Source organism: Echiichthys vipera (genome assembly GCF_963691815.1).
Source record: "Echiichthys vipera genome assembly, chromosome: 9".
NCBI lineage: Eukaryota > Metazoa > Chordata > Actinopteri > Perciformes > Trachinidae > Echiichthys > Echiichthys vipera.
Window position 1 is genome coordinate 14,402,109 of NC_139834.1, and position 144,179 is coordinate 14,546,287.

General features: G+C 39.6%; 2 protein-coding genes across 2 annotated transcripts; one reads left to right on the forward strand and one right to left on the reverse strand.

The window, feature by feature from the left end:
• Window positions 1-3,916: 3,916 nt before the first annotated feature.
• Window positions 3,917-36,515, reverse strand: b4galt5 (UDP-Gal:betaGlcNAc beta 1,4- galactosyltransferase, polypeptide 5). Its single transcript, XM_083919481.1, has 9 exons — window positions 36,073-36,515; window positions 13,489-13,605; window positions 13,104-13,217; window positions 12,562-12,689; window positions 11,017-11,133; window positions 10,645-10,832; window positions 10,433-10,555; window positions 8,379-8,480; window positions 3,917-7,779 (listed from the first exon to the last, which is right to left on the reverse strand). The coding sequence occupies exons 1-9, from the start codon at window positions 36,176-36,178 to the stop codon at window positions 7,632-7,634; spliced, it is 1,143 nt and encodes a 380-aa protein (XP_083775607.1). The 5' UTR covers window positions 36,179-36,515; the 3' UTR covers window positions 3,917-7,631.
• A 2,504-nt stretch (window positions 36,516-39,019) lies between these two features.
• Window positions 39,020-59,622, forward strand: slc9a8 (solute carrier family 9 member 8). Its single transcript, XM_083920597.1, has 16 exons — window positions 39,020-39,347; window positions 40,352-40,533; window positions 42,924-43,004; window positions 44,146-44,204; window positions 48,971-49,054; window positions 49,666-49,767; window positions 50,016-50,050; window positions 51,108-51,251; window positions 53,965-54,103; window positions 54,381-54,486; window positions 54,581-54,697; window positions 54,781-54,863; window positions 54,982-55,093; window positions 55,684-55,904; window positions 56,683-56,829; window positions 58,388-59,622. The coding sequence occupies exons 1-16, from the start codon at window positions 39,109-39,111 to the stop codon at window positions 58,499-58,501; spliced, it is 1,965 nt and encodes a 654-aa protein (XP_083776723.1). The 5' UTR covers window positions 39,020-39,108; the 3' UTR covers window positions 58,502-59,622.
• The last annotated feature ends 84,557 nt before the right edge of the window (window positions 59,623-144,179 follow it).

The following is a 144,179-nucleotide window of genomic DNA, read 5'->3' on the forward strand; positions in this document are numbered from 1 at the left end:
CATGATAGAGACCATGATAAATGGTTAGATAACACCAAGCAATGTTGCAGATTCATGTGAGATCCACACATGAGCACTGTGGCTTCTCCCTTCCTCTGTTTCTGATTGTTGCACATGCACGAGACAGCACATTCATGCACAGGCCCACACACACATTCACATGCAGAATCCCATAAGGCAATGTTGTTCTCTATTACTCAAACAACTGATTTAACCAAATATGAGAGGTTGGGTCCTTCAATGCATAATGTCAGTGCATATACTGTATCATATAGAAGGTATGCACAAAGCTAAAAATTGTGGAAAGGGCATGTCTCTCTGGTTCTTTCTCAGTGCTGAGCCCGTGTGTAGAAGAGGTCCGCGCGAAAACACACACGCACACACGCACACACACACACACACACACACACACACACACACACACACACACACACACACACACACACACACACACACACACACACACACACACACACACACACACACACACACACACACACACACACACACACACACACACACACACACACACACACACACACACACACACACACACACACACACACACACACACACACACACACACACACACACAGTAGGAGCACAGAGGAAGTGTGGATTAAAAGTACAACACGATTCTGAAAGCCACACATTTAGTTATTCAGCTATTTCATGATGCAGATTCCAGTTTAAGACACTCTGCAGGGAGAATTGCACTGACAAAGACACACAAGAAGCATACAAAGGCAGAGGCGCCACAAATGACATCAAAGCCTTTGAGTGGCACAACACTCAAGGGGTTGTGTGTGTGTGGATGAATTAATAACGGATGTGTATGTGCGTGCTGGCGTGTGTTGTATACACATCCCGAGACGACTCTCAAGATCTTAAGAGCTGCCCTCTGTGTGTGTCTGACAGCCAAGTGACACTGGTGTTAGCATACCAAAGCCTTGTGTTTCCCAGACTCCATTAAGATGTGGTTACTCCAGTCGGGCTCTGTGTCTCTGCCAAGCCTCTCACACACACTGCAACTACTGTTACACAGCAGGGGAGAAAGCAGGGGCACTTTCAGCAGGAATGGTGCATATTTTTCAAATGCAGTGCACAACTGACTGCCAGATCCATCTTTCCCTGATGTTTTGCTGAGGAAAAAACTGTGCGGGAAGCGGTGCACAAATTCTGTGGAATACATTTAAACTCCCATGTAGATCTCTCATCCCTGCCACTTAGAATTTCCTTTTCCGAGAGCATAATTAAATTATCAGCTGTCGCTTCTGTTAACTAGCAGAGATGCAGAGTTAATGTGCTATAACTGCCACAGGGCTGGAGCTGTTCTGACTCAATGAATCTTAAGTGACGGCTCGTCAAAGAATCTCATTCTGCTTTTTGTTTTTTCTTCTCTGGGTGACAGGCTGGACAATCTCAACAAACCGCATCTTTGTCCTGGCTCAGGCTGTGAAGGCCTAGATGCACGCGGACACACACACACACACACACACACACACACACACACACACACACACACACACACACACACACACACACACACACACACACACACACACACACACACACACACACACACACACACACACACACACACACACACACACACACACACACACACACACACACACACACACACACACACACACACACACACACACACACGGAAAAGAGAGGAATCTGGTCCCAAGATGCTGCGATTTTGTTGCTGTCAGAGCCAAAAACACCGGCAATAATCCTATTTTTAGGCGAGATTGTTGAGAGGGGACGTGATGCTGTCTATATCCCTGCTTATAGTGAAGAGCCCCTCGGTGCACATGCAGGCACTTAGTCTTCGAACTACAAGGACACTTAGTTAAGTATAGATATTTTTAGGATGAGACTCTCAAACAGTAACTGTCATTAAATGACATTAATGAGAGAAATATTTCAAAAATAAATAATATTCTTAATTTCTGCATAATATCCTCTTGAATTTCTCCCAGTCTTACCTCCTGTCATTTCCTCTTAGACTTAGACCATGCAGAAATTGCTGATTGGAGACTAAAGCCTGGGCTCTTTCAGGAGGGGGCTTTAGGGGACAGGCACTAAAATATAGCTTTCAGACAGAGGGTGAACACAGGTAACCTGACGCCGCCAGATGGATTGATTAGCATTTGCTCAGCATATCCATCTGGGATCTCTCGTTTGGAGATCTTTTGGGAAGGGGCGAAAACACTGGTTGCTGATTGGATAAACCATCTGTCTAGCACCAAGCCACCATGTTGTTGCCACTGAACAGTCACTTCTCGTTTCGTCACACTTAAATCCGCATCCAACGCTGATTGGTTCGGTTGCTTGGCAAACTTCTCCAAATGTCCTCCGCCGCAAATTACCAGACTGATCTGCGAGTAAAATACAGTGGAGCTCTCAAGATCAGGATGCTCTCACAAGGCTAGAATACAGGTATAATTCAGACAGACAAAAATAATGTATTCATTTTAACTTTAAAGCATTTAAACATGTTCTAGTAGAAACCCAAAATACAAATATGAAACTGAAAATTAGCCTATGTCCCCTTTAAGTAATGAAGTGTAAGCTAAATGTCTGCAGGAAGCATAACTATGTATGCGCGTATGTTTGCACTCTGTGCAGCAGTCTTAGTATGCAGTATAACCACATTATTCTTAATATGAATATTTAAAGCCACTGACCACACTGTGAGGAAATGCTTGGGCAGAGGCAGTCGTTCCAGGCAATAACACTGAAAGAGGATGGACCTCAACATGCACACTGAACAAAAACACCGGCAGGGGCGGGGTACTGTATCTTTACAAGTTTCATTTTATTGGTGTACTTTGACAATAACAATGATGGTATAAAAGAAAATCTCCATCATACAAATTTCAATAATCAAAAGATAATATGCCGATACACAAACAGATCCACATAAGGCTGACATCAAGTTTTGACAAGTGGCTTCAGATGGCTTCAATTCAAGGAGAATTTCTCTCCTTACAATCAGACAGGGTATATAGTTTAAATTTAGCAATATGTATCCTTTTTTTCAATAGTTAGCTTTCATACAAAAAAAAATCTGTGTAGATTTGAAAGAGGATTGTGTCGCTGGTTTGGGTGCCTGTGTTTCATTGTTTTCTAAGCATATGGTTGTTTTTGGCTAATGCAATGATATCCTGCAGTGCTTTCTCACCCTACCCCAGCTGCTGTCACTATAAAAGAGACATCACACACAATCAAGGACACTGGACTTCATCTGAAGAGCGATGCCTGCGTCTGTCATGATATGTCTCTTCTATTGCTCCAGCAGATTAAGTACAGGTAGGCCTCTGGAATCCAGAACACCTCAGAGATTGTGACAAAAATCAAAAATTCATGGGATACGGATATTTTTAATTTAAAAAAAGGCTGTGCAGGGAAGCAGTGATGTAAAAACATTGATGTCGCTATGTAAGCTTCACTAGCACTTAAATGGCACCAGATAAACCCGCAGCCAAATCCCTCCAAAGCCTTGTTTTTTATGTTAGCATCTGTAGTGATTTAAGACCTTATAGAATTTCTACACTACACACAACAATATTTACAATAATTTTCTTGATATGCACTTTTTCAATTTAAATATGTTTGCTTATAAAAAAAATAAAAACTTGAGTGAAAAAAAATACTGCAATAAATTAACAAGCTTTAAGGCTGCCAGTCTTGTCAGATGCCCAAATAATGGTCCCTTCATTTAAACTGGTACAGAATGGATCAGAACAGGTGAGATTATAGCACAATGAAGCCTCTTTAGTGAGCAGCAGGCTTGGTCTTGGTCTGGATTGAGACCATGTACAGTATATATATATATATATATATATACATATATATATATAAATATATAAAACTGTATGTGTGTATATATAGACTAGCCAGCATGCTCTTATCACAAACTAAAAACAATCCATTTCCTGTTTTAAATAAAAAGCAAGAGAGCGCCGACTGATTTGCCCCTGTTACTTAGTCATAGTGGACAACGCTGCCTAGTAGTCAGAAAGCCCATCTTGTTAGTTATGGTGTTGGCTCATGAAGCTGCTCCTTCTATATTGTAGAGTACAGTGCCTAAACTGACTCTAAGAATATCTACGTCATCCAGAGGTTCTCTTTATACTGAGAGGTCGCTCCGGGTCTAAATCTTCACCTGAAAACTCAAACTAAAAACCATTTGGCTTTTGCTATATGTCCATTTAGCTTTTAATTTAAAGCAATGAAAAATAAAATAAAAGATAATATACAGTGTATCATTTAAGTGTCAAGAACTAGAAAAAAAGAACCTGTGAGTTGTTCACAACCAGGTCACTATAAATCATTTTCATATCAGTGCTGTAAAACAAAATGCCAAAAAATAAAATCAAAATCAAAACATAGATGGAGGACTGTTAGACCTCTGAAAGGTTTAGCCATTTCACTCAAACACACATGGAAAAGAAAACTTAACAAAAATGCTGCCACTGCTCCGTGACTTCCACTGGGCACCTCCTGAGTGATTGGCTAGGAGGTAAACAAGTGCATATGTTTGTGGCAATGAACCAGAGCAACAAATACACAAATTAGTTTCGACTGGCAGGTTTACTAATGTGTGAATGTGAAAAAGGAATTTCCACACTGCATTCTATAGACCATTTCACAGTTGTAAACATAAACATTTCAAACGTGTCCCAGTTTATTTCCTGTTTCAGTATATGTGAAAGACATCGACTGACAGGAAGTTAACAAGGACCCAGGCTACTGCTTATTGAAAAGGTCTATATCCTTAATCCTGGGCTAAGAGTTGAGCCTTGGCTAATTTAGCCCCTTTTCACATTGTTAACTCAGGGTTAACCTAAGCCCAGGGCTATAGGATTATACACTGCATAAGCTCTGGTTTAAATGTCAGTTACTGTTTACTTAGCCCCGTTTCACACTGGCCACTTTTAGCCCCAGGTTAAGTTGATTTGCCCCACAAACTCAGGGCTAAGCCTGTTCGTGGAGCAGGGCCAGCATGCCCTAGGCTAAAGTCGGGGTTAGCCCACTTGTTATGTGCCAGGATTGTTCCAGTGTGAACGGTTTCCTAGACCGAGGCTAAGGGAGCTATTACCCTAAGGCTAAGGAGGCGTTGCAGTGTGAAAACCCCTTATGCCACTTCTTTGCAGGTTGGAGGGATGTTTTTCCTGGTAATACTAGCCTTTATGATGTTGAGATCGGTTCCATTAAGCACATAAAGAGAGAGAGAGAAAGAGCTCTGGAAGGTCAGCACCATTGATTATCAATTGGTATAAAGAAGGTGCCCAGTGTGAGACAGTGAACACCAGCATTTTCTGATTAGGTGTCTCGCTCTTCCTGTGGTTGTCACACAAAATGGCCTCCTCCTACGTGTCTGTTCAGCAGATTAATACACACCAGGCCACAGGTCCTGTTCCATTTCATCAAAACTAGCTATTCATTGCTGAAGAGGAAATCTGTATATAAATGAAATGGAACAGCTTGTTGTTTAAACAGACCTGAACCTCACAATCCCACATGAATACACATAACTACAAGTTTCAGTGCATCTAACACAGTCTGTCATATGTCACCTACTAAATCATCACATGAACCGCAAGAACAAAAAAAAAAAAACAGAACAATTACAGGAAATAATCCATAAAAGATCAAATAAATAAAATGAGGTCCAGCCTCTTTCCTCCTTATTTCATTGTGGGAGCACAATAATTTGTCAAGCACCCACATTTACCCCCAAAGGATACATCTTTAGAAATGCATACAAGGCGATTTGTGTGAAATGAAGTAGCTGCATGACTTGAGGACAGACAGTGAGGATAGAGTGTCTGCATGTGTTTGTTTTTTAAAAAAAGGAACTACCTTTACAGTATTGGGATATTTTACTCAAAATCAACACTGTCAAACACACAAATCAGAGAAAGGGTCATTTTAACAAGTGCTGTCAGTCTGTGTCAATGCACAGTGTTAGGCTGCACACCATCCAACCAGAAATGCTGCCCAAACCAACATCTTAAGTCTGATTTACTCAAACAAAGTAATTGGCCAAAGCCTGGCCAGACACTAACAAAGCTAATCAGTGGTTTATCACGTGACGTCTAAGATAAGCATTCAGAACTGCTTTTCCACGTCTATATAAAGAAGTGTCAGTTAAAAAAATAAAGGCAGCCATAGATTGGTTGTTGAATAGATACAGTTCTCACAGCACCCACAGTGAAGGAGGGCTGGCTAACAGTAATACAAACATGAGACAATCTGAAAAATAACAAAGCAAAAGCTTCTGTAAACACAAGTGACAGCGACAGCAATCAAGTATTCTCTCCCTCCGATTCTCTCCCGTAAAAATTGGGTGAATAAACATTAAGGATGTGGGCTCTAAAAATAAAACGGAAACTGTTTATCTCTCCCTGGCCTGGACTTGCGAACTGCACACAAAGTGAGGTCTAAAGTCAGTAAGTCTCCTGGAGGTCACCCTATTGACCTTAAACTGACAACAGGATACATACAGGCCATTTGCATAGCTCTCCCTGACTTGTAAACACACACAGACACGCACACAGATACACACAGGTTCTGAAAAGGGTGGTATGTTTGCTTAGGCAAAGGTGTGTTGAATGTAAAGTTTGCATACGCTGTCACTCCTTTTCTGTCGTCCAATAAGGGTATGCTAGCACCCGTGCTATTGCATCTGTATAGTGAGGAAGTCAGGTCTAAGTTCTGCTGTCTGACGTTACAGCTTATTGCTAACAGGATGAGCATTGCTCTCCAACATAGAGCCACTTGCAGGGAGCCAGAACATCCAATGCAACTATGCAAACACAAACATCAGAGTCTTTAAATAGAATGTTTACAGGACAAAATATAGTTGGTGAGAGATGACTAAGGTATTAATTATTCTCTAGCCAGGATAAACTATTTCACATACAGTATACATGACTGAAAACACTCACGCTTTATATCATTTTCTTTCGCTCTCTTCACTTGTAGTTTTGGCAAACCTTCTGCAGAACCAGCTGCAAGAGTCCACAAGTTAAAAATTGCTGTGTGTGTTCTTGTGTGTGCATGCAAATGTTTTCACAGGCTTACTGCATTTAAGAAAAATAGGAAGTGCAAGAGCAAAGTAAAAATCAAAGCCTCAGGGACCAGGTCAGCACAGGTAAGTCATACTGTTTTGTGCATGCATGTGTGTGTGTGTGTGTGTGTGTGTGTGTGTTTGTGTGAACTTGAATGTGCGCGTGTATCATGGCCTATTTCAATAGACAAGCACAGTCGGGTAGGGCTGAGCTTATCGTTGACTGAATAAGAAAATGAATGAGTAAATGGATGCTGAAGGCCAAAATGGTGCAAAAGGCATGTGGGGACTGAAGCCTAGATAAGCTCAGATGAGAGGAGTGATGGACTGTGGCACAAGCAAGTGCAGCATTTATCCTTAATTTCTTATATGATTTATCCAAAACACATATTTGAGTCTTCTTTCTTGCATACAAACAAAAGAAATAAAGCAGACAATTAATCAACTAAAAAGTCCTAAGCAGTGCTGCAAGTGGTGAGATATGGCTGATGTCCCAGAGGACTTTGATTCCCAGGTGTTTTGCAGTCCAGCTGTTCCTATGTCAGTAGTCAGCTATGGGTGCAAGCTTTCTGCTCAAGCTGACTGTGATGTTGGTAAAGAGAGGCCTCCTGGACACTAGGGGGGAGTAGTTTAGGTTGTTAAGACCATCCACTTTCTGTCTCTCCTTTGAGTGGCGTAGTAGACTGTACCTGCAAGAACAAACAGTCGATAAATCAAAGAGGAGAGGAGAGATCAAAACAGGATGTATGCAATGATTCTGCACCCCGTGCAATACAAAGCAAGTTCAGGTTAGACAAGTTAGATTGAGTGGCACGTGGGCATTAATAAATGATGGGATACTATGTAGAGGAACAGGTTTCACCATAACTATCTGTGGTGTAGACAGAAAGTGACAATGGCATATCTATTTCCATGGGAATGATCACTGCATTACACAAGATAATAATATCATGAAAAGGTTTACAAAAACAAATGTATTTAGAGAAACTATTTCTATTTGTAGTATCTACTCCTTGAAGTTTCTTACAACTATTACCTAGACTGTTTTAAACAACTTAGCATGTGAGCAGAGAGAGCATGATTGGAATTCAGCCTGAAGCATACAAGCAAATCACATGCAAAGTCTTTAAAAGAGTCGAAATTCTCGAAAGTCACCGCTCTGGCTTTTCATGTGACTGGCTTACACCACATGAGCTTTAGCCTTCTTCAAATTATCAGCTTCTTACTTTTAACCAAAGTATGTGTGTGTTTGGGTGTGTGAATGAGCTGTTTGTGTACAGACACCAACCTTCCTAGGAATTGGACTTCCCCGCGATGGTGATGTGGAATTGACATATAGCGTCCCTGTTCCCCCTGTGGTCTACTAACTGTGTAATTAGCAAACCGCACCCTACACAAACAAATTTAATGTGTATTAATTCATAATGTACACAGGCAGGCAGAACAGGCATTGCAGTGATGACTTACATTGTTATCAGATATTTGTATAGAAAGCACAATGACTAATACTCTGATGGATTATCATATTGACACTGTGAGTAACATGATAAAGACATAGAAAAAATACAAGGGAGAAAAGGGAAAAGGAATCACTATTGTCATACAGACACCATCAGTCAGAATTGGTGGTGTATACAGTGCATCCAGAAAGTATTCACAGCGTTTCACTTTTTCCACATTTTATTACGTTACAGCCTTATTTCAAATTGTATTAAATTGATCTCTGTCCTCAAAATTCTACACATAATGCCCCATTATGACCATGTGACAAAAAGTTTTCTTGAGAGTTTTGAAAATGTATTAAAATTAAAAAAACAAAGAAAATCACATTTACGTAAGTATTCACAGCCTTTACCGTGAAGCTCAAAATTGAGCTCAGGGGCATCCTGTTTCCACTGATCATCCTTGAGATGTTTCTACAGCTTAAATGGAGTCCACCTGTGGTAAATCCAGTTGATTGGACATGATATATATATATATATATGAGCACAGTAGCCTCCATCATTCGTAAATGGAAGAAGTTTGGAACCACCAGGACTCTTCCTAGAGCTGGCCGGCCGTCTAAATTTATCAATCGGGGGAGAAGGGCGTTGGTCAGGGAAGTGACCAAGAACCCGATGGTCACTGTGTCAGAGCTCCAGCGTTCCTCCGTGGAGAGAGGAGAACCGTGCAGAAGGACAACCATCTATGCAGCAATCCACAAATCAGGCCTGTATGGCAGAGTGGCCAGGCGAAAGCCACTCCTTAGTAAAAGGCACAAGGCAGCCCGTCTGGAATTTGCCAAAAGGCACCTGAAGGACTATCAGACCATGAGAAACAAAATTGTCTGGTCTGATGAGACAAAGATCGAACTCTTTGGTGTGAATGCCAGGCGTCATGTTTGGAGGAAACCAGGCACTGCTCATCACGAGGCCAATACCCTCCCTACAGTCAAGCATGGTGGTGGCAGCATCATGCTATGGGGATGTTTTTCAGCAGCAGGAACTGGAAGACTAGTAAGGATAGAGGGAAAGATGAATGCAACAATGTACAGAGACATCCTGGATGAAAACCTGCTCCAGAGTGCTCTTGACCTCAGACTAGCGCGACGGTTCATTTTTCAGCAGGACAACGACCCCAAGCACACAGCCAAGATCTCAAAGGAGTGGCTTCAGGACCACTCTGTGAATGTCCTGGAGTGGCCCAGCCAGAGCCCAGACTTGAATCTGATTGAACATCTCTGGAGAGATCTGAAAATGGCTGAGCACAGACGTCTCCCATCCAACCTGATAGAGCTTGAGAGGTACTGCAAAGAAGAATGGGCAAAACTGCCTAAAGAGAGGTGTGCCAAGCTTGTGGCATCATATTCAAAAAGACTTGAGGCTGTAGAGGCTGCCAAAGGTGGTTCTACAAAGTATTAAGCAAAGGCTGTGAATACTTATGTAAATATGATTTCTTTGATTTTTAAATTTAATAAATCTTCAAAACTCTCAAGAAAACTTTTTTCACATGGTCATAATGGGGCATTATGTGTAGAATTTTGAGGACTGAGATTAATTTAATACAATTTGGTATAAGGCTGTAACGTAATAAAATGTGGAAAAAGTGAAACGCTGTGAATACTTTCCGGATGCACTGTACTTAGAGCCCTGAGTGTGTACAGCTGCCTGTGAGCTGTTAAGGTGGGGGGTAGGGACAACAATGGTTTGTAGCAAAGGCAAATGGAGGAAAAAAAAAAAAAACTAATACAAAAGCCTTCTGTGTGCTAACTGACCTAACCATCTCTTGACCATACCTAATGTCAACAATACCGACAGCCTTATGCTTCAGCTGTGTGTGTGTGTGGGTGTGTGTTCCCCTGACCTGTTCCAGAGGTCATCGTCCTCTCCTCCCCAGCCCCAGAACGCATTTGGAAATCCATTAATCTTTTTGAACTGCTTCGTCGTCAGGCCGCTGACACCACCGAAGAACTCATTATACGGAAGCCTTGGAGGAACAGTTAGGCATATTAAACTCACATTAAGTAAGGGACACTTTTACTGTATATGCCCATGGAGACAGAATTTAGGACTCACATGTAGGAGTACTTGTCAAGTTTGACCGCAAAGTGTCTGGGCATGTCTGTGCAGCCGTAGTAGTTTCTGTCGTTCTCCATGAGGTGGTCCACATCATGGAAGATCAGACAGTCCCAGTCCAGGTCCTTCATAGCCTCCTTGTAGCCCACGTTGAACAACATGGCTCGATTAAATGGCTCTGTGCCCCCCTAAAGAAAAAGTAGACAGGTTGATTATGCAAATGCTTGTTATATTCACCCATTTCAACCCACTATCTACTGTAAACCACATACATTATCTCCACTTGAGAAGGACACTCACTTCTTACAATTGTTTGGACATTACACTGGTGAATCTGTCAATCCCTGCCAATAACTGTGAATGTGTGTATACCTGCTCAATGAAATAAAAGGCAAACTGGAGTCTCTGTTTTTTCAGCACTGGCACCAGGTGTCTCAGGAGAATGGGTAGGTGTTCATGTCGGTTCCTGAACGGGACTAGGAGTGCCACCTAAGAGACAAAAAATGGATTACAGTACAATAGATATGAAATGACATGCATGTGCAAACCGTACACTTTGTAAAAAGATGGACAACAGGACAACTCCCCAAAAGTGAAGCCAAAACAACTCGATCACCCCAAACACATTGTCCATCTTTATAAACAATTAATGATACAAACACATTGATATGCATATAAATGCATGGGAACACAGAGTCCCAGAGCAGCCTGATGTGCAACAAAGTAAACTGTAATATTTGCACAAAGTGAATGTTTTGTTGAGAGCTGTGATCTTTCAACAGTAGGTAAATGTGTGTGTGTGTGTGTGTGTGTGTGTGTGTGTGTGCGTGTGTGTGTATGTGTAAAGACAGCACCAAAAACCCCTAATTACCATGACAACTCATGACAAAAGAGTGGCAGGTTCTTGAAATCTCATTTCCACAATGAGATATGGCATACATCAATCATAGAAGCAGTGAGGTGCTAAATTACTTACAAAGGTGTTTATTTTTTCCCAATAAAGTGGTAGTTAATATGAAGGTGCCTGTTTTTAAGTTTCTTTTAAAGCTCTGTAAAAAGCCAACCTTTACAGGATGCAAGGGGAATGGAAAACAACGTGTGGCTAAGAGTACAGTGGTAGATGAGAGAGAGGTTGCTGGCTAATGAGAAAGAGAGAGACCAAGATTTGGTTGTCAGAACATTTCAAGTCCCTCTGGGCAAATTAATTTGAGACAGACACACAGATGGCGGGCAAGATTGTTCTGTTGGACAAAAAACAGACGGATAAAAGAAAGAGCACATAGTAGAGGAGGCTGTTTCAAGAATGTCACAGTACTGCAAAGCACATGGAAAGGGTTGAATTAATGTCTTTCTTATTGCGCTTTGCACAGTGATATATGACTGTACGTGTATTTTTTTTTACATTTGAATATCCAGAAGAACCACGTTCTCATTAACAACAGAACAAGAAGGCAAGTAGTGTAAGAGCATGTATATGACACATACTGGGAAATGACATGTCTGTGCACTGTCTGACTGTACTGTAAACTACTGCTGTAAACTTTTATATAGTTAAATAAAAATATGCCCCCCATACAGTTGCCATGAACATGGAAATTAGCAAAAATGTTTTTTTATACCAGGCTGTAAACATGCTTATTTCTGCTGTAAAGTTGGATATTTTAACATAGATGTCTAAGGGCATTATCTTGCAATAACTGGTCATTAACTGTAGTTTTGGGCACTTCTGTGCTGGCTTAATTTTTCAGTCCCAAAGGTTGCAGCTTGGTGTTCAGCTGGGTCGAGATCGAGATCATTTTAAAACTAAAACCATTCAGTGACTCCTCACGCCCTGTACGGGAGCATTCTGCCTTGTGTTTCTCTGTGTATTCAACAGTGCTTTTCAGTGAACATTCCTTTTGTCGAATCCACACTTACCTTCCATCGAGGTAAACAGTCTGTTGGCTTCCAGTGGCCTCCTACGGCCATCTTAGGCTCTCCCTCCAGCAAGGATCTCTCCACCTCCTCCAACGACACCTCACTCATATTCACCTCCAACCTGCCCTCTTTGTGTGTGGAGGGGGTTGGGGGTAATTGCAAGAAAAAACAATGAGAGTGGACAAGAGAGAGAAAGCCCTGAAGTGCATGTGAATACCATGCCCGCAAAAGCTTTGTTAAGCTTGTCTGTGCCATTACAACATATTTGCATGCATCGTCAATCAGAGCTGTAATAAAACACAAGCTCTCAACCGTTTCACTTCTTGATGTTAGAACAAATATGTACAGCGATGCACAATGTAAAGTTAACTAAAGGGAACATTTTACAAAGCCAGGAAAAACTGAAAAACAACTATTTTACTAGAAGGTCAACCAAGAAAACGGTATGACATTTATACTCATTTAGCGCCTTTCATATATTACAGAATCATCAGCCCGGACCAAATAAAAGCATTCAATCAAAACTTTAACAATGTACTTACTCATGGAAGGCAGCCGCTCAGGGCAAACCTGAGAGGGGAGGTAGGTGAATCCCTCAGGGAGGTAAGTGGTGGGAGGAGCATCACTCTCGCTCACGTTGAAGTCATAGGCATAATCTGGAGCGACACACATAAAAGCATCAGCATCCCAATCAGGAGCAACTAAATCTAGTCTTTATCTGCACGATTATGCAGTGTGTGTTTTTTATCTTTTCACTGCTGCCTGAGATATCTGCTCTATTCACATGTATCACTTACAGTAAAAGCTAATTTTCTTTAATTTCTTAATTCCACCGGGGTTGAAACTGCATTTGTGTCCACATAACTGCATAAAAATACAGCCAAGCATTCCCAATACACTTTGGGTTATCAATGGGAATGTATTTACCTGTGCCATTGCTGTAAGCCCCTCTCACCACCTGCTCCAGAACCTGAGCCCCAATGTTCTTCACGTTCTCTCTGATCTGGATCCCTCTGGCTTGGACCATGAACACATACTCATTCACTGTGAACAGATGGGAAAGAGACGAAGAGTTAAACCATTGTATTCTTTTAAACTGTAATAGTAAACAACAATAGATACACTTGAGTATGGCGATATGTTTCATGATACTGTCAAAAACTCTAACAATTTTTAATTAATAGTTTACATGCAAAGATGATCTGATTGCTATCACTGTGTGGGGTCTGGCTCAAGGTAAACCCTTTGTAAAACATGAACAACACCTCCAGAGAATAAATGCCAGAGACTTTTTTTTCATTATCTAGTTTGACAGTCAGTCATAAGTTAAAAAAGTACATTAATAAACTACTTTAAAGTAAATTTCTTTCAAGATAGCAGAAACAGGAACAGAAAGCAGCTATACAGATAGCAGCATTTTAGGCAGTATACTTCATCTTTTTAGAAGATTTTGAAAATGTAAAAGACAGTAACTCATCAGAACATAAAAACAACAATCTGTTGATCTTTACAAATCAAGACACCATAGTCTAACAATGGCATAACTGTCATTGCTGGGGAAATAAAACTTTAAATTAAAAAAATCAAATCATGGTCACAATATATCACATATACAAAATTGTACGCTTGCATCATCATATCGCCAGATTCTTGCCAATACACAGCCCTTGTCACAACAGTGTTTCTACTCAAGAGTGGAAGAGATTTTGGAAAGAATGAACTAGGGCAGAGGGGGTCAACAGTTTAAAACAGTTCCTCTTATATAAAATTGATCTATTATTATTACTCTTATAACTATTAATGTATAACTCATGACCAACATCTTGCTCTTTTATTCTTCCTCCTTGTTGAGAAACAATTCAGAACAAGGAAGGAAGATAAAGGAAGATAAACTTGAAACACAGGGAGGTTAATGCCTGCTCTAATGTTATCCCACTCTTCTACCTGATCTGGCTCAAACTGATCATCTGCCATGGTGACTTAATGAGGGGGATTTTTCCTACAACACATCCAGGGGCTTTCACTCCAAAGAAGCCAACTATTAGAATGTTTATCTTTGATGATGGGGGAGGAGAATGTAGGATAAGAAGGAGAAAGAAACTGAGATAATGGATTTAAAATGAGGGGTTGGTTCCTGCTCTCTGTGCGTAATAATTGCAATTATTATGCCTTATTAAGCTGACCATTTTCAGTCTTTATCTACTGCGCAGTTAGTCATGGAGTTTAATATTTTTATGCATTTGTTTGTCAAACAACAGGACAGAAACAGAGTGGACGTGCAACTGACAGCATCATAGATGTCAAATAGAGGAAGCACAGTGTGGGTTGACCTATATGCGGCACAACCATAGAAATGAAACAGAGGTCAAGCTGACAAACAGGAGCAATAGAGTCATGGAACAAAAAGAAGGGATGTGGTCTAACTGTGAGCTGAACCCACTAGCTTTACTCACGCACACCTACATTCCAGTTGTGCATGTGTGCTTGCATGAGGATATAGTGACTCAAACAAGTTTCTGATGTCAACAGAAGAAAAGACAATGTATCCAAACATCTTGGAGTAACTTCTGGGAATTGACTTTTACTCCAGTTTCTTTATTTAGAGTAAGGTGCAAGTATAACACAGCCAAGCTGATCTCTGCCTTAATGAATCTGTATCCAACCACACAATCTCTCGCCATTAATCCAATCAGCATTTATCTTAAAGCAATCCCAATATGATCCACATATCCTCCTGTGTCTGTGAACGGGCTGGATAGAGCTCCGCGTAATACTGCTGAGATAGAAATCCAGGGAATGTGATTTGTCAGTAGTAATTGTATTAAAGTTTCCATCACATTCATCTTGTTTTATACAAACTGCCAGGCTTGCAGGACTAGAGAGTGGGGCTAAGCGGTAACTGAAATCAATGTTCTCATTTTACCTCAGCAACACGCTGATATTACTGTGCAGCTGAAGCTAATTTGCAAAGAATAATAATAAAAAGTAGAATAACAACAGACTAGATCCTGCACACACACACACACACACACACACACACACACACACACACACACACACACACACACACACACACACACACACACACACACACACACACACACACACACACACACACACACACACACACACACACACACACACACACACACACACACACACACACACACACACACACACACACACACACACACACACACACACACACACACACACACACACACACACACACACACACACACACACACACACACACACACACACACAAAATGCCCCTCTGAGGCACCATATGATGGAAAAAAGCTAAGAGGCTTCTGGAGTGTGATCCAGTCCTACTGCAGGCACCAACGCATTTTGCCATGTTTGCGTCTCCTCCTTATGCCTGCCAAACTTATGAAGACATATTATCTATGCATATCTTTACTAGGACAAATCAGGCCATGCTGCTTCAGTCTTAGAGGAAAGCAAAGAGGAACCTACAGTATGTCTCACTTCTTTTTTCTGTAAAATATCATAACTGAAACATTTGTGGTTCTCTTTTCCGAAAACATGTGCAAACACACTTAGCATTCTGACGTGTCACAGCAATGGGCATTGCATTCATGCATACACATCTACATGATACATATGCAGACCAGAAGGACCCCAACAAACCCACCCTCCTGCTACTCCATCCTATCAGAAGCCCCCACTGTAACCCGTCAAGCATGACAGGAGACCTTGAACGACCTTGTCCTCTATAGCTCTCACAGAACACGCTGTCCGCATGCCAAGCCCGGCCCACCTCTCTCCCTTTCTGTTCCTTTCTCTCTCTACATCCGTCCCTCTTCCACTTATCTTTCCTTCCTCTATCTTCCCTCTTCATCTCTCTATGCTGCTGTCTCTGTGTAATGTGGTTTGCATCAGTTTTTGTCAAGTCTGTTTGTTCCTATGGTTTAAGTACATAATCTGAATGATGGATTGCAGAGTGATGTGGTCAATTCCAGACACAGACCCTGCACCATGTTGTACTGTAACTTAGGTTAATCGAAAAAGAAAAAGCCAACAAACAAGCAGAAAAGGAAATGCACATACAACCCCCCTCAACCCACCCTGCTTTGCCTCTGAAAGGCAATTAACTTCACATTGATAGCTCAGCAGTGGGAGGTGATCGGCCCCGTTCTGGTAGCTCCCTGATAAGAGCTGAAAAGCTGTTTTTTTTCCTCCTCCCAGCAGAAATGGTTTCTGCATGCTCTTACACACACTCACAGTGATACACAGGTTTAAAGCTGTTCCTCTAAAGGGTCATTTTTATTGCCACTGGCGATCAGTGACATCCACAGACCTGCACATGCATAAAGATACCAAGAAAGTGGGGCACTATGGGTGAAAATAAGAGAAATGTATTTAAAGAAAAGAGTACAGAAATAAGCAATTGCATAAACATATTAAAAAGGGATAAATGTATACAGAATAATATATTCACATTGAAAAAAGTTACTAAAAAGACTAAATAGGAAAGTAAATAAATATCAGAGTTAATACTAAAGTAAATACATATAGACGCCAATTAACAGAAATAACAACATTACTTTAATAATAATAAAACAAAATATTAATAATAAAACAAAATATTAATAAAACAGATTATTACTTAGTTCTGCTGCTTTCAGTATACACGGCAGATTGCTTGTTGAATTAAAAAAACTGAAAGCAAATTATTTCCAACATTCTTCTATTGAACAAAAGTTGCATTTTAAAGTGCAGTTTCCTACTGATACTACTACCAATATAAATATCTCTGATCTTGTGCTGGTTGATAATGAGATGAGCAAAAAAAAAAGATTTATTGTTTAGCCGTAGAATAAACCACTGCGAAAGAGTCTTTTTTGAGTTTCTGCACAAACATGTAGAGAACTCTGTTTTCTTACAATGTGTTTCCTGCACCAGCAAAGATATGCTATGTAGTTTGTCATTAAGGACACACAAAGATAAGTAAACTCACATCCTGTTTGTTCGTCACTGTCAACCAGTCACTCCCCCCCTACACACACACACACACCTTCAAAAACCACTTATGTTTCCTTTCACCATGTGTTAGTGTGACTCATTCTAGTTAAATGAAAAACCCCATACGTTGTGGGTTATTATAGAGCAGATAAAAGCCAGACGATGATCCTCAAGAGTTCATTTGAGTATTTTGAGGGAAATTCTGATAAGTTAAGTCACTCCTTAGGGAAGTATTTTACTAAAATACTCAGCCAAACTTTAGGGAATACTTTCCCTCTCTGCGGAGAGTCTTACTTCATTAGTAGTTTGACAAAAGGGACAGTTGGTGTTCTGTATAAATCCAAACTATTTTAGTAGATTCCTTTTGATGTCGTGCCATGGCACATTGGTAAAAACATCCTCCTCACATATTTCACGTTGACAGGAAGAGAAGGAACTGAATCACACCGCATATCTCACTCTCTCATGGAAAAAAACACACAGCTCTCTAAAGTGGAATTTCACTTACTATTCTATTTGTCTGTGTTCTGTCGCACTCACTGTTTCTTATCTTTATTTATCTCTCCTTTGCCCTCTTCCTCATATCTTGCTACGCCCTACCCCTCCTCCCCATCCATTCCTGTTGTCATGGATAACTTGAGGTTATGTAAGCGACCATGTGTAATGCTTTCCCAAGGGCCCGTTCTGTACACACCTCGAGAGACACATAAATGCAAATGCATAAAGTTGCTGCATCCCCTTTGTACACATCAGTGCTGCAGCTGGACATGACTGAATAGTCACAAGGCTCATACACTGTCACACAGGTTTCACTTTTCTTTAGTACCAGGGATTTAAATGCTAATAAAGTAATGTGATTTATTTATTTACTGCAGGCCCACATTCAATGGAAAAAAGGATACAAGTTAAAAGATAAAAAGAAAAAAAAAGATTATAATTATTACTATAAGTGGAAACAGATGCCACAACTCTAAAAACCTGCCAACAAATGTTCATTGAGCATTTGACATAGATGTCTATATATTAGTGCTGGGCAGTATACTGGATGAACTGGAATACTCTTTTATAGCCTGTATTTTATACCCTGGTATACCCCATTTCCTGTATAATTGGATTTTTTTCATACCGCAGAGCATAGCTGAAACAATTGCTGTGACTTCAATATATGCATCAAAATATATAATATTGTTTGCCGCTAAGAGCGTATTGATGTGAATGTATTGATAGAGAACCATAACTCTACACCCTTCTTACTAACTATTATCATTTTTAGCTCAACAATGAATAACCCACACCGGGTTTTACAGGGCAAAACACCATGGCACACAACAATTTGTAACATAAATAAATAGCAAACAAATCTTCAAATGTCTTGATGTATTTATCGACACATATTTGTTAGTTTTACTTTACAATTCATCAATCATTAAAATGCCATTACTTCATGTTCATCTGTACTCACAACAGCACTAATTACAATGTAAGATACAATTCTGCATTAAAATGTTATAAAATATTTAGAAAAAGTCCTAGACTGTACTATTGACCTGTCAGTTACTCATTGTATATATCTATAATTTATAGGCATTTAATAATTCACCCAAATAGCCATCCACCCATTCAACACTTAATGGTACATCTACAGTACAGCCTGCAGTATACACAATACTAAAATAGTCCGTATGGAAAGTATTTCTCTCTGTTCTTAGCTGTCACGACCTGGACCCCGTCCTCAGTTCACCACAGGAGGGAGGAAGAGGAGGTACGAGGCAAGCCAAAGACAGATGATGTATTAGTGGTGACGTACTAACGCAACTGGCGAGGGGAATAGGGAGCACAACAGCCTTAATAAGACCAAAAACTTTTTTGCTGTGTATTGGTATGTTAATTTATAAAAGCATACTCATGCGAACACTAGCAGTTGCAGCTGATAATAAGGACAATATTAGTTTAGTGATAGTTATGGTCACATGACACTCAGTCATAAGTGGATCATGAGGCCACACACACACACACACACACACACACACACACACACACACACACACACACACACACACACACACACACACACACACACACACACACACACACACACACACACACACACACACACACACACACACACACACACACACACACACACACACACACACACACACACACACACACACACACACACACACACACACACACACACACACACACACACACACACACACACGCACGCGCACGCGCACGCGCACACACACTCTCTCTCTCTCTCTTTGGGTGTGGTGTGAGAGAGGCTGTGTGTGTGTGTGTGTGTGTGTGTGTGTGTGTGTGTGTGTGTGTGTGTGTGTGGAGAACTACAATGAAAGGAAATAACCATCACGATTGCATTAACCAGACCCTCGTCATGTGTACAGGAATTCAAAAACGTTCCCAAGAGCTCCGTTTCTCCGTCTGACTGCAGGACATGAACAGATTGGCTCAAAGACAGCGGATAGAGAAACCAAGAGTCCAAGACAACAAAGAAAAGCAGCAAAGACAAGATTCTCAGAGCAGATGTCTCTCTGACAGGATGAGTACTCTTCAATTTACTGCATCAGAAATGACGTCAGCACTTATTACAGTCCCTGGCATTCTGCCCACGTCCTGAGAGCCTGCTCCCATTGCCCTCTTCTCTGCTTCCCACTTCCTCTTGACTGGTCAATTTCATTCATTCAATTTAAATATATCTCCCAAATCTTGCTCTTCTTAGCCTTCCGCCTCCCTGTACCAGGGTTATACACTTGCCAGTGAAGGATAGTTGAGCAAAAGATGATTTTTTTGGTCATCCTCAAAGCAAACATTTGGTTTTTAGCAGTGCTCATCATGACCCATACTATTTCCTTGATTTTAGAAAAATCATCCATGTAACATCAGTAAACTTTCACTCTTGCTCACGTTTTCTTATTCTTTTCCTGTGTGTGACTTACAGTAAAAGAGATGAAACTAAAAGCACCTTCTCTAAATTCCCTGTGTCAAAAGAGAGAAAGATTGAAATCATCGGGCTGACCAGAATCGAGAAATATACATTACTTATTTCCCCTAAAGTCATAATGACATTTGCTATATCAACTGTAAGCTGCTGCCCATGACCACACTGCTTTTTGTCTCCAGAGTAAATGTGCACATCCACAAGCACACACAGATGCAGATACCAAATTTCCCTGACACATTTTGCACACTTTCCATACTTTATCAACATGCAATTGTGGAATTTCAGTGTGATTACATAATCTAGGGTCGCAACATTTCAACTGTCGTGGGTCGGCAAAACCCTGCAGGACTAACAGTGATGGAGGCCCTGTTAAGCAGGGTAAATGGACTTGTACCTATATAGCGCTTTTCTAGTCTTCTGACTACTCAAGGCGCCTTCACACTACTTGTCAAATTCACCCATTCACATTCACAGTAGTGGACATCTTCATACCATTCAGCGATGGAACTTCCAAACTGTTGTGTAACGACCGATTTGAGTAAGATACAAATTTATTTTTCTTTACACAGTGAAAAAAAATTTATGCAATGTAAAAATTACAAATAAAGTGTCATTTTTAGTCACATTACCAAGCTTTGATTCAACGTTTCCTTTATTGGGGACAAAAAGAAGCTATATTTAACAAACATTTACAATCATCACATTTTACACAACAAAATAAACACCGAAAAGAGTCACATTTTACAATGCAGGTAGTTCTGACATTCAAAAGGTAAACTGATGCCAGTAGTAGTGTGGACACAGACATGATGGCAGACTTTTTCTAAGTTAGAGGCCTGTGTCTGAATGACCACAACCACCACTCAACCTGAATAACTGCACCTGCTAATGCTGTGTTTTGTTTTTATTACATTGATGCCAGAGGACTAATACTAATTCTGGCATTTTTAAACCATGTATGATCATGTGTTGTATTATTTATTTGCACTATCTCCTTCTTAAATAAACTGAATTTAATTGAATTTTGACTACTCAATGCTATTTTTTTAAACTACTTCCCCCATCCACACAGACATTCATACTGATGGCAGAGGCTACCTGTCCATCATCTAATCTAATCATTCAGACACAGTCACACACCCATGCGCAGCACAGGGAGCAATTTGGGGTTCAGTGTCTTACCAAAGGACATGCGGACCGGAGGAGCCAGCAATCGAATTGCCAATCTTTCCATTTGAAAAGTACTAAAAATACTTCCCGTACCATCATTTGTGAGCACAGGAAGGAAGGGGTGTAAACATAGGAGAATAGCAAGTTTTAAAAATGAATACTTTCTGCGGGCTACAACCCATTAACTGTTAACTGCTTGGTGACCACAACTCAGCAGCATTATACTTAATTCTACTTTACCTATTTATTCTTAGATGTGGATACAGCAATATCCGTTTAAAAAAGGAAGAGGGCCTGAATACACGTAGCATTTTCACAGCTCTTTGCTGTATACAGTTAGTCTCAAACTATAACCTCTCAGCTTTAAAGCTTTTGTGAACTGCCCTGGTTAATCAATGACACTAATTAATGGATTAACCTCCACACAGAAAGCAAACATCACTGCTGTCTTAGCTGATGAATGCAGCAGTGCACACATCACTATAAGTCTGTTAACTTTTTCCACTGATACACCTAAATGCCAAAGATAAAAGGAAAGGTGTGGAGCTGATAACATACATATACAGTAGAGGGCATGTTGTTGTGTACTTGGAGAAGATGTGTAATGGAAAATGTACAGTAAGAGATAACCTCTCCAAAATAACATATCACACTCAGACAGAGCATACTCATAACATAATGCCAGCAGGGACGGCATGGAGTCTAGTTTGAGTGCATTTTTGGTCTTGCACTAGTCACTCTGCCCCTCCATCTGTTATTCTGTCTCAAGTGTGTGTGTGTGTGTGTGTGTGTGTGTGTGTGTGTGTGTGTGTGGCTGTACATATCCGCCTGTTTGTGCGTGTGTATGTGTGACTCTCCCCTGAGTCGCTGTGTCTGCCGACCCACTACATGGCAGAGTAACACAGCGACCAGACGCGGTGAGGAGAATTACATAAACGACACAGTGGTGCCAGGACCCCTTGTTTTCAGTCTGCTGAAAGCAAATACTGGAAAACAGATCTGAGCAAGGGAAAGTGAGAGATGGATAGTGGGAGACAGACAGATTGTGTGTTTGTAGCGTGTGTGTGTGTGTTAGCTTGAGAGAGGCTATCTTTTCTTAGCACACACTCAACACTCATCTTTTTCTCTACTCTACTGCTGTCGGTATCACTTTCTGGGTATATAAGAGAGTATATCCAGGTAGAAATTTCAGTATTATTTCGCTCCGTGTCGACTCATTCAAGCCAATGGCGAAATGCCAGTTTACCCTAGGTCCTAGCTTTGGTCTATCAGTGCATAGATGGATATGTAGAGTAAGGAGGAAAGAACACTTACAGCTGGATTCTGAGTATGATGGTGGCATTTGAGTGGAGGATGAAAGAGAAATGAACTAGAGTGAGAAGTTGCAGTAAAGCAAAGTGCCTTTATCTTGCACCAAGTTTTGAAAAATAAGCTACACGGTTGGAAAAAGCAGAGCATCTTTTTGGCTGATGTGTTATCTATGTGATATCAGGGCACCATTTTCACACAATAATACCACAAAATGCTTCTATTGATAAATATATCTGTTCAACTGTTGCAGGTTAAACAAATAATAATAATAAAGCAGCTACAAACAGTATTTTTTTTATAGTAGTGTATTAAAACACCAATGTTAAAAGGGTCACTCATGGTTAAGATTTATAGTGAGCTTTAGCGGTCTCTGGCCTGCAATGTTTTTGGCTTTTTTGGTTCACTAGCATCACTCTCATCGCACCGCATTGCTTCTGGCCACAGCAGGCAGCTGTTTTCAGCTTGGTTGCATTGTACCCAAAGTGACCGAAAAAATGTCTAATATTCTATTTTTTTAAGACATACAAAAATGTGACCATCATTTATTGTTCTTTTTATAGAGTTTTAGGTTTAAAGCTGTAAACACCTACAATGGATTCATATCCTGTTTCCTGAAATACCATTCATGCTGCCAGTTCTGTGGGTTTCCTACCCAACTGGGCTCCTTCGAAAATAAAGCTGCAAGTGAAAAGTTAATTACTATGGGTCATACTGTAGCTTTCAGGTTCCTTTTTGTATAATCTGCAGCTGCTGGTAAAAAGCGTTATAAATACAACTTCAGATCTTCAGCATTTAAACTTCACAGGACAGACAGACACATGCGCATGCAGTGATGTTGATTAGGAACATAGACTGTATGAAATACATGGACGTAGCTTTCGGTTCTGAAAAGTGGAGCTAATGTTAAAGTGCTTTAAACCGGTATTCTTTCTGATGTTGGTGGCGACATCAAAAATAAGTCTGATTGTATCGAAGTCAATGAGAAAAGGACCCTACTTCTCACTTTATTTATTATTTTCCTAATGAGTTTATGGTCTCAATCGCTAGTAAATAAATCATGGTCACATTTAAAGTAAAATACATGATAAAGCAGAGAATTTTTTGGAGCATGGCTAACTTGTGATTGTTACCGTACTAGCAACAGGATAGAACCTAAGTGATACACGGCCACAGCACTGTGCACATTAAAATAGCCATGAACTTGTTTTTGGGCATTGTCAGTAAAGTGTTAAAACTTTGACCCTCTCACAGCATGATTGCCCTTCATTAAAGTTTTTTGTAAAATCTTAGTTGCCTAGATCTGTCTTGGTCAGTGGTTGAACCTTGCTAACCAAGCTAAAATTAGGTAGCTAGCACAAATTAACCTTTGGGAAACAACAGATTTTCAACTCACTGTGTCACTGCAGCGCAAATATCAAATGAACAGCGTCAGCACCTGAAGCTTCTCGATCACCCCTAGCAATAGTCCGACGGATGACTCTCGTCAGCCTATTGAAAATGTGTTGTTAGTTTCCCTGTTTAGCATTTAGCTTTCCATTTAGCTTTGCATTTAGCTTAGCGAAGCATCATTGTACCAACAATGGCTTTGCGCTCAGCTCCACCCTCTCATTCAAATATGCTTCAAAAACCCAAGTTGTCTATGGACAAAATGGCAAGCTTCAAAACGTAAGTCCACAAACCAATGGCGGACATCAAGGTATCCATGTCCATTACTTGTATAAAGTTTATGATGAGGAACAATGCGTTTAAAAAATATTTGGATTCTGTCTGATCTGTTGGGTGTTTTACTATGGCACTTGGCTGCTGTAGCAAGTATGCCTCCAGGTATTGATAGCCCTCTTCAACCTCTCCTCTCTCCCACTTCCCCTCCCTGTTCACTGCTGCTCTCTGTGCCCAATAGATTGCATTTTTGTGTGTATGCGGAGAAGGACTGAAACGGCAGGTTTCATCAACCTTTGACTCAGCTCCTGCCAAATGCAACTACACTGCAGCTCATTAAATCAACTCAAGAGCAATTTCAGTGTTGTCCCTCCATGTGTCCTCTCTCCGCCTCCTGTCTGGCCTCAGCTTTACAGTCTTTCTCTTGCCAAATAACTCATATGCTACCCCAGTCACATTGCGTCCTTTCACAATCTCTGATTTCAAAGCATACAAATTATTATTACCAAATAAATGTAACTTGTGCATGTATGATCTTGTTGAAACTTTCTTAATATTCTAGGACAAGCAGACACTATTGCACACTAAGTCCTAATCTAGTGATTTACAGTAAGTGAGACAGTTGTGATGTTGGTAGGACGTTAACTGTAATTCATTCCTGCAGTACCCCCAGAGCTCCCTTCTGCCAGCCCACTTCCGCCCGCTTTTACATTTGGCAGCTGCCCAGAACATTCTTGTGTTATTGCAGCGGCTTCGTGTACGGGGTCTACAGAGGACAGTCAGGTACACACAGCACACAAGTATCTAGTGACTCCTCCAACTACCACTTCTTACACACATACAAAATACTGCCTCTGCCTATTTTTCTCCTGCTTCCTCTATTTTCCTACCCCCCTTCCACCAACACCCCACCCCCTACCCCCGCTTCCAGCAGAAGGATGAGGTCTCTTCACAGCTGGAGGTTACTCCTGTTGACTGAACAAATGGGCCAAAGCAGGCAGCTAGTATACCATGCTGCCACATACAGTTGAGCAAGATGTAGGAAAACCACACCTGTCCTTCGCTATGGATTTCCTCATCTAATTTTCTGTAAGGTCCTGCTTAACACCTGTGTTATTCCACAAGCCAATCTGGCTAATCTCAACAAAGCTAAATCAAAACTTTATTCTGCTTCACTAAAACACAAGCTGTCAAGGGACTGTCCACGGAAAAAGATAAGAACATAGTAAAAAGCGTAGGCTAAACAGTACACAGTATGTCCCAGTACTGCATTTTATTGTACTGCATGTGTTAAATATTTGTCCGTATTCATTAGAAAACCTTAAGAAATTGCAAAGGCTTGGTACTGCAGCGTATTTCATAAGAAAGACCTGATTGTTATGTAAACAACTAAAAGTAGTATTACATCTATTAATGAATATAACATTTAAGCTACAAAAACAATTAATGTCTACCATTGTGATGAATCCAGGTCATGACACCAATTCTGTTCCTTAGGAATGTTCTACATGAGAAACTGGTATCAGTTGAAGTTAAATTTGCTCTGCATGCAAAAAAAGTAGTCGAAATAAAAAGGATGAAAGTCTGTCTCAATGAGAAAATAGTAATAATAATAATAATTTAAAAAAATCACCACTAAAGATTTTTTTGAAGATTCTTTTTTGAAAGATTTTTTTTGTGCAGTGCCAACTCCACCTGAAATCTAATAAATGGTGTCTCATATGGTCACTTTACTAACTCGCCTCTAATCTTAGTAGCCACACCAAACTATGACATAAAAGCAGCTAGAAAATTTGCATAATTACTGAAGGGGGATGTAAATTCAGCTCTGGCCACCATGGCTATGCTTTGTTAATCAATGAAGCTACCCTCCTGAGGTTTTATTAGAGGAGCCTTGTAATGAAGCTCCTGCACATGTTCTGTGCTAATTGTTTGCGTTTGCTGCCATGGCCAACCTGAGGTGTTGATCTGGAAACCTGAGAATAAGGTGTGCGTGTTGCCATTATGATATCCACAATGTCAGTGTGCAGTGCATCAAATTACGTTGCCTCCTAGTCATTTTAATGGGACCATTTATTGGCGTGGTGGGGATGCCGCTTCAGAGGACCCTCATATCAGCTTCAGTTGAAGTTTAAAATGTGTTTTACTGCTGATATAGTACGACATCACTTATATTAAAAGCACATAGGGAAGGGATCTTTTGGGCTTACTTTTTTAGGCTTACTTTTTTTCCTACTTGACGGTACTATTTGATGATTGAGAGTTCATCCCAGGATTCACAGGGAAGGCCACAGGGTACAACATAAATGTGCATTAATCTATCCAAACATCACTGAGTCTCTGGAAAACATTGACATTAAAGTCACTGTAGCAGGTGAATAAATTAGCAAGGATTAGCAGGATTAATGTATTATATTTCCCACCCTTACTCAATACAATCAGGCTGCCAGCATAAAGGTGATCCATGTATCATTACTTTTTACGGTTGGACATTGGTTGTTTGGTCATTTGTGCTAGACACACATCCTTGATTACGTGTATTTAAAAAGAGCTTCAAAGGGAATATATTGTATATTTTGTATGGAACACAACACGTTTCCAGTGCCTGTCCAGAAGTAAAGTTTAGACAGAATATACTTGCTTTCATCAAACGCTTATTGTGGGCAAACTCTAAAAACATGTATAGTCATCACATACTTTATCCCAATACAAACAACAGTATGCCACCCATCATTAACACTGTTATCAACATTTGTGTTTGGACTCACTGGCAACATCACTGCTGTACACCAGCTCATCACAAGTTAGACTGCCCTGATAACACATGACCAATGTAACCACGGTAACAGTCTCATTAACAAAGGGAGGCCTAGACCAGGTCAACAAAGACTGGGATTCTCCTCAGAATGATTAGGTTACATAAATGATTAGTGCCTCAACACAAGACCTTCAGTCTGCCTCTGAACGGACTCACAACTCTTCATCTAAACATTGGTACATCTACACCCCCTTTACCGCCAACGCACTCACCTCCACCATCTGTCTGTGGTCAAATATCCAGAACGTTGCACATGGGTCATCTTACGGACAACAGAATAAGACGTAAGACTATGGTTATTATTCTGTGTGTGTAGTTGAAATCACCTCTGGATCACCTTTGCTTGTTGTGTCTTTCTAAAGATGGGCCACACTCCAATTTTGCAGGAACAGGAACTCAGATTAAGGGAAGCTGATGGGTTTATGACTACACCATCTGAAAATTGAGGAAGCTGTCATACTGTAGATACATAGTGTCTGAAGATTAAACATATAGAGGAAACCACATATTTTTTAGGTGTCTGGTGAAAACATTTGTACAATAGATACATCATCATGGATAAAGTTAGGTACGTGCAACAATCAATGTTGGAAAAAAAATACTAAAAGTAAGTAATGCAGTAATTCTCAGGTTTACATGAAAGGAAAAGAGTTCTGCTATTACAGTTTAATATAATGTATTGTAAGTTTGTGGAAGAAAAATGTTTGCATTGTTCTAGGGCTGGGTGATATGACGATATGTATAGTCAAAACGATATTATAAAATGTCTATTTTTTATATTTTCTATATCATTTCTGTCATGATGTCAAAAAAACAGCGGCCAAACTGTGTTATGGCAGTTTTTACATAATTTGGCTGCTTAACGTTCTCATACTAGAATATTGTGTTTATTTTATACTAAATGTCTTAATAAATTGCAAAAACAGGTAATAAGTAATTTTCATTTGTCAAATATTTTATTGACATGGGTGTATACAAAAATAGGCTTTACTGTTTGGTTATTTCATAGCATATCAGACTACCAAAAAACATGCTTTATTGTGATATGTATGAGGATGAACTATATCGGGACAGAAGATCTTGGCCCTATTGCCCAGCCCTATATTGTTCTTCCCTGTAAAATACAGTAGGTAATGGCTTTCATTCTTTAGAAAAAAATAAGTCCTTCGCTTGTAAACAGAGGACCAGTTAATTAATTTTTTTCCTGTTTTCCATCTGTTCATCCTTGGGTTGAAAATCTGATTGTAGATCTGTATTTTTTTAATAACTTAGGTACTTTCAATACTATTGAATCTTGAATAAACTGAGATAGCATCATTTTAAAAGCATGGAATTGAAAGAGTATCCAGGTTTGAATAAGAGACTTGTATGACGTTTGCGCGTTTATACCCACATAAATATAACAATGCATCATCAGCTACAGGTTTGAACCATATGTTCAAAACAGATACTCAAAAGATCTGTGCGTAGCATGTTATCAAATTTTAGGTCAGACTAATCTCTTGTTTCTTGCTATTGGCCATGGTAGAATTATGAAAAAAACGAAAATATAAACTGAATTGAAAATATTGGATAAAATAATTTCATGTATAAGCTAGGTGTTCAGACAAAAGCAATGACTTATCCGTCTCTTGTCTTCTGCAATCATAGGGAAAGGAATGTCTAAGATTTTACAGTGTCACAATCAAAGCGGTTATGTAACTTGTGTCCTTTTCAGGGTGACGCTCAGTCTTCCAGCATATTCTAGTAAACCATATTTGGACTGTAAAGTAGGTGTGTGTGTGTGTGTGTGTGTGTGTGTGTGTGTGTGTGTGTGTGTGTGTGTGTGTGTGTGTGTGTGTGTGTGTGTGTGTGTGTGTGTGTGTGTGTGTGTGTGTGTGCTTGCTTGCGTGTGTATAATGGGGGATAGCGGGTAGGGTATCACACGGTCAATGAAAGGCTTTAAGAGGATTGCTCAGGCCTCTGACTGACTCACAAGGTGCAATGAACTCCCACTCTATTGATGTTTAACTAAATTCCTTTGTTAATAGAGTATTTAGAGTCACATGTCCTTGGACTGTGCGCACTTTTTTACAACACAGGAATGTAGCAGACTACCACAGCGGGGCAGATAAAAAGTCTCGATTGAAGAAGGAGTAACAATTTCATTGTGTTTATTTAAATAAGAGGGGCGAGTTTATACTAGCTGTAATGACTTTTACTGAAAGATCTCCTTTACAGTGTACAGATGTCCAAGGCAAAAACACAGTCCATGGCTCTGTCCCAAATGACTGACTGTATCCTCTGGGGGTTTTTTTTGTCACCCTGGTCATCATGGGAACAAGGATGGCATGTTTTTTTTGGTTGCCGTGACGATAATAAAAGGAGTCAAGGAAAAAGCCCTTGGGAAACCATGGCAACTGCAGTGAAAATGTCAAACCCCAGACCCTAAGTGCTCCAGCCGGAGGAATTTTAGTGATTGAACTTTATCCAGAATTCTATGTTTTCCTTTCATGCTGAGTTCATACAGTTTTATGTTCATAGTTACTAAACAAGAGATGTTTCATATTTAAGAACATTACGGGGGTTACACAGAGAGGCTGCATAATTTATTATTATGCTTGATTGGATATTCACAATGGAATCTATCTGAGGCAGTTTGGCACCAAGTTAATATTTCACCCTGACTATCCCTAGCCTATGGAAATTACCCTTAAGAGGTTGGCTGGATTGAGCTAAATGGATGGATCAATTAAACAGCAGAAGGAGGATGGGATGTGGGGTGGGGGTAGCATTACAGTGGGGACTGGAGATGGATAGCTTTCAGAGTGCCAGAGAAGCCCTTGTGCATTAATACAAGTGAGGCATCAGCACAGAAGCAGCGTGAGCACCAAGCACACATGGGCACAACGACAGTTTTATTGCCAGAGACAACAACCTGCACAGTACTTTGCGACACCTACTGTAAATACAAACACAATCACCACACTGCACAAACACAGACACCACTATTACACCACTACAAATGTGTCAGTGTGAAAAATTCTAAACTATGGTTACCTCCAACAATAGGTAGTTAAACTAGTAGTGAGTTGGAGTTTGTGTCCTGCTGGTGGTGTAAAACGTTATTCATTTATCAGACTTCAACGAATCCATCTGGCATGATGAACAAAGGTTTATGTGCAGCAAGTTAATCACCATCCTTCCTCCTCAACAACAAAGTTAATGATTACCCCCATTAAGTCAGCCAGAATAACAGGTTTGCATCTGAACAACATGATAATCTAGGCTAAAGCTAGCTACATGTGGGCCTTTCCTTCATTTTCTTTGAATGCGATGCACTAATCTGCATAGCACCGAACATAATCTGCCTGATCGTTACAAGCTGCTTCCTTCTTCAATACCTCTCCACCTCAAGTGACAATTTTTACCCAAATTAGGATTCAAATGCTCTTGGGGGAAGGTAGCCAGTCACTCGTCACATTGGAAAGTCGGCTCTGCAGGAAGTGGCTGCACAAACAAACAGACAGTGAAATGGATTGACAATTGTATAAGCGCACACTAACACATATCTTGGAGGGTGTGACCAGAGGAAATGTAAAAACGTACTATGGGAAAACACTGGGGAGAGAATAGCATGCCCAGAATCAGTGAGGGAAGGAGAAAAAGAACAGTGCCACTAGATCTGAGAGAGTGATAGCACAGAACAGGCCTGGAAATATATCTGCCATGACAGTGATAGGGCACAAGGCAAACTTATATCCAAAACAGGGTGCTTGTGCTGGCCTCTACAAATGAATCCCTTAAGGCAGAGTGGGAGGAGTGAGAGCATTCAACATTCAATTATCAACTATGAAACACTAAATTGGAATGGACCTGGCACTGCAGGGTAACTCATGGCATGATAGTATATTGATATTTTGATGATAACAACTGTATCACTGTACAGCAGATCAGTTCTATAGACAGCTGCAATGAACAAGTGCAAACACACAACATGAACACACGTGACATAATTTAAATGGGCCATAAGTTGTCAATAGGCTGAACAGATAGAAAGCAGAACAACTTCAATCTTTATCACTATATTGCCCCGTGCATATATGTTTGTGACAATACATAATACATGTAAACTCAGATTAAGTTTATTCAAATTTTCACTGAGCACATTTCAGTTTTAAGTGAAAGAAATATACTTTAGATACGACTGAAAACAATGTAGTTATAGCAAGTGAAAGCAGAATAGGGACACTTCAATATGAAGTGCCACTTTTAAATGTTCATGTACTCTCCTAAAGGTTGCTGACCCCTGCTTTGGTGGGATGGTTTAGTGTGGGAGTCAAAGGCTGAGGTTCACATGGCTTACACTCTACTCACAGCATTTTTAGATTTTGACATATTTGTTTTATGATAACATACTCTGCACACCTATTACCGGTATTTATTTTACTGACAGAATTCACACTGGCCTTATCTATATAGGCAGGCATATTCTCTAAAGCCTCAAAATACATGCCAAACAAAATTGCACTGGGCAGCAGGGAGTATGTTTATCATTAGTTATTCTCAGTGTAATACTTGCTGATAACAGACTCTGAGACTTGACACCTGCAAATGGGCAATAGTTTGCTGATTTAATAGCAGGATTTTTTCAGGAGTTTACATCAAAGGGCTTTGGCTATCATATGCTTCTAAGACACATACTCTGAGGAAAGGATGACAGGTAGATGAGGCATATGCCAATTAACTGAAAATAATTGACAAAGGTATGGAAAGGTTGCTTAACAGCAAACTGTCAAATTATTAAGCACATAGCTATTTACAAATTAGATGTATCCTTGCCTCACTTTTGTATTGTGTAACAAATGTGCAAGATACTCTAGAGCTACTTTAAACCCTGGTGGATCTCCTAGCTACTGTGTGTCTGCAACCTGACAGACACTCAAAACTAGTGTACTAGCTGGCAGCAGGCCACACCTGATATAAATCTACTACATGCTACAAGACATGTACAGTATAACAGATAGATATATACACACAGCTTGCATCCACACACAAACATACACTTAGCCAGTCAGCTGGGAGGTTGAGTCTGGTCTCCAGAGACAAAGGGAAGCACCTGGCTTAATGTCTTACTCGCTCTCACCGGATGTGGAGGTGTCTGTGTGCATCTGTGTTCAAACCTATAAATAGAGCCTGTGTCTTCCCTAGCTAGCTCCAGTGGGATTCTCTCATGTTTTAATTAAATAAACTGCTGCAACCAGGCCCAGCTGTGCCCTGCATCCCCAGCCTGCATCAGTCAGCATCCATGCTCGGGGGCAACATAGAGGCTTGGGTGTCAGTGCATATGAGTATATGGGGACGGAGAAACCAAGAGGGAGAGAGAGAGAGAGAAAGAGACAGATGCAGACGAGAAGGGCAAGAGAGAAAGATGGACTAAGCTGTGAAACTGGGGCATTCTGCATTGAAGCCACCTGGGTATCATAGGAAGCCCTGCTCAGGTGTTCGGGATGGGTTCCCCAATGTGCAAACCAGCAGAAGGAAGGGAGCTATAGGCTCATCTCTTTCACCCTGCCCTCTCCATTCCCCCCTCTTCTTGCCCTTTTCCATTGTTATGCTTCTTCTTTTTACTCTGAATTACTCTGATAACTGTTTCCCTTGTCCCCTCCTTTCTGATCCCTTTCAGCAAATCTGTTTAATTTAAAAGAGTGGTTACAAATACAATGATATATTTAACATTTTTGTAGACAGAACTCCAGCCAATTGAGATGAAACGTGTAACAGTCAAAATTGTCAAATGTACCTTTAAGACATACTGTGTTGCCTAGATACGAGAGAAGAAACGTCATTCGACAGCGCCCTGTATTTCTTGAGTTAGTTGGGCGGTGCACTTGTTGAGAGTGAAAGATGAACATTGCTGAGCTCCTGTTTACATTGTCTCTTAACTCAAGTGTGGTGGTTTAGGCTACATGTGTTTTGTTCATGTATGATAAAATGGTAGCTGCCTCTGTAGAAGCCTCTGTCCTCACCTGCTCTTAAAGGGACAGACCAGATTTCCAGACAAACATATGGTGGGTAAGGAGTTACTTATGTACAAATTAATATTGATGCATGGACATTAGCTCAGGCCACGATCATGTGAAAGATTTTACACCAACACTGTAACACCCAGAACAGAACACAGCATATTGTGTGTCTGGTGCTGGATTTATCTCTCAAACCTCTCAGGATCATGAAACTATTTTCTTTGTTGAAGAGGTCCATGATACAGAGACATCTGAGAGGAGATAGTCCAATAAATGATGTATCCTGTTGGGAATAGTTGGATTGAATGCTAATGCTGTGCTGTGGTTCAAAAATGGTTTGTTAACAGGCCACATTTGCTACCGTCTCTGTCTGACAAGCTGTAGCGCAATTGTGCATCTCTGACCACAGCATCTGAAACCTCAGCTAATGCCAATGCAGCAATATCGCTACCAGTGAGTAAACCGTCCTCTTATGTAAAAACAATTGGAGTTATTCCTTTTAAGCACTACCCTACAACCCCCATCTGATATTCCTGGTTGGGCCTGCTGCTTGAGCTCCACCAGGCACCCCAAGTGCAAAAACACTAAACTGTAGCTTTTAGTAACAGCAGCATAAGCTGCCTTGCTCCTGGTTACCATTTATAATTAATGGACTGGAGCTGCTGGTCCTTGTTCTGTTTCTGAACTAACCCCCAGTAAACCACGTGGCCATTACAGCCCTACAATAGTCAACACCCAGGAGGATAGATACGGCCAAGAGCAGCTCTCAGCTGCTACCAGACACCATCAATACTTGAACTAGAAAAATAGTGAACAAATGAATGAAGGATTATTTTTAACCTGGTTGCTCAATGATTTATTTGCTTATTTGTTTCACATTTAGAGGAATCATTGCTCACTGTTGTTGGGACTTACACAGGCTATTCCTGTCAGTAATGTGTCCTCCACATGAGAATTGATTCAATTATTGATTAAGTTGTCCACAGCAGGTAAAAAGCGTGAATGGATCAATATCCATTTTGATGAGTAAGAAGCACCAGCTCTCTCCTTGATGTTTTAGAAAGGCTGCACTTGTGTGACATAAACATAATTTTACGCACACAGTTAATCCCAATTGCAATAATGACAGGCTTTTATGTTTGGCAGTGATAAGCCATTACCTATTGATCGTAATGATGAATTTATTGTAATGATGAATTTAAATGTTTTTGACTACCTGTGTAAACTATTACATTGGTCTATTGTTGTATTAGGGATCAGGTAGAGGTTTCATTCCTCACTGATTGTTTTAAATGAATCAGAAACTACATAATGTTTTTAGGAAGCTCAACCTTGTCAAGCCTGCCTGTTCAGCAAGCACAACAGGCCATCCTACCAATGTTGGCTAAAGCATTAAATTGGAAAAGTTCCCAGGAGCCAATTAAAACTTAAATATTTCCTATATTTTACTAGGACCAGAGTGCAGTACTAGGAAATCATTTTAAAATGGTTTAAAGTTTGTTTGCTTTCCCAACAAATGAATGAATGATAGATAATAGTTTACTGGTTTGCCATGGTATAATTTTTATCCACATCATTCTAACCTCCATACTTTTAGACCCAAACTGTGCAGAACTCATGTTACTAGTGATTTCGTAATTACTGTATAGGCAACCATTTTATTGACGCCCGTTTGCACATTCATCAGTGTTTTTACATGCACTCAGTGGAAAGTTATAACAGATCTGGTTAGCACAGAGTCAAGGAGAGTCAGGTGAAAGTCCCAATTTTACAATATGTATCAAGATAAGCTGTGCCTAAGCTACAATAAAGTGACTTATGTTTGTGCATCACATGGGTGATAAGGACCAAAATAGCAACCATGAATGGACCTATGTATGTGGGCTGATAGGATGAGTGAACATCAGCCAGAACGTCTCCAAGAAATTATAGGTGATGATACTGCTGACTGACACTGAAGAAAGAATGAGGTGACACTTATGTCTGCACACACATTCAACAAAAGAGAGAAAGAGTGATAGAAAAAGAAAAAGGGAGGGGACGATGAGACACATTAATGAACTAATGATAGCTGGGATTCATGACATGCGATATCACACACCTGTAGTGGACTTACAGGCAGCAATGAATCATAATGACTCATAATGTGACCTTTGTCCCAGTAATGAGAACTGTGAAATACACATGGTTAAACTTTGAGTGCATTATGATTCAAACAATGAATCAAAAATCAAAAGCCAAAACACCATATTTTCCCTGTGGCCCCAGTCATTACTATAAGCATCAGGCTATAATCATAGCTGTTAGGCCTGCTAACATCAGCAATATTACAGCAGCCACGATGCTCATCAGTAGCACTATTATTATCATGGTCAGGTACATGGATATTTTAGGATTGAGTGCCAGCATCCAGCTGAGTCTCATCATTGATTGGGAGAGATCCAGGCTCAGCAGAGGCGCATGGCCCCTTCGCTTGTCTACACTCCCCAAAGCCAAGCTGTCACACATGACCTAACAGCCCATTGAAACAACCTCGCTTCATCCTGTACCGTCTGATTATCTTAAAACCATCTCATCAGTTTGTTTTCACTTACCGATTCCGGGGGCGGAGTAGATGAAATACAATGCGGAGGTGGACAGTGAAAAAAGGAATAAAAGCCCAAGGAATGACCTTCTCCGGAATCGCAAATGTGTCGGCATTATACAGGCGGCGAAAGCACACACACACACGCAGGCACGTTCCCGTTATCTCTAACGACGATAGACCAGTTCCGATGAGTCCAGATATCCGCGGGCAGCCTGGGTTAAATTAGCCGAACAGAGTGGCCGGACTGCGGCAGCGATGAGAAGCCAGGCGGCGACAAGGAAGTCAAGTCTATTTCCGCGGCAGGTCGAGCGCAGGCGAGGACCTCCAGAATTCAATGAAGACATTCAAATCCCATTTCCTCAGAGGGTGTTTCGGTTTTAGCTGCGGGTATCTCCGATGTCGAAACGGCTGACGGTGATAGCGCACTGTAACCTGGCCTGGTATTTTTCAGTGAGAGACCATAATTTGGCTCACACACTACGTCGGTGATGGTGTTTGGCCGCTCCTGTGCTTTGCCTGCCGTATGAATGGGACTGCCTCTCCGCAAAACGAGTAATACCCTTTACCTAAAGTGGGCGTTAACGGTGCCCAACTGTATCTAACAAAACATGTAGCCTACGTGCCCGGTGGTGCCCCCAACGTTAACAGCGTAACCTGGCGACCAAAAATGCGAAGAAACGTAACATATTTTTTTTACATCCGTCGCGACGTCGTCACAACCACAACGTTTTGACAGATGCCATTATTTTAAGCTATTTAGCTCAACATGTCACTGAATGTCGATTAACGTTAAATATGACACACACACACCAGTCTTTAATAAGTAGTTTGTGTGTGTGTGTGTGTGTGTGTGTGTGTGTGTGTGTGTGTGTGTGTGTGTGTGTGTGTGTGTGTGTGTGTGTGTGTGTGTGTGTGTGTGTGTGTGTCCACAATAATCACTAATGGCCATTAAGCTGGTTCAACAACTCTAAAACATTTTCAATAGTTGACAATGGGAGAAGGAACTCTTTGGTGTGGCAGGTACAAATACAAAATACAGCAAATAGGAAGTATATCTCTAACCATCATTTCTATTGAATTCATAAGATGAATTGTGGCGATGTGATCCAGACAAAGCTAATGCCCTACAATATGAAAGCTGTAATCAGACCACTGAGTAAGTGTATGACGTTTATGTATTCACAACACTGAATATGGTATACACACGTTTACACGTTAGCACTAATATTCATGTTATTCATTCAATTTTTACATAAGTAAGCTATACATTTCAATTTGCACCCATCAAGTGTGAGTCATGTTTTTAGTGTTTCTTACATCTGTAGGTAATATTATGCAGCAAGTACAGGCTAGAATAAAACTAGAATATCCATGAAACAGTAGGAGTTGAGAGGACAGCTGCCACTAATGGCTTATGGGAAATCGAGTACACAATGATTACTGTGAACCATCAACACTTTATTTATAGGACAATTAAAAGTGAAGTCTTATCACTGTCAAAGTGAGGGGGCAAAGAGAAGTAGGCCTAACGTTAGGCTTAACGTTAACGCTAGTCAAAATAGAAAAGAGCCAGATCACAGGATGGGAGAGACACTGATGGTGCTAAAGAAATGAGGAAATATCAAAGTTTGATGAGGACTATGGATTTAAAATGGTTGTCAAGTTTATACTTCCTCAGGAAGGAGCTAAATGTAACAAGTGCCAGCGATATGGGCATGTAGTAGCGTCGTGTAGGGGAAATAAAAGATGTGGAAAGTGTGGAGGAAACCCAGAGTTTGCGCAATGTCAGGCTGAGGAAATAAAGTGCTGTAACTGCAGTGGGAACCCATTATGTCTTAATTTAAAGGGTGTGGGCATCACTATAAGGTAGTGAAAGTACAAAAATTAGTGCAAGGGGGAGATATTGGAAATGTTACATACAGATGCCTTGGAGAAAGTGAGGGGATCAGGAAAACCTGCTGTGCCGGTGGCAACTAGCATCATCTTCCCTGCCTGTGGTTAAATGGGCAGCAAGACACATAATTGGGACACAGGCATTCCTTGCATTCATGGTAGATGTCATATGGGCAGCTAGAAACAAAACCAGAAGGTCTGATGCCATAAAATACGTGGTCGATGCTGCAGAGAGATTCCTTTAGGAGGTATTTGTGGGCCCAGAGGAGCTGCACAAGTACCTACATGAGGCAGAAGCTGGAAGTACATGAGAAAGGGAGACGAGAAAGGAGGTGTACAGACAGGAGTGAAGCGTGTACTGAAGAAGGAAACAGGGCTAAGCTGCAGATGTTCTACATATTACAATGGAATGCAAAGTGTTCTGTTGCAAATGTGCAGAGAGGTTTATGGATGTGTTAAAAGATCAACCAGAGGTGCTATGCTTTCAGGAAACATGGCTTAAGCCACGCTAAGACTTTGTGGTCCCAGGTTATGAGAATATTAGAAAGAATTTCAAATGAAAAAGCTGGAGGAGGTTGTGCAACTTTTATAAGATGTGATGTACATTACCAAAGGGTGAAACGTAAAGTGTAATTCCGGCGCTAAATCATCCCATGGTGTTTTTTTCAATTGTGGAAAAACATGTGCTAAAATGCCTCTGGGAGCGTTAAATTACCCTCTTGGAAGCCAAAATGCATGCTCAAGTGTCCTCATGGGAGTCAAAAAACATGCTGAAGTGTCCTCATGGGAGCCAAAAAACATGCTAAAGTGCCATTTTTTCTCTTTTTGCCCCTGCCCTTCCAAAAGTCTGTGCACGCCACTGTCGCCACATAAAACAAAGCACCAAAGGGCTCCTTCCTTTTGGACTCCAGTCATTTGGGTAGGTGATTTCAATGCACAAATAACCCTCGTTGGGGCAGTAGAATAAGAATAAGGGATAATATTGGTAACCCCGACCTGCAGGAGGCAGCAATGTGGCATCTCGTCTGCTGGAAATAATCAAAAGAAGAAGAAGACCAGGAAGTGGAGTTGTGATGTCAACAGTTCAGCGCTGTCGACATGGATTTAAATGTAAAATGTTGATTTGGAGTTTACATGTACCGGTCTGAGCATGAGTGGCGTTAACCGTAACATTTTGTTGCTCTCGTTTCTGCTGTTATTCGTAAACCCGTGCGTGCCAGAGCGAGCTGAGAGGGACAACTCGTTGCACCTGCACGGGAGAGATGACGACGGAGGAGGAGATGGGAAACATAAGGAGACTCCAGTTGAAAACCAGCAAACATTAATAAAACATGACAAAGGAGGTGGACACGATGCCGTCGACCTACAGAAGGATGGACAGACTGTCAGGTTTGAGGCGACACATTGATTTGACCCACGTACTCAATGTACAATGTCGCTTGCATTAGCTAGCGGTAACGTTAATGTACTCAATGTTCGTAATGTTTCAGGTTTACAATGTACTGCAGTCTGGCTCACGCACAACTGAAGACACGTTGCTTAATTAACCTACAACACCAACGTTACTTAAATAGAACAAACCTAAACCTTTTAATCTAATCTTTAAGGTTCCTTCATTTGAGTCTTTAAGTGTAACGTCAGTTACGAGTTATTACCCATATGATTAAAGTAAGTGACTTTAAAATGAAGTTGTTGAGACATTCAGCAGTTATAAGTTTACAATTAATTTCACCATGGATGTCCTATGTTATGCTCACTTTAAGGTTCCTACTAGTATTTGGGGGTTTCCACAGAAACATGTTCACATGCTTTAGCTCCCAAAAAACACATAATTTGGGTCATGCTGTCTGTCTGAATATACCTGTTTTCTCCTTCTGTCGGAAATGCTCCGCCTGTCTCTTTAAGAACCCCTCCTGAAAAGCTAAGTCTGCGTTTTGCAGCCTGGAAATCACTGTTGAAATTGAGCGTCACTGTAGCTGCACTTTCTACCATAGCAGAGTTGTGACATCACAACCATACAGATGTCCTGACTCCTCGTTTAAAGGCAGGTTTCTGAACACTGACAGTGTGCATTTCTCTGTGAATTGAAACTTTTGATACTTCACAGTATTTTTATAGCACCACGCTCTATCAAAGTCATTTATTTTTTTCTATCCGGGACCTTTAAAATTTATATAAAAAGTTTGGGATGGGCTAGTTAGGTGTAAAATTAAGCAATCCCCAATTTAACACTATATTGTGCAACAAATCTTTAAACTTGAAATCTTAGACTTGAATATTTTGGATTCTGTAATTAGTGATGTATATTCAATCTAGAGTTGTGTCTAATAATCAATTGATTTGATTGTATGAATCACATCAACATGATCTTTTTCCTGACTGTCTCCTTGCAGCAAGTCCAATGACACTGAAAACTACAGCAACGAGACCCTCCACTCTACAACACCTGCTGTCAAGCCGACAACCCCGGCACCCCCAACCGTCAAGCCCATTTTGCCTGTGCAAACAGGGGTCAAAGCCCAGGAAGAAGAGCAGTCTAGTGGGCTGACAATATTCTTCAGCCTGCTAGTTATTGGTTGGTAGACTAGAGTATCTTTCTAATCCAGTCTTTTCTGCCTCATTCTGTAGCTTTGTTCAAAATCGTTCCCTATCATAGAAGTAGTGCACTATATAGTGTGTACGCCGTGTTGTAGTTGTGTTTAAATTCTCTGTGGTTAATTTCATTCACTATATAGTCCACTATAAAATACCCACAATGCACAGCTAATTTGAGCGTGCATACGATGTACACTACATTGTATTCCTGCATACCACAATGCAATGCGGTCGTGTTTTACTGGAGGAGAAGAAGAAGCAGAAGAGGTGCGGTAGCCAGAGAGCTAACTGCCGTTACGAACAGTTACCAACAACCATTACGAACAACCGTTACTCATGAGCTGACTAGTTCCTCACAAGCCTACTGCTGTTACTCGCTCATGAAATAAATGAACCGTAGGCTATTACAGCTCGCAAACAGGACCAACATAACACAAAACCACACTTTAACACCATCGAAATTTCAACAATTTATATGTCCTCCTGAGTGCAGGTTTGTATCATAAACAGACTGTAAAACGAGTTTACAGCTCTGTTTGTTTATGTGATGCTGGACGCACCTGCTTCCGCCACACATGTATCCGGCGCATGTACTGATGCAACGATTTGTTAGAAAATTCTTATGTAGTGTCCGAAATCTCCTGTGATCATTCCTTATATAGTGCACAATTTAATAAACACTACATAGGGAATATTGAGTGAGTGAATGAGGGAATGATTTTGAACACAGCTTGTGTTGTAATCTGTTACTATCCCCATAAAGTCCTTGTGCACATTTTTTTTTTTACGAGTGGAATCTATATATATATATAACATGAACATACAGGAGGGGAAATAAGAGTAAAACAAATCCACAATAGGAAATATGATCATTGTGGTACACAATATACATAATGTAGACATCATTCATTCATTCATTCATTCATTCATCTTCAACCGCTTATCCCGGGGTCGTGGTCGCGGGGGTGCTGGAGCCGATCCCAGCTGACATCGGGTGACATCGGGCGTACACCCTAGACAGGACGCCAGTCTATCACAGGGCACATAGAGACGTACAGAGACAGACAACCATTCACACCTACGGGCAATTTTAGACTCATCAATTAACCTAACACATGCATGTCTTTGGACTGTGGGAGGAAACCGGAGTACCCGGAGAAAACCCACGCAGACACGGGGAGAACATGCAAACTCCGCACAGAAAGGCCGAGGTCGAGATGCGAACCTGTGACCTTCTTGCTGTGAGGCGACAGTGCTAACCACTACACCACCGTGTAGCCCTTAATGTAGACATCATACAGCTAATTATGGAAGGCAAATGCACAGCCACTTAAGTGATTTCTGAAATCAGATGTGTGGGTGGTGATTCACGAAGTCTATAAAGAAAAGGATGTGGTTACACATTAATACAGTTTGTGAAAGGTTCTGAAGAGCTACTTCAGACAAGTGACTAATATGCACTTCAGTTCACATCAGGTTTAATGTCATGTTTACCCCTGTTAGAATATGTATAAATATACCAAGAACGTAACATGGATCATGGATAAGTTTACAAATTGAACTAACTGTTTAAACGTAGCAAACATTCTATTGGTTGCAAGAAACGCAACATGCAGAAAATCATCAGTGGTTTCACAGAGATGGTATAGATCAATAAATGAGAGGCCACCTCAGAGTCAAGCCTAGAAACCACACATTAGTCCCAAATAGCTCTTCCGGGAAACCATATTAACATCATGTGCTTTAAGGCTGAAGTCAGTAACTTTCTATTAAAAAAATCAAAACATGTAGCTCTGGTGCTCCCTGGTTGCTCCTAATGGCATCTGCAAGATTCCACCACGACCCGCCTAAGAACCCCCAGAGCCACTCAGTCTCTGATGCAGTGTCAATGACTGCTCTTGAACTCCGAACGAACTGTGAAACAAGGCAGAGCTGATCAAATATAAATCAAGACTCTGTTACTGACCTTTCCCAGCAACGTATTTAGGTGTACTGTTTAATTGTAAATTGAGAGTTTGTGACCAATTCGAGCCAAAACTAAGCACAACCTGTTGCATTCACTGTGTCTTAAGCTCCACTGCATTTCTGCCATACGTATGAATGTTATTTCATCGTGACCCTGGGGTTTGTCATCATAGTAATCCTTATTTGGGTATGCACTAATTTAGCACTTGATGCGCATAGTTGCCTATAGTACTGTTGCAACCTACTTTTATGTTTTAACTTTGGTAGGTGATTTTCCCTGTCCAGTCGTCAGTAGTTTGTGTGAAGGAAAGCAGCCAGAGAAGAGATCTTAACAGTATATGATGTGGGGGCTATTTTTGTCCTAGATATTCATTCAGTGTTCTTTGCTCTTCCCACTCACCCCAGGTATCTGCATCATATTGGTGCACCTGCTTATCAAGTTCAAACTGCATTTTCTTCCAGAGAGTGTGGCTGTTGTGTCCCTTGGTGAGTACTTCTCATGTAACATGTTGTTCTGCACAAGCTGGATGGCATTTGCAATGTGTCTGCTCTCAAAAATCCACGTTTTTGTTTTTAAATGCACGGACAGATTGAGGACATCGAACTGATGTCGAGACTGATTTGGAAGTTCTTATACTCCTTTTGCTTTTTTTAGATTATGTAAAATTAATGAAATTGATGCTTGTTCTCATGACTTACACATATTGTGAATTGTAAAAAACAATCTCAACATAATTGCCATTTAGGGTGTGTCCAGCAGTGAATTAAACATCTACAGCTTAGTATAGTTAGTCCTAAAATCATTTTCATCAAAATCAAATATGCGTCTCTTAAGATGAACAAAGGCTTACCCACAGGTATCATTGGCAGCGTTATCCGAGACTTAGAAAATGCTTTCTTGTAAAAAGATTTATTTAACTTCTTCTGTGAAGTCAATTTAGGGTAATTCTACTTCCTCTGGAGCCTTCCAGTATCTCCTCTTTACATGTTTGTGCAGTTACACTGACTCAAACTCCCTGACACACATCTATCTTGACCCTGAAGGTCCTTTCCTCTTGCCTGACCTGCATGCTGCACATGAGACTGAGATTGTCTTGGTGTTTGGAGCAGGGGGCTCTGTTGAACAGAGATAACGCTCTGCTTACAGATCAGGAAGAACTGCTCTTCCTTCCTCATCACGTCCTCGATCTCATTTACTCATTGTGTGGTTTCCTCTGCACTTTCCCCTTCCATCTGCCCTGTATATCTGAGTCTTACACAATGCTTTGATGCTTGTGCTTAATTTCTTTTCCATCTTATCTCTCGTATTCTTCTTTCTCTGCCCTTTACAAGTATTTGTTTTTTCCTCAACCTTTTAATTAATGTTTTGTTGGGCTGTGGAACAAGAGAGCTGAAGGCCCAAGGGCACAAAACGAAGACAAAAGCCCTAGTTCACTCTTCATATCTAATTTATCCCTCAACTATGGTGGACATTTGCCAGGCATCCATTTGTTTTAACAACTAAAATAGCACTTTGCCTCAGGTTTAGCACTTCATTTGTACTCTGGTTATATGGAAATTTTCATATGAAGTCATAATATATGTAAATGGTAGTATTGTTTTTTTTGTGTCTTCTCACTCTCTCCAGGGATTCTAATGGGAGGCGTCATTAAGATCATTGAGTTCCAGGAACTGGCCAACTGGAAGGTATAGTTTTGACTCCTTGTTCGCAGCCTGCTTCACAGCTTTGTGTCCACAGCTCTGTGTCCACACTGCACTGGCCATAATTCTTGTTCATAATTCACCATTTTTGATGCCTAGCTTGGTTTTATCCGTTTAGCAAGAACAGATACATTGCACTCAAACAAAACACACAAGTACATATGCAAATATAATGCGTCAAGCCTAAAGTATGTAACCCAGGGCTCAAGACTGCGACCATATGGTCACATTTTGCGTCCAAAATTTGAGAGTGTGCGACTGAATTTTGCATCTGGTCGCGCATGTGCGACCATATATATAGTATAAACATGCACTTTACCTATTAAAATAGTAATTAAAATGAATGTCCCTGTCAAGAAAATACTGAACTTTTAAAGTTGTGTTAAAATCTGGTCACGTCTCGTTCTTGTGGTCCCAATGTCGTGTATCGTGTATCGTCCAGTCTCGTGACCTGAGGGTCTCGTCACACCCCTTAATGTATGGTCTATTTTTTTTAATATTGTACTCTCACAAAAGTGCACAACAAAAATGTGACACTGAATTTGAAACAGCACATTATACAGTAATCTCTGCATATATTTTTCTGGTGGCGCCCCTGAAATTTTCAGTTGGGGGCAGTGCTCCTCCTCCAATATATCCCACAGCAAAATCTCTGGAAACTCCCCACCCATCCCCAAACCCAATAACCATCTGTTGTTCATGTGCTGTATATCTCTCTTTCTGTGCTGTTCTTTTTGCTCAGTCATTCATTTCCTGGCCGCTGTTGTCACAAATCTCATCTCCCTTCTCTACAGTCTGTTACCTACCTATAGTGACACACCATTTATTGCTTGCTATCTTTCCCTCTGTTCCAATGAGAACCTCTTTTTTTTTCTCCTGGATCACCCAGCCTTTAATTAACATTCCTTGTTCTCTGCCAGAGAATGAATGAACAAGAGATGGAGAGAGGGAGATGCAGAATGAGGGGGGAGGCAGAAAAAAGGGCAGGTTGTGTCAATGTTTCTTGCGCACAGGGGCCCCATTGTTTTTTTTTGCTGGGGGCCCATGGGTGTTGCTGAGTCATCAACACTACTAGTAACCAGAGCCCCCATAGCGCTTACCCTTCTTTGCCCCTGTGCTGTGAATCTCTGGACCGCTATCTATATGTTTATGTTTAACCCACACCAAGACTTGCTCACCTGTCCATAGTAGGCGAATGCTTTTGCCTTTGCAGCATCATAAAAACTGAGTAGAGTAGAGTGTAATAAATTTACATTGTGATATGCGCAGCTTCTTTGCAAGAGCATTGGATATGCTAAGTGGTTTGTAGCCCTTCTAAGACCAGAGCCATAGTGCAAATCCATTATGTCTGACCTCTTAGAGAGTGCCCCTAAGAGCAGGATGCACCATGTAACCTGTTCAATGAGTAACGCAGCCAGTGTCAAAGCTGTGATCTGTCAGCGTCATTTTTTCAACTGCATCTCTTGAAATTGTGCATACGGTGCACTTGTAGGTTTAAGATGGATGCTTCGGACTATGCTAGCTAACTTTAATGCTGGCACCCTCTCCTCAAACAAGCATGTTTCCAAAGCTGGTCCACTTGGCTTATGAAGCAAGCCTCAGGGACTGCCCCACAAACCACCAAGGGTGAACAAACCCCTCAGGCGGTGACATGCTGTCATCACTGGCTTTACATTCGCCTTTCACCACCAATCTGCTTTCTTTGTTTTTTGTTACCAACACTTCTATCTCCAGTCCTCTTCCTACAATCCAGAATATGGAGAGAAGATTTTTCCATTGTGTGCTTTTCTTGTACTGTTGGTTGCTTTTCCTTTTCTCTCATCTGCCCATTTCTCCCCTGTGCTCTGACACAGGTTGAAGAAGAAATAGCATGCTGTTAAGAAGTAACACGCTAGCAGCAATTTGTCTCCTAGGCAAAGCGCACAGAGAGATACATAGGTGAATGCATTTGCATCTACAGTGTACTCTAGATGATGATTTTGTTTTCTCTCTCTACTGTATTCTGTTGCCTCATTTTTCCTCATTGGCTGCAGTGGTGTGTTTTAAGCCCCAAAGGGCAGCACATACTTTTAATAGGTCTCTCTCCCAAGCCGTGGAGAGAGCGACACAGGGAGAACGGTTTTAATTGTGGTTTCAGGGGACTTTTTCCCATGTGGTGATGTCACTGTGTGTGTGTCAAAGCCGCGCCTCCAGGGAGCCTGTACTCTGAGCGAAGGTCTCCCCATCGTTCCCACTCGTATTTTTCTGTTATCTCTCGACCCTCTTTTAACTGTGCTCCCTTCATCTTTGGCATTCATCTTCTCTCATTTAGTTCAAGCTCCGTCTCAGCACCTCCCTAGAGTACACCCATCCTCTGCTCTCTGGTTTTATCCATTTCATCTTTTCTTCTTTTACAACATATATTTCTCAGCTGTCTATCATGCATGCATTCTCATCTAAAACTGGTGCTAAATCGATCAGTCAATCAACAGTAATTAAATAAACAATTTTTAATTTATCAAGCAATAATGCCAAACATTTGCTGTTTTTAACTTCTCAAACATGATGATTTGCTGCATTTCTTTGTTTTATATTTGAAGACGTCACCTTGGGCTATGGGAAATTTTAATGGGTTAAATTGTATTAACATTTTATTCTGTAAATTACATTAACAACAGATCAATCGACAATAATTTTAGCCCTACTAGCATGAGTCTCTTATCAACAAATAATACAAAGCACGAGCATGACCTCTGTTTATTTAAATTAGTTTGAACGTGCATATGCAATATCTATATGTGCTTGTTAAGTCACTCCATTAAACATCCTTACATGGATTCATGCAGGAGTACAGATGTAAATGTCAGATTGTAGTGCATGCAGCGTATACCTTCTTATGTCTCAGGTTTTAATATTCATCCCTGACCTTTCACCTGCCCTGAAGGGTAAAGTCCAGCCAGATATAAAAGTCAAGAAAAACTGTTGCTCTGGGAGCAGTCAACGTTGGCCTAATTTTCCTGAAATTTGAATACATAATAAGACACAAGAGCATAGCGTTTTACTCCAGCATGCATGCTATATAGGATATCCTCTTTGCCTTACTTATTTTTAAGAACTTGTAGTGAGAATAGTGTGGGTCGGTAGGTGTCGTCAAATGTATCATTGGAGCCAAGTTTACCATCTCGGCAGCCAAAAGTCAGTGCACATTCTTTAAAAGATGTGCTGTGGTATTGTCTTCATCTTATTTGCCATAAGATCTCACTCCTTAGGATCATAGCGCTGAATAATTGGTTAGATGGGAGAAAAATAGATTACAAATTCAAATTATTAAATTAGTCATTTTATTATGTTTTCCGCTTGCCAGTTTCTTTTGAGCAGTTTATTTTCACCATTCAGATGTTGCAACTGTATGTCAAATAATGGGTCATTTTAGATTAAAAGTGTACTTGTCAGAAAAAAGCAAATTTTTTTCCACTGGCTCACCTCTCAGCAGTTATATATTACTAACCTATAGCTAACCATATCTCCGTATTTATTTTTCAATATTCAGTATTTTCAGTATTTACAGAAATAAATTGTAGGTACTTTTTAGGGAGTCATTGTCCTTATGTCCAGCTGCTTGTGGGGTTATTGGGGTCGAGAGTCAGGCTCTACCAGCTGTCAAAACCGGCTCCCATAATACAATGAGAGAGATTGTTGACTGGATGGCGTATAAATGGGCCTGCCCTCTTCCATCTTTCTGACAGACACAACTGCAGGGTCAACCATGGCCTAGAAATAGATTTTCCCCAGGAACATTCACTAATGCACACCGTATACTGACTTTTACATTACTTACGTAGATTATGCACAGAACACTCACACACACACACACACTGGCTTATACAAGAACACATGGCCCATCATGCACAGACACATTGGCAGCCAGAGCGTAATGCATGGGCACATGATGCCTACGCCTGATCTTGGAGGCTGGCCCATTAAGCTGTAAAGCAACAATGATTTCATTATAGTGCTGAAATAGTCAGAGAGCTATGGTCACTGGGATATTCTGTGTGTGTGTCTGTGTTCGCCAGCTGTTTTGATAAACGATTAATTGGTTTAAGTAATTTTAAGAAAAACTAAGTTACATTTCTGTCATTCCAGCTTCTTAAGTGTGAATATTTCAAGAATTTATAAGTCATTTCAGAATAGTGACAATGGAAATCCTTGTAAGTTGCAGCGGGTGTGTGTGTGCGTGCGTGGGAGTCTGAAGTCAACATCTAAATGAGTTTGGTCAGATGAAGGGCTGTTACTAACCAACCGCTCAGACACTTCCTCCCATGTCACCTTTTCCCCTTTTCCATGACTAAGTATTAAGTCAGCTGATGATCACGGTAGCAGCCTTCATTCGTCTGATGATTAGTAGAGAATATCTGTGTAGGATTATGTAATCAACACAAGCATGTGTTTTATCATTCAGTCACATACACATCATTTGCTTATATATGTTTTAGCCATGCATTAGCCATGTAGGCTCATTAAAGATGGCAAAACATAACACAATGTGTATAAACAAATACTTTGTTCCATAAAAATGTTTCCTGTTATATACCTTTTCATTTTTTTTTTAACATGAAAGTATTTCTAAATGTTCACTACTTGCAGCAACCAGCTACAATTTGTTAATTAGTCAGTGTGCAACTCCAAGCCAAGGTTAGAATCACTTGTCTCTTACTTACTACTTTTTTCTGTTGGTTGTATGTAAAGTTGTCTCTGTCCTTCCCTCAAAGGAGGAGGAAATGTTCCGACCCAACATGTTCTTCCTTTTGCTCCTGCCGCCCATCATCTTTGAATCTGGATACTCTTTACATAAGGTACAGCAGTGTGTGCATGGAGCTGATTTTACATGACTCAAAATGTAAAAAAGAGCTTGACACATTAGAAATGTGGTGTAATGCAATCCAGCATATGTACAGAGCCCATTGATTTTGACAAAAACAAGTTAATAGTTTAAAAAAAAAATCATAGCAACAATAAGAAATAAAAGAAATAATAATACCTCTGCTAAAACTACTTTAGTACTTTTATTGTAGTTTGCAAATGCAGCCTGATACAATTTCCAGCAAAAAACACAATAAATGAACAGTGAGCTAAAAAGGCTCTAGGTTTGCTTTATCCTTATATGGTTATGACATAAAACATAAAAGTATAAGCAGCTCTGCTCTCTGTGAGTTATGTTTTTTCTGTATTGTCAAAATGTTCATATATTATCATAACTGAGGTGAAATGGCGGCTCATGAGTTTTTATTATTTATAACAGAGTATTTATAGACACAATTTGCATCGTTACTCACAGTAACATTATGACTTTTTGTATGACTCTCCCTTTACGGTGCCCTACTTTTCATATTAATGCTTGTTATGTTATGTAACACCAAACATCTTCAAATGTCATGCTAATTAACTCCATTTCATGTATGTTCAGGGTAACTTCTTCCAGAACATTGGCTCAATTACTCTCTTTGCTGTGATCGGCACAGCTATCTCTGCCTTCATAGTCGGAGGAGGTATCTATTTCCTTGGGCAGGTGAGGATTGTAGTAATATCTGTCAATAACGCTGGCATTGTCACAGCCTGTTCAGACACAGTGTGAACTTGTCTTGTGAACATGTCTTGATTACATATTTTCATTACATTTTTATTTGACATTATTAGCTTGTTAATGGAATAAAGTTGCAAATGACCATTGTTATCTCTTTATTGTTGTTGACATAACCAGCTCACCTTGTTGCAGCTCTTAATAATAATGTCTGTGTCTTGTTATGTTTTTCTCAGGCTGATGTGATCTATAAGATGACTATGACTGATAGGTGAGTAGTATTGTTCCACTCTAACTAGCACTCTCTAGACACCCTCAGTCTACCTTAAGAACCAAGCCCTCAGAAACCAGTAGGACAGTAGGAGAGTTTTCTGAAGATGTGACACACAAGCAGTATGCTACTCCACACCCATGTGTGTTTGTTTTTTTGTTTTTCTTAGAGAAGCTTGGGGTTGTTCATTTGAAACATTTATCATCTTATTGGTGCACAATCTACCCAAAGTGAGGGTGTGTCTTGCATTTAAGCAGGATGTTTGCATATTAGTTTCCTTTACTAAGGAGAATATTATTGTTTCTTTCTGTTTGTGTTTGTTAGAACGATATCTTGAAAACGGCTCAACAGATTTTAATGACATTTGGGGAAAAAATAAGGACGTGAGCCAAGAAAGAGCCGATTAGATTTTGGTAGGGAAAGTCCCGAATCGTAGATATCTAATCTGTTTTCTGTCTTGGACTTCTATTTCCAACGCATACTCTACACACCCATTTTAACAAAATAGTCTTTTAACCATCTCTCCCCCTACAGTAACTTAATCCAAATTCTCCAAATTGTGCATGACATACAGTAATGTGGATTACCCTGAAAAAAGTTGATTCATTTACTTTTAGTTGGTTTATTTTCTGCACATGTTACAGGACACAAAAACAATGCATTAAAGGATTAAAAAAGGATTGTATACATGCATTTCAACAAATATAAATGCATGAGTAAGAGATTTTTTTATTACATGAAATTTCATTGTTCTTTCCTAGAATTGTTCACGTACTGTCCTCACACTTGCATTGTGTAATTTTAGCCTTCTGGAACAGGATTTATGTATTCTACAAAAATCATAGCAGTTATTAAAATAACATTTTGTAGGATTGTGTTGTCTTAGCAAACCCATGCTTCCTTGTCTGCGGCCGTTTCCTGTCGGCCTTCCTCTGACCTTCACAAATTAACTGTGTTGTGTCCTTTTGTCACCATATGTGTTTGTTTCTTAATTTTTCAAACTGTATCAGTGTGTCTTATGACAACTGAATAACTAGTTTTCACTCAACTACTATAGCTTTGCCTTTGGCTCACTGATCTCAGCTGTGGACCCTGTAGCTACCATCGCCATCTTTAATGCCCTCAACGTGGACCCGGTCCTCAACATGCTGGTGTTCGGTGAGAGCATCCTTAACGACGCCGTCTCCATTGTCCTCACGAAGTAAGAATCTTTATCCACTCTCTCTGGGCTTAATTCTTCTCTGGGGGGAAACATTGGCACATTTACAATTGCCCGTGCATGATGTTTACACAGCTTTTCACCACCAGCCACCCTAAGGAAGATATGCACAAATCTGCAGATGTTATGAAAAACTCAGGCACACAGTGCCACTGCTCTTAAAAAATGTTTCACACATCGAAACACACTCTCAGAGTCATAGGTACATGCAAACTCCGACTGTGATGTCTCTAATAGATTGAATTTTGTGAAACAAGGCATTTGTGATGCACCAATGTATTTTCTGACAACCATAATATTTACTGTTTTACCTTTCTGTAATGCAAAACTTCCCTAACACAATCTCTTAGAAGTACATGCCAAAATAAACTCTTAAACAGTGCCAAAAAGAGAAATATTGCCATGGTTTTCAGTATATTTTACACTTTTTATTTCTATTTCATAACCTGCTGCTGTTAGGACCTCTTTTCACCTCAGGGTACAATTATCTGCTCGGGTGCAATAATCCTCACGCACAGAAACAGTGAGACACCGGTTCCTATAATTCCAGTGTAAATGTCAGCTGGGGTATAGTCAGGCATCTTCCAACCTTTGAACCCCACCTGCCTTCTTTCTGATTACCCTATAACAGGAAGTGAGGACACCAAAAGAACGAGTGACCTATTTTAACGCCTTACACATGCACTTTGTGGTAAAGCCATGGTTTCAAATGCAGAGGATGTGGGTACATTTGTATCCAAATTTGCTGAATGTGAAGTCCAAAAGCTGAGACTTAAAGGGGAACACCACCTAAATTAGAATTTCTACATGTTAATTCCATGTCCTAGGCCAAGGAATCTATATGATAATATTGTTTAACATGACTGCTCTCTTTCAAAGCCAGAAAAGTAACTCTTAAGCTTGTGATGCCATCAAGTAGAAAATTTGGAGCTGCTCCATATACAATAAATGTGAGACTGGTTTTGTCAACCCAGAGAATGGGCTCATTGTTTCCTTTTATTTTTAATACCCAAATTAATTTTATTCTATTGAAGTGTTGTCAGTTGTAAGAAATGCACCCATATACTCAGAACGTTCCCCTGGGCGTGTTCAGTGTCATCTATCAGCTTTATTCATTGTCTATGGAGCAGCTCCAAAGATTTTCATTGGAAATGTTGACATAGTATTTGTCAAACCAGAAACTTCCAGTAATGAGTCCCTATGCTGCCCAGTACAAGTGTTATGAAACTATCTTTACTCATAGGGGACCATCTATTTAGAGTATCACTCTCTCAGATCTGTTGACCAAGATCGTCGTGTATCAACAAGATGGTGGCCGCACACACCAACACACAAACTAAATCTTGACAGACAAGTTTGACAGCAGACAACGGTTGGCAGGAATCCCTTGTTTGTCTGCATCACTGTCATCCTATCTGCTCTCTCTGTACTCACTTCATTGCTGCCTTATCTCTCCTACTCACAACCAGTGCAATGTGCAAATGTGCAAAGTGATCTCAAGTGTCTGCATGACTCTGTAGAGTAAATGAATGCATAAATAATGGATAGGCTGAACAGGTCTGGCAGTTTGCTGTTCCCACCTCACAGACTGGCATTCTTAATGTCGGTAGAATCCGGTCTGGAGTTTCTCTTTCACACATGCAGCACGCGACCAGAGATTCTCCATGTCAGATGCTCACTCACTGGAAATACTCACACTCCTTGGAAGAGTGTGCAGGACACACATTAAACCAATGCCTAAGCAGCTGGTTCTTAATATGGTTATAAACAACCGAGTCTCTTGCCGTTCTTTGAATTTGTCTTATGATTTTGGTGCCTATCATTACCGAAGTTGCCATATCTTGTCATTTTCGTTGCTGTCTTTGTGTAAATCACCATTCTTCTTCAATGTCAGAGGTTCTTTTTCTTCCTCTGATGGCTACAGCATGATTGAAACGTCATCAACACGCCCTTTCGCTCTTTGTCAATTCCATGGATGTACATTATTGATTCAGTGATTACACAGTCTTTGTACCCGGGAGCTGGGAGCGTAACCCTGGGCCAACTGAATCGGACATTCGCGTTCTCGCATACAGCCCCACTATGTGATGTCTAGATAATTTCAGGTTTGCAATGCATGTATGAAAGGGGCTTTAGAATGTGGCTTTACAGTTGGCTCAGTTGTTTTCAACAGCCATGCATTTGCTTTGGAGCTTTTTTATTAATTATGTGTTGCCTGGCCATTTGTCTGGATCACAGTTCTTTATTAAAAAAAAAAAAAGATTAAATTGCACAGGTAAATAGACTGTCTGCGTTCCCTACAATATCAATAACTGAGCTGTATTACTACTACTGACTACTTATATTTTTGGGTGGCTGTAGTTCAGGAGGTAGCCCAGGAGGTAGTTGTGGATCAGAGTTCAAATATATGCCACGTGTGAACCAATGTCAGAGTAAATTCCTTTATGATACTGTTCCTGTTTAGTCACTGGGGAGATACAACACAATCGTTGTTTGTTTAGCGAACAGGTTTTTGATGGCAGGATTGCAAACTCTGCACACCCACTCTAATCTAACACACACAATCTCTCATAGTTTGTAGGATTCAATGGTGGAGTGTTTCTGCCCTCTAGGGTCAGATAGAGGTATGACAACACTGGATTTGTAGCTGTAATAATTTGGATTCATTTGTCATACTTTTTGTTTTGTTTTTCAGCACAGCTGAGGGGTTCTCAAGCTCAGACAACTCCATGGTGACGGGCTGGGAGACTTTTGTGCAGGCATTGGGTTATTTCCTCAAAATGTTTTTTGGCTCTGCTGCCCTGGGAACCCTCACTGGACTCATCTCAGCTCTTGTATCCTGTGCGTGTGTGTGTGTGTGTTTGTGTGTGGTACAAGCTCTCTTTTCAGTATCAGTCACATCCACTTCTTGTTTGTTCAACTGCCATTAACGTTGTGGGACAGAGAAGTCTGAGTCAGTGCTCACAGTGCAAAGTTAGCTGGATTTGAAAACTGTTACAATGAGTGAAAGAGAACATGATATGATTTTTCTCATATAAATACCATATTGTTATTTGCGGTCCAATTTGTGTGTGTTTTTATCTTGTGTAAATTCCCTAACTCACTGATAAGTTTCTAAAACACTTTGATCTGAGAAAGACTCCTTCACTGGAGTTTGGTATGATGATAATCTTTGCGTACCTTCCCTACGGCCTGGCAGAAGGCATCAAACTATCCGGTGGGTGCACATATTCATGGATGCATGCCATAACAACTATAACAAAGTTTTTCGTTATAGTTTTTTTAATGCCATTCTTCGTCTCCACCTACAGGTATAATGTCCATCCTGTTTGCGGGAATTGCAATGTCTCACTATACCCATCACAACTTGTCTCCTGTCACCCAGATCCTCATGCAGCAGACACTGCGCACAATGGCGTTCATGTGTGGTCAGTGAAATCTGTCTGTTACAGCCCAATTCCCCCTTTGTTTTCATTTTAAAATAAGTTCTCAACACTATTTTTCTCTTTAGAAACATGTGTGTTTGCCTTCCTCGGTCTCTCCATCTTCAGCTTCCCTCATAAGTTTGAAATATCCTTTGTCATCTGGTGCATAGTAAGTGTTCTTGCATTATTTTTAAATGTTATCTAAATGTTGATGTCAATTAAACTTCCGGTGATCATTCCCAGGATTCTCAGTGTGTCAGCTGTCATTCTCTTTGTTCTCTCTGTAGGTCCTGGTTCTTCTCGGCAGAGCAGTGAACATCTTCCCTCTGTCATTCCTACTTAACTTTTTTAGAGACCACAAGATCACACCCAAAATGATGTTCATCATGTGGTTTAGTGGTGAGATGACAGTAAACCTTTTGTGTCACAAGTATATCAGACAGTTGGCACTTTATCAGCGTCTAACCCTTGAATATTGTCCTAACGTAGTGTGCATGTCTTTTTGTGCAAATGAAACAACTAGAGCTAAAACAAGTTGTCATTTAATTGATGAGTCAATCGGCAGGAAAATAATCTGCAACTATTTTGATGATCAGATAATTATGACTTTGCGGGCAAACATCCAGCTTCTCAAATGTGAATATTTGCTGCTTTTCTATGTCACATGATTTTAAACTGAATTTTGGAACATTAGTAAAATGTGAAATTTTCTGCCATTTTATGGACAAAATTATTCATAAGTCAGTAGAGAAAACGATTGGCAGATTAATGAATAATGAAAATGATCGCTATTTGCCCTCTATATATCATAAATAAATTAAACAATTCAAACATATCAAGCTTACTAGTGTCTAGATTTCAGTTTACATTATATATGTATTATTGATAACTATTTATGAAAAGATTTACAGTTCATATTTAATTTCAAGTGAGTGTTCTCACATGGCATTTTTTTGTCCCAATCCTTTGTCTTTTCCTTGCCTTTTTAGGTTTGCGAGGTGCTATTCCATACGCGTTGAGCCTTCACCTGGGCCTGGAGCCCATTGAGAAACGGCAGCTAATTGGCACCACCACCATCATCATTGTTCTCTTTACCATCCTCCTCATGGGGGGCGGAACCATGCCACTCATTCGCATCATGGACATTGAGGAAAGCCAGTCGCGCCGCAAAAACAAGAAAGACATCAATCTCAGCAAGACACAGAAAATGGTAATGGATGAAGCACTTGGACTTCACTTTAATCAGCACACACACACACACACACACACACACACACACACACACACACACACACACACACACACACACACACACACACACACACACACACACACACACACACACACACACACACACACACAGACAGATTGCTGTGCCACCCCCTTCCATCAGACCCTTACCGTTTACTTGAGAGAGAAAAACAACAAATGACTGATTGTGGTATGTGTGAAGGACACTGAATCAGTGGCGAACAAACCACTAATCACAAAACTCAGAAAAGCACAAATATACCTTAACTGACATTCATACAATATGCCAGACATATCAGAATACAACCTTTTAATATTTCAGTTCTCCGTTAGCTCTAGATAATGGGTCATTCTTTTGAAGTACATCTTACTATTGACAGCATGTGGTGTTGTATTTGCATGACTTCTGCGGTCAGTGTATGATATCTTCCAAAGCTAAGTGTTACATCCAGGATTACCAGCAACTAGATCTATCAGCTCTCCATGTTTCCTTAAGGCTCTCATGCCCTCTTTGATGTAATTCCCTCTCTTTGCTCTTTCTCCCTTATCTATGGTCCTCCTCCCTGTGATCTCGACTCAATCTCCCTCACCGCTCTACCTGACTTTTCCCTGCACTCACCTTCCTCTCTTCCATCTCTTTCACCACTGCCTCATTTGTTGGCCCATCTCCTTTCATTTCTTCCTATCTATCTATTTATCTGACATTCCCTCTCCCGTGCTCCTTACTTTCTTTCCAGGGTAATACCATTGAGTCAGAGCACCTATCAGAACTGACAGAGGAGGAGTACGAAGCTCATATCTACCAGAGACAAGATCTGAAGGGCTTTATGTGGCTTGATGCTAAATACCTTAACCCTTTTTTCACTCGCAGACTCACCCAAGAGGTAAGACAGAAAGAGAAAGACAGAAATCCTCTAAGTCACCTGGGACGCTGTGTTATATTGCTCGCAATCCCTTCTTTGTATTCCAATCATACTAGTTTGCTCTTGGTCCTTGTGCTTGGCGTCAAATAAACCAAAATGCTTCACAATATAACAGCTACGCAGAAAATACCAATATGATAAAGCTTGTAAATTCTTTTCTTGAGACTGTGAGAGGTGGAGATTGAATTTGATCTTTGTTTTTGAAGCCATATCAGGATATTTAAGTATTTGGGGCCCCTTTGGGGTGCTCAAGGACTAAAGTAATGTATTGAGGTTTTGCACAGCTTAGATAGAAGAAATAATTCTAATGACTTCATTTATATAGCAAATCAATTGATACAAAGTGCTTTACACAGACATAAAAACAAGAAAAGTTACCAGATAAATAATAAACAAAAGTATAATTGATAGAGTAATAACAAGAGAGGTATGACTTACTAAGACACAATGAAATGTAATTAAATAAAGTAAAGTAAAATGGAATACGAACAGATTCAGGAGAAAGCGAAAAATGTATTTTTAAGAGAGATTTGAAAGCAGAAACAGAGCTAGCCAGCCTGATCTCCTCCTGCGGGTCATTTCAGAGTCGAAAGGCCCTGACTACAAAGGTTTGATCTCCTCTGGTTTTTAGCCTTGACCTAGAAAATGTTTATTTTCTTCTTAAAGTTTGGAGAGGTGTTACAGAGTGAGACAGGATTACAGCGAGTTACAGGAGTCTAAGCGGGATGTAATAAAAGCGTGGATGACCGTTGCTAGATTCGTAGCGGATTAAAAAATATGTCATTTTCAAGGAAGTTGCAGAAAACGACTGACTTCAGTTGTTGGTCAAAGATTGTTTTCAAAGAATAACCCCCAAATTTTTGCACTGGGTTTTAATACAACATGATAGAGAACCTTCGTGAGAAGAGAAGTACAAAATATGGGGATAGGGAATGGCAATTTCTTAAACATCAGCTGCACTGGATTTATCCCCGCTGACTGACCACTGCAGTTGAGGACACTGCATCTTAGATGTTGCGTCAATTGTAAAAATTTGCGTCAAATTTCGTGAGCACTGCACTGCACGGCAACGTAAGGTTTACTGTGTTGGGGTGTGGTTGGACAAACCACAGTAAGAGCCTGTTACCTGCAGTTTTTTTTCAGCGCACTGTGGCTTTCTTTCTGCGCTATTTTTTCATCCCTATCCCAGTATGTTAACTCATGCGCAGTAGCTTGTGAGCCTGGTAATTTTCTTTAGGCTAAACACATATCCACCTAGTTTGTCGTTTTGCAAATGGTTTGGTTTTCCGAAATAAAAAGTTGAAAAGGAGCATTTTTACATACTTTAAAATCCGCATGAAAGCGGCTTCTTTGACTAAATCAAAACATATCATGCAAACAGGACTACTTTATTCTAGGATGTGTTATATTATCTACACTCAGATCTGTTCATAGTTATATGAATATAGGCAAGTCTGTATGTTAATATGTTATTGCCTGTGTGCTTATGTGACAATCTTGTGTTTGTATTGTCTCACAGGACTTGTTGCATGGCCGGATCCAGATGAAGACCCTGACAAACAAGTGGTATGAAGAAGTTCGCCAGGGGCCCTCAGGCTCTGAGGATGACGAGGATGAAGCAGAACTTCTGTGAAATGAACAAAAGCTGTCAGGTCATAAGAGTGTGTGTGTGTGTTCATCTTATGTTAATTCACCTACTCACTGATAAGTTTTTAAAACACTTTGATCTGAGAAAGACTCCTGTGTGTGTGTTTGGTACAAGCTCTCTTTTCAGTGTCAGTCACACAGAATGTGCAGAGAAACTGGATTTGAAAACTGTAACAATCAGTGAAAGAGAACGTGAAATGACATTTCTCATATAAATACCATATTGTTATTTGCTAAAGAAAAACGACAAGTTTTGTTGATCCTGAGAATCTTTTCCCGGATGTTGCTTTTATGAAGGTTTAGGTCTGAAGGAAAGACGGCAGGCAGGGAAGTTGAGAGGAACATTTTCTGTGTAAAGCAATACTAGAGCACCTATTCCTTTTTGTATTGTTCTCCTCTGTGGTACCAGCTTATTTAAGGTTTGCTAGAAGGTTACTTTGTATCAGGGGAAAGGACGCAACATGATGTTGCTACAGGCTAAATGATTTAAGTGGTATTTGTAGTACGCCACAGGTTGCTGCTGATTTGAATAGCCTCCTGTTGAAATATATTGAATTCTCTCCGGCTCTCAGCATTTGTATGCATTAATGACTTTGAGTCATATATTCATGTAATGAAAGAAAATACCAGAAGTGCCGCACAAGCTACCACTACACCCTCTAGCAAAGAAGCAAACAAAAAGAAATGCAGGAGAGTGTTGAAGCTAATGACATGCATCGGGTTATACAAGCAATTTTTATAACATTATACCTTGGCTAACAGGAGGAAAATAGTGCTCCGGAAATTTGGAAAATTGTCTTAATTTAAAATCCTGGTTCCAGTTTGGTTTCCCTGAATTAACCTTCCTTGTTTACTCTGCACATGACACTGCATTGTGTAGAACTAGAAATGTTTCTTTTGTGATTTTTCACTATGGATTCCTAATGAAGATAGGCACCAATGAATGTGTGGGTAACTGGGGATAATGTCATCTGAATGTTGATCTATTTTTTTCTATTTATTTATCGAATGTTTTGTGTTGTTTGTGGGCTAAAGGCTTTTATACAAGCTCTATGAGCACTGCTGTATTATGGGGGAAAAAATCTATAATAAAAAATTGACGCCCTTTATGTTGTATGGAATAGTAATTTCATGGGAGCATCACATCTTAACAAGTTTTTTCTTTTGCTAAATCTCACAGAAACCTTGTGGGGAAAAAACAGTTATTACTTTTTGAGATACCTGAAGGAGACCAAAGCATTTACTATAGTTATGATATATGACTTGCAGTCTTTAAAATGCAACATTAGAGCACTTTTATTAGGAACTCAAGGTGAACTTCAAACCAATAACACATAATACATGTTTTAATAAATACATTTAGCAAATTTAGAAGAGTAGTGCAATACTGAATAATAAATAATAAATAAAAATCACCTGAAGATGTTTACAAACTAAACTTGGAAGTAGTCCATGAAAGCACTTATTGCTGTTATCATTTTAATACCTTTATTTTATTTATCATTCATTTTGTTTGGCCTTACTAGTTGACTTTCTGCAGAATATCCTGCACTTTCCAAGTAGTTTTTAATGGTACTATATAAACAAAGTAAGTATTATTGATTATAGAGAATACAAAACACAAAATGCATCTTAAATAAGATACCATGTGACATAAAACAATAAAAACTCAGTTAGCTTCATATCATCCTAAGACCTTGTGTATGTTTAATATTCTCTGACGACTTCAGAAGATATTTATAGAACAACACTTTCATATTTCAATGTGAGTACAGTGAAAATGTCATCAGGCCACTGGAGTTCCTGCTCATTTCATAAGCAGCATGTGCTAATCAGCCCATAGACTGTAAAGTGGGAGATTATAATGTTTAAGACAGGAAGCCAGACCAGTAATTAGAATACATTAAAAGGTTAATGTGTGGTCATGCTGGGTACAGTATCCTGTAACCTGCAGACAAAGCTCTTGTGTCCAACCGTTAGGAACACCAGACTGACATCCTTGGAAACGTCTCATGGGATCTCATTAGGCATATTGATGATGAGGCAACAGAGTTGAAGTCGAGGAAGAAATCCTATCACAGTGTCCAGGTTGGTGGAGTAATTAATGTTGGCAGTGGCTCAAAGTCTGTGCAAGGTGAGTCGACTATAAACCAGTGTTTTTCAAATACATGTTTTAATCTGAATTTCAGATTAAAACATTTGGTAAATGATGCTGCCACTTGGAAACACTGTGTAATTAGTGTCATATTGCCACCACTAACCAGCCTATTCTGAATGGACACCAACAGCTGAAGTATTGGTTTATTCTTGTGAAGCACTTGCTACAACACTGCCAAATATGTACAATAATTTGACTATATGATATGCTTTTTTCCTGTAAATTATTTTTTGTAATAAGAATGCACAACCAGTAGGGGGCGTCTTAATCCACAGCATTGGTCCATGAAAAGTGAATAACCCCACACGACAGTGGATTACAGTGCTAAATTATTTACTTTTATTACCCAGTTATACGCAATAACTCCTCCACTGTTCATTATATATAATTCCACTGGCTAAAGAACTAGAGAGTTCTTTTACAAAGACCTGATTACAGTACATATAAAACATTAAAAGCACATACAAGTTACAGTTCAAACCAATAAATTATACAACAAACAAGGGGAAAGGATTCATTTACAACTTCCAGTCATTTTCTTCACATGCAATGATAATATGTACAAAATACAAACAGAGATCAGTCTACTCTATAGTTTAATTCACTCATATCTTTAGGCCTATACAAGCAAAGTCACTCTTTTCTTTGTAAATGGATACTATGTGGTGCATCAAACAATATACACCTTGGATAATTTGACCATTTTTCTGAAAGTAGTTTTCCATCTGGAGCCTCTTAACAGGATAGACAGCTATAAATAAGACATTCAAAACAAATATTTAAAGTATACTGGGTTTTTTACAGTACATACAGTAAACATTCTCTCACAGCAAGTGTAGAGTATTTTAATGTCCTCTCATGTATCATCTTGAAATGACATGTTAATACTGGTCTTCAAAGAGACACCCAATAGTTTGTTTAAACACAGACACAACAGCAGTATGTTGTGTTTTTTTGGGATACTTGTAGTTCTTGTAATTCTTCCAGTCCCCAAATCCTAAACTCCATCCACTTTCCTACCCCTCAGCAAAATCCCCTAAAATGTGGATGCACCAAGTAACAAAATCAAGATATCATTGCTTGTTTTCAGTTTACAGATTAGATAAGTTTAGATGGAAAATTAGGAAGCACAAAGTGAGATAATCCAGCCAGATTCCCTGTGAAACAGCAAATGAAAAATGTGTTAGTTAAATAAACAAGAGACTGTAATGACCATCCTGCAAGTGATCAATTCATATCTCACACTGGCACGCTGAGAACGTCTGATTATATGAATGTACTTGTATATGCATGCAAACATGCATGCATGAAGGATAGTTAACATCAGACATGTGGACCACAGTGGCCGGTTCCGGTGATTATCATGCTTTGTATCAGAGATATGTAACAACTCTGTGAAATCAGAGGCTATTGGTCAATGGAAATGAACACCTAGACTCTCTGTCTTCATCCCCCAAGGTTGTCATTTATTTGGCTTATTCTTTGTAATCATAAATGTATTTACTGCAGAAGTTCTGCCCCTCAACCCTATGGCATCTGAGACTTGATGGTAGCATATAGACTGAAGGAAAGAAGAAAACACTGTTCAGGTGTCCTGCTGAAACATCCAGCAGAGTACAGAATTACAGAACATTTAAGTACGGCTACAAAAGCAATGTCAGTTAAAGCAGACAGACATTTGAAATAGAATCACCACGAATATCCTTCTAGCTTTGCTTACCAGAAAAACTAGAGATGTTGTTGTAACATGTTATATCTTGTTTGTTTAAGATGTACCAAAACCAAATAGTAAAAAGTGACAATCTGCCATTTTACAAGGGTTATGTGTCAGAATATTTATTGTTATGTTTTGTTACTGTTGGCTAGAGCCTGGCTAGCTGTATTGAGCTATACCGTATATGAAGTAAGCAACATCTTGATGTTCCATAAATTTCATTCCACTTTATTCATTCATTCTGTGAACAAATCAAGGGAGTGTATGTATATCTGACTGGCTGTTCTGTGTCTGAGCGAACCTTGAGGCGAACTCAGCATGTCTGCAGACACATGAAGGCGGTTATACTGTATGTCTGGCGGGCGGCAAACACTGGGGATGTGAAAGATTTCCCTTCTCATTTTTGAGTGGCATACTGTCGACAGCCCCTTCCTGTTGAGGCACAATCTTGTTTCAGGAGTTGTTTTTGCTGACGGTAACCTCAAGGCTCAATAACTAGGGCACTATCATAGAACATGGGTGTGATTGATTAATTTTACTGAGGCGTTCGCAGTCGGCCTTGTGTCTGAATATATTGTATTTGAAAAAATAAATATATATCCGCCATTAGACTGAGTGAACCCAAAGAGCACATGAGTCTGCATGTGACAGGGGAAGGGTAGTCAAATCTACATGGCTTGTTAAAGCCCATGTTTTCTGTTTTAGCCACAATTTGTGAGTGGATTGTCATGATATGACCCTTTTAAAGCAAAACAGAATGTGAAAATGGTTGTTAAAGGGCTCAGACTAGTCAACTCTGTAGAGTGGGTCATTTCCACATGCATTGCTTGGACATGTGATGGAAGCAGTGGACAGCCATGAGCTGAAAAAACATTTCCATTCCTCACTGCTCCATCCAGCTTTTGCTGTATATCCTCTTCTCCAACGATGCAGAGTAACATCTGCACTAATTACGTACTGCCGTGTTTCTAACATCAACTTTTAGTATCAGAGGGTACCCGATTAGTACCTCAGCAGAGGGCTAACTCAGGACAGAATGGAGCAGTTCTATTTGTACCATCCACAACTTTAATCAATGGAAAAAAAAACATTATAATGCGAAAAAAACGAACTGAACTGAACAGGACTTGCTTGCTTATGTGGAGTTGTAATGTGTGCGTGTTGTCACAGTCTATTCCCAAAAGCATTCATTAATTTACAACTACCCAAATATCACACAGAGAGGCTGAGCATCTGTTGCTGGTGGGGGGGCTTGCTGCACAGCCAGGTAGCTAGGATGACCAAAGCAGAACCCCTGTGTTGCTCAGTTGGCGATTGAGCCCCAGGAGATTTGGAGCGAGATATTTTTTTAGTTAAACACAGACACAGTCTTACAGTAGCCTAAGGGTAAAGATTCTACATCATGAAAGAACCTCATTTCAATATACCTAATTAAAAAAATATGTAATGTACTGACTGGCCACATGATCTAGAGGTCGAACAAATTTATCACAGTGGGACTTCCTCACTGCCTTTCGCTGCAGAGAGGTGAATGCTTGATAAAACCCACAATAGCACCTGATTAAATCTTAGGGTAATCTCTTAATCTTATCCAACAGTTCAAAATATACAGTATAGGTAGAAATCTGGGTCTATTTGTCTGTTTCAGCAATGATTCTAATATGAGATGTGGTAAATGCAAGTTATATGCTAGACTTTCATGATTTTGCATCAGAGGACACAGACAAGTAGAGAGTTTAAGAGGTTTTTTACTAATATACATAAATGCTGGATAAACAACTGAGCTAAATTGTTCTACTTTACTGTATCTCAATTCAAGTTAAGTGTTTCTGCATATTTCATCCTCCGGCCGCTGGTGTCACCGTTTCTCATTTCTCCCGTCTGTTTGCGTACGCCTGGGTCAGAGTGTGCATGGAGGACCACACATCCTCCCGTCAAGTTTGCTTTTTATTGATCCCAAAGTTTTCTAAGAAAGTGGTGTGCTCCATCTTCTGTTCGTATGCCCCACCTTTATAAGTGAGGCCTCAGGTGTTCCTGAGCCTGGAGGGCTGCAGCAGGAAGCTATCGGACAAATAACACTTCAGTGCTGCTTCATTTAGGCATGGAAGTAGTGTGAAAAAACAGATGTGTTTTTTTACCTTCTTGTTGGAAGGTTTTGCTGGTATTAAAGGACGTTAGTTAATATAGAAACGTATGCACACAGGTAGGGGTTGTAGTAAGGTGCTGAACAAAGTAGGAAAAACGTGTTGCACTCTCTGGCTCTGTATGCATTTTTTCTTTTATTTAAATGCCCTCAAGCCTTCTTTAATACCAACATTGTTGCCTGAGGGCTGGAATTAAAGGACCTTGCAACTGTATTTAGGTTCTGTATAAATACATTTAATATTGTATTGCTATCCTTGAGCATTTCACCACAAAAACCTTTCTAAGAGCAATTAATGACTGACTGACTGACTGACTGACTGACTGACTGTCAGTCTCTGCCAGAAGTCATTATCTGTCCGGCAAAAATGAAGCCTGGTTTTAGCTACTGGATACCAAATGGGTCAGTGGGAGTATTCTTGCTTCTCATTTGTGTCTTCGTTATTAATGATGCTACGTGGCTCTACATGCTATGCCAACATCATTTAACAAACAGATAACAATCAACACACTGCCAAAGCTTTGGGCTGGAACTTGCACTTTTGAATTTATGTTCACATCAAGTGTGTAGTGTATTCCACTACACAACAGAAACTACACAGAACCAAATGTTCAGTGGTACATGGGACAAATAGACCTACATTTACTGTTACACACATAGCATTTGTGTAAGATACTGTAGGGGTCTTTCACAAACTGTGAGGAGACTGTGAGAGTGTTATTGCCCATGGGAATGAAGGTGACACATTTGGGAATGATGCGTTGTGCATCTTGCAGGCTGCAATGTGTCAGCATTTCTGCACACGTGTTCATGTGTGTGTGTTTGTGCCCACTTGTTAAACTGGAGGGACAGAGCATGGAGGGGATGTGAACAGCTTGAATTGGCCACTCAGCAGAAGGAGGCATAAAGTCAATGGTGGCAATGAGAGCAATCAATAATACACAGTACAGCCTGATGATTAACGTTTTGGTGGTTATTAAGAGGCTTATGGTGGCTAACCACACTGACTTCATTGGACATTCATTTGTATGGAACATCAGTAGCCGCATCTGGTGTATTGTGAATGGGATTGAAAGGCCTGTCTTAGCACCATCAGCTTAAATCACTTACACTAACCATAACCTATGTTCTTACTGGAAGGAGACATCATTTTTGAGGCTCAATCATTGGAGGTATTATGGCACAGTAGCAGAGAAAGAACAGCATTTCTTTGAGTTAAATACTAACATTAAGATGCTAACATGCTCAGAATGACGATGCTAACTTGCTGATACAAAGCAATTTTTACCATTCTCTCCAGCTTAGCATGTTAGAATGCTTACACATGCAAATAAGCACAAAGTACAACTGAGGTTGATGGGAATCCAGCCAACAGTTGTTGACTTAAAACTACAAATGTCAGGTGGCGCTAGACAATGGCATCCCATGGCAATCTAAACTAAGTAGTTGTTGAGATATTTCAGTGCGGACGAAAGTGGTGGACCGACAGATTGACATTACCATCCTTAGCGCCATGGCAAGCATGGCTATAAACAATGTTCAGATTTTCAAATATAAGGTAGTGTACTGTATTTAGGGTTAGTGATAACGTATATATATAACGTACATTGTAGCTGGAGATCTCCAAGTCACCTGGTGAACTAATTTAAGAGAATGCAACATGTTAACAGAAATGTTGTAAACCATTTTAAATGTCCAGAACAAGCTCATTTGACACTTCTCATCTGGCAGGGTAATGCTCATTCATTTCCCTGCAGCGATAGAGCAGTAGACAGCAGCATTAACCTATAATGTAATTAACTTTGAATGGCAGAATGATCTACAGCTCCAGTGTGCCTCATAGGTGCCCTTGAGTGAGGTCTGCATAATTAATTAAGCATCAGTAATGCGCAAAAGACATATTCGTCTGTGATGGTTGGTTAAACCACAAAGCACTCAAAGCAATTTTACTTTGCTTTTCACTGCTTGCTGTAGAAGAAAGAAAATTGAGTGGCAAAAAACCCCCAAACTAAATTGGGTTAATTTTGTGTATGTATGTACCACTAGATATCTAGGTCTTTTCCTGATGTATTGTGTTTTTCTGTTTGCCCTGTAGGCTGTTTTATGTCCTTGTAAAGCACTTTGTGACTTTTGCCTATGAAAAGAGCTATATAAATAAACTTGCCTTCCTTCCTTACTTACTCACATTTAGCAGCAGGCATCTCAAATGTCTCCCAAAATGTCCACTGCTAGCCAGCTAAACCTAGTCTGTACTTACAGGTTATATACTGTATTTATAACCAGTCTTATACTATGCACATATGACAGTACACTATTTTATATTTAATATTTACAAAAAAATTAATTGATAAAAAAACAAAAAAACCCCACAAATTTACTTTATTTATTATTTGTTGGTGATTGCGCTGCATACTCACAACATGATTAAAATAGTGTACCACTGAAAGACCGCTCTGCAGTTGATTTGAATCAGCAAATTACAAAAGTGGCCCAGGGGGTTTATGTTCTAAACATCTCAGTTTTGTCAGTTTTGTCAGTTTTGAACAGACTTTACTGGCATTGTCAACCGGTACAACAAACCATGGCTTTCTGATCAACAGTTAATAATCAACAAGCACGGTCCATATCTCCATCTACAGTAAATGTCTTACAATGGATATATTAACAATACTCTGGTTAGGAAACATAACAGATATAAACCTTACTTGTTAGCAGTAAGAGGTGGTAAGTGTTACTCTGATATCAACAATAAAGACAGACAGAAAACATTTATTATTTTACCTATTTTGAAATCCAGCTACTGCCTGATCTCCAGTCTACAGTGGCAATTCTCTATTGGTTACTTCAAAGCACAGAGCATGACATGCATCCTAACATATTGATCAGGCAGCAATTATCTCATGTTTGGCATGCATAGTTGTTCCTAAGGTCAGTGGTCCCTATCTATTGCTATAAGCTGCAAAGCTTAGTTGCACATAAATAAAACAGTACAATTTAAGCAACTCCCAGTGTGTGATGGAGCACAGATTTGTAATCATGCACACAAACACATTTATAATACATGTTTAACTTTCATTACCACTGACATCACAGTGCTGGGGATTGCATGTCGACCTTCACTTCCAGAACATAAAGCAGGGTGTGTGTGTGTAAATAAGCATCGCTGGTATGTAAATAAATGAAGAGAGATGTGCAATCTTGGCTTTTCCCCAGAACAGTGTGAGAGGGATCCAGAGAGGTAAAGTAACCTTGGTAAATGCATCGTCAACAAATTCCCTGACCTAACACAATGCCAAAATGCTCTGGTGTGCGTTGCAGCAGAGCTATTTGAGTCAGTAAGACAGAGGTGGTGAGAAGAGGAATATGAAGAGTGACAGAATCTAGAATAAAGAAAAACATAATGACAAGGCAAGAGATGAATAGAGTGTGTGTTCGGCCTCTGAAGGCTACTGTGTCACATGCTAGCATGGTCATATTCACAACTGACATTATTGAGGTGAAGGAGGGCAGTAATTATTATATATTTTGGGGGGGTTTGGAGGAAATGTAATTTATTGTCTACATCTTTATTTAAAAGACTAGTTTTTTCAAGGGGGGCAAGGGCCTTGCCACGTGGGTGATGGTGTGATTATCACATGCTGGTGGACAATGTGTAAATGCATGTTCCCGATATTGCTTTGGAACACATGAGGAGGTCTGGAATATTGCAATGCTTTTTATTGAGGCATTTATTTAAAATATTTTCAATTTGTCCTGGGCTATATGACTCATTAGAGTAAGGTTTATTTTCATCAATAGAGTGTTAAAAGTAAATATGAAATTGTTAATTTTTTTTACCTTGATCAAGAAGAATGTGAGTAGACCTTGTGATGCTTAACATTACACCAGAACCTGTCCTGTAACATGATCAGTTAGAATTTGTTTTGGCTTCTGCCCCGGTGACAGCTGTGACAAGCCAGTATGTTTTTTGCTTTTCTGTCCGTCCGTCTGTCTGTCTGTTCCTCCGTCGTCCCAATCTTGTGAATGTGATATCTCATCAACCCCTGTAGGGCTTTTCATCAAATTTGTCACAGATGTCCACTTGGACTCAAGACTGAACTGATTAGAATTTGGAGGTCAAAGATCAAGGACACTGTGACTTCACAACACATTTTTGTCCGCAGCTCAAGAATTCCTATGCTAATTATGACAACATTTTACACACATTTCTAATAGGATAAAATGATGAAGTGACGACATTTACCCAAAAACTCAACTTCACTGCATTTGGTCGGATACTGAATGGGTGACACTCATCTTGAGACTGTTATTGTTTAGAGCTTCTCTGCTACTTGTTTAAAGTTGTGTATGAAGCATCAAAGTTTCACCAGAAAATACATTTAATACCTGTTTTAATCCTTCAAAATCTCCCCTTCATATATTATGTAAGTCTGGACAGTTTGTGTGTAAACTGCAACTTGACTGTTTCAAATTGCTTGAAAAATGGTCAGTTTAGCCGTCAGTTAAGTTTAAAAATGTCCCCTGAAATTTTCCTCCTTTCAGGCTGGGATTGTAGAAGGCATACCTTGACAAAGCCATACCTTGATTATGCCACATGGCCATAATCAGGTCATAATGCAGGGATCAACCTCTGCAGCTTGTATTCTTTTACTGTCATGTGCCTTCTGTCATAAATCATCAGTAATAAATCTCAACCACATTTTGCTGCAGCACAAAAACAACCATTAGACTGAATCAAGGTCATGGCCTTTTGTCTTTTATCATTTACTTAGAGTTATAGGCTACTGTCTGTCCACATGTTACAAGGGCAAGTGAAAGACCCCGTGCTGGACAAAAAAAAAACAATTTTACATTTCTTTTTTTCTTTATGGAAACCAGTGGTTATAATAGCCTACATTGTATTTCTTTTTTGTTCTTGTATAACACTAGGCTGGTTTGAAAAGTCAGTCTACACCTGTCAAATTAATATCCTATGGAGGAATAAAAAGTGCAATATTTCAGGACTAAAAGTCTAAAATATATCATTAAGGGGTATGGTTAGCATTATTGTACCTTGGCATAGTTTGGTTGCATCTGCCAATGATTGAGTTAATGCACCGCCCAGCGAGTGTGCTAAGTGCCTGGAAATCAAACACACTGGATAAATAGACGAGCAGAGAAGTTGAGCCAAGAGTAGATAATGAAGGACTTCAGGGTTCATTCGCAGAATGACTTTCAGACAGGTGAGCACAACAGTATAACTGAATGTAAATGGAAACTACCATTGCAATTTGTGTGTGTGTGTGTGTGTGTGTGTCTACACAACATTGCTGTCTGCATACATTGTTTATGTTCTAAAAATCTTTGTTGTCTGCTTTACTAATGGCTTTTTGTCAGTTAATGAATGCCTGTGGCTTAATTATGATTTTTACACTCGCAATGATGTTCATAGCCCTTTTTATTTATGTGATCATTTTTGTTCGATTGCCCTTTTACTTAAAATAAGATTAGACTACACCGAGGAAAGTGCTTGCATAATTGTAATTGATAATCAGTTCTATGCACAGGCTACAAAGTGCCTGTCTAGAAACATAATTTAACATTGGTTTGTAAATTCAGATTCAGATTAGGCCTACATTATTGTCCATTAGATTAGAGCATGAAATGAAAACCTGTCTGTGGCACTCGCTTCTCTAACCTTTTGGCCTCCATTATTTTTTGCTGTGAAAAGTATTCATTTCTGACAACAAAATCAACCTGTGACAAGGGTTTGCCAAAGGCACACCCCCACTACGTTTCTCCTCGTAATCTTTGCACAGATGTGGCTGCGAACTTTTGCTTGCTGCCATGTTCATGTTCAACTTTGCCAAGGGGCTTTACTGCCTGCTGTCCATGGTGCTGATCTGATTTTGAGTCCAAGGCTGCATTCACAGCACCTTTTCCATTGCTGGTATGCCAGCTCAGCATTGAGCATGTGACTTGTTAGTGAATTAAAGACAGCACCTGTTTTTATTGCACATGCTGGGATGAACCTGTGGATTGCTGAGTTTATTAGTTAGTTTTGCTTTCTTAGCACTAGAGTTTGTAGATTCCCTTTGTAGAGAACTTGCCATTACAAAAAAATACCACAGAACACAAAAACTAGGGGCTTAAAACTTGTTTTGGGGTACATTTAACCGCAGAGAACACATACTTGAGTAATCATGCCAACACCTGTTACCTATACATGGGATTTGTTGATTTCTCTTCACCTCATTTCTTCTTACATTCAGCTTACTGGAAGTATTTTCTGAGCCTTTAGTTTCCAAAGATCACTACTACATCACTACACAACATCACTGTTCCCAAACCCAGTCAATTACAAACATGATAATACTGTACGTCCCACACCTGCAACAAAACGTGCAAATTACAGCAATAGCGCACATTCCTATTAGGGGTGTGCATCTCTCGCCTATAAGACGATCTGATATGTATCTAGATACATGGGCTACAATTCAAGTTAGGCAAGATACATTCTAATATATAACTGATACAGTTTACAGTTCACAATCCAACATTTATTGACAACATACATTTTTCAAAATATATAAAAATAAGTTAATTCAATCATAGTGGCAGTGCTGCCTACCCTCAAATATATATATTATGAAAGACCAGGTAATCCCAAGTACTTTTGTTACTTTGCATTATGGCATGGGAAGAAAATGGAAGACAGACGTGTCAATTCAGAGCAACATGTCATTGTGTTAGACACAGTTAGACAAACAAAACACTTATATAATCCAAATTTCTTCTAAATGTTCGATTTTAGGTGTGATGGTGCAATGTAAACTGTTTAAGCCAAAATGTTGTTCTTCCTTACAAGCAACCATAGCAATGCTACTCTAACACTATATCACATTAATGCAAGTCTTGTGAGTCTAGTGTTGACCTTTTTATGGAGTTGACTCCCCTAACTGGAGTGGAGACGCTGTGCAGAAGCAGCAAAGCTTAGTCAACCATACTTCACAATCCATCAACGGGTTCATGGTACATTTTGACCTGACCACCAGTCCGCATATCAATGTAGTCGCATCTATAAAATTAAAATCTTTTATCGATTCACATATGTGGATCTTAATGCCTCTGTGACGTAATTGCCCTTGGGTGAGGGCTGCGGGTCATACAAAGGGCCTTTCAACCTAGAGACATAAAGATTCACTCTGGCATTGTACCGACAAATGCTCTATCACGTTGTCTTCCCTCAGGGGAAACTTTATTGAAAAACTATATCTATTATCTGTAGCTTGATGAGCTGTACAATTGTGTCAGAAATATTGCAACATCCATTATTACGGTCCTTCTGTTCTTCACCAGGCAGTACTGAGATATCTTAGCAAGCTCAATCTTAGTGCAATTACCTCGTATCTGTGGATTTCGGAAGTCCTATATCCCCACTTTTCCACAGGCGCAAGGAAACGGTTCAGTTAGGACAGATGGTCAGATTTAAGGCAAGCTATTAAAAGCTGAAATTGGACAGTGTAAAATGGTGACCCAAGACATTTTTTGTCTGAATAGAACGAACAGTGGATCGATTCTATCAAAGCTTATTAATGCTCATTGAAACTAACCCACTCATTTCTGGGCAGCTAGCATATGAATCTTCATCTGGGTAACATCATATTTCTTTCTCACTTTTATGAGCAGGTAACTGAATATAAAATTGTAAAGCAGAGGACACTTAACCATTTTATTAAAGGAAACTGAGAATGTACTGTGAACAGCATGAATATTACTGCTCCTTCAGTCACACTACTCCAGTTCTGGGATTGCTTTTCTTTATCTTGCACTCACAAAAATAAATGAAGTGAACTGTTATAATGTGTAATGTACGCCTTGGCCTGTCTGGGATGCAAAGCATGATTCATGACTTTGTTATGAAGTTGGCAAATTGGTTAATGTATTCTGAGAGAAGTGGTTCCAAGATATGATGTAGGATTTAAGACTCTAACTGATACTCTTACATTCATTGAGCAGAAAGGTGTGCATTGTGTTGCAGGAGGATGCTCTGAAAGGACACATGGCTGGTAATGACACAGGACTAAATGTATTCTGTCCAACACAGCCACATTTTTGCTCAAGGTCATCTCAATTTCTATGATGTACAGCTGCATTTAAAGTGTTATGATCTCCCTTCTAGGCAAGAATTATGACAAAGAAGTAAGACTTTCTCAAAGAGGAAACAAAGCTAGAATTTTAGTTATTATTATCCAGTAAAAGAGCTATTTTTGCATCAAACTTAAATGTATTCCAATTAGGGATGTGAAGGTAATGCGTTAGCAAAGTAATCCCCCACCCGCTGAGAAGAGTAAAACTATTTTGATGAAATAGGATAAAACCTAGGCTATTTAAAATTATAAAATTAAAAATAAAAAATTAAAACTAAAAATAAACATAACCTACTGATTACTCATTTACATTACTTATTATCCATTTTTTAGCAGCAGTGAAGCGTGCAGTTTAGATGGAATTATTTTCAGTAAACATCATGACCAGAGAGATTTTAATTCGTCCGGACTTCAACAGATTTTACTGGTAAAAACAATGGCAATTACCGGATAACAGAAACCCAGCTATAACGTGTGTTAAAGCTTTAGGGTAGCGTATGTGTATTGAAGTCATATTAGCCTCCACAGGATTTTCTTATATTTGGAAGTTGTCACTCTGAACAGAGAAATCAAAACAGTTGTTTACAGTCTCCACTCTCGATCAATGAGGAGGAAAGAGGGGAGGATGGTTGGGGGCTGCAGGGTATTGGTGCCATTTACTCTACAGGGACATGTCCTTGAACATAAACACCCCTTGCATTTCTACCAAACAGCACTCCGTAAAGCAGCAGCAGAATCATAATTGACCATGAGTGCAGGGTGCTAGCAGGCTTAAGCACCATGAGGCGTGACGTGACTTACAATGAGCTACTACAACTCAGGTGCACAGAAAGTAAGGTGATTGCATACACACACACACACAGACACACACACATGAACACACACACACACACACACACACACACACACACACACACACACACACACACACACACACAATTGAAATAGACCATTGGTTTTTAAAGTAATTTAAACAATATTTTGTCTGAAACTAAGACAAATTAAAAAGAAATGAATCTGTATTGTGATGATTGCAATGTTGAATGTAATTGTGGTGAAAGACTGCTTCAGGCCATTCAGTGCCTCTTAACTGGAATATAATCGCAACATGGCCTAAAGAGAGTTATTGCCTTGTCAAATTCTCTTCAAGTAGGCCTATGGCAATATGAAAGTTAAAGACACATTCCAATTATAACTGATTCGTATTAATGAATAATAATAATATAATAAACTCATCGAGGCAGCAGTAGACCAGACCTGTGATCTGGTAGATAAATTAAATTTCTATTTTTGATTTGATTTGAGTTTTTTGTTTTATTGACTGTATTTTATTTTGTATTATTGTTAATATGTTTAACTGTTTTTGTGAATTGTCCAAAAACCTGATCAATTTGTACTTTGATGTTTGGCAAAATTGTTTTTAAACTAAACTAAATAACTGAGGCCCCAGCCTGGCTAGTTGCAAGACATCAGATTAGATGGCTCCATCCATCTCTACCTGCAGGCAACATGCAAGGGGGAAAACATAAGACAGCCAAAAGAGCACTGCCAGAGTACATTACAAGGTTGGCTTGTCAGTAGTCACACAGCCTAATGAAAATGTATGGAGTAGACATTGCCTGCATCAATGTGTGACCTCATACATATTTGAACCAGCTACTGAGATTTATAGCTGTAACGTGTTTTGACTTACTAAATGTTCTAATCAGCCTGCTTACGATTATTTTGGCTGTACCTGATGGATTCCAGGACATTTTATATCCTTTTTAGACATACAGTGTTTTCACATAGTCTGTGGACAGTTGTCCCCTGCATGAGGTGCAAATAATGTGGTGTGTGGATGAGAGAAAATAACTGTCTGTTGAAAAATCCTGTGACCATCCCCCTCACCTGGGCTCCCCACGGACCAGCCACCCTGCAGTCTGGACAGATGAGTGGGCGGGACAAAACACAGCACCAGGAAGACAGAACAGATAGAAAAATACTGTAGATACATGCAGCAGCTTGCAACTAAGAGACAGTTTTGACTAATGTGCTCGGCTTTGAATGAAGAAAACATTATACAGGAAAGCAGACATAGTAGAAGAAAGACACCTACTGTATACTGGAGATCAAAATTAGAGAATAAATTATAAATACTTGCTTTATTCTGAAATAGTGTTATTTTCTATAGTTCAGAATTTGATAGAATATCAGATGTGGTTATACCACTGCTGTACTAGCATTTTTTTTAAATAACCGAGGCACTTCAACAAAAACCTTTATTTTGTGAAAAAGCAGTGAGCAAAATTAGAGAACAGTAACCACAGTGCCAAAAGAGAAGATATTAAACAATGTTTTCTTAGGTATATAGGATTCAAAAATGAATAGGAAGTGTAGAGGCCACTGCTTTAAATGACTTCAGGACATCACAAGATCCTCACACTGCTCTGGTTTGATCTTGGTCCATTCTTCTTGCAGTCTCTTCCACAGTTCGGTAACTGTAGGGGGGTTCTTAGCCATTACTTTGTTGCTGAGGATTTTCCAGAGGTTCTTTTTGGGGTTTAGATCTGAATTCTGGGCTGGCCATTTCATTGTATTTATATGCTTAGCTTCAAGAAACTGCGTAACCCATTTTGCAGTGTGACAGGGGGCCTTGTCTTGCATGAAAATTGTGTGCTGACTGGGAGACAATTGCAGTGAATGTATTGCATGTTGCCTAAGGAGGTTAACGTAAACATTTGCATTCACCCTGCCATGTAGCTGTACAAGAGGCCCAACTCCTGCTGCAAAAAACATCTCCCAAACCATGACATGAAATTGCTAAAGTTCAATTTATTTGGGTCTGATGGGAAACATTATGTTCGGCGTTGGACAGGGGAAAGGCTGAACCCGACTGTTCAAAGAAGCCATTTAAATTTGGAGGAGAAAGTGTCAGAGTCCAGATATAAACCTAAGTAGAGAATCTCTGGAAAATCCTTGACAACAAAGTAATAGCTAAGAAACGCACTACAGTTACCGTAACTGTGAAAGAGACTGCAAGAAAAATGGACCAAGAACAAACCAAAGCAGAAAATAGCTGAATAGCTACCAGAAGCTTTTAAAACTCCATTTCTGAAAAATGTTCATCTCATCCATTACTTATTTTTCTTATCATGAATGAGTCTATTTAAGTCAAAAGCTGAGCAAAGGCTTAGTTGTTTTTGTATTGCTTCTCATTACACATTTACTGCCTTTTGACATATGTTTTCAAGAAATCCTTAGCAGATGCCTAGAAATGGAGGCACACACAGACACGTGCAACTATGAGAAAGAGAAAATTGTTGAGACTAGAGTAACTGATTAAGATACAGATAAGACATATGACATTTGTGAAGGGAATGATTACAAGGACCAATATGTATAAAAGGAATAATGGTGGATAGTTACAGCATAGAGAAAAAATTAAAAAGGCCAAACAGAAGGAAGCAAGACAGGACATGGGATCTGATCATTTTTAATGAGCTAAGCTGAAGTGACAGTATGCGGTTGTACTTCTCTCAGTATAAATTAGCGTCGGTGATGAGCAGGTTCTTGTGCAATGGCTCCCTGCACCCAACCTGTCTAGTCCTCATCCTAAGCCAGCCTGTCTGTGTTAACACTGGGACAGGGCGAAATGGTGCGTGGTCCTATGCTACCCCTCGGACACCATGTTACATCTGCTCCCTCCAGCTGTTGTACTTGCACTTACACACACACAGTAGATTGTCTGGCAGTGTTGAATTTGGAAATAGGATTGTATGCATGCATGCATGTGCAAAATATGGCTGAATGGAGCAGCATATTTTACTTACATTTACAGAAAACCACAGTGAACAATGACTTCTCTGACTCAAGACTGAGCTATGCTCAGGGTTGGGTCATATAGGTCAGAATACAACCTGGGGCATGCAAGAATGAAAACTGTTCATAGCCTACATCCACAGCTTCTCCATGGCTTTCACCAGTTGAATCCCCACAACTGAATTATCAAAACATGGCATAACTGCCTAACTAACTACAGGGTCTTTACCAAGACTCCCTGGAATAAGAGATTTTGTGCCTCAATAGGACAATCCTGGCTAAATAAAGGATATATACATAAATAATGATATGAAACAGCAAGCATCTAAACAGGAGAATGTGATCAGTGAGTCCCATCCTGTAGTGGGAAGCAGTGTTGTGCCTGAGCACGTTCAGTGAACGATAGTTCATGCACTTGTTCATTTTTTTGGGCGAACGTGAACTGAGCGTACTGTTTTACTGCCTGATGAACGTTATTGAGCCTCCCAGGTGAAACCCAGGCTAAAACACATTGTAAACACCAGCCACCAGTGTCGCACAGCCACATACGTCATCAAAACAAAAACAGCATGGAGGCAACAGCAACGTGTAGGGAACATAGCACCAAGGAGGCGTCCTGTTTTTTTTTTATAATTACTCATTAAAAAAGACCATTTTTTGTTCCTTTTTGTTTTGAAAATATAAACTCTAGGCTACACGGTGGTGTAGTGGTCAGCACCATCGCCTCACAGCGAGAAGGTTCCAGGTGCGCATCCTGGCTGGGGCCTTTCTGTGTGGAGTTTGCACATTCTCCCCGTGTCTGCGTCTGGGTTCGTAGGTGTGAATGGTTGTCGTAGGTGTGAACCTATGTGCCCTGCGATAGACTGGCGTCATGTCCAGGGTGTACCCTGCCTCACGCCCGATGTCAGCTGGGATCGGCTCCAGCCCCCAGTCAAATGAGACTTTGGGTGACTAGCTAGCCACAGTTGTCATATAAAACTGCACTTCACCGTTTGTAAGTCGAATTGAATTCCTGGTTGTAGTAGCAAACAACAATATGGAGCAAGATGGGGATGTGTTTTGGATGTCAGTGTGCAAAACCACCTACATTCATATAACCTGGAGTTACAGTACATAACCAGTGTTTTCATTTCCAAAACAATGTGGCTGAAGTCTATTTCAGGGAGGCTTTCAGCCAACTGTCTGGCTGGAGGCAGGCAGTACATGCTGACTTTTGCCAGCGAGTGAGCTGGGGGCTAGGAGGCTTGGCAACGTTCATTTGTGTGTGCTGCTCACAATGACTCGGAGCCTGTTGAAAGTGCAAAGTTTCCTTTTCGTCTCTCCCTCGGCCTCTTCCTAACATGTGAGGGAGCTGGTTTGGAACTTGTCCACTTTTTAGTGGTCTAATCAAATGCGAAGGATTTGTATTAAATCCCCATAGTAACTGTATCCTGTTTCATCAGTAATTATATCACAATACAGACACTCAAGACACTTAAAGGTACTTTTATGTTACAAATGGCTCCACCTCCTGCTATTTGTGGTCAATAATTACTACGTCACCAAGAGGGACAAACGCTCCTGCATAACAACAATACACCTCTCTTACTTATAACTTTGTCATCACCTCTTACATGCCAACGTGACAGGCTGCCTAAAACTGCACTGATGTTTATCTACGCTTCTGCCAAGTATAGCCCCCATAGTGCTATGTCGTAAGTGTCATATGTACAGAGCACATGATGGCCACACGTGAGAAGTGTCCTCTCATAAACAATACTGAAGGGCTTTCCGCATCATATGCAGGACAGAAATAGTCCCTCTTTAAATGAACCATGAAAAGTGCCTCGTTTATTCAAGGTCTAAAGATAGAGAGGCTTTCTAATGATGCAGTGCACATATGCATATCTGCAAGGATAGTAAAGGACTTGTATCAAAGTCATTATCTTTCTTGAGTAATTGTCTGAAATGAAAAGGGACCATGAGCCTGTGTCCAAGACCATCAAATAAATCACCCGGAACAGTTTTGTCACTGCACACTCTCCTTAAGCTTGGGACCTGAGTGGGAATCATCCTGTGTGTGTGTGTGTGTGTGTGTGTGTGTGTGTGTGTGTGTGTGTGTGTGTGTGTGTGTGTGTGTGTGTGTGTGTGTGTGTGTGTGTGCGCACGTGTGTGCGTGTGTGCACATGCATGCGTGCGTGTGTGTGTGCGTGTGTGTGTATGTTGCAAAGGCTGATAAGAGTTGCTTAGACGTGTCCTCTGGATGTCACAATACCCTGGGGAAGAAGGTGTCACAGTGGAAGATATCAAGCACTGCTCTGCTCTGTGATTCCTCTCTCCTCTTTGTGGCTTCACCTCCCAACCCCTCTGTTTTATTCCATGGCCCAGTGGTGACATTATATATTATCCCATTGACTTGGAGTATTTTTCATCCCATTCATATTTAGGGCTGAGTAATGTTTGAAATTCTTCTTTACAGGTGCTCATAGAACACCTCGAGTTGAGGCTACAGATATTGAAATTCTTCTTTTTTCATGTTGGTTCATGTTTAAAACTCTTAGCCATGCTAGTGGTTGTTCTACCACTTTGGTCTCTAAATTGTCCATATATGTGAATGATAGAGTGAATGGTCGTCTTTCTCCATTTGTAATCCCTGTGACAGTGATTGACCTGTCCAGGGCATATCATCAGCTGAGATTGGCTCTAGCTTCCCCACGGTCCTCAAATAATAAGCAGGGATGGATGGATGGATGGATTGATGTTTGGATGGATGGATAGATGGATGGATAAATGGATGGACGATGTCAGCAACTATTTGATGAATTGCCGTGAAAGTCTTTACAGACTCATTGTTCGTGCGAGAAAAAATAACAGGTTTTTTTACACCTGACAGTAAGACAATAAGGTAATTCGGCGGCATTTTTTGCGCCCTGGTCCATAAATTCAGATAGACGAGGGGAAATTGCCGGCCTGATTCTGCACTCAAATGTGATGGCTCAGAGCCTACACATATGGGCGGCTTGATTTCCATGTAAATAGAGTTTATGCGGGTTGGTGGCGCAGGCGTGACTCGGGTGGAGCTAATAATTAAAGTAACGCGCCGCATTTTTTGGCAGTAGTGGTAACGGCGTTATAACTATGGGAAGAGTAATCAATTAGATTACTTGTTAATGAAAAAAGTAAGGCCATTAGAAACGCCACTTTAACGCTGTTATTCCCATCATTAAAGATATGTGAAAAACATTACATAGTGTTTCCACCGGAGAGCACTTACAGCTATTGTTCAACTGTACAATTAAACCTGTCTTGTTCACAATTCTCTAATAACCAAATTTAAATGGTGGTGATTATAAAAATGTTTTGTTCATGTTGTAATCAACAATTAAACAATATCAGGTCATGTATTTTAATGCATCAAATATTTTCACAAGTTTGATATAGCTATGTGGTGCTACAGGAACATTTAGGCTGATACTAAAATAAGTATTAAGATTTGATAGCTCTATCGATATTATTGCTAACACACATTTATGCTGTAAACACAAACACAGTTCAACAGTCTGGCAACAGCTATAACTAATCTGAATATACCAGGCTACTGATTTCTCTTCCTCTCCCTCTTTGGCCTCAAACCACAATGGAATGCTGTTGACTCTCTAATGTGGATAAGGGGGCTATTTTAAGTAACTTGCAGCCTGTCAGTGGTCTAAGCCAGGAGGAGAACAAATCTCATCTCATAATGACTTCTGTTATGTTTTTCTCCACTTTTAATTTATTTCCGTTGGGGTTGTGATTATGTAACTTTCTTCTCAGGAACACAGACAGAGATGTGACTTATAGTGACATACACACATATGCAAGAATACACAAACACACACACACACACACACACACACACACACACACACACACACACACACACACACACACACACACACACACATACACACATCCACAAATTCTCACTCAAGCTATACTTAGAATCTGACATTTCTTTACAAATACAAACAAATATATACTATACTATCCATCTAATGCTCTACTGTGCTCTAGGGCTGTACTACAGCCCTTGCAAGTGTGAGTTACAGGAGTAAGATTGTTTTTCCCTTCAGATTGATTTATAATTAGGTTGCCCTACTTCTGTGGCCCATGACAATCTTATCAATATTTTATGATTATTGCGAATAACAAAATTACAGTAATATGTTGAAAGAATATGAAAAAAAAAAATTAAGGCTGGTGCTGAACCAAATTGCAGCCTTATCTAATCTGCTAAGGTGCAGAATGATCTGTGAGAATCAATCTGGGATTAGAGTGAAATTAAAAGAAAGGAAATGGATTTAGAAGTAAGTAGAGAAAGACATGAATAAAATGAAAATGGTTGGCTTTGTAGTAAGTGAGGCAAGAAGGGAGAGAAAAATGATGATAAATTGAGAGGTGCATGCTCTGATAAGCATGCCTTACATGCAAACCTATTTATCATGGGTTATTTTCCAAGAGGTCACCTCCCCAAGCAGGACACACTCCTCCTTTTTAAGGTCCCATTCACATAGCATCAGGCGGCGGGAATATCACTTCAATGGCCTTTTTGTGTGACGCCCAGTTGTGTTCATTAACCTCCTAATGAAGCACAAGTGGACCTAATATTTCACAATCATTGTAATATCTATGTAATACCCATCTGTGAGCAGCAGCTCCTGGGGAGCTGAGTGACAGCAGCTGGCTCGCTGCGGCCCTAAAAGTCTCTGTGTTCAGCTCTTAGGACATTTGTAGCTTCCAACTGAAAGTCTGTAGTCTGACGTTTAGTGTCTCTGTTTGTACGTTCTTTTAGCTGAATAGAAGACGTGATAAGTTACTGCTGGTGGAAACCCAATATTTCCTGATATTGCTGCTTTACAATAAAAGCTTTAAAATAAAAACAGGGGACTTTTATAGTGAAGAATTTATAGGAAATTAATGTGTTTATCCGCGTTACACTGAATCTTTCATAGTCGAATGAAAAGGGATAGCAGCTGCACCTACCTTAATAATAGGTTAATTATAGAAAGAAGTATCAGAAGAAGAAACTAACACTATCATATAACAAAAACCTTGAGATTGATCAATTTCAACTTTAAGTTTGCCTCAATAAAATAGCTGTTATTTAATGTCATTGAGCGTATTTTTTTATTTTAATTTTAGAAGTATCGATATCGGCCAGGCAGATTTCACATAGTGGTATAATAGGCATAATTTTAAACCTTTAAATGCAATGAAATTTATCAGATCACTTAATGTCACTTGGAGCATATTTAATATCAGGCTATAAGATATCGGTACAGTGTCAAAACATAAGCGACCATCCAACCTGACAAACCCAAAGCCTCCGTATGGGATGAAATGGGAGAACGGTTTGGTCTCTGCTGAGCGACAGCACCTGGATAACCTGCCATTATCAGCTGAATGACAGCAAAAAATATACTGATGGAGGAAACCCTGTACTTGGTGTACAAATAGGAGCCCTGAGACCCTACGTTCAAAGAGTTAAGAAAGGGAGTCAAAAAACAAAAACAACAACAACAAACGTGTATATTTATCATAAAATGACACCAACAAAAGAATTAAATTCAATTCAATTCAATTCAATTTTTTTTAGTGCCAAATCATAACAAAAGTTATCTCAGGACACTTTACAGACATAGATTTAGACTTAGACTTAGACTTCTCTTTATTGATCCTTTGGGATGACTCCTGCAAGGAAATTGATATTCCAGCAGCTTACAAAAGACCCAAGGGAGGTACAAAAAAATACAGTATAAGATAACAGAGTAGGTATAAACCACACTCTATGACTTATTTATGATTTATATAGACCCAACATTTCCCCCGTAGAGTACGGTGGCAACGAAAACATTTCCTGTAACAGGGAGGAACGTCGGACAGACCCAGCTCCATGGAGGACGGACATCTGTCTTGATGAGTAATAGGCTGCTCTGGCATTATGGAGGGCCTTCCTATATGTTTTTAGACTTTCTTGCCAAACTAAGTGAGATTCCTCCAATTTAGTGGAACGCCATTTACTTTCCAATTTTTGGGATATTTGTTTTTATTCACAGGTTTGTGAGTCATACCATGGAGCTAACTTCCTCTGTTTCATTATCTTCTTTTATAAAGAAACAACAGAGTTAAGCTTTGTTTGTTAGTGCAGGAATCTTGAATATTAGGACAAGGCATTAAATTAAATGCAGATGTAATCGCTTCCTTAAATTTAGTTACAGCACTATCAGATAAACACCTAATGTAGAAACTTTTGCCCAGAGGTGAGTAGTCCTGTAATATGAATTCAAAAGTTATTTAATAAAATATATTTAAAGTTATCTAATGAAATAGGATTCTGTGGAAAGACTATTAAGTCATTGATTTCCACACCATAAGTCAAAACAAGGTCGAGGGTGTGATTAAAACAGTGAGTAGGTTTATGTACACTGACTAAAACCAATCTAATCTAATAGAGAGATAAACGCAGTACTAAGGCTATTATTATCATCATCCACATGAATATTAAAATCTCCTAAAATGATTACTTTATCAGATTTAAGGACTAAATTTGACAGAAACTCTGAGAATTCAGATTAAAATTCAGAGTACGGACCAGGAGAACGGTACACTATAACAAGTATAATTGGCTGCATGGTTTTCCAGGTTGAATGTGAAAGACAGAACAAGACTTTCAAATGAATTATAATTTAGTTTAGGTTTAGGGGTTGATTAGGCCTGAGTCATAACTAGCTGCAAGGCCTCCTCCTCGACCACTGCCTCAAGGAATATGAGTATTAATATGACTGGGAGGAGTGGATTCATTTAGGCTAATATATTCTTCATGACACAGCCAGGTTTTAGTCAGACAGAGTAAATCAATATGGTTATCTGCTATCAGATCATTTACTAATACAGCTTTAGATGGCAGAGATCTGATATTTAAAAATCCACATTTTATTTTGTGTTGCTTTATGGCAGATTTTGGTTGATTTGTATCAAGTTTTTCTGTATAGCTCCTCTTCTATTAATTTTTGATGTAATTAATTCAGATGACTGTGAGGCACACAGCGTTTGTATAGGATACTGAGCTGGAAAGTGCTCCAAAGGGAGCGCAGAGAGGTGTGTAAGACTGCAACTCTGCTTCCTGTGCGTCTGTGGTAAGGGCAGCGCTGTGACTCTGCATCCTGACCCAGAGCAGATTCAGAAATATCGTTCTGCCTATCTTTCTGTTTTTTCTCTTTTGCTTTGTTTGCAATCATGTGCTTCTGATGAGATGTATCACATCAAATTCCAAGAACATGCAAGATTATTCATTTATGGTTCTAAAGGTCATCAAAGGAAAAACATTGAATTAATATGCTAGTTTTATGTCTGGCTGGTGTCACAAGGAATACTTTTATGTTAGATCTCTTAAAGGGAATTATAAATGCCATGGCGATATTTTCTGTACTCTGTTAGGGTGAATTAATCATCAATGGTTGCTACTGATGATGCTGATCAAAAGAGAACTCGCGCCCTCTATAAACTCTTTATTTCAATTCTTGCCATTGTTCCAGGGCGAAAGAGTCATAATGGCGCCTCTTTTTATCTTTCACACCAATGACAGTCCAAGTTTAGACCCCTTGCAGGTTTAGAGGAGATATCCTGCTGAGGACCTGGACATTCCCACACAAACATACATGTACTATATGGTAGGCATACATACATGCACCCACATAGAAAAATACACATCATTCACATTTAAACACTCTTTCACAATGATGGAAGGAATACTGATACCTTTTTACGCAAAGGTATATAATATGTATTATCCTTAAAAAAAATGTTTGGATTAATACAAAAGTACTCCCTCTCAATCATCACTCATGACCTGCTAAAATTGTGTGGTGGTATCTGTATTTGTAGAGACCCTGCCCTCTCCTCTGCGCCCCACGTCGGTGTCTGACCACCAGCAAATAAGAGTTTGCAGCGTGAGCAGCCTGTTCTCCGTTCTCATTCCCAATCACCTTAGCATCTGTATAATACAGCGTGGCAGAATTTGATGACAAACGGGTTATTATTACATTTCTGTGTGTTTTTGTGTGTTTTGCCTCTTCTCAACAGCTGTGCCAGTGTGCAGCAGAGCACTGCATTCACTCAAACTGACAATGTTTAATCCCACGCCCTCTCTTCATTCTATTCATATTCACATTCGTATTTATATTGATATTCATTCATTCTATCTCTCTGTCTCTCTCTCTCTCCTTTCTCTCACTCTCTCTCTCAAAAACAAACAGTAAAAAGTACACATAAGGCTTAGTCTTTCACATTACTAGATTATTATGTCGGCGTGCAAATGTCTCCATCTTGGCACTTGCAGCCACCTAACTTAATCTAGACACCTCCAGCTATAGATGCATTCAATAATTTGCTGATTTGCAGAAATACAAAAGTATTTAGTAACTAGTAGTAGTAGTTAATTATAATTATTAAGTCCCACTGAGCACACCAGTGGGACTTAATAATTATTTTCATTATTCTCATTATTCATTAACAAACCACGAGAGCTCGATTAAACTTCAGATTGCACTTTCTTTCAAAAATTGGTTGTTTTGTCTGACCAAGTTCAACCAAGAAACTCAAAGATATCAATTTTACACAGAATGATATTCTGTTGATTGGTCAATTTATGTAATAATTGTAGTCAATCAGCTCTGCACACCATTCTTCTCCCTGTGTTTCCACTGTATATCTTGTCACTTCTCTATTATAAGCAGTGAGAGGACATAATTAAAGGTCAGCGTGTTGGCTTTTGTGTCAAATTAGACAGATTATTGAGTTTCCATGTGTGTGCTTTGTCCTCAAGGTGTTTGAGATCATTACATTAATCATCTGCTTTCTTTGAAATCTCAGAGAACTGACTCTGATAAGCTTGTTTGACACATTTACAATACAGCATGTTTAATTTCCTTTAATGTTGGCTTAATTTAATGTGCATTGACTAGAGTGTGTTTAGAACCAATATAGACTGAAGCAAAGTCGATCTGGATCTTGAGGTGAAGGTAATCAGCATGCCAATGCATTCTACAGTCTTGTTCTGATGTATATATATATATATATATATATATATATATATATATATACAGTATATTCGTATTTCTATATGTTTTTTAAATCATATAATAAACACCACATGCCATTCAGTATAAAATTATGTTTTGAACTACTTTGATAAAATTGTTTGTGACAAATGAGGCCCCCTAGTTCTGGTGATTAATAGCTCATGGCTGCCTTGCATAGACAGATGGGTGAAGGTGTATTTTAGAGGATATGAATAGGGATTTTGCTATGTTGGCTTCGATTTGACTTATCAGTCAGGGGCTGAGTCACATATCCCACTTCCAGGATAGATATTTAGCAATGTGGGGAGATGTCTAGATAGTGAAATATTTCTGCAGAACAACTGTTTCAGAACCCAGGGAGGGGGAAATGTTGGTAGTTATAAAGCTTTGCAGAATGAGAAAAGTTTGAGATGGCTGAGGTCGTCAAAGGTGAAATTCATTATTTCAAATATATTTAGATCTCAGATCATTGAGGGCAGGCCTTAATGTACAATGCTGCTGAGTATACAGAAATGAATATTCAGATTTAAAAACAGACAAATCAGTTAAACTCTATAAAAACCTTGAACCTGGCTTTATCCAGTGTTCACATTTCTGTTCTAGAAATGTATGCAATAAGTGCATATTTTGCATTGTGTTCAGATGAAGGATGTTTGGCTTGTCCCTGTGGTGGAAGTCCCTGGCGAACGGAGCATCAGAGATCTGCTGAAATCCGCCAGATGAATATTGGCAGATCTATCGGTTGATCCATTCCAGACAGGCCAAACACCACATTGCCATGACACAGATTTGAATTATAAGTATGTCTGTAAGAAAGATTTGGGATGGTCCATATCATTTGTGGGATGAATTCTACATATTGCTTTCAGCTTCATTTAAAATAAAATTTGGCTCTTGAAATATAATTGTCAATTACAAGTGGCTCTTATAATATATATATAATATCTTTTCAGACTATTTTTAACTTAAATTATGCTCAAATGTTTTGTGTGGTGTTTTCTTACTGTTAGGGTAGTTGACTAGTCGGCAGAAACATTCCTACTCATTACCATTCAAAATAAAGTAAAGCTCATATTTCTAGGTACACTTTTTATCTTATCTGCAATGAATACAAATTAAAATAAACCATAGGCTATAAAAATACATTTAAATCTTGCATTAAACCTATCAGACCTTATGGCATAAGTTAATGTGTTGCTTGTAAGTTAATCACGCCTGCATGTGTATGTGCATTTGTATTAGCCAGAGAGAGTTTTGACTGACTAATAGTTTTAAATCTCCAGTGTAGTAGGACTCTTATGCTCAACTATCAACTCATTAATGCAAAATCAAATGTTTATATTGATGGCTGCAACCAAAGCACTTTTCGATCTTGCACACTCACAGGCACACTCATTTTCACACACAATATGAAGAGGATACCGAACCAATTTACAAGCTGACATAGGTTGTTTGAATACATCAGTCATTCAAGCAAGCATGTATATCATATTCATCCCAATAACAGGCACAAAACCTGATCCCATTGGCACACTTTACTGTATAATGCAATTTAAATCCATCTCTACGTGAACATTAACATAAGTAATGCACACACACAAGCACAACCACTCAACCTGTATCCCTTAAGTTATTTGACTATTTGGCAGTGCAACACCAGTGTGGTGTAGCAAGAGGTAAGTGATGGAGGCAGTTGAGACCAGGCGTATTGCACCTTATTCTCCAGAGCAGTTTAAACCTCTTACATGTTAATTAAAGTCGTACTATAATCAATATATAGGCCCAATACATTTATGATATACTATAGTGCATGTGTGCACATGTGTAGATACAGTCACTGAGTTGGTTTGGTGGTATGGGCTTCTTTCCTTTTTAATGTAGCTGTTTGAAATATAATGGAAAATGTGCCATAATTAAATCCTGTGAGAAAAGGTTCTGTGAGCTGCATGAGGGTTGTGGTGCAGTTCTTTTTCTATATTTCGCTTTCAGCAGCTGGTGCTTCTAAGCAATTGAGCAACGTCTGCCTTGCAGAATTCATCTGGAAATGCATGTGATAAACATGCAAACTGGTACAATTTGTATGCACTTTTGGAGTGTGAAGGAGTAATAGAGATGGAGAAAAAAAGCTTATGATATATATCCATGTCACACAAATGCATTCCCCTTCCAACATGGTAAATGGTTGCATGATTGATTCAATTTCTCTTCTTAATAAAGACCTTTCAAAGACTGCTAAAAATGCATCACGCCGTTTGGTCCAACACCAGCATGGTGACTGCAGATTGCTTTACCATGACTTCGGAAATTCAATTTGCAACTCATTATATGTGAGGATTGCAGGCTGGAAGTGAATAACCTCAGGTTTGGAGTTAAGGTTAAAAGTAATTATGTTGTTTTTCCTTTAATCAAATTGCCATATTTCATTGAACTGGCCAGAGCCACAACCTTAGGCTAAACCTTGCACACAGTTTCAATCACTACTCTGCTTCATCCACTCCTCTACCTCAATTTGGTTCTACAGTGAACTACATATACACAGGTTATTTAATTAAATCATTTTAATTCAAGTCACATTATGGTCTCTACATCCCATTCTGAGGCTTAGGATAGGATGTATAAGAATAGGTATCATATTGTGCTAATGCAAAGCTAATCAACATGTGAAAGTCACGAGAAATCTTTAAGTCAACAGCTAAAAACAGAAGTATATGCCTTTTCAAAAGAATCCCATTGCTAGGCAACAGACTTGGTCCTTGTTAACTTCTTGTCAGCTGATGTAATTCACATTCACTGCAACAGGCAATACACTGGGAGTGTGGTGGAATATTTACGTTTACATCTTTGAAAAGGTCCATATAATGTTGACATTTATTTTGTGAGTACTGAAGTATTAGTATCACTTAAAAGAGTACTGCATCAATCTCTCTCTGCACTACAGTTTTGACTTTCACGAACAAACCGAATCTATTAAACGGCTCTTTAACATGAAAGATTGGAACCGAGTCACAGTTGCGAGCTTTTCTTTTTTTTTAATCATTATTATTTTATATTTTTTTATTCTATATATATATTATTAAATTATTTTAGTTAGATATGAAATATTTTTAAGACATTGACTGGATCAAATATATTTTATGAAAAGAGATATTTTTTATGACAAGAATGGCTTTGATTTAAAAAAGTTACCCCCATGCTCGTTTCTTAAAAATAAATAAATATAAAAATGAGCCTTTCGAACGGCTCTTTAACAGGAACAGATCCACAAGATCCGGCACCCTTCAAAGAGACGGAAATAATTACAATACAATGGTTTATGATTTAAATAAGACAATAACTTACTGTAATGGTTACGCTGTCAAGGGTATGGTAAATGGTCTTTATCAACATGGCTGTTGTACAATATAGAATATTCCCAATCTAGTTGTGAGGATTGATGAATTCTTGAAGAAGCCTCTGAGATTAATTTCTATTCATGCCACAAACCTTTTGCAAGTTGGAGAGATTTAATAATGAAAGTTGCATCACCAGTTAATAAACAACAGTGAAAGCACTGCATCTGTCACATTGATTGTGCGATTATGATGCTCAATCTGAACATTATTTTTGTTATTTTATTCAGCTGGATCTATTAATATTATATTATATTATAATCTATATATATATGAGTACCTAAGCACAGACCATTGGATCACATGGATCATACCAAATAATGGTGGCATTAAATACTAGATGAGCCGCATTTCAATCAGGAACGACAAGTGAATGAGGAAAAGGTAATTGTTTATTATAACAGATGATATGTGATGATAAAGTATTGGCAGAAAGTCTCTGGCGCCTAGTCTCGAGTGGGAGATTTGTCATTGATGGGCGTCTGCCCTGAGCAGCAGTAAAATAAGTCCCCCCATTGAGTCCAGACACTGGTGGTGGTGGCTAATGATTCTGCTGAGACTAACAGAGATGATGAGATGAATCTACGAAGTCTGGCGTTGATGGAGAGGTGGTGGGCTACTATAATGAAGCCAGCAACAGAGAGGCGAAAATAACAGCTGCATGAATGTACCGAGGCAGAGAGAGAATCATATTTAAACAGAGGCCACAGCAGGATGAAAGGCTAACAATGTCAGTGTGTATATCAGCTGACGTGACCAGCTGAAAAGAAAAGCTGATGACATGATTGGCAAATACAGACTACCATCCCTTCTAGTATTGAGAGTTATTTCCTCTTAATAAGCTGCAGAATGTACTTAGCCTACTAGTTGGCTGTCGGCTGAAGACAACACAACAGCCAGCCTTTGTCTTCACTAGTTATTTGGTGTTAGCTTGGTGTGTCCCTGCCTCAAGTTACTTCAAAGGACCAGTATTTTTCTAATTTGGAAATATCCTTCCTATAATGGATGTACTGTAGGTCTGACCTGCAGGTTTAGGCCAGAAAGCTAAATGAAAAACCTAATTATTGGTGTGAGCGCAATTTCTTTTTCTCAAGTAGGTCATTTATATATGTGTCTCTACTGTTCGGAGTTAGGGGTTAGAGTTCCTCTTTACTTTTCTTTTTGGGCTGGATCGAGATGGGGTTACAATGTGTATGATTAAGTGACACAGCAGGTGTGGGGAGTACCACTGAGTGCAAGTTGCATGGACACGCTACTCAGACAACACTAAAGCTTAACCCTGTTCCAGCTCATGAAGACTTACACTGTTGTTGTCAAGGATTCATCCACCAACAACAGCCTAAGTGGAACTGAAGTAACAAGACAGAGCTCGCTGCCACGAGACCAGAGACCAGATCTGGGCCTTGTCTGAGGTCCGCTACCTGGGTAAACTTACCCACCTCAGCTGCTCTATGGTCATTGAACGCAGTACACCAGTGTTTTCTTTCTTTTCACCCTTTTCAGATCAATCCAGGTTAGGACTAGTGATAGGGCCTTAACTTTAAACCTGTAGACCATTCTAGTCTGTAACACTACATCACAGCCACATCAAAGTCTTCAGTTAATATGCTTATGAGCACCCGTCTTGGCTTCAGTTGCTCCTGACAGTGGTGTCAGCTGAGGAGGCAATTACATTAAGTAGTAGAGAAAGCAGTAGTGGAGAAATGTTCACTGTCTGCTGTGTTTCAGGAACAGTATGGATTACCTTGAAAGCATCGCACACTGGAACTGAACACAGTGTGTGGTCCTTTCAAAATCTGCGTGGTGCTGGAAGCCCTGATTTAAGTGCTTTCATGTATAACCTCGGAAAAGGTTCACCACACAAACAGGACACTCAATTTCCTTAAGCTGTTTATAGATAGATCTTTAGAGAGTTTTATTGTCAAGATGGGATTGTTACATTCTAACAAATACATCTCCAAATGACAGTTGAAGTTATTCAAGCCATTGCTCAGATTTTATTGGACAAACCACACAGTACAGTGTGAAATTTCCAAATAAATCTATAATGTATCCTTGCAGAAAGTGTGAGTGGGCAGCATAGTCTACAAGAATGGTATATAACTACAGACTCTCGAGGCGAGGTCATTGACTGAGAAGGCCGGAGAGTTTTTGAAGAACATTCATCAAACGACTCACCATGACCCACTGTCAGCTAGCTCGATTGTATGGCAGTGTGAGTCAAGCACATCTAGAATAAGTAGCAATCCATCAGTGAGCTTTCACGCATTAATGCATTCAGTGTGACAGTGCAATGAATATGTTTCCTCTTCTTTTGCTGCAACTCCTATTGGATTTATAACTTACAAGTAAATTGAGTAATTTATGTGAACAATGGTAATGTATCTCTCAGCAAATATAAGCTGATTCCAACCCATTCACGGAGAAAAGATCGGGGAAGCGGGAAAATATGTTTTTAAATATTTTAATTCCCACTGATTGATCTCACAATAATCAAAAACATCAAGCAGCTCCATAAATGACTGCATACTCAATTTATCTTGAAGTGAAAAAAAGTACTAGACAAAAAAGTCACAGACAATTCCTGTTGAATTATTTTTGACATTTAAATACCATGACACATTGAAAAAACACTAGTGCATGTAGCTGTTCTTAAGTGAGTTATCCTGGCTTTATTTTTTATAACCTAAAGAATTTTCATTTAATCTGTCGAGTAGAGCTACTATACACTTTCCATTTTCACCTGTTGTTATATGCTGCTGTTGTCAGAATGTTGTGCCAATTTCAAGGACAGTGGTAGAAACATTTTCTGATTAAAAAAAAATAAAAAATAAAAAGTGAATTCAAGTGAATCCCAAATTTGACTGAACAAAATACATATATTCTGTTTTTTTTTTATCATGTGTTTTTTATAGTTTTTTTAGTCATGTGTGATAGCTGCCATTTGAACCAAACCATTCAACATGATTTTGTGATAGATATCGACAGTAAAAGTAAGTTATTATTAACATGTGGTTGATTTTAGTCTGATAATACTAATAATGCTCCTAATCAGAAGAAAATACATATACACATAGGAAGTATTAAGAGTCCTGCAAGACCTGCTGTTGGTCACTGGAATTTGATATTCCAACATGGATCCTGATGATACAGGATGGCAGTTGCCAAAACGGTCCAATAAATGAGTTACCTATCAGTCTGACTTCATGTTTACTCCTCCTGGTCCGCTTGTAAATATTGAGTGAAAACGTACCAGACCAGAACTAAAAGTCCAGAGTGTATCAGTTTTTCTCTTGGTCCTGATCAAATTAATCGAACTACAGGTGTGAAAGCACCTGAAGAAAGAGTCACATACAGTATGCGTCCTTCCTGATTCACTTAGACGATTAAGGCAGGGGAAGATGTAGAATTGATTTACCTTCCCTGAAATATGTTGGTTTGCTAAACTGTGGTGGGGCTTGTCATTCAACAGCCACAACAGCACCACAGCCGACTGACCCTCCCACCCCTGAGGTAGAGGTTACAGCATGCATTCAGTGACTATGAAAATCTGTAACAGAGAAATCACTTCTTTTAGAGTGATGGAGTAGGAATTTAGTTTGTTTTAGATGTGTATTATATTAACATATGAATAAACATTTTAGTCATTTCACAAGGTGTGTTTTTATACAGGCTTTTTGTTGTTAGTCAATTTGCCCATCATTCCAGATCATAAGGCTGACAGAGGGAAAAAGCAACTCATACATTGCCTGACATTCTCTGATCCATGTCATCCAAATTTAACGACCAAATACATCTTTGTTCATGTCCTGCAGAATGACACCATTATTCACAGTACGACATCACTGTTTCGAAAATGTAAGAATTGTATGGTATGACAGCGCTATGGTTAAGGTTTGGTTAGGTTTGTTTTAGGCTCAAAAACATCTTGGTTATGTTAGATCATGGTTTTGGTAAGAATTATTTGGTAGTGGTGTGAGAAACATGGTAATTGCTGTTGTTATAACAATAATAATGACTTGGTTACAATTAGTAGACAGAATTCATGGTTAAAAGAAATCAACATTACCTGTTGGTGGAAATAGGATACGAATGATGGCCTCCAGTTGTTATGGTCCCAATTTTTGTTGACCCATCCATCCAACCCTACCTTCTCCGTTTGTATGTTTTTGATTTCCAATGACTCTTTCAATGGCTCTTTATTCAGACCATATACAATTATTGGTGAGACCTTTATCAGAAATATATGAGAATTGAATATTGATGAGTTTCAACACCTAGTGTATTTCTATTAAATTTTAGTTTGCCATAAGCTTATTAGGAGCATTTTAAGATTACAAAAGAAAAGTGTAAAAATGCCATCAAGGTAATAATTGCTTTAATGTGAAATATAACAAAACCAAAGTTTAGGCAATAAAGATATGTGGTTAGGGTTAGGAAAAGATCATGTATTGTCTTAACTACGTCAATTTAAATAGGCAACCGTTGACTTTTGGTAAAGTCCATGTTTGTTTGACCCATACACTAACCCAACTTTCCGCCCTATGTGGTGTTATGTCTTATGTTACTCTCCTTACATCCTCGTTTACTCTGATGATATTTAATGAAAATAAACAGTGCACTGTGTTTCCTTACGAATGATTATTACAGTCACACAATGAACTTACACTATGGACACCGGACACATTCATGGTCAATACATGCTACGAAGAAGACGTGATAGCGCAGATATGATTTTTAAGTCTCCTCTGATCACCAACCTGTCCAGCTAGCAGAGCAGCTAAGAGAAGCTGAAATGTTTCTCATTAAATGTGAACTGTTTTCGGTTATATCATCATGGGAGACATCAGTGTCCCTGTACTAAGATAAGAAGCTTGTCCTGAAACATGTCCACCATAGAGCAGCGGCAACAGGATGGCAGAATGCGGAGAAAAGAGAGCTTTAGGGCACACGGCTGGAAAGACTGTCCTACCATTTGTAAATCCAGCCAATGTTCATAGACAGGACACATCCTCAGTGGAAAAGGATATTAGAGTAGGACTAAGGTGGGACTTATTTGTCATGGCAAAGCTCTCTTTGAGGATATCGATGACAAAAGAAACCTTGTCTGACAATGAGGTCACTAGCCTTACTGACCGTAGCAGCTGAGGCATGAAAACAAGGTCATAAGCAATCTTCAGAACAGCTCTTTTTTGGCTCTGCTGCCATCTGATATTGCTGAAGAAAAGTGGATTAGTTACGCTGTATCATCACTGCTCTTTTGTAGCGGCCCGGGTTACCAAAGACGGAACAAAGCAGTCATAAGAAGAAGGGGATTCCCTTTACATAGCCGAATAGATTCATCTACTATATATGCCAGCCGACTGAGGAAAAAAGCCAGCAACATTCTCAGGTACATCACATACCCTGGAAACAGCCACTGCCATCTGGTAAACTGTTCAGGGCACTGAGATCCAGCACCAGCAGGATGACGAACAGCTTTTATTCCAGACCCGTTGCCTCTGTGCCTCTCTCTGTGGACACACACGCTGTGTAGGACTTACTCTATTAGTAGAACCTCATCTTAACTTCTAAAAACACAACTGAACCAATTTGTAAATTTTGTTAATATGCATTTTTATCATATATATATTTTTAACATTTTAAACACTTGTTAAAGCATTTTTGTACATTCACACTATTTGCCTACTGACTTTGCCTTTGTGTATTAAATAAAATGACAATAAAGATGATGCTGATTCTGATCTGCTCTTTGCATATTTAAGTACACCAACAGATTGAGTAACACACTGCAGAGGAAAACATGCAAAACACTCAAGAAATCAGAAATGCATTCAAATAATTGACTGGGAGTATATAGCAAGAGAGAAGGAAGGTTTGTGTTGCAGTAGGATACAGGAGGGAGGTTGCATGTCCACCTCTTTGGTGTCCACTATGTCATTTTGATTTCCCTACACAGCAAATGTTTCTTTTCCTCTCCTTTCTATGTCATAACAAATGCCATACTTGCCTGTTCCTATCCAAGTCTGCATCCTGATCAGCAGGAAGGTGGAAGCAGCACTTCTTCAGCATTTTGAGTTTGAAGCTGTGTTTGCTATTTTTTTATTCTACAGAAGCATGTGCTTTGTAGTGTTCCTGTGATGCTGTAATCCCAGATAATCTTGCTTTTGCACATTAGCCATGTGATCCAATTTCTACCCTCTCTGGAGGTGTGAAGCTCAAGGGGCTTTGGCAACCTTTGCACTACAGGGGTGGGAGGAAGAGACAGAAACAGACAAAAAAGCATTTAAGAGTGTTATCTGTTTATTTTAGCAAGAAGAAAACAAAAGGCTAAAGATAAGTCAGTTCCTTATTATCAAGTAAGGTGAAAATAAATCTTAATTTGCACACAGAATACAAATCTGAAAACTTCAAGCTGTATAATCAACATTTTATAACAATTTGTCACAAGGCAAGGTACAAGACAAAGATCTGTCATGCCTGTCATCAGTTTTATGTGACATGACAAGTGTAACATCGGTGTTGTAGCTGAAAAGATTAGGGAGAGTCAGCTGATTAAAACTGAAGCATTGTAGTGATGTAGAAGGTTGACATTATGTCATTATAGCTGAAGGATCAATTATTGTCACTTCTCACGAGTACAAGTGATATTTCACACAGCATTGCAAATATGTTTGAAGATATTCTGTTCATTATTATTAACATTAGAGCTATCAATCAGAAAAAGAAAAGAAAATTAATCTGCAACTGTTGTGAGGATCAATAAGTTGTAATGCAGACATTTGATGGGTTCTCAAATGAGGGGATTTTCTCGTAACCCTGTGTCCTTTTGGCTGATGTTTTGAAATCAGACGGCTATCAATTAAATGGGAAATAAAATAATCAGCAGATGAGTAATGAAAATAAACATGAATCTCATAGTTATGTTAAAGGTGTATGACTTTTATTTACCTCTGTTCAAAAGACAGAATGAATGGGGTGAAGGACAGTGGCAGTGCTGATACAAAATATGATACTTGGTATGGGTTAGTTTAAATTGACTAATGACTTAACTAACTTATATTGAATCTGGGTTGACTAAATCTACTGCGGTCAACAGTGGTTTAGACTCAAATATGTCAATATTTGCATACTCACAAGTTACATAAAAGTTTCTACTCCCCTGTCTGAAGAGCACCAAGACATCATAAACAGTAAACTCCAGTTCTAGCTTCCTTCCTGTTCATATTATAGAATAATAAATCCAGTAAGCCTTGGCGGATTTACGTGTACTGTGGTTTTTCTATTGGTATAAGAACAAGTGCTTAAAGATTGCTAAAGAGAGATATTCAAAATGCGTGTGGATAGTAGTCAAAGCTTACTTTGACACTTATTTTTGTGTCTATATTGACTTCCAAGAGAAGTCAGATACGTATGTTTAAAATAGTCATGGGGTAATTCTTTATCCCCAGCACCTCTACATTTACAACCTCTTCTTCCCTGAGCCCCCGCCGGCGGGGGCTATCACGCAGTATAACAACATCCCCCTCTGCAGCAACATGTAGCTTGCATACAGACACACATGCTGCATACCCACAGAAAGCTAAGAATCTCTTCTACACGCTCATATAAACCATTTGTATGACCAACAAACACAGTTACAACAGCGAGCAATCAAACAATATGAGGCGAAAAAACAGAAATAAGAGCAACACAGACAAATAAAGCTGGCACAGTGGCTGCTCTGATATCAGCAAGATTTCACTGCATCCACTCCATAGCAGAGTCTCCACACGTTCCAAAAATACTATTTTTATCCCTCTACGACCAAGTTTCACTGATCCAGCAGCCAAATATGACAGAAAACAACAAGCGGATTTGAAAACCAAAACCAGAAATGCTGTCTTACCTTTGCAGTTTCACAGTGAAAAGTTTAATCCACAGAAATAAAAACCGCTGAAATGGAAGGACAACATCTCCCAGCATGCTTTGGAGGTTTTTCCGGCTTCTTTGACCTGCTAAGCCCACTTTTCAAAGGCTCTGATTGGGTCATAGCGCCTATCCGTCATGTAGTGTAGCTCGTCCTTATCCCTTTGTGATTCGCTAGTCGTGTGGTTTAAGTGAAAAAAACGCTCACAACTTGATTCTATTGGTTCTTACGATTCCAACGAGGTGTCATGCTTCAAGATTGACCAATGTGGACGGAAGATATAGCCCCGCGTAAGGGCAAAGGGAGTCTGTCGCGCTAACGGCGCTAGCGCGCTAGCGACGTTAGCGCTGTGACGCACGGTGACAGACTGAGGCTGGCGTGAATACACGGACTGACACTCGCTGTTCTGCTGCTTTTATGCACTTTATCTTCCTGTGGCTGTGCAAGCCACGGATCTGTGTCTTGTAAATAGTTGTTTGCAGAATATTTTGGCCAGCACTTTGCTATTGCACTTTGTAGTGGCACATTGTTGTTGTTGCTGTTGCTGATTTCCATCATTATTGTTACTATTTTAATTACTATTCTAAGAAATTCTTCCATTTTTGCTTTGTTCCATCTGCATTTACTCTGACACACTTGCATTAATAGTGCTGCTTACACTTCTGATGCCATCTCACATGTGTAACCTTTATTGTAATACCAAGATAATGCACATAAAGCTTGTAATTACAGAGATATACCCTATTTATTCTGAGCATGTCATTTTCGAGCAGGAACCTCAAAAACGGACTCAGGGAAGAAGAGGTTAATGGGGATTGGCAATATTTTATTGATTCAAGTGTTATTAGGTCTGATTCTCTATCGAGTCTCCTATTGATTCCTGGTCAATTTTCTGTGTGTGTGTGAACAGAATAGTTGCACATTGAATAATCTGGGTGACATTCATACAGTTAGTTTGAGCACTTCAGGATCGGACCATTATTAAAGTGTATGTCATTCAAGAAAGACAATGAAAACAAATAGTTTGTCAGTTTGACATTTAAGGTCGCTTGATCTCTTAACAACCTCAACTCATGAACTAACGTGAAAGAAAAACACTCCACCTTAAGATTTCCAGTAGCCGTAAAACACTGAATGATAGCAGGGACAGACTGTATAACAGCGGCACTATTCGATGCTAATGTGTGACATAAAGGGTTTGAAGCTCAGGAGGAGTTTCATGTCTCGGGTCTGCTGCTGAGTAAAGTGAAGAAGGTTAGATCTGGAGACTTCGGCCAGAGGACAAAAAAAAAGTTTCTCCTCCTGTGATTTCTGAGCACAGTGAGGAAGCCTAAGCAGGAAATCCTAAAACTGAGCACGATAGCTCTGAAGGAATTTAAGTTCCCTCTGGTAAACAGTTAACCAGGTAGTGTGTGTCTAGAGCTTTTATTGTGAAAGGTTAGAACAGAAGAAGTGAAGCTATCTAGGCTGCCTTTATCGAGATTGAAAGTAGCATAGTCTTCAATCTGATTGTAAGATGAATGAGGTCTAGCAGAAGACCTCTATGTTGTTGTTTCATAATCCTCATAGGTAAAAAAAAAAAACCTGGTTATTTGTGCTGCGAAAGCCCCGTAAAATCGACCCTGATCCACATTTTCACCATGTAATATTCACGTTCTGTGTTAAAGTACTCATGAGAAAAACAACAGTTTAAAAAAATGATATTTAAGTGTCTAAATGCCTTTATACAGTTGACTCATATTAGGTCTATGAAGACTTTTCACACTACAGTAGGTTACACAACCTTAGAAAAGGTGCACCACTTTAACAATGCACATGTGCGTCACAGACGGCTCTGGAGGTCAAAAAAAAAAAAAGAAGCCCTACAGCACTGATGGTGGTGAAGGAGGTGAGGATGGACTGGATTGAGGTAGCGTAGAAGAGCAACATCATTATCCGTAGCTTGAACTTCTTCAACAGGATGTACTCTCTTTACTCTGCTTTTTTGATGAGAGGGCTGATGTTCAGCTCCTAGCAAGGAGCCCACATTGTCAACTGGAGTCATTCTTTATTTTAATATCTAATGATAATTGATTTGGCTTGTGAAGAAAAGATTGATGATTGAGGGTAAACAAAGAAAATTCAGTAAACTCTGAGCCCCACTTGGTATACTTTACATATCTATGGGTACACTTTAAGTTTGATCCCGAGGATTATTACTGCTTCTATTTTTCGGTTTTCTTTCTCTGCTTCACTAACTCTGTTTTGAACTTTTCCAGTGTTATTCTTCCGTCATTTACCTCAGGACCAAGCAATATTTTCTCTATTTTTCTTCATTGCCCCTTTAATTTATAAGTTGAGAGAGAAAGATAGAGATGCAGAAATATAAAGTTATGGTAGGATCCCTCACTCTCGAAGGTCTCCAGCTACCACAGTGCTGAGTACGTCAGTCAGTAAACAATCTTGCGTGAGCTGTACATACAATTCTTCAGCCCTGTTGTATCAGATCCGTATCTTAATCCCCTCTAGATCTCTGAACGTGCAGGAATGAGCAAATTTGTCAAGCAAGTTATTTACATTCAATAACATTAGTTCAGCAGCCACAATGAAACAGAGAGCTGTTATGTTTATTAAGAAATAAGGCAAAAATAAGGCAGACTTTATAATGTAATAATATTTCAGTCACTTATTATATACATATATGCCATCACTTTGAGTTAGTCACATCATAATCATATTCTACTCCACCAGCCCACCTTTTTCTTCCTCTAGCTTCACACTAACATACTTGGTGATGGTGTCTTCTGCCTTGTGCATTTTGTGTTTCCCTTTGACATGTGTCTGATGGGTTCGGCTCTATATAGCAAAATTAGGTGCTGCTGCTTGGATTCATCAGGGAGTACAGTATGCATTTGGGATGGATAATTTAACAGTGCTTTTTCCCAAGCTTTTTACAGTACCATACCCCAGCCATACTCTCATATGTATGCATGTTGAGCGGTGCGGATTAGCTCTCATAATGGGCCAGGTGGATGCGACTGACCCGTGCATTACTATTGAGCACAGTCAGGAGGACTCAGAGTAACAGCAAAGCTGCATTCTTCATCATTCAACCTGTATTTTTAATAGATAAGAAAAAATCTTATGTGAAATAAATTTTATTAAAATGATAAAATATACTATTTTTTGGCTTGACTAGACTGAAATACAATATAATATATCCTATAATAATATAATTTGATGTCTAGAAATACTATGATAGTTTAGGTTTATAAGTTTTATAGTTTTAGTTTGATTTATATTTAGTTTCTAATAGGTTTTAGTAACACTAAAAAAAGTAGACTAAAACTTGACCTAAAAATCCAGATGATTTCAAACACAGGACTGAGCCTAATTAAAATATTAATAACAAAATTAACACAATAATGGAAAGAAAGTAAATGATATCAAAGGGTAGAATACTACATTTTAATGTAATGTAATGTAATCAAGTTTCAAACAGCATAGTTTTTGTTCAAAATAATTTATGAAAGACGAGACTTTAAGAATTATCAAGTGAAAAGGAATTGTACTGCAGAAAAAATAAGCTTAACTTAGGTTATAAGCATTTTAACATTGAAATCATGCAGGAGACAAATAACACACACACACACACACACACACACACACACACACACACACACACACACACACACACACACACACACACGGCTCCATCCCATTTTAAATAATAAGAACTGAAGTAGAGCAGATTTGGTAAAGTCAGCCTTGGCTGCTGATTGTAGGGTTAGGCCTAAAGGTGGATGGCCTAAACGGTATAGAAAGTACAAGTATGAATTTTGACTATACAGTTTTTACCTGTAGAATAGGGAAGGACTGACCCAGTACCGCCAGAGCGCAGTGGCATTATGCACGTTTTCTGTTTATCTTCATTAATTAGCCTAAAAATGACACCAGCCTGCTTCAGTATAACCATACTGGCCAAACCTGGCCACATCCTGGCAAAGCTGTAGCCTTAGTAATTGGGATGAACAAGTTGACAGTCAGAAAAAGAGCTAATTGATTGAGAGACAACAAGAAAGCTTTCTGTCTCACTAGAAAGAAAGGAACAATCGATCTGATGACGATCTGGACCAAAGTACTGGAAGTAAGCCAGTGACAGAGCCTACAGAAGAAGGATGGAGAAAGTGTTGAAAGGAGTCAGCGCAGAGATGCTTGGGAAGAGCTGGCTGATAGAAAAGCATGAGCCTGAAACCTAAAAAACAAAAGGACTTGCACAGACAGGAGGCTGTCAGGCAGAGCAAAAGAGAGACAGTGACTGAGCAGCTGGAAGGCTATATAATGAGAAAACAGGGTGACAAACCAATGGGAGTCGACGGCTTGTTGACTGCAGAAACTGCAGGATGGGTGATTGAATGTGTGCTGGAGTGGATGGGTTGTGAAGTTCGGAGTAGAGGATTATAATCATTAGATAGAGAATTAAATAAGTGTATATTTATTTTTTTACTTTAATTTATAAACTTTTATTAGACAATAACACTTTAGAAGAGTAATCCAGAAAAAAATAGCCTGAATATTTTATTGTGACATTTATAAAACCATAGTAGTCCTCAATAATTTGTTGTAAAAATATCTTAACCACGTCAGGTGATATGCTACTTCAGCACTCAATAAAAAAATATTACTGGAGCCACTAAAGATGAATATTTAATATCCAGGAATTCACAACAACCGTACATGGTCCAGCCATATACTAGATTATAACCTAGTCTTGTTTCAAATTGTTTTGAGATACAGTTGGTGCATCGATGAAGACAAAATCTTAGTGCAGTAGAAACAGATCTAGGGACTAAACCATGACATCCATGTCATTGGCGTTCTATGGTGGCAATCTAGTTCGGTTTTGCAATAGATACACTGTTTTCTTATTACTCTTTTTAACCCTCGCTATTTTCGCTCTTTTGAATCCTACACTTCTTCGTGACATGTGTCCACCCAACCTGGTCTCACACCCAGCACGTCAAAGACGGGTTCTTAAGCACGTTGTGCATCTGAAATAATCATCTGTGCAGAAACACAGTGCGCTCTATATTTACGGTACTTTCCGGTAATTAAATGAGGCTTCAATGCAAAGAATTTGCATCAGTTCTTTTTAGTAATCGACTAACTTGTGGAATCATACATGCCCTATTTGGTATAGTAAAAAAGGAACCCTCACCTTTTTGCATCTGTGGCAGACCAGCAGAGTGTGTATCCCAATGTAATTTATTTTATCATTTTGTTTCTGTAAAAAACTGTTTGAGTTTTGAAGTCACACAAGCCAGCAAAGTTACAAATACCTCAGCAGCAAGCACTATTTAATTTTATTGGGAAGAATATATATTTGGAGTCCAATCGTCATGTGCAACTTAATCAATACGGTAACGAGTAAACATATTGACCTCGTTACAACATGCTGCTCTATAAGCCCCAACATTTCACTTGCAAGCGGTATCACTTTTATTAAATGCTTAATACGAGTGTTGTTCTTTACCTGCAGTTGTATTTGCTGTCGAAAATGTATTTCAAATGTGTCACACCATGCTGCCAGCCGGAAAAACTAAATATAAAAACTTCAAATTTCCCTCTATATGGATAGAAGATTGAGTAAACTTATGATGGAAATGGTCAAACATTCCCAAAGTACATTAAATTATTTAAATTTTTAAATAAACTCAGTGAAAATAAAATTATTTTCACTGAGTTAAGAGCTATTTTAAGATTATGCAAGTAAATTTCAGTGTGTAAGCATTGGATGATGGAATGAACATGAGTACAAGCAAGAGTGGCATGAGACATGCTGCCACGTAGGAGAGAGGAGGGAGGAGTAATAAGTAGAGCAAGCAAGCAAGCAGTGGAGGACATGATGCAGTATTCTGCAGCAGGGGGCAAAAAATTCATGTGTACAGCAGGGGTTGAAAATGAAGCAGGCAATACAAAATGGGAGAGGGTAAAATGAAAAGAAATGAAGACACTAAGAAAAGATTAAAGGCATCCCACCGCCAAACTCTGATTAATCACCTACTGACAGCTGCCTTGCCACACAGACACAGTAAGCATGCACAAATACAGTTCAATACATTTTGCACAGACGGAATACAAAACACTGTGAATCTTTTTGTTACTCTGTGGCTTTAACCTTGTTTTGTTATTTCTACTCTGTTGTTATCTTGTTGCACTATTATAGGAAATCATTCACGAAAGACTAAGATTAAAAACCATACTTTAGGTTCATACCTTTTGTCTGGGTCCAGACCTTTGAATCTGCCCACTCCACTGACTGGACTGATTTGTCTGGAAAGAAACAGTAGTTTTTCTCGATCCAATAAGCAAAACTAACGATTAGTCAAACAGCACCAGGCGTGGGACTAAAGCTGTTGTATTTTGTTTTGACTTCCCTCCACTCCACCAAAGTGAAATTTTACAGATCCCCAACCAGCTCGTGGGCTGTACATTCAAGCGGAAAAGTCTGTGTCGTGTCACCCGGCGGACCCCCACCAGCAAGTGAGTGGGGAGCCCCGGGCACACTGGCAACATGGAGGGACACGCCATTCATCTGCACACATTGCCCTAACTGAAATGACACAAATCTGGTTAAAAATTGACGTTTTCCTTGGAAACAAAAAACAGTATGTTGGCCTGGCTATGCATTTGCATCATAAAACTATATTAGATTCAGGCAGATACCTTGGTCTTGGTGATTGGTTGGGAAACTTTTAATCCCCTTCCCCCATGGAAATTGATTGGAGTGGGACTAACATCTCCCCAGCCACTGTATAAGTCACACCAGAAAAAAAACAGTAAGTAATTTATTATCTAAACTTTAGACAAATATCAAATATCAATATCAATGTAAATCGAATGAAGCAAAAGCTTACAATGCAGTCAATCCACTCTTCATAGTTTACTGCAGGAAATGTGCTTGATGTATATACACTCAATATGGCCTTGGGGCTTGCATGGATGATGGAATTTATGTGTCAGTTGAAAGCACGCACTTTATGGGATTGTCCGTCCGAACACGTATAGTGTCCTGCCAAGCACGACATACTGTATGTGTATGCATTTAGTTTATATTTGTGTGAAGGAGAATAAAAGGAAGATGATAAAATACACAGAGCTATACAGAATGTGACGGCCCACTCATGTATGTACTGCATGAATTAGTTGTTAGTGACTGTATTTGGTTGTTCATACCAGAAGCAGAGGCATTTTCCTTTACTGCACTGCTTGTTTACCACAGCCCAAGGTCACTGTTATCTCTATTATAAAACTTAATTAGTCATTATCACTTTGTTGTAGTAGGCTGAGCAGATAAACTGCTTCTGTGGGATTTGCCTCAAACTGACACTTGCCCTTGCAATGACTTAAATGTGCACATGGAAGAAATCAAGTCTTGATTTGTGTTGATGTGGAAGCTCTTCCCTCAATTGCCGTGACTTTCTGTACAGAAATTCATGTTCTCCAGAGGGTGCACCTGACTTCGTTATTCCCCTCACTTTTCTTTTCTTTTCACTTATTCAGTGAAATGTCTCAACATATTGATTGGCAAAAAATGTGTACAGTTATTCATGGTGCCCAGAGGATGGTCCCATGTGCTTGAAAATTGGTCCACAGCACATACTACAGTGCCAGAGATCAATGGCAACCCTGCATATACTACAAAAATGTTGGGCTGAAAACATTATGATGGAAGTATATGATGCCCATTCTCATTCTCTATTATGTCTTATTAGTTATTGCAGCATTACCCTGTTAAACAGGTTTTGTGCTGGATTTAACCATGTTTTCCTCCTCTTTCCCTCCCAATTTTTGACACTTACGCGTTGGCTTCATTTTTAGCATCGGAAGCTACCGCTTTATTAAAGTCTCTCCTTGACTCCGCAATCAGCTTCTTCTCCTGATAGAAAACACTATACTGTATTTTTTTTGCCTGGTTTGCTGTTGTGTCTAAGAGTTTAATAGTATTCTTCTTTCCTGCTATTATTTATCATCTTCTTATTCTGCAATCAGTTTACTTGTTGTCAACCTGTGTATATCCTGCTGCTGGTGTTATTTCCAGGCTCAGTCTTTCCCATTAGTCTGACTGTCAGCCAACTTTTCCTATTTTTGTGTCTGTTGTCATAAGTAAACTATCTAAGCCATGCAGTTGCTGCTGTCTGTTAGATGAAAGTTAAAAATGTAAGAGGGAATCAAAACATACTGCAGTGACTCCTATACGGTAGGTGGTACAAAATATTCTGAAAGATGAACAAAGTGAAGTAGTTCTTTGTGAAACTTACACAATTTCTATTTTAGACAACATAAACAAGTATAGTAACTTGAAAAGGAAGCAGAAGTGGGTAAACAATCCGACTCAGTGGCCAGAGGTGACATACCCAGACATTAATCTTCCTACCTCATCGAATAACCGGGTAATGCAGGCCTATGACAACGATCATTGTCATTTTAGTAGACCATTTGAAAAGAAAACAAAAGGCCAAGGCTTTGTCCACCTAAATGACGTCTTTCTCTCTCTCATTTTATCAATAAATATAGAAATATTACTTTTAATTCCACAAATGTAATCAGATTTATTTTTATTAACTGAATACTCACTCCTGTTTTTCGTATTAGCGCCTATACAGCACTGAGGTTTTCGCCTGTGTTTTCACCGGCGAGGGGGCACAGCTTTTTACTTGACATTTGGTTCATTTACCAATGAGCTGTATATTTCATTAATTTGAAGCAATTTTGAGTTTGAAAATCTTCATATTTTTATATCGATTGTATTCCTAATATCTTCTTTATCCATTTTAAAATTTAGAGCCTCAGCGACTGAGATGGAAGGCCCTGAGAGACTGTTACAACACCACAGTCTGGGATGTGCTGATCGACCCGCAAGGTAAAGACATAGAGGGGATGACACATTGTCTGACGGAGTACCTGAACTTCTGTGCAGACATGGTCTCCCCTGTCAAGACTGTCCGCTGTTACCCTTATAACAAGCCATGGGTAACGTGGGAAGTTAAGGCTGTCCTCAACAAAAATAAGTCTGCCTTAAGGAGCAGGAACAGGGAGGCCATGAAGGCAGCACAGCAGGAGGTGAAACACTGTGTAAGGGCTAAGGACACCTACAGGAGAAAGGTGGAGCAGAAGCTAAGGGAGAACAACATTAAGGAAGGTCTGGGAAGGTGTGAGGACCATCACAGGTCACAAAGACGAGAGCTACAGGTGGGACAATGGAAAGGGCGAACAAGCTGAATGACTTCTTCAACAGGTTTAACCAGTCCTTGTCCCCCCAACCCCACCCTCACTGCAGCTATCTCTTCCCTCTACACCTCCCCCCTGACACCACAGCAACTACTCCCTCCTCCTCCACCTCAACACAATCCCCGCCTCACATCACCACAGACCAGGTCAGAGGACAGCTGAGGAAGCTCCGGCCCAGGAAAGCAGCAGGCCCGGATAAAGTGTGTCTGAAACTACTGAAGACCTGCGCTGCAGAACTGGGGGAACCACTACAATGGATCTTCAACCTTAGCCTGCAGCTAGGGTGAGTGCCTACCCTCCAGAAGATATCCTGCATCATTCAGGTTCCCAGGAAGAACAGGCCCAGCGAGCTGAATGACTTCCAACCTGTGGCACTCACTTCACACTTGATGTAGACGTTGGAGGACGCCCAGAATTGCCTGCTGTTTGCGTACCAGCCAGATGTTGGTGTGGAGGATGCCATCCTCTACATGCTGCAACGAGTCCACTCCCATCTGGATAAGGGAAGCGACACTTCTTCAGTGCCTTTAACACCATCCAGCCCCCTATACTTCAGGACAAACTGAATAGGATGGGAGTGGACCCCTATCTGGTGGACTGGGTCAGAGACTTCCTCACTGACAGGCCACAGTGTGTCAGGCTGAATGACTCCACGTCTGACACTGGGGTCAGCAGCACTGGAGCCCCTCAGGGCATAGTGCTGGCTCCTCTTCTCTTCACCCTGTACACCTCAGACTTCTGCTACAACTCGGAGCTGTGTCACATACAGGAGTAAAGCCATTGTGGGATTTGTCAGGGGTGACAGAGAGAAGGAGTATCGGAGTCTAGTGGAGTACTTTGCTCTCTGGTGCCACACTACCCACCTACAGCTCAACACCTCCAAGACAAAGGAGCTGGTCATTGATTTTGGGAGGTCCAGACCAAGACCGCGACCAGTCCTGCTAGAGGGAGCTGAGGTGGAGACTGTGGACTCATACAAATACCTCAGGCTGTGGCTGGAAAATAAACTGGACTGGACAACACACACCAGCCACCTGTAGAGGAAGACCAACGCAGGTTGTACTTCCTGAGGAGACTGCGGCCCTTCAACATCTATAGCAAACTGCTGTGGATGTTCTACCAGTCTGTGGTCACCAGTATCCTCTTCTACACTGTGGTGGGTTGGGTGGGGGGCAGCATATCCAAGAGGGACACCTCCAGACTGGATAATTGATCAGGCGGGCCGGCTCTGTGGTCGGCATGAAACTGGACTCGCTGGTGACGGTGGCAGAGAGGAGGACACTGGACAAACTACTGGACATTATGGACAATGCCAGCCACCCACTGCACACCGTCATCAGCAACCAGAGGAGCCTGTTCAGTGGAAGGCTGCTCCTGCCCAAGTGTAGACCAACAGGCTCAAGAACTCGTTTGTCCCTCAGGCCATCACACTCTACGGGCGCACTCACACTGTCCGTCCGTACTGTGCCCCCTGCATTAGGGTACTTGTCCCCCCTCCCTCTCCCCCCGCGGCCTGGGCCGCGGGGGGAGAGGGAGGGGGAGAGGGAGGTACTCACACTGCCTGGGCCTTGCGCGAATGCTTCTTGCCTGCCTATACGTCATCACGCCGTAACACGTCACACGCATTGATTGACGTCATTGCGATGCGTCGCTTTGTTTACAAATCTTTCCATAGACCTCAGAGTTTTTGTGCGTCTTGTCCAACTGTTTTTGAATATTTTCATCCGACCAAATCTGCAGTGAATCACCACCTCTGCATCACACCAACGTGAACCTTTCGCCGCCATTGTTTTAAATGTCCGCGCATGGTCCATCTTTTTTTAAATTTTTTTTTTTTTATGTCAAACAGGCTCACATAAAATGACGTCAGACGTCAAAATGACGGCCTTATGCTCGTGCTCCTACAAATGCGCACACTCGTGCTCGTACATGTGCAAACGTGCTTTACAAAAGCCCACCTCTCCCAAATGGTCCATGGCCGGCAAGTGGGCCGCAGCTAGGAGCGGTACGGTTGCACTCACACTGGTCAAACAAACTAGACTTTACCCGTAAAACCTGTTTGGGCACGGTACGGATAGACAGTGTGAGTGCGCCCTAAAACTCCTCACTCAGGGGGAGGAGGAAATACAGAGGACAGAAAGGAAGGAGTGGGAGCCACTCACTGTGCAATTACGATTCTATTCTTACATACCTGGACACTTATCTTCTTCTTCTTTTTTATGCAATAAATGTATCCACCACTTAATTGCAATAATTGTTCTGGCTGCTCATTTCTGTCACATACAGTCATACATATTTTTGTCTATACATTTCCTCTACATTTAACTTATCTGAATTAATTTTCTGTGAATTTAATTTGACCTGTATTTTTACATCTACCTCATATATATATGACTAAGTGTTTATTGCCTACTGTTTATTTTTTTATATATACTTTCTGTATTTATTTAGCTAAGAGTTTATTGTTTATCTTATGCTGTATTTTTTTTATCCCTCCCTTGTGTCATTTGTTAGCTGCTGGAATCTCAAATTCCTTGCGGGAGTCATCTCAAAGGATCAGTAAAGAGAAGTCTAAGTCTAAGTGTACATATGCAACATTTCCAGGAGGAAAGAAAACATTGTTACCCCTGAAGTCACAGTCAAAACAGAAGATGAGCTTGTGCTGTGGTCAACTCATGTTTTTTTACGAAACTGTTAGAAGTAGTCTATTTGTCAATGCACACATTTGTACAGTATATATGTCAGTGTGTCATGTGTTATCATATGTCCATTTGGTCTGTGTGCTCACATGTGCTCTAAACTTCACCAACGTCTTTTAACTGGTTACAATAGACATGTCCATAGGCATATTAGAGGAGTGTGGTCTGTCTGAACTGGATTCCTCTCCCCCGTGCTAAAAGGCACACAGTGATGTCAGAACCCTTCTTAAGTCACTCTCTTTCTTGGAGAGGATTTTCATTGAAAATCGAACTTTCTGTTTAAAGCAATATGTAAAAATAAATTGAGGAATAGGATGCAACATGTTTAATCTAAGCAAATGTTTTCGGACACATTGCCTTCATTCGGTTCATTTGGCTGGGACCATATGCTTTTTTATTATTGCGATTTTTAAGTATTGCGTTTCGATATTACAATTTTTGTTTACTTTTTTAACACTAGACCACAGGAAGAACTTTGAATCATACCACCGGAAGTACTCTGAATCCAAGACTTTGAGAGGCATTTACTTTGAAAAATCTCTAAATTGATTGAGTAAACTTTTTTATTTTCAGCATGTATGTAGTCAGAGATGTACTGAAGTCATCACCTACATAAATATTCAGGAATTAAGCTATTTCAAGGTACAAATAAAGGACCTTTACTCTGGAATCTGACTGAATGAGTATGAGTGGCATCGAAGCTGTGCCACGACAGCCAACCAGTGTAGAGATTGCGGTAAGCGTCATCAAAGTTCTCCGTGAAACATCCAGGGGCTCACCAAAGCTGCCATTGTTGCAGTCCTTGGGGGAAACCAGACTGTTCATATTGTAACGTCCGCCCGGACGACAGAAGAATGAGGAGGGGTTGGTCTCACCTTTCTTTATTAACAGAACGTAACAGTTACTGTCGGCCGTAACTACGCCAAAGAAAAAGTAACAGCATTGAGCTTGTCTTACAGCGCTCTCTCCATCACATGCAGTCACACACTAACTCTCTACACTCATCCCGCCCCCTTGCTTACTCATCCAACCACATACCTGTCTATCTTAAAGACGTTTACTGACAGTCGGAAATCACAGAACTATAGAACACAGAACACATTGTAACAGTAACATTACTGCAGGGTCGCTACTATATGGATATAATAATATGGATATAACTATGAATTGTGGATGGCAGTGACGTGCATTTAGGCATCATCACCAGAAATCCAGAAGAAGAAAAAAGCTGTCAGTGAAGAGTGAAGCGTATTCCGGTCTGATCTACCGGAGACCGGGCAGCAGCCTGTACAGCTACAGAGGTTAAATCACTGATGGACTGATCTCACTTCGGCTTTTAGGATCCACACACTTTCTCTGAGAGCTCATGTATGATCTTTTAAAAGCATTCAGACCCCTGGTTAGCACTAGCATAATGTCCATTTAGCATAAAAGCAGAGTAAGCTGAGCCGGGGTTAGCTTCAGTTAGCTAGCCGCCTTGGCTGCTACCTGCGATAGACGGAAATTAAGCGATGATCAAAAATGTGACAAATGTGAGCAAGCAACGCGATACTCCGGGCGTCTTAATCACCTCAATCGCTTTTGGTGTGAATGCACGGTTAGTCTTAGATGTATCATTCATTGTAAGGATATTTTTTTTTTTTCCATCGACCAAAACAATCAAAGACATTTCCCTCACAACTTAGAGGTATTTTCATTTCAATTTATAAGAGACTCCGGTAGATATAATAATTTTAATCTCATTTCCTTATATTATGGATAAACCCTTTAAAACTTATTTTGAAAACCAGATTTAGTCGTGCGTGTATCTTTCTTCAAACTCTGTCACTGCTCTCTCTGTCAGTTCTCTAGGACAACTTGACCAGGCCCGTTTGAATGCATTTAAAATGATATTGATGTACAACAGTTGTATCGTCTGCTGATTTGGCCATGGAGATACGAGTGGGCACTCATGTCGGCCTTATTACTGTTACAATAGTCTTGCATTGCTTGCCCCGTTTCCACAGCAATGTCAGCCCCGTCACTAAAATATGAAACCTTTTCATGACAGAGGTTGCAGGTTTAGTGTCTAGCTCTGCTTTTCACAGCAAAAGGTTGTCAGTAATTTTACTGAAGTAGTGCAGTGAGCATTCAAAACGGGCCTGTTCAGGATGGGACGATTGCATTACCTCCAGTATTGCGGGGTCCAGCTTTCCCAAGAACTGCTCAACCAAACAACTTCACAGTTGACACTGCATGTCCTTTGGTCCTGAGCAATACACCTGCCATGACATAGTTTTATCCCCTAGCAATGCTAGCGAAGCAATGTAGGTGAACAAAAGTATCATTCTGAGTTAATTACATGCTTGAAATGTTTGAGTTTGGTCCATTGGTAACATCTCTGTTCTCTCTTTCTTCATCTGTTCTTAAATATCCTGTAGAGAACGAACAGGGGCAAGTTGTACCCAGCATGCTGTTTGGCGTTGTAACAGTTTATATTGTACCAATTGCAAGTTCTACCCAGGGTGCTGTTTGTTTGGTGGTCTGACATTTAATAGATGTCCCCTTTACACTACAAATAAATATGTCCTGAAGAGCTCAACATTGAAGGACATACAGACAGAGGCTTTTCCATTTGATTCAATTTTTGAAAATGTAAAGCTACTCTTGTACTATTTGTACGAATATAGCTTTTCACTATATTGATAAAATTAGTTCAAATTGGATTTGCCCCCACCTCCTTTTTTCCCATCCTCTCATTTATTCCACTTGCACAGCTCTGCAGTGAATTAAGGCATATGTCTACATTCAAATATATTCATGAATGGATGCAATAGGCCTACTATTTTCATTAAACGGCATATATGAATAGCCTTTTTAGAGGCACACATTCATCCATTGTGAGTGCATGCAAGGAATGACGTTAGGTCTTTTGTTTCTGTTTTCTTTATGAATAATGCTCCCACTAGACAGTAGTCTGCATTCAAACAGACTAGGAAGCAAGGGTGTAAAAACACACACACCAGTTTGCCTTTGCTGTTGGCAAAAAACTGTGCATGCTAGCAAAGATTAACCATGACATTTCGCTTTCATTTGCACTTCAAAGCCAAACCCGTGCCCTAGTCTCAACCCCATCCTGCAGAACTCTCCACACCCAGATATCTTTTTGTATCATGTCAATTTCCCTTTGCTTCTTCACTATTATCTTCCTGTCTTCGTATTTCCCTCTCCAGTGCCACTATTGTATCTTTTTCCTGTACACTCAGAGTAAGAGTATACTGTACATTCAAAATTAATTTTAGGGGTCCACTCTGGATTGTGTAGAAATACCGTCAAGAGAGTGCATGACTCTACATGCAGGGGTTGAGGAAAATTCAATGAGAGAGAGAGAGAGAGAGAGAGAGAGAGAGAGAGAGAGAGAGAGAGAGAGAGAGAGAGAGAGAGAGATGACTGGGGGAGCTGCAGGCTGATAGAGAAACAGAGGGAAGGAAAGACCAGCAGCACAAGGCAGCAGCACGTCTGTCTCTATCTGTCGCCGCTTGGATCTCCCTGCGCACAGCTGACTGGCTGACTGCGAGTGGATCCTCTTACTCAGTGATTGTGTGAGGGAGTGCCTGAGCGCGGAGCACACAACAGAGTTTTCCAGAGGCTATGCACAAGCTTGTGTTCAACTGTTCTGGTTATGGTGTTGCCACACATGGGTGAAGGTTTAACCAGTTTTGCTCTGGACCTGACTCAACACCCATGATCTCCAGCCATCCCTGGCATACCCTCTCATTAAGGTAAGCTGAAAAAGAGTTTTATTTACTGTAAGCTGTGTGGGACTGTATACTGTTTACCCTGAGAAGATAATATACTCTAACCCCATCTAGAGAGTTTTATTATATATATTAGAAGCTGTTTCAACAAACAATCAGAACAGCATAGTAGAAAACATTGTGGTTGTTCCACGCTCCAATTTTATTGTTTATTGCATTTGGTCTGACCTGCTTTGTGTTTACAAACATCCAAATGGTCTATATCAAGTGACGGCCCCTGGGCCATTTCTCCCGGCTCCTGTGTCCATGTGATTGCTGTATGTAACATTTACTAATCAATCTTTGCACCACAGTGCTATTAAGTGAGTTGGCTGATTGTCTTCATGTAGCTTAACCAAATTGTGGTGATGAGTTTTTATCAGTCTGTAAGTTTATTGCCTGTAAGCATGTGTGCTGACCCAGTTATTAAGTTCAGTACAGTTTATTCAGTGAAAGTTACTTGGAATTTGTTATGTGCATTGTGTTAGCCACGACAAAGCAATCCTCTCACGTAAATATACACAAAACCAATGCATTTGACTGTCATACATTGTGAGTAAGTGTATCTTTAATGCTTCATGTGAATGTAGTAGTCTTGAGTGTCATGTGCCATCATAGGAAGTCGTTTTTCACACTATATAACCTGTTTAAAATCTTAATTAACAGGCAACAAAGTGGTTTTCTTGTCCAACATGATTTGCAGGGGGATGGAGGATGACAAAAAAAATTAAAGGAATCATGGTTTTCATGTGTTTCCACCGCACTGTAGCGAATTGCCTGAATGTTATTTTGTTAGTGTGCCAGTCTGTGTTTAATCAAACAATTTAATGGTTAGGTTCGTATTGAAAGGTCAATCCCCACATAGATAAATAAATCAGTGTTAAAAAGCGTTAAAAATCACCTGACAGAAGGATCATAATTATATAAGCCATTATAAGAGCCACAATGCAAACTCAGTTTAAATCCCCCCCCCCCTTAGGAGTGGAGCCTCTTCCGAAACAATTTAACAAATGATCTTTGAACAAGTGAATCTCCAACTCAAACGGAGTTTTCTGAAAATTGTAAACACGAGACTATGTAGAGACAGAATTCACATGCTGTTGTGTAAATAAGATCAATAACATAAGGCTGTTTAATTTTTTTACTGAAAGGACAAGCTATAGAGCTGCTCTATAGGAAAGGGATCCTTAAATGACTCCTGTTGTGATGTGACGCTATTCAGTAAATACAATTAGATAAAATTAACTTGACGTTCAAGGGGGTCGGGGGGGGGGGGGGGGTGCTGTTGGGGGAGTGGGGTCCCCCCCTCATATAATGGTAGGGGAAACACTGATAGATAATAATCTGTCTCTCAGGAGCTTTCCTACATATACATGATTCCCTTCGAAATATGTGTGTGTGTCAACTGCTCCTATCTGACGCACTCTGCTTGCATTATCATTCTGTTTGTGTCTTCTGACCGGATCTGCATTTGCAAGTTAGTTATTATTAACTTACTCTACATTGCATATGTAACCAGGGACACTTTACATAATAGCATAGTGCCACTTATTGAGCATAAACATGTCATTCAAAAACTGTATCATTTTCATGTAGCTGATAAATAACACAATTTAGCAGCTTTTCTGAGCATTTTTCTATGGATGATTTTTTAATTTTAGAAATGCAGTCTAAATGAGTATCTAACTACATTCCTGCCTGAATGGAATAGTAATTTGGTTTATCAAATCAATTATGCGTTGTTTTCATGGGTTGTATAACCCAAAATCATGCTTCTTAGTGCACAAAACACTGATTCAAATGTGATTGCCCTCAAGGCTCTCTAATTTAATCAAAGAAAGAATAGTTATTTAGACAAGGAACTTAGTGTTCAAGCTTTTAACAAAAATTCAGCCTGGGAAATCAAACCACTTGTGTGAATGTAATTTTATGGTTAAAGCATGAGTGACATGACTAGGGTTGCCTGACATCTGCATAACATAAGGCCATGTGGTTATCTAAAGAAGATTTATGTCCCTCTATTAGGTTGAGAACCAGACATCCAAACATCTTTTGCTGCTGACATTCTACACTGGCACTGCTAGCCATAATAATAATAATCAAGCAGCACAATATCCAATATCCAACATGAGAGAGTCTTGCTACCAGGTTTGCTGGAGGGAATCTATAATGCCTGCGGCTCTCTGCCAAATGTATTCTTGTTTCATATTTGGCTAGGACAGTATCAATGTATCAACCAGTATATCAGAGTATCTCGAAAAAGGTATGATTTTCAACATTGTCAAATATACAGATGTTTCTCTTTCTGTTAAACTGATACAGAGATGCAGTGTTGAGGCCAGGGTTTCCACCATTGTATCTTAGTGTACTGTTTAGCTGTGAAATGAGGAAGTTTGCTATGGCTGGTGGGTGGTAGCCTGGCTAAAGCGACCGTATCTCAAGAAGATTTGGTCTGGTATTTGAGGCGTGGTTAACGAATGCCCAGAGCCCTTTATTGGATGCTACTATTGTCTATCAAATGCATCTGTACGTAGCTCATAGCCAATCGTATCTGAGTAACGTAACTGGGTTTAACACTTACACATATTTGTAGTGCAGAAACTGCCAATTATTTGATGGACAGTAAATTAATCCACAATTCAGGATTATGTTCATTATGAAATGAAAATGCCAAACATTACTGTTCCCAGCTTCTCAAATATTAGGATTGTCTGCTTTCCTCTGATTTATGTCCTTGGAAATTAAATGTCTTTGTGTTATTGACTGTTGATTGGACAACACATTTTGAACCCGTTGTCTTAAGCTCTGGGGGAACTCTGATGGGAATTTTCCACTATTTTCTGATATTTAATAGACACAATGATTTTATCAATTAATTGAAAAAGTAATTGTCAGATTATTTGACAATCGTTTCATACAGCTCTAATATGAATACATCACATTGGGCCTTCTTGATTGCTGCTTATTTTCTGACATTTTATAGACTAAATGATTTACCCATTATGAAAATAATTGGTATATTGCAAGTATGCATCAATGTGTAATGTATGCTTGGAGCAGGTGTATAAATGCATGCCTATATCCACTTTATGTGTCATTTGATGCTTGGATGAGGCGGTCATATAACCCAGATAGTCCCACTGTGTGACAGTATGGAGCAGTTATTGTTAGCAGCAGCTGCAACATCAGTGTGGGAGGGAAGGTGTTTTGCAGTGATGTGCCAGTGGGGGTGAATCTACAATTAATCAGGTTTAGAAGCAGATGAAGAAAAACGCCCATGCAGCATTGAATTAGGAAGGTGTTTTTTTATAAGACCACTGTCCATTGGTTGTGAGTGTGTTCTTGCTCTGTGGTGGATACATCAGGGGTCCGTTTCACAAAGCAGGTTCAATAAACTCTGAGTCTGACCCTGAACTCTGAGTTGATCTATTCTGAGATAGGAAACTCTGAGTTTTCAGTTTCAGAACAGCTGATTTGCGTCAGGTTGATCAACTCAGAGTAGTTTGACCTGGAGTTAAGCGCGTGCACCACAAGTAAAAAAGACACCATCAATGGAGCCCTGATTCGACGAGTCACCATAGCAACGGGGAAGGGGAGGGCTACGCTACAACTGCAACTGTAAATATTAATGCGCTCATACGGTGAGTTTGAGCAGGTTTAAAGTGTAACACCGCTGCAGCAGCAAAAGAGAGGGAGACGCGTGGGAGAACATTGCTGCTCGGGTCAGTGCGTAAGTTTAAATGTAGTCCTGTTGCAATCACAGTAATATCACAGGGGAAACTGCTCGAGTGGTAGTCTATTAGTTTATTTCATTTAGGTGCATTCCCACGGGGGAGAAGCGCACTTGGCAGCCGCTTAAGATGAAACATAAAAACATTGTTCAAACAGGTAAAACATCGGCACAATCTCATGGTGACGCCTCATTTTGAGCATGCTTTACATGGTAAAGTAAATATTACCGTAAGTGGCTGTTTTATATGTTGTATAAAAAACTCCCATTTGCAAAAAATGCAGCGCAACACACAATATCTGCTGGGATGTGAGAGCATAACTTTGGTTGTTAATGTTGGAAATGTAAGGACGGATGAGATGGACTGTGACATGAAACGGTGTTGTGCCGTATTCAGCACCCCTGCCGTGAAATGCTCCACCTCGCATTATAGGTGATATTCTGGATCAGAAGGCTGTTGTTTCCACCATAGTAGTATCTTATATACAGGTAACCACATTAAAAGCACACACTTTTGAACCTATGAATTGCAAGAAAAGCTGGGATTATATTTAGGAAACGCTAAGTCAAATACATTCAACTGGCTCAAAAGATCCATTTCATTCATTTTGTAATTATGGCTGCAGTATATTAAGGACGTCTATGCGCGGTCTGATAATCATCTCCCGACGAATATTTAATTATCTGCGCAGTAATGCTGCACCTTCATCCACGGGATCATTTTCAAAAGGACATGCCATGGTAGTGAAAATATTCACCACCTAATATAACTTATAATGACTGATTTTTGCAATGATTTTCTGAAAAAACAGACGACAGAACTATACTACGCCAAAACTCGCCCGCTGACTGAATGAATGAGGAAATCAAATGCCGTGTGTGGCTGAAAGAGGGCGGAGACAGAGAGAAACTCAAGGTTTTCTGAGAAAAACCTGTCGGGACCAGGTTAGTTTCAGAGAGCATGTTACCATGGTAACTGACCGAGACGTTAAGTTACCACTCTTTGTGAAACAGGCTAGAGTTACCCCTCTTTCTCTGGTTTGAGTTACCTCCCTTTGTGAAACGGAAAACTCAGAGTTTCCCTCATTTCAGGGTTAACAGACTCAGAGTTTTCACTAAACCTGCTTTGTGAAACGGGCCCCAGGTGTGTACCATGCTGTTCCAGATAGTATCCCTGTTTCCTTTCTTTGCTCCTGGCTAATGTTTGTTATCATGTACTTGTAAAAGGCCTCAAAGTGTATTTTATTATATGAACAAATTCATTGTTGTGAATATGCTGATATTCCAGAAAAATATTCAAGGGTACATCATTGCTCATGAGTTTGTTCAGCAGCTGATGTGTTTTACCAAATCATTTTGTCAGTTTGATGTATTTAAAATTATAGATTTTTTTTTTTTTTGGATGACATGATCCGTCAGTGAGTTAGCACTTCTGCATACAGCTGCTACTGGGCAAAAAGATTGACACCATTGACGGTGGTCTCAAATTAAATTGTTACAGTAAAGATTCTTACACTGTCAGCCTTTGGGGTCACGTTTTTGAGTCAATGACTGAACAAACATGCAAAACAATGTTATAAACCCTAACAATGTGTCTGTAGGTTTGTTTCTGCATACATGAACTGTACAGACAACTACAGTTGTAAATAACTCAACTATTATTAACTTATATTTCACCAAACTGCCACAAACCACAACGTTTATGTGTTTTTCTGGAATAAATCATCAATGGGCTCCTTCCTTTTGGATTGTATTTGGTAATCGTCTTGAATGGACTTTACCACAAGAAGCTTGTGGCCACTAGGTAAGTCTTTCAAAACACACTTAATAATAAACTCTTGGATCTCTAAATACGTTGTTGATGCTTCGTTTTTATGTGTAAGGACTCTTATCATGCTACTGCAGAGGTTTGGTGTTATTTGGAGCAATATTAGTGGTTAAAAAAAGCCATTTTAATGCGTTCACCACGCTGCCCGGAGCTAATTTGTGTTAGCCACGGCTGGATGTTAGCGACTCTTCGGGATATCTCAGTTAAATGTTTATACACGGAAAAAATTGTTTCTATGGCTTATTTGATGACCAAATTTGCCAAAAAAGACCCTGGGATGATTTTACTGCAGAATGTCACTTTAATGGACTTGGAAAATGGTGAATGGACTTGTACTTATATAGCTCAGATGATCATCATTGAAACCACATTCCTGCCCTAGAATTTGTGGTCCAGTGTTTTGCCCAAGGACAATTTGACATGGGAAGCGGAGGAGCATGGGGATTTTATCGCCGATATTTTGAACAAAAGATGACCCACACTACCTCTAAGCTACAGTTTTCCTTAATCTTAATATTAATCAATATTGCTTTGTCAATTAGAAATGAACATTAAAACAATTTAGTGACCCAAAATAATGCAACTTTTGGATAACTTTATGATTACAAACATTAAGTTTTACAGCTAATAACACAGCTAACAAAAAAACAACGAATCCTTCCATTGCTAAACCTGTTTGTACAGTTTGGCTGGTGCATTATGCACTCCAAAAAGGTCTAAGTCACATGTGTGATGCCCCTTCCACTGTCTTGGAGGCTGTCCCGGCCAACCTCAGCAGGTAATTGGCTGACATCTGACGTCAACTGATCTAGTTCACCTGGGAATTATAGGCTATAAAAGCTGGCCCATGTTTGCACCCTGCCTCCATTTACCCTAAATCATTACATTTTGGTTTGCAACAGCAACACCTCCACAGCACACATGTATCCACACATTGCTTGCATTGCTGATATTGCATTTATTGCTATTCCTCGAGCCATTTTGATCCCCTAAAAATCTATTATTACAGCCTCACTTTATACACATCATGAGATTGTTTTCTCTGATTTGTGAATTCAGTCAATATTGATAAAGCTGGTTATGTGCAGTGAAGGGGATGCTAATTTAGAAGTCATGAGAGTTTGTAAATCAAATACTTCCCCACAATTTTGACATCTTGATTTAGAATCTCGTCTTCCTCAAGAACTTTGAAGGAGACAATAACTGTTCACATTTAAACAGAGCAGTCATTGACTCCCTTTTTTTTAGAAACCCCTTTCTCTTTCAGGGGTAAGCTGGCAGCAATCTTTTTCCTGTTATAAATCAACAGCAGTCACAGGATAGGCCTCGGGGATGATGCAACACTGAACTTGATGAGCAAAATGCATTCATAACAGTTGAACAATAGTGTGTACACTTCCAACCTCAGTTTTTACTTTGAATATATAGAACCTTTGAGTGCCCTAGCAGAAAGCACAGAATCTGTCTTTGAAAAGGGAGACTTTAAGTTTGAAATCCAATTTGTCCTCCAACTGGAGATGAAAAACATACCATTTACAGCCCTTGTCATTCTCAGTGCTCAGGTATGCCTTGCAAGTACCACTATCCATAGTCTACTGTATCTCTTTGTACTTGTGAAAAGATTAGAACAAACACACAAAGAAACTATTGAAGATTTGTTTTCTTGCTCATCCATCAATCTACTGTCTTTTGAGTACTTTTCTGTACTTTGCCATCTTCATCGTCATTCTGTCTCTTCAGGGACTTGTAAAATAAATGTTGTTCTTTGAATCTTCTCCTATCTACTTCTCTCCGTTTATGTGATGTTTGCCTTCGTGTTTTCTGTAGATAACCTACAGTCCTTCATCCTGTAATACAATGCCATGATTCATGTTTAAATAACATCTTGTCTGTCTTTTGCATACAGCTAAGTCATGTAGAAGTTACATGACTTAGCTGTAAGTCATGTAACTTAACATAGAAGTTATGTTCTAAATAATCAGTAGTCAAATGAGGCCAAATAACCAATTGTTTTTCTATGACATCACTTAAACATAATGATTAAAGAAATGTCTCCATTTGTCATCTCTTCTAAAACAAGCCTCTCGTTGCATTTACTTTGATTGGTATTTTCCTTAAATGACTGCTGTATTTTCCTTAAATGTTTGAGATGCTCAACCATCAAATTAAAGGTTGCACTCAGTCCAGTGGTCGTCACTAATCAACCCATATATCCCCACCGCCCCGCCCCCGCCTCAGCAACTGAAAAACATAAATCAACATAATTAATAACCATTATTTTACAAGAGCACACAGTCGTGCGATATACGTCTGCCACCTGTTAATGCCACGGGCAAATTAATTCAGATTCTAATTCTGAATGTGTCAGAAAAAATCAGCAAGGAGACTGTCAGAACTATAGGTTGGAACAAAAGCAGGTAGATAGGCTAACGTTACTTACATGTCATGTTCGTCGTGGATGAGTGATAGGTGAAGTTTTTCCTGAAAAGTTTGCATGTGCACCTTCTTGGGGTCAGCCTTGTTCTTTTCAAAGTGATCCCATATTTTAGACGTCTTTCCAGCCATGATTGGCTATTAATAGTTAACTGTCTAACCAAGACACAGCTCCAAATTTGTTTTTTCCTGCAACCAATGGACTAATGACATTTTGGTCGGCTCACTCTACCTAAATCAGTTTAAATAGTTTTTTAGCTATAAAGCATGTCATTATATATATATATATATATATATATATATATATATATATATATATATATATATATATATACATTAATAATTGAACAGCCCTAATATCAATGTTTATCTGGTTTGCAGAAATGTACAAAGCTAATAATTAAAGGCGACCAGGCTGCAAAAGAATGCATAGTGCGTAGTGTAATGTTGTATTTCTGATCCCCCCAGCTTTCCTGCATTGACATTAAGCAGCTTGTTACATTGTCATAGTTAAACATTTTAATGAAGCAAAAGTGTTGCAAATTAAGTGTAGAAGCCTAAAAAATAAAGCGACATTGTCACCCGTGGCAGGATCTTCAGTGTTCTGATTAATGTTGCAGTACTATAGTAAGATAGTAAGACTGAGGTTTTATGCATATGCCACTAGAATATTATACATTAGCCTCAGGTTCATCATGTCTTGGCTTATTTAAACAGTCCAGGTCAGGTCAGGTTAAAAAAAGAATCATCTTTGTCAGCACATTTTTTTTACCCAGACAGAACCCCGCCCCCCCCCCCCCCCCCCCAATGTTTTCACAAAATGGGAGATCTCTGTGTTAAGGGTTAAAAATAAAGGTGTGATTCCAACAGCTGAGCAGCTGCTTTTTCCATGACTCTTAGGAAATGTTATGTGTGTGTCTATGCTATGCTGTATGTTTAAGTAGACTGTATGATTTTATATAATGGGCTGGTTGTGTGTGGAATAATGTGAGGGGACTGCCAGATGGTAATGCTGATTTAACGTCCAGTGAATGACCTACATTTACATTTATTGGGTTGTGAAATACATATTCAACATTGCTAGAACAAGCAGGAAGGATAGCCAAGTAACTTTCATTTTGGAGATTGTTTTTTTTTAACCATGATGGGACATCTTGATTGGACATCTCAATGTCTGCTAGGAGTTTTTGCTCCTACATCCATTATTTGCATCCAATGAAATTACATTAGAGAAGCATGAGATTTTTGACTGTGAAATCAACATTTTACCAGAATGTAATACAATTGTGAAACCTCTCTGAACCCATACTATATGTAGCAATGGGAAGTTGAACAATTGCTTAATGATGTTACACAGAGACTGGGTGCTTTGCCTCAAAGCTGAATAGAGCCTTTTGACTCTGACATCTGCTATTTACAGTGGCCTGAAGACAAATATAATTTGGCTTCTGTACAGTTTATTTGTGTGTGTGTGTGTGTGTGTGTGTGTGTGTGTGTGTGTGTGTGTGTGTGTGTGTGTGTGTGTATAAATACCCATGTGCGATTATCTACGAGCATGGACATTCCCCAAAGGGTAGACGTATCCTGAACGACAAGCATCCAAATGTCAGCTATCGTTATCATCATGTACTGCATGCATTATGTACAGTATGAGGCTGTCACTCCCAGCTTAGACTGTAAGAACAAAATAAATGTGCTCCTACACACACAAATGCCACCACACTAATAAGTGCATAAAACACACAGACACCCATCTACACACTACATTCTAAGCGGAAAGGCATACCGACCAACCTAATTGGTTGTGTTCACTGTTACCAAATGTCTACCTCCTGTGTTTAAAAAAAAATAATAGCTTCACTACCTAAGTACAAAACATGCCGTTATGAAGCTTAACTGTCTTGTAATGACAATATTATTGTAAAAGGTGTCAGGTAGCTATACAAGCAATTCATATTTCAAATTAAACAGTGCCTATACTCTCATCACACAACCCCTTACAGCCCCATCGGATACAAATATCAAACCACACAGCTGGCAATGAGCATATTTGAATTGGCAACTGACAAAATACTGTGGGACTTGGCACTGATTATCACCAATAACTTAATTAAACATCTTTAACCGCCAGAGCATTCTGTCCCTTCTCCATAACCATTTTCTTGAACTTGTGTTATTTTATGCTCATTTCTCAACTTTACACAACACAACTTTATAGTATTTTTATTATTATTGTCTATTTCTGCTGTTTGGTAGTGTACCTGATCAAAGCTTATTGATCCACCTACCTATCAACCTATCTACCTACCTCCTCACAGTGTGGTAGGGATGACACATTAAGCCACTGAATCTGCTAATTTGGAGGTTCTCGAACTTTCCAAGCATTCATTATTAACAGTCGTGGCTCATATTGTCAGACCTATCAGAGTTGGTGCTAGAGTATGGTCTGGCTGCACAAGTGCACATTCTGGCTAGTGTGTTTGTTTGACCAATCACAGCCGTCTTAGGTAACGCTAAACTGCAGATACAGTGACAGTGTTCTTACAAAATAGGTAGCAGAGATAGTGGAAGGGGAGGATTAGCCTACCAAATGTCAGGCTTTATCCCTGTCCTTTATCCCTATTAAATTAATTAACTTTTGTCTGTGTGTCCATTTTGACAGGTAGTCCACACAAGTTGATTACCTAATGCACTGTAGTTCAGTTCAAGGAAGAAATGTTTTAATAAACTCCAGGTTTGCTAACTATGTTGTTGGTGATTCGTTTTATGTTTAGGGACCCTAGTCATGCTACTGCAGAGTTTTGGTGGTATTTTCAGCAATATTAGTTATTTGTGCTCTAATTTTGCTCTCAAAGTACACCAGATTGATGCATTTAACTTTAAAATGTAGACAATTTTCACAAATTTCAACAAATGTACATTGTTACTGATGAAGAATCCAGCATGCCGCATTGAAGATGATCACACGGCAGTTTCGTGCAAGGTTGCTATGGCAATCAGCTGACATTCCTGGAACCATGCAGTGGAAATGAAGCATTAGAATGCATATTAAAAGAACATCACAAGTAGAAGTACTAAATACAGGTTTACTGCTCTTTACTAATAATTTAATGAATAAATAGGCCACAGGAAATGGCCACATGGTAAAGCCTGAGTACTAGTGGTATTTTCTCATTTTATTAAGAAAGTTTTTTGAAAAATAACATAACATGCAAAGATAAAAAATTTAGAGCACCCTCCAAATAACTTTATTATTTCTTTCACAGTTCAATAACTGATTTTTAACAATACAATATAGAAAAATATACATAAAAGTAATTTTAGTTCCCATCCCAAGTGCAATCATGTGCCACTGTAATAACTCTGTAACAGCTTCCTCATCAGCATTACACCAGATGCTTTACATTCATCATTGCACAGTAACTATAATGCAAATTAATTTGCATTTGGAAGATGACAAATTTGCTCCAGATCTTTTTAGTTTACCGAAGAGTACAGTACATTTAGTGCCAAGATCGAAAATAGGCAATCAAGAACCCCTTAACACAATCAACACGTGTTTTATGTACACAAACACTCCCAGACCCATTAACTTCAATTGAGTCATCTAAACATCTCTGCGGATTTTAGTTTGAAGTTAGCGGAAAAGGCCAAATCTCTGGCTGTCTCTTCTCCTTTTCTGTAACATGACTTTCTTTGTCTGTTAAAAGGATTATATCACTCTCCCACCCCACCCCCTCCCTATGTAACTCTCCCTTTGGTCATCTGCCTTTCATGTCTGTCTGACACAGATCCTAAGCTACATTACTCTCAACACCTAGGATTATGCCATTGTCAGGTCTAAGAATGACACAATTCATTGAGAAGACAAGTCATTTACAGTAAGATGTGCAGTTCAAAAAAAGATCTCAACACTTCCAGCTCATCAACCGAATTTTGAAGATGAGATGTACTTAATCGATCCCAAAACAAGAAATTCTTATGTTACAGCAGCAGGTTATAGGTATTGAACCAACAGTAAACTCTAGAATACACAATATAAGAATAGACTATTATACACATATGAATACTAAAAAACAATACTACAATATAAAAAAACAGAGACCATACTACATACATTATACAGTAACTGGATAAGGAAAATGTAAGGAGGACAAGACGAGCATGCCTGGCAGGGAAAATACAAAGGTAGAGGAAGTAACGGGGAGGATCTATCTATGTTTTACAAAACACTAAAGAATAGTAGTTTACAGCCTGAATGGCATACTGTACTGGATGGTTAAGACACGAGAATGCTACTGGAGCCTGAGGTCATCCATCATCATCCAAGTTTTATGGTGAATTCTTGACAGGTCAGTTCAAAGGGCAGTAAAAATGAATTACAATGCTCAGGAAAATGTAATAAAGCGCTTACAGGAACCTATAAATTTTAGAAGTTTAAAGAAATCAACACTGAAACCTGCACAGAGAAGTGCAAAATATTTTGCTCTTTGTTCATTGAACCCAATTTTAAGAGAGAGCAGTGTAAATGGGTCGCAAAGCTGTGCTAAAATAAACACAATATTATAAGGGGCAGTAGTTGTTTATGCAGGCCCTTTACCTTTGACCACACATGTGAATATTTATGAAGATATCTGTAGCCGAATGGTTCACTCAGTACAACTGTTTGTTTATGAAATCCTAAAATATCAGATAGCCTGGGCCTCTTTCATTTCCGTTTTAAAACATCACAATCAATTAGAAAATATACTGAGGAAGGAACAGTAAAGTCTGCAGTGGTAGAATATAGAAAAAGTTGTAACCAATTAATGGGATACAGTTTTTTTTTAAGCCATGCAAAGGGCATCGCTTTATGGATGGTAATGTTGTTCCACCACTTTGGTTCAGACTGAAATTTCCCAATAACTATTAAATGCATTGACATGAAATTTTGTACAGACATTGATCCCCAGTCGATTAATCTTACTAATCTCACTGTGGTTTATTTTGGCCTATATGCAGGACTTTTAGGCCTACCTTGTTGAAACAGAGTGGAAACAAGTTAGCAAATATCCTGCAGCTGCACGCGCGGACAGCAAAATCGAGATTAAATCGAGATTAAGGAGAGGATAAGAGAGGAGAAAAGAGAAAAGCGACTGTAAATGACAGCAAAACATGGTAAAGACTCTCACACTGAGCTGAAATGGAAACACTGTGCTGAAACACGAGTCTTTTGGTTTAATAAAAGTTATTATCCTTTTAAGTAATAAACAAAAAAACAAAACGCGAAAGTGTGAATACCAAAATTGAAAAACAAATATTTACCCAACAAACGAATATCCAAATATTCATGTCCATCCCTGGTTCTAATCCACAAAAAGTTTATTTTTATTTTGTGGCATGACACGCTTGTCAAACACTTTGATCCAAACTCAGATATCTCAACAACTATAGGACAGATTGACATGAGATTTGTACAGACGTTCATGGGATCCGGAGGACTAATCAGATATTACAGATATTACAGATATTACAGTGTGCTGTAAATGCTAATTAGCATTTACAGCACACTGTAGCTTAAAACACTGCTGTACTTAAGTACAGCCTCATAGAACTGCTAGCATGGCTGTAGACTCTAGACGTTAAATGAGCTGCCATGCTGATATCTTTTATTGCCGTTTCTGTGGTTATGCCTTTTGAATGCTGTACAGTCGCTGGATATTTAAACCAGAGCTGCTGGAGTTTGAGGGAAGCACACTGTTCATCATTATTGTCATAATGGCAGACAGAAAAATCTCTTCCTACATTCTTCCGAAGTGGAAATGCTTTAAAAATCTCCCTCAATAGGAAAAAACACCTTCATTTAACACGACACCCTGGCAACACACACAGTGTCTGTAAACTGGTATGTGATAAATATCGCCTGAATGGAATGATTGTGTCCTACTGCGATTATTTCTTTATTTTTATGTCTAGCTGCACGTGTAGGAGGGAAAATGTGCACTTGATTTAATCAAACATGAACAATTAGAACCCAATCTGAAGCTGCACGTACTGTAACACCCCAGCACGACCTGAAACTCAATACTTTGTATAACCATTGGGCTGTGACCAGGCAGCTGAACTATATAATAGTTTAAACCCTTTTTCGGTGGTGTAGGTCTATAATTGGACTATAGTAGCAATAGGTACATTCTACAACATATTGTATCTTGCAACACAGTGGTCTCATAAACCCACTTTTTTTTCTGCAGTGCAATTGTTTTAACATCAATACCAATGCAGAAAAGCCATTTTCCGTTGATGAGGAACACAACACAGGCAGATATCTTGAATGTAGCCTATCTTACAAAGTAATTGACACCTTGTTGAGAAGGAGTCTTTTCTCCTCATGTGGACCAAACTGCAGCTACAGACTGCATGCTAGAGTGAAACATCTTTTAAATCATTTCTAAGAGTTGTTTAGAGTTGTTTCATCTTGCTGTACACATCTGATTAGCCAGTTTTGGATGTAATACTTTCCCCTGAGAACATGGGATTGCTGTTTAACATCACAAACAATTCTATGCAACACAAGGATGTTGTTGCTGTTCTCTCTAATTTTACTCCAGACTCACCCAAGCAGGAATTGCACAAGCAAAACAGTGATCAGCAATTCTGTAAAAATACAACCCATTGGACAATCATAAATTAGGTATTTAATAACCCTGGGGGTTAGGTTCAGTGACCACATGTTTTGAATGTGTATCCGTTGATTTTTCCTCTAGTATACACACGTACTGGAGCACCTACAATATGAATTAGGTGTGGATAGGTTTACCCAAAAAGGGCTACCTAGAGAGTGGTAGAGTGAAGGAACAATTGTAACCACCTACAAATAAACTGTTGCTAAGAAATGGTTAGGGATGGACCAATCCAATTTATATATAATTTAATGTAAGGTGACAAGTTGAAAAACAAGTTTACAGCCAGTCATGAATAACTGTAGCCTGGAAACTAGAGGAATCTGCAGAGCTCATGTTTCAATTGCTCTGGGACATACGTCTGGCCCCTCTCCTAATTAGACGGATCCAGGGGAAGCCAGTAACAACTATCGATTGTTACCTGTTACGAAGACTGACAGAGGACGGCCATAGTTACTCAACATAATTGCCATTCTCCATCATCACCTGACCTGCAAGTCAACTGACTAAATGTTTAGTGTTTTCCAACACACACCCTTTAGACTGTAAAAGAAGATGGCATGGTTTGCAGTAGAGGACAGCCCTTACAAATGCGCTGCATTCCCACCAACTTTCTGATGACCCAAATAATTTCGCTGTTACTGCATGTGGCTGTAAACTCTTAGGCTCAATTGCATAGAAGGGGGAAAATTTCACAAGAAATGTATGCCTTTTACCTAATTTAAATACACACAAAAAACACAGGAGCACCAATACGCTATTTTTTCACATTTCTTTATTGAATTTTTCAGATAACAAACGAGAAAAAGTACAACAGCTGTACAGTGTATCAGCACAGCTGCCTTAAAGTGAAAAACAGGAACAAAAACAAAAAATCCAAGCATAAATCCCACTATCCCTCCCAACAACCCATGTAAGACGGGATCACAGAAACCAACTAAATAATTGAATAACATATAACATAAGTAGATCCCAATATGCTATCCCCCATCTGAGAAGAACTCTAACTTCTGGGCTACAGCCCCGAATTTTCTCAGGCATTTCTCCCCTGAGAAGTTTTTTTAATTGGGCTGATGAACTTACAATTGTGACGGAGTTTGAGAAGGAAAGGAAAGAGCTATGGTCATGTGTGACTCCTGTCAGGGCAGGCCTACTGAGTAGGGTAATGTTTATGTTAAGGATAGGAAAGGTCAGCACAGACACCAGCAGCCAGAATGAGACATGAGAACAGCCTACAGCCTCAGAAACACTGACATGCACCGACCAGATGTTAATTGGACCGGGTTGAATCCACTGCAGGTCTCCTGAAACTGCGCAAACTAGAGACCATCACTGCTCCGACGGACGTTTTCTCTCCTGACTGGGTGTTTGGGTTTAACGAGTGACCCGTTATCTGTCCACTTTCAGCTGAAAGAGTCTGCGGTTGCCATAGTGACGGCAGATGTTAATAACGTAGCAGTTAATGCATAGCTGTCCTCGTGAATGCCTCTATGATTAGTTTTTCATCATAATGTTAAACATAAGTTGACTACCTGATCAGTCTTCCTATTTTTTTTGAGGAAATGTCATGTTTTGTTATCTTACCACTTTCAGCTGAAAGAGTCTGCGGTTGCCATAGTGACGGCAGATGTTAATAACGTAACAGTTAATGCATAGCTGTCCTCGTGAATGCCTCTATGATTAGTTTTTCATCATAATGTTAAATGTAATGTTGACTACCTGATCAGTCTTTCTATTTTGAAATGTCATGTTTTGTACGTTGCTTGTTGTTACGGTAAACAGGAAGAAAGCTCTTCTTAATAATATCTATCTCTAATTCATTTTCTAAATTAATCTATTTGTCTTTGAAACCTGTTTGTTTAAACACGTGTGCGTAGAATTTTATTCACCAATTAAAAAAACAAAACCTTTTGTAGGAGATTCGTAGTCCTGCCATTTTGGGAAAATAAATTAAAGGTAAGAGATTAACCCGGTACACCACCAGGCAAGTGCCTGTCAGCCTGGTGTAACATTAGTAAAACATATCTCAGAGTATCTCCTTTTTATACAGTCTATGAGTATCTCTCTTAAAAACATAATCCTGTTTTCATCATCTGCAGTCACTACAGCAACAGCAGAGGCACTCAGCTGAAAGTCTCCAGTTAAGAGAGGAACTCTTTAAACCGAAAAACCGGCAAGTCAGTCTGCTTTAAGATTATCACTTGTCAGTGTGGACACGTCAGAATTTTGCGGTTTTCACTGCTACAATGTTGCATCTGTGGCCGCTGTTAATGCAGCCACATAAAAGTCTACTGTACTTGGCTATTTTCATCATCATTATGTTTTTTTTTTTATTAGACGACACAGAGATCCGGGGCTATTCCCAAAAGACCTAAAGCCCTGAATGCCCAGGTCTAACAACACACCTGCAGCACAGCTAGTGATTGTACCCTTTGCAGGGGAATTTGAGAACTTCATGGTTTCTTTTTGTCTTATTGGTACAGGTTTAGCGGATGCAAAAGCTGTGCAACCCTTTTCGTGAATGCACCCCTCTTTGTCATCTATATAGCATCTATGTCATCACTTTGTCTATCCCAGCATTGTCAGTTCAGCAGTTAAGTTAAAAGAGAACAAAAGCCCCACTGTATGGTCTGTTTTTAGTCTCTCTCGATGACATCCACAGTGCCATGAGTAAGGATTTATTTTATCTGAATTTATTTTATCTGAATTGTTTAATCCCAATCCCCTGGCCCCGTCTGAGGATGGCAACTCAGTAATGGTCAGTTACATTGAGGAAATCAAAACATTTCAACGTGATAAATAGTTTATTCTTAAGAGTTTTCATTTATGATCATGCATACGGTGGTAAGGTAATTATTTACCACAAGTTCTGCTCTCTTAGTTACTCAGTTTGAGTGAATTTTATTTATATGGTCTGTTGCTGGTGACATGCTGAAAAGGGCTAAGCTTTCTTCTTGTGTTGAGTCGCTTACAAACAGTTGTTGTTGTTGTTGTTGTTGTTGTTTTTAGGAATTCTTTGAAACTGTTATGTCTGACTGTGTTCCTGTTTATATCAAAGAAAAGAGATAAGATGTGAAAGTAAGGTAAGGAGTTATCTCTGATCCTCAGAATGAAGGTGAGACGACTGGATAGCTTGACTTGTGTTTACTGACAACGAGATCTTATGGTAAATACAGGCGTTTGTTTATCAAGTCAAGTCAACTTTATTGTCAATATCTGCAATATGTGCAAGAAATACAGAGTAATCGAAAATATGTTTCTCTCCGACCCAATTCTTCTGTATAGAGCAAAAAATATGTACAATATGTGCAATATGCAAGAAACTAAATACATGAAAATGTGTGTTCCTGATAGTCTTTTTGATAAAGTGACTGATGGGAAAATCAGGGCTTTCTGTATTCCTCTGACAATGAAAAGCAGGAAGGGAGCAAAATGGGATAACCAGGAGCAAAAGGCCAGGAAGAATTGACCTTGAACAATGATGGTGGCATATGTGTCTCCAGAGACAACGACCTTGAGAGCTAAGAGTGATTGAATGGGTGAGAGTGGCATCAGCAGAGAGTGAGTAATCGTCCTCTCAGTGTGCCTCCTGGGACTTGTATTCTTTGTAAGACCAAGTGCAGTTACCAAGTGACTGACAGCTCATTCTTATGTTAAGGCTAGCCCAGAATGTGTCATGTTATGCACTCGGGTCACACACCTTGACTGTAATTCATGTGTTGGAAATGCTCTGTATCTTGCTTCTTTAAAGATGGGTCAACACAAATGCAACCTGAAAGCTTTCCTGATCTAAACAGTACTGCTGTGCTCCTTTTTGTTTAAGAAAAGTTTTTTAATGTTTACTGTAAGAGTTTTGTCAATGATGAGACTAAATGCAGAATTAATTCACAAACGGTGGTGTGCTCCTCTCATACAGATGTGTTGAAATGGATTTTCCTCCAGCAGTCTCATAAGTGCCAGAGGCAGTGACCTTAATAGCCTGAAGGTCTTGAAGAAGCCTGAAGAAGCGTGCTGTTTGATTTTGTTTTTCCTGGGAGCTGCTGGACACGTAGAGGCTGTATTGCTGAACCCGCTGGAGGGGAGGGAGGCACGGGAGAACCAGAACTAGCAAGGGCCAGAACGGTGCAAGCAATCAGACCTTTCTGCAGTAGAATAAGAGGCTTTCTAAAGAGAGCCTGGCAGCTGCAGATCTTTATGACATAAGATGGTGGAACCCATGGTAACACTACCACTTTTGTCCACATGGGCTGCCAAAATTAAAACAAAATAAAAGTTTATTGTAGTAATATTAAATGGGTGAATATGTTTTACATCCTGTTTTGTTTTTTTTAAAGAGTGAGGAGAGTGTAAATGTTTGATAACACATTTGATTCATTAGAAAGGAAATTGTTTCATGAAACATTAAAATGGTGGTGGGAGAACCTGACATAATCTTGTTGTGCCTGCAAGGAGCAGGTGACAGACACAGACAGCCCCAGAGAGAGAACTTAGATAGGTTTTGCTGTCATTTCTTGTCAAGCTGATTCTGTCCTCTGTCTATCAGAGTTTCACCCCCCCCCCCCCCCCCCCCCCCCACACACACACACACACACACACCGACAAAGAAATAGTGAGAGCAAATGTGTGTGCAACGGAGAGTATGAGGTTAGCGGTAATGTTGTGAAAGCAGAAGAGCAGTGTGTTCTGTTTATTTGTCGGTGAATATATTCTACAAGTCTTCAACACCAGAGCTAAATCCCTGTGTCTTGCTTGCAACCTGCAGATTAAAGTAAAGGGAGTGAGCCCCAACACTTGCTACACCAACGGTCCAGACTCGACCATCCTTTAAGGTGGAACAGCTATTCTCGCTCATCTTGAGGCTCCAACCGCAGCTGCTTATTTTCCTTCAGGGCAGAAATTTTTAAATCCCAATACACCTACTATATAACTAAGCAACAATGAATGAACACATGCAACATGCAGGCATACATACATAGACCAAGATAAATAGATAAATGCACATAATGGAGTATGATCATAATAATCGTCAAAATAACTATAACCTCGTTAACCGGCTGAGAAGCTTTCATTGGAAACTGTTTGGAAAAGGGGCGGGTCATTTAAAAAAAAAGAAAATCTGACAGATGATTGGATGAACCAACTGTCTATCCCAGGCTGCAGAAACCAGAGAAGAATGCAAACATCTTTCCTATTGAGAAAAGCCTTCAGTGCCTCTGTCTGCTCTTCTTTCAATAAAGCAGTACTCTTCAGTTCTAATAATCTAATCTAAACTGATGCTAATGCAGCATCTACACTAACCTCTTTAGAAGTTGTTGTTTTGATTGTACAGTCGTCATCACTTACTCACATGTGCTGAACTATCATTTTCAGTACAGAAGGTATCTGAGTTGCGTTATTTATGATTCATTTTTTGTTATTTAAGTTATTTCACATTAACGTAAATTATGTTATTATTCTTACCCTATTTCTATTGGCTCTTTTATTCATTCCTCAAAATCATCATATGGTCCAAGTGCAGGCTTTTTCATGTTTAGAAAACTAGAAAAGGGGAACAATCACAGTTGAGTCTGGAAAGGAAGGAAGCAAGGACAGAAGTGTGAGTGTAATACAATTCAGTAGATGCTTTGAGGTGGCAGAAGGGCTTGTCACTTGATTGGAGTATCAAGCTTTTTTTGCACACAATGTTCAGAACTGCAAGGTCTCTTATGGTGTTCAGTTTTTATCCCTCAGATACAAGCTTAAAGTGGGAGCAAAGAAAGATGCTTTGGATTTAACCAAGAATGAATGTCTTATCCCTTTAAATAAAGTCAGATTAGCGCCCATTGGGAATTTTTCATTCAGCTAAATTATCTAAAAGAGGTATCTTCAAAAAAGTCACATTGAAGCCTTTTTAGAAAAGTAAGTGCCCTCTCACATTCTTACCCGCTCAAAATCTTGCAAAACTGTCCAAACCCCCTTTAGGTTTGGTTTATTATAAATGATACAGTATAAAAACATATGTTATATTAATGAAAATATGCAATGAGAATAGATTTAGAAGTCCCAGCATTTCAGAGTATTAGCATCGAATTTCGCTTCTTTCGATGTGATCACTTAAAGAAATACTTCACATGAGTATTCAATGACCTCTTTATTACACTAGATGTAATAGCATTTAAGATGTAGATTCTAGTGTAACTTGTTTTAATGTTGACACCCTAGAAGGATTCAATGTTATAACATTGCAATTTACTACAGAGGAGCTATGTCTGTGCAGTAGCTTTTGACACTATGGGTTTTTAGCCATGCTAGCTGCATAGCTCTACTGTTAGATTACGTTGGGCTGTCGGTCACTCCACCAATTTGGTCCAGACTTAAATAAGGCTGCAACTACTGGATGCACTGCCATGAAATGCATGTTCCCCTTTTATTCAAATATGTAATTGATGATGTTTAAGTATGCAACTGTTCCCCTGTCAGGAGGGGGCATTTCATGATGTCATAATAAAAATAGTTGTGCTACATCTATTTATAGTGTATGGAGAAAGAGAAAGGGAAACCACTGCTATTTATATTTTATTGTGTGCTTTTCCACACAGTGGAGACACTAAATGAGTGCAGACAGGACTCTAATGTGTACAGAACGTTTCAAAAATAACCCGACAGTCCCTTTTTCACTACCATGTCCTACCATCAATACAAAACACACATCACACACAATCTAGCATCTTTGTGTGCCAAAAAGCAATACAAATGTCAGAGAATCACAATATAGAGTCTGTTTACGTAAGTAGGAAAGAAGAAGAATGATGAAAACAAAAAACAAAGAAATGAGATGTAAATGGAGAATGACGCATAAACAGTAAAATAAGTAACCCTCCACTAATTAAAGATGACAGGTTTAGTGCCATGCTGAAGCTTGGGGCTGCCCTGCGGCACAGCATCATCTCAGTGACCCAGCAAACCGAGACCCGTGCTTGGAGCAGGAGGGTGGTAAGGATACAAACTGCAAGGTTGTCTTAAACCTGCAGAAATTATTTGTGAAAGATGTGAAAGAGGTGGCTTGTTTTTCAAACATACAGAAAAGTTTGTCATGACAATCCATCTAATAGTTTTTTGATATATTTCATTCTGGGAGGACCAACATGGTGGTAGTTCCATTTTGCTTGAAAACAGCAATGCATATCCATATTTTTCAGGGATAAGCTGTTATATAGCTGCTATTTCGAAGATTGATTGCAAGCTTTGATTCATTCATCAGTTTACCTCTGGGAAAACACTTTGCCTTTATTCTGTAATTTCCGGCTGTCCTGAAACAGGGACCCTTTTGTGGCTTTTTGCATGGTATTTGTTTGCTTATTTTTTTTAAATAGAGTTATTATGTGCATGTCTATTGAGAAGACTCATTTCATTTGGAATACATTTCAACACAAAATATTATGAATCTAATAAGATGATATTTGTCAGGATTCCAATTTGTCTGGGACATTGAAGCTTCCAGGACATGTGGAAGGAAATCCTGGCATGTTGAGGGTGTAATTTTAAATGGAATAGCTGTGGGAAGTAGAAAACAAAATTAACACTGTTATACTGTATGCTGTGAGTTACACAATCAAATTATGTAAAGTTAAAGTCTGAACATTAAACTGTTAATCGCTATCCTTTTTGCTTCCCCTCTGGTTTGTTACTGCATATCAAGTTTTAAATTAGCTTTTAATGCTGTCAGTGTGACAGATCTCTGTATGTTTTTCCAACCAAGCATCTTACAAAAGTGCACATTTAAGAAATGTTCAATGACATTAACTGGGAGGTCTAGGTGAGTTTGTATGGAATTACTCATATTTTAGTCATGTTTGATAAGCCAAATTCCTACCACCACTATTCTGAGTATTCACGGGCATGACAGAATTGTCAATTGAATTCCAATACGAGACACATGACCATTTAAATGTCCTGCCATACAGCACTTAAAGAAATTGAGAGAGAGAGGCTCGCTATAAGTGTTACACAAATCGAGGAAACACTCCTATATCAGAGTGAGTGATCATTGTTTTATGATGTCTGTGAAGGTCATCCAAGTCTTGAGATGGACAGTTCTCCTATGAAAAAGACACTTGTTGTGAATGGCATGACAGTTACGTCTCTTGTTCCACCTCGAAATACTGTACATCTGCTATTTCATTCTTTCCACTCACCAAGCCTGTTGCAGTTCAAGTGCCTGGTTAATCAATGTGTTTGTGTGTCAGTTTGTGTGTGTGCATGCGTTAATATGCTCAAACATTGTTATGGCCACTTTTTTAAATTAAAAATCACCATTTAAATAACAATCTAGTAGTGATTCAGTATCAAAGGATATACAAAAGACCAATACACATACATCCTTGTTACTTTTTTGTAAGAAAAGGTCAAGGGTGGAGGGTCAATGTATGTGTGTATAATGTATACTCGTGTAGGAACATCGGATAGACATTTTTACTCTTACTCTCTATCAAATTGATTGATATCCTTCTGCTGCTCTCTGTATGAATATCTGATGAAGCTTAACAGGCCACTTACTTCAATCCATTCAATTTTACTACATGCCACAATTCACAATTGCTTTGTGGGGATACTACGCCTTGGAGTTGTCTTTGTAAAGGTCTCAGCTGTGATGACCCATGGATTTTTTATTGTCTTCTCCTCATGTGAGTGATTGAGCTGCATTATTTGAAATAAGATATTAATTCCACTTTGAAGAGGATGCCACTGCTTCTTGGTCCCACGAGGATCAGGGTAATCATCTTTAGAAGCCTGTGAATGTTCTCATGAAATTGCTTTGGGCATCTTTAGAAGGTTTTCTGGCTAAAATTTGACACATTTAATAGCCTCTGATTTTCTATTACACTAGTGTTCCATCTATGTTAATGTGCATGGCATACGATCGAATAATATTAGTGCACTTTACCATAATTTACCAGCAGCATATGGATGGCTCAAAGAAACCTGAAAGGAAGGATGAAAGGAATAAAGAAGGAAAGAAAAAAAATAACATCTAAAACATACAAAGGCCACTTATAAGCCACTATTGCGTAGTGAAACGTTCTTTTCACAAGGTCAATATGTAAATCTATTCAAGCACACTCACATTATATGAAATTATTGAGGTTCAGTAAGACGTGCTGTGAGTTATAGGGCTTTAAGAAAATACAGATTCCCTTGATAATCACAATATCATGTTTTGCGATACTGTATTGATTCTCAAAAAAACGACTGTTTTTTTATCAATAGTTGACATGCAAAGATTTGTGGCAGAGTGTTTGTGGCAGTGCATCAATTTATGTTTAAACCCCCAACCGGTTGACAGAAGTTATGTAATGTATCTTCAGCCTTTTGACTCTTCCACACCAACATAAAAATGTGTTTTTTTGCTTTGACTGTTTTCCGGAATTTTTTCACAATATATCTCCTTGCTTACAGTATTGCAATATATCACAACATATTGAATCCTAACGCCTGTATTATGATACGTATGATGATCACCAGATTCTTGCCATTACACAGTCCTACTCTGACTGCTTTATAAAGACCAAACAAGAGCAAACGTCATTCAAGTACTCAAAGTTCAAAATGAATCCAAATTCAGAACCAGAAAGACCATGGTAAGTATTAAAAAGCCCTTTGCCACACATCTGATTAGTAATGAATCCTGCTGCTTTTGATTAGTCACAAGTTATTCTTTTAATGAATCCCAAATTCTGAATGGAAGATGATGGAACCATTAATTATTTATGGCCTTAAGGTCTGTGGACTTGTGACTCTTGCAATATTAAAGACACAAGTCTTCTGTCTGACAGTATGTATGTGAGTATGTGTCTGTGCCTCTGTCTGCCCTGCGAGGTCCTGCACCTGTCTTTTGACTTGGCTCACTCTCGTCTAACTGTTGAACTTGCCAAACTATTCTTGCCCTGGCAGGGTGCTGCTGGGCGTCACTGTTGTTTATATATTATCCAATCAGTAGAGGAATCCAATTCCAGAAAGCTTTATTTACTCTAAGGTCTCAGCATGCCAGCTGAGAGAATCAGAGCCCTAGCTGAGCTACTGTCAGCCACATGCAAAGGAAGACAGACAAGCTGCCATAACATTTCTTTCTTTCTTTTTTTACTGTCTCTTTCTATCAGTGAGGCTACTTGCCAATACCAACTTCAGTTTTTATGTGAGCTGTAGACATGCCAAATTTGAATTCTTCTTGCACACCCTATTTGGTGATTATCTCCAACAGCCGCTCTTTGCTGGCTCGGTGGATACACACTGTTTATACGTCGTGGCCATTTGCTTATGTAATTAGATTTTGACAAGTGAGGAATTAGTGAACAGAAATTATTTAAACCCAAACAAGTACTCATCTTTGGCTCTCTGTCACCACAGTCCAGCAGCTGGCACAAGGACAGCGCCAGTGATGCAGCTGGAAAACCCACTCACATTTTGTGACCATGTTTCTGCTGTAGGAATAGTAGAATTGGTCTGAGGTCAGATACTACATCAGAACCAAAATTGGAAAGCCAACTAAAATGAGACAACTGTGGCGTAGCAGTTTCTTACTTGAAACGTTATATTTAACAAGATGATGAGCAGTGGGAGAATTTCGTCTGGTGCAACAAGCTTTACAGTACATATTGATAAATGATAGCCCTTCTGGCAGGGATAGAAGTGGCCATGAAATAAGAATGGGATGCAAGAAGGATTTGAAGATGAAGTCAGTGGGGCAGACATGGAGCAGTAAGCAATATTTTCTGTACTCATCTGTAAATTAATATGCACATGGTTAGCATTGTAATTCTGTTATTTATGTCTATTCTGTACATATGACAGTTATTGCATGCCTCGTCCTGGAAGAGAGTTTCTCTGTTGCTCTTACTGAGGTTTCTCTCTTTTTCATCCCTTTTTTATTTTCTTCATCCAAATCACAGGTCCAAGGTTAAAGGGGATCATATGTTGTTCAGATTGTAAAGCCTTTAGAGACATTTTTGTCACTATACGAATATAATTGATTTGAGTTGACTTTTTAGTTAGAGACACTCTCTAATTTCACTCAAATGTCTATCAGGTTTGTTGAGTTCACCTTTTCTTCCTTCCTTTCCCATCTAACTTACACAATTTTTTAAAGATACCTTTTAGATATGTTTTCAATTGAAACAAACATTCTGCTTGGAATAATAATGGCTGATTTTTCTACAAAAAAAGGTGACTAGTTACAAATTCTTGAAATTCTATTAGTCCTTCTCCAAAATCCAGAATGTATGAATATGCAGATATTGTTCATTTCAAGGCTTTAACTACTGGACACAAAATATGTCCTGCTTCACTTAAAAGTCCATTCTTAGTCTATGTGCACTGGAGGTTTCAAGTTTCCACATCATACTTTGCATATTGGACCAAGATCTTGTACGTACACATTTTTAATTCAGATTCCCCCCGTCATCAGATGAATATAAAAGAAAATAGTTTATTTGAGTTCCAAATTCAGCACACACATCAGTAGGCACAGAGAAAGTTAAACACCCAAGTTAAATAACAATGAGCACAACACATTTTTGTATTCAGTCTGCTACATTTTCACTGCAAAACTAAATACTTCTGAGAGGCACATCATGTATTATATTACACTGATACAGTTTAAACATACAGTGTATTAAGGCTTGTTTTGTGAACCCATACGTCTCTGTCATGTATCCTGCAGTCTGTAGCGGGCAGGTCCTGTGGAGGGTAAAGGTCTGGGTTAGCTACTGGATTTCTCCGTTTCCCACATCGAACCCTCTGTCTGCCTCACGGGAGTCCTCAGGCAGGGCAATAGCAGGGCAAGGATGAGTCAGATGCATGGAACTCAACAATTATTCACCTAGAAGTGCACAAAACAGAGATAAGATGAGGATCAATTTCTCTATGTTTCATCCCATTACTCTTGGAAAGATGACGGTTTATGGATTTATTAATAGCTTATATATTAGATGAGTTTTTTATGTTCTTGTTGGAAGAGTTCACTACTTTGATACATCGGTAAAGGGTAAAGGTATTTCTGCTCTCACTATGTGCAACAGGAAGTATCTGCACGGCTAAACACACTTACTGTAAAGGCTGAAGACAGGGGTTGGTTAGGTTGGTAAATACATTTTATAATAGTAATGGGATTTTTATTTTTTAATCAATGAAAATGATGACAAATAGAAATTATGTATGTATACTACTAACAAATGTGATGTTAATTTTAATGCTTATCTTCAGTACATAATGAGACGAATCAAAGACCATGATTATGGTTTGCAGCTTTGTAGAGCTGAGAGCAACATGCACAAAAGCTTATGATGAAGATTTCAGGCAAGATTTGAGGATTAGCAACAAACACGAAAACTTCTGCACTTTAATTAAGGGAGCAGGTGTTGTGGATAATAAAGTTTCACAAATCAATATGTTTTCCTTTGTTCCATTTAACGTAAAAATCAAGAAGTTCAGGACACGTTAGCTTTCATTCAGTGTGTTCACTTCAGTCAGACACATGCTTCACTCTCAACACGGAAAACAGGCATCAACGACCAATCGATGTGTAGCACATTCGCCACAGACTTGACAAATAAAATTAAAATACAATTGAGGCTCCAAACATAACTTATGCAAGTGAATTTTTATAAAAAGGTAAGTAAAAGGTTGCAAACAAAAAGTGATTAAAAATTATTTTTAACCATAAGTGTTGTTACTGTCTCTGTCATCGTTTCCATACCTGCGAGGAAAAGCAGTTGAACACAGATTATCAATCATCATTCTAATATCTTTAACTTAGGACACATTAAAACAATTAATTATTATTCCTGTTTTTATCACTCTTCCTAAAGAAGCTCTGTACAAGCCACATTAAGGTTAGCATATGAAAATCATGAACTATCTTTTTAACCAAGTCTTGCCATGAATTATTAGTATTATCAGCCATAAGCTTCTGCCTAAACCTAACCCTTTTTCTCATGCTCAATATTATTACCATGACAGTAACATATTTTTGTTTGATCAGCATTTTCTCCAATATATAGACTTGCAAGGGCACTACCCACCTTACTGATCGTGTTTTAGATTTTTACTGAGAATAATTTTTGCTTTGATGTTAGTGATAACAGTGACAAGATTTTATTTGACATTTCTGGATCTGTCAACCTTTTTTTGAGGCATAAACACACAAGCAAATTTCTCTTGTTGTCTTGAGATTTCTTGTAATCTGTGACAGATTTCTCTGTTTCTCATCTTTTTTCTCTGTACATGCTTCTCTCTGCATGTAATGAGATTCATGTTTGCGGTCTGCTATTTATCAAACACTTGTTTGTGACACATTCTGTTGTGTTGGCTGGTTGGAAAATCAAAGTAATATGTTTTCCCTCCTTCATAGTCCACGCCATCACTACTTCGATTACCATATTTAAATGTTTACAGGGGGAATTATCCATAAATATGCATACAGTACATGGCACTTCTAAAATCTCCCATTATAAGATAAGGTGAAAAGAACGGAGCAATTATAGCAGATGATATATTGAGGGGGCGGAATGTTTGTTGTTGTTTTTTTGTTGTTGTGTTTTGTCTTTATCACACATGACACAACTTGCAAGTCCTGAATCTTGTAGCTTGAAACCCCCAAAACTTTGCAAAATTAACAATGAAAAATGTACCCTGATTACTTCTGAGTAATGAAGCAAGTGTAACCTGTTTTTTTTGACACCCATATATATATCATTGGGTTGTCCCCTCTGGGTTGTTGAAATGGGATGTAGTAGATCCTGCGATGGAGGGCGTCTCAACCCTTTCTATTAATTTCTCACAGAGAGCATGAGAAGCAGTTGCTCAGTAGTGGGAGTTTGGGGTTTGGATTGCGATGCGTTAGCAAGTCAAAGCCAGTGGCGTAGCTCAATTATCCGGGGCCCTCCTGCAGAGTCCAACCAGATAGCCCCTTGCACAAACCAATATTGGCCTACCACTTTGCAGATTTAACCAAGGAAATTCCACATTTGTTGACTGGCTGGCTAGCAATGCATTAAGTCTACAATATGTGCCTATGTTACATGTACGTTTGCTGTATATGAAACAATGAATATCATTATCAAAATAAATATCATAGGAGTGCTGTCCAATTAGTGTCCATGTTCTTTTTTGTCAATATTTGTTCATGCCTGTTAAGCAACTGCAGGTTCATTAAACACAAAGGGCTTAGTTCTACCAGCGCTAGCCAATACAGACATTACAAAACATACATATTTTTCCCAAATGTTTTCAGAACATTGCACGTTATAAAGAAATTAAATAATTTAGGCTGGGCCTAAGGCTATATCGGGACAGGCAGGTAATATGCTTTAACATGCCTAAACAGTGTCTCGCTAGTCTAATACTACTACTACTAATTCAAATCTTTAATAATTCACATTGCAACACTGTTCATACATCACAATAAAAAAAAGGCTTTAGCCCTTTTTCTTCTCCTGGGCACCACTTTCATATTTCCGTTTCAGTTTTGCTGTGTCTTTTCTATGAGCACGAGTGCGAGCCTTGACGGCAGTCCTGGTGTCTATTTATAGACGACTGTTCCCGCGACAGACATTTAAAAAGATGCAGCCGAACGGTTTGCGATCTGATGCGGAGGTGGAGTGTTTACTGCAGATTTGGTCAGATGAAATTTTCGAAAACAGTTGAACAAAACTAAATATCAGAGGGTTTATAACATGTAAGCAAGAAGCAGTCGAGCCGAGCCTTGAATAATTTCAAGTAATGTAAATACAACCAGGCCTGGGCTGCGGGGAAAGAGGGAGGATCACACTAAAATCTAAAGCACTGGTCGCAGTGTGGGGCTCCTACCAGTACGGGGCCCCCCTCATCGCGGGGCCTTCGGGGCTTCCCCGACGCCAGTGGTCTCAGCATGTTACGCCTGGCTCACGAAACTTGGACTAAGTGGTCAAACTAGGCTATGTAGGTCTAAAGTAAAATTCTATCCAGCAGTGGCAATTCCTTTTTCTAGCCTCAAATGTTTTCAGAAATGGATCATTTAAATGGAATAACAAAAAATGTATGAGAAGACGCCATATTGTGTCTTGTTTGAAAAAGGGACCAGAGAACTAAAGACTGCCCAATTAGCAGTGCATTTATCCAATCAGGTGCATTCTACGGTAGGATGTGTCGATCGGGAAGTGGCCAGGTCAGTTTCAAAGGGGAGAAAATAAATTAATCACAGCGGTTTCTGGGTTTTGAGGACTGAATGATGCATCACTGCCATTATAAAAGAACAACAAGCAAAAGAAACACATTATGGAGAATCACTCAATTCAATTCAATTCAAAAAACTTTATTTGTCCCCGGGGGGGAATTCGGGGCACAGGTAGAATAAGTGTCAGGATGTTAGTGTGTTAGTACAGGTTAGATACAGAGAACATCGTCGGCGTGAGATGTAGAAAGACATGTGTGTATCAGATGTAAGCAGACATGTGAACGGGTGTATATGATGTAAACAATGTAAACATGCAGTAGACTGTTGAAACAGGTATGAACAGAACTGTAGTGCAGAAAAGATATAAGTGGATTCAGTGATCGGATTCAGATGAGGTCAGGGGAGGGTGTCAAGAGTGGGGAGGGGGATGGTCAGAGGGGTCAGGAGTTGAGGAGCTGGACAGCCCTGGGGATGAAGGTTGCTCTTCTCCTCTGTTTCCTGCAGCAGGGACAGCGAAGACGGCGTCCTGAGGGGAGCCACTCAAACGCTGAGAAGAGAGCGTGAGAGGGGTCCTGCGTGATCCGACCAGCTAACCTGAGTGTCTGCTGCTCGTGGATGGTCGACAGAGTTCTAACAGGAAGTCCAATGATCTTAGAGCAGATCGTGGCTGCGCTCTGCAGGCGGTTTCTGTTCTGGAGGCTGGTGGAGTAGAACCAGCATGTGATGGAGAACGTGATGATGCTCTCGATGAAGGAGTAGTAAAAGGTCAGGAGGATGTTCTTTCTGACTCCAAAGGAATTGAGCTTCCTAAGGAGGTATTTCCGCTGCTGACATTTCCTGAGAATCTCCTCTGTGTTGGAGGAGAATTTCAGCAGGCTGTCGAAGATGGTGCCCAGGTACCTGTACTCCTCAACTGCTTCAACAGGCTTCCCGTGGATCACGGTGTTTGCTGATGCAGCCAGTTCCCTCTGCTTGTTGGAGAAGGTCACCACCATGTCTTTGGTTTTGTTGACATTCAGCTCCAGGCAGGAGCTGTCACACCACTCCACAAACTCCTGAAGAGCTGGTCCGTGGTGCAGAGATGGGCCTGACAGCAGAGACAGGAGGACGGTGTCGTCAGCGTACTTCACCAGATGACAGTTAGGCTGTGTGGTTCTGCAGTCATCGGTGTAGAGGATGAAGAGCAGAGGTGAGAGCACACAGCCCTGAGGGGAGCCGGTTGAGGTGTGTTGGAGGTCGGAGAAGGTGCTGTTGACCAGGACTCTCTGTGAACGGTTGGTCAGGAAGTCCAGTATCCACAGGATTAGCAGTTGGTCCAGATGAAAGAGGGCTGAGAGTTTGTCAGCCAGGATGTGGGGCGGCATGGTGTTAAATGCAGAGGAGAAGTCTGCAAACAGGAGTCTGGCTGCGGTGTTGGGGCGCTCCAGGTGTTTGTGAACAGTGTCTATTATGAATGTTTTTGCATCATCGACGCCCCTGCCAGCTCGATAAGCGAATTGGAGCGGGTTCATCTGGGAGTGAGTTTCCCTGATGATGTGTTGTTTTATGATCCTCTCAATGGGCTTCATCACAAGAGAGGTGAGGGCCACCGGCCGGAGGTCATTCAGAAATTTGGCGGCGCTCTTCTTGGGGATGGGGATAACTGTAGAGTGTTTCCATTGCTGGGGGACTATGCTGCTGTCCATGGATCTTTGGAACAGGGTCTGAAACACGCCCCCTAGCTGCTCAGCACAGTGCT

Excerpts from the sequence above, each read along its gene's own strand:
- slc9a8 (XM_083920597.1), top strand. The coding sequence starts at position 39,109 with ATGAGTGGCGTTAACCGTAACATTTTGTTGCTCTCGTTTCTGCTGTTA. Across the intron at positions 50,051-51,107 it reads AAGATGACTATGACTGATAG|CTTTGCCTTTGGCTCACTGA; the intron begins GTGAGTAGTATT and ends CAACTACTATAG. Across the intron at positions 54,487-54,580 it reads AGAAGGCATCAAACTATCCG|GTATAATGTCCATCCTGTTT; the intron begins GTGGGTGCACAT and ends CTCCACCTACAG.
- b4galt5 (XM_083919481.1), bottom strand. The coding sequence starts at position 36,178 with ATGCCGACACATTTGCGATTCCGGAGAAGGTCATTCCTTGGGCTTTTA. Across the intron at positions 12,690-13,103 it reads TGAGCGGCTGCCTTCCATGA|AGGGCAGGTTGGAGGTGAAT; the intron begins GTAAGTACATTG and ends CCACACACAAAG. Across the intron at positions 11,134-12,561 it reads ACTGTTTACCTCGATGGAAG|GTGGCACTCCTAGTCCCGTT; the intron begins GTAAGTGTGGAT and ends TTTGTCTCTTAG.